At 45.7% G+C, this 141,515-nt stretch overlaps 3 protein-coding genes across 10 annotated transcripts; 1 reads left to right on the top strand and 2 right to left on the bottom strand.

The window, feature by feature from the left end:
- Window positions 1-33,196: 33,196 nt before the first annotated feature.
- NLRP3 (NLR family pyrin domain containing 3) lies at window positions 33,197-124,589 on the top strand. Of its 8 annotated transcripts, XM_054481635.1 has the most exons (12): window positions 76,127-76,241; window positions 76,902-76,979; window positions 91,520-91,757; window positions 92,228-92,548; window positions 96,698-96,817; window positions 97,314-99,066; window positions 103,621-103,791; window positions 108,771-108,941; window positions 110,656-110,826; window positions 119,273-119,443; window positions 119,933-120,103; window positions 123,822-124,507. In XM_054481635.1, the coding sequence occupies exons 4-12, from the start codon at window positions 92,266-92,268 to the stop codon at window positions 123,919-123,921; spliced, it is 3,111 nt and encodes a 1,036-aa protein (XP_054337610.1). In that variant the 5' UTR covers window positions 76,127-76,241; window positions 76,902-76,979; window positions 91,520-91,757; window positions 92,228-92,265; the 3' UTR covers window positions 123,922-124,507. The 8 variants fall into 8 exon arrangements, with proteins under 8 accessions (XP_054337578.1, XP_054337610.1, XP_054337599.1 ...); XM_054481603.1 differs by lacking the exon at window positions 76,127-76,241 and adding an exon at window positions 33,197-33,454 and having other exon boundaries at window positions 91,520-92,548; XM_054481624.1 differs by lacking the exon at window positions 76,127-76,241 and having other exon boundaries at window positions 76,716-76,979; window positions 91,696-91,757; window positions 123,822-124,589.
- Window positions 122,885-123,606, bottom strand: LOC129033361 (NADH dehydrogenase [ubiquinone] 1 alpha subcomplex subunit 3-like). The gene is made up of 2 exons (XM_054481771.2): window positions 123,360-123,606; window positions 122,885-122,921 (listed from the first exon to the last, which is right to left on the bottom strand). The coding sequence occupies exon 1, from the start codon at window positions 123,604-123,606 to the stop codon at window positions 123,367-123,369; it is 240 nt and encodes a 79-aa protein (XP_054337746.1). The 3' UTR covers window positions 122,885-122,921; window positions 123,360-123,366.
- Window positions 124,590-126,435: 1,846 nt separating the features above from the next.
- Window positions 126,436-127,398, bottom strand: LOC129014224 (olfactory receptor 2B11). The gene has a single exon (XM_054451393.1). It carries the CDS (start codon window positions 127,396-127,398, stop codon window positions 126,436-126,438), a length of 963 nt encoding a protein of 320 aa, XP_054307368.1.
- Between the last annotated feature and the right edge of the window lie 14,117 nt (window positions 127,399-141,515).

The following is a 141,515-nucleotide window of genomic DNA, read 5'->3' as shown; positions in this document are numbered from 1 at the left end:
CCCCCGGCCAGCCGAAGCCCGGGCCGCCCAGCCCCTCCTGCCGCTGCGGGACGCCGAAGGTAGCGCTCACATCCGCGCCTTCCGGGCCTGGCGCCCACGTGCGGAGTCCCCGGGTTAGGAAAGGCCACTCCGCATCCGGAGGCCACTCCCAGCCTCGAGACGACCCTGGGGTTGCGCAGAGGGGCTGCGGTGAGTCCTGGCCCTGAGTGGGGGTCACGGGGCTCGTTGCTCGCTGAAGTGAACACGGTTGCCGCTGTGCACAGTGGCCGAGGGAGAGGAGACGATGAGGGACTCTGACCCAAGGTTATGTGGCAGTGAGGGGCAAGCAGAAATGAGGGCCTCCGGACCCCACCCCGACACAGGGCTGCTGGCCGCTGCACTATGCTGAATATAGCCCAAATTCTTACATGGGTCGTCCCCGGGGAATGCTCATTTTTCAGGCTCCAGAGCTTGAGAGAAAGTGCGAACCCGGTCCCTGAGCAGGGCTGATTCCCATGGCCCCTTTTCCATCTGCTCTGCACCGAAATTGGATTCTCCTACGCAGAGGAGAAGGTGAAGAAGATTCTCCATCTTCCGGAGGGTAGCTACTGCCGGTAGCTCCGATTTCCTTCGGATCCCCTTTCAAGGGCAAGCAGAAGGAAATCAGTTTCTCCAAAGAAAGTGGCCCGGCTGAGTAAGTGGGAACAAGGTGGTTGGACTGAGCAGGATCCTTTAGCTCCGTTGCTCTTCTAATCCCGTGGCCCTGGGCACCGCCACTTCCTCCTCTGAACTGCTGGAATAATCACTTCTGACTAGCAGAGTTACTGGGAGCCGCTGTTTGCCAGTGTTCACATTCTGACTTTAGCAGGAGATGGAGCAAGCGAAGAAGTGAAGCCCTTGTTTGTGAACAGTGATTGTTTCCCGGATGACAGCCAGATGCCGGGCAGGGCCACACAGATCTTAGCTGGAGCCTACAGGTACAAGTGGGAGCCACCCCCTTTGACTTAACTGGACTGGCATTTACAGAACTCATGTATAGCCCACTCTTCAGGAACACCAGCCAGGAACCGTGACATGGAGGAGGGGAATTGGGAGGAACCCAGGGGTCATCAAAGGCTGGTAGGGCTTAGGTGCTTTGGCAAACGTCCTAGTCTGTGGGGTTCCGGAACCCTGGTGCCACAGCTCCCAACCCTGTGATTGGCCCAGGAACTGGCTGTTGAGTGGGCATCCGTGTTCATAGCTCTGCCCCTTGCAACCCTAAAGCAGATAAAATGCAAGAGGCAGAAATTGCTGGCAGACAGCATCCAGTTAATCCCCACTACCCAGTTCAGTTTCTTCCCCTGACCTGACACGTCCCTGCCCAGCTGTGCCTCTCACTGTTCACCTTTTGAGGCACAAAACAGGCTGTTTATGCTGCTGCTGCATTTAGCTCAAAACAGGGCTTAAGAGTCAACGTTCTGGAGTCAGGCACCTGGATTAAATCCTGCCCCATCAATTCCTAGCCAGGTGACCTCAGGCCTACATAACCTTTCTGTACCTCAGTTTCCTCATCCAGAAAACAGGGATGATGCTGTCTACCTCGTTTGATGGTTGTGCGGGATCGAAGATTCAGTCATTCAGCAAACCTAGACCGAGTACCTACTGTGCATTCATGAGTGCTAGGCAGCCAGCCTTCCAGGTGCTCAGGTACATCTGTGAACACAACTGGCTATTGGAGGAAGCAAAATCAGTAACATGACCTGCTCTTTTTGGTCTGTGCTACAAAAGAAAAGGAAAGTGGAGAGGCATCAGGAAGTCAGGAGGGCTGGGGAGGGGCTGGTAACAGTCGTGGTATTAAAGAGGAGGGCAGGCAGGCCTTACTGTGAAGATGGTATTTGAGATGAAGTAGTTGATCAGAGTCCCTCTTTGACACATGGAGACCACCTTGACAGCAAAGGCCCTAAGGGGGAGCGGTGCAAAGCAAGGTGGCTGGTGAACGAGAGGAGAGGGATGGTATAGAGCTGGGTGGGGGCACAGGAGCCCATGGGGAAGGTGTTCGCCTCTGGATGAAGGGGGGTTGTGTCAGATACCACGGGTGAAGCATCGGGAAGAGGACCCTGCCTGTAAATCCTGCTCAAGGACTGCACCATCATCATGCCCAATGTGTGTGTGTATTAGGTTTGTATGAATATAATATTGCCAATTGTATCTGTTTTTATGAAATGTTTGCTATGCGCCAATGATTATTCCATCCATGGGGAGACCATAGAAGAACGATCCAAGGAGTTGGGAGGGGAATCAAATAATAAATCAGCGATTCTGCAGTATAATGCCATTGGTGATAGGTGTCATGAAAGAAATACAACATGGTGGGGAGGAGTGTGCTGGGGATGTTCAGGTAGGGCCTCTGTCAGGAGGTGACATTTGAGTGGAGAGCAGGTGGGGGGCCCCGAGCAGAGGTGTGTGGGAAGAGTATTCCAGCAGAGGAAACAGCGTGTGCTTGCTCAGCTGGGCAGAGGAGTAGTGAGAGAATGGTGAGGCTGGAACCAGGTCACCAGATTTTATAGTCATTAGGGGTTTCAAGTAGGAGTGTGGCCTAACGGAATCTTGATTTTATCAAGATTACTGTGCAGAACAGATGAAGCAGAGTCCCTGTTAGGAATTGCTGTAGAGATCCAGGCAGGAGATGCTCGGTTCCTGGAGTTGACTGGTGGAGGCACAGCTGGTGAACAGTAGGCCCAATCCAGGCTCTGTGTTGAAGGCATGCTGCCTGTGTTAGAGAAGTGAGGAACAGCTGTGACTGGGGCTGAAACTGGGTGACTGAACAGGCCCTCTAGAGATGGCGGATGCAAGGAAGCAGGTTTCCAGAAGGGGTTGGGTTTGGGGTTGAATTGGTGGATTTGGGATTTGCTGGTTTTCAGATGCCCAGGAGAGGAGTGGGGATGACCCTGTGGGATAGAAAGCTATGGCTGGAGGTGGAAATCTGGAGTCACCGTATGTAGCAGGAGTTGGGACTTGAGAGGGTTGAGTGTGTTTTGAGAAGCAGCCCCAGAGAGGGCAGACCCTGCGAAATGCCAGCCCTGGACTGTGGGAGCCCAAGGGTTAGTGGAGGAGGAAAGTGAGGGAGGACGAGGGCAAGAGAAGGGGGTAGGGAGAGCTGCTGCCGCCTTGAGATAAAAGGAAAATTGCAGGTGTGGAGCCCTGGAATCCAAGTGAGCACCTGTGTTTCAAGGAGAGAAAGAGGTCAGGGGGATAAATCCTGCCCCAAGATCAAATCCGATGAGCAAAGAACACTGCCCATTGAATCTGGTAGAGAGTCCCCTGAGCAAAGCAGACAGTGGAGCTCCTGGGCTAGGGCACTTTCTGGAGGAGAAGGGAGATAACAGAGTGGACACAGCCCTGTGGAGAAAAACGGTCTCATCTTAAAGATGGGAGAAATTGCAGTGCATCACCTGGAGGAGGGAGGGCTGGTGCCCAGGCCCACAGGGAGCCAGAGGGTAGGGAAGGCTGCCTCTGGACCCGAGGCAGGTCCACAGCATCTGGGCAGGCAGAGCCTGGGGCAGGCTTCTTCCAACTTTGCCTACACTCCAGTAAAATAAGGAGCGAGTGTGACGTTTTATTTTATGAGCCAACTTGGCTAGCTGTGGTACTCAGTTTTTGTTCAAACACCAGTCTGGCTGTTTCTGTGAGGCTGTTTTTTAGATGTGATTAATAGTTAAATTTGTAGACTTTGAATGCAGCAGGTTACCCTCCATAGCATGGGCAGGCTTCATCCAATCTGTCGAAGGCCGTAAGAGCAAAGACTGCAGTCTCCTGAGGAAGGAAATCCCCCTGCGGCGTGCCTTCCGACTTGCTGCAGCCTCGGCTTTCTGGATCTGCAGCCTGCCCTGCAGATTTTAGACTTGCAAGCCAATCAGTTCCTTAAAAGAAAACAGTCTCTCTCTCATCTCTCTCTATTGATCTCTAGCTCTATATCCCCCACCCCCTTCCCTTCCCCCACTCCACATGCTATTTGTTCCGTTTGTCTGGAGAACCCTGACTGCTACGCAGGGCCCTTAAGTGACAGAAAGGGGGTGAAATGTGAGAGCAGGGGGAAGAGGGCGTGAGACGGCCATCTTGCAGAGTGGAAAGGTGAATGAACGATAGCAAAGGAAACTGTGAATTATATATAACCTGGAAAGTGAAGTGTGCACAGGGAAATGTGATGTGTAACCTAAAGCCCAGTGCTTTGCAGGTGGGCAGCCATTCCACTGTGGCATCGCCCCCTGTAGAGGAGGTCATCATTCCGCATAACATGCTTGTAGACTGATGACAAATACAGGTGTGCAAATATGTGAAGCCGCATCACTGGACCAACCGCACCTGCCTTCCCTGGGAGCTGTCACAACCCACAGGCCCCAACCACAGCTTGTGTGGCTAACCAGGCACCAGGGACTTGTATGCTTTTTGCAGTGTGAGAACCTCTGTTGTAAGCTGGGCATAGTAGATATTCAATAAACTGTGGCTTTGGGAACAGTCCTAGGAATAGTAGTGCTAGTTCTTACTGTGTTAGTCACAGACATCTAGGGGCATGGACAGCAAGGCATTAATCTGGTCCCTTATTGGGGCCTGTGGAAAGGGGTCAGCGAGAAGCTGTTCGGTGAAACAGCTTTGCATGATGACATTTTCTCACTATAGAGGCCTCCCAACTGTCACAGAGGCCTGTTCATCTATTTTATTTTTTCTTTTTTTGAAAGCAAAAACACTTTGAGATTTGCAGGTAGACTGACATAACCCACTCTCAGGGGCTCCAGTGAAAGTACCTCTAAAAATGGCCAAGTGGTCACTAAAGAGATGACATCTTTTTCCTTGAAATCAGCGTTGGATGCTACAATCAAGAAAATAAAACAAAGGCCCCAAACACTGGTATTTGGAGCTATTCTTGAGCATTGGGTTGTTCATGCTTATTCAGCCAGACCATCAGGGACAAGCTTGTGCCTTGACAAATTCAGATTTGCAGAAATGACCAGATTTATCGTCTTGATGCAGTGAGCGGGGGAGGGCACCCAGAGGAGGCTGGAACATGGCTTGATAATGGGAGAAGTATTTTTGCGAGGTTTGGCTCCAGATGGAGAAGGAGGAGGAGGAGGGGGAGGGGAGGAGGAGGATGATGTCAGGTGTGATATAAGTGTGGGAGTAAGTCTCCCTTGTGGGATCTTTAAGAATCACTCCCAAGTGGCTGCAGCAATTACAGTCCAAGAATGATATGAAATTACAGGATTTATGCTGCTCCAAGGTCCTGGAGAGGGAGGCACCGCATGCGTGCAGGGGCCATGTTAGAGCCCAGGCTCTGCAGTGCAGTGCAGGTGGGGGGTCGAGAAAGAGAGAACCCGTGGGCAAGTACCTGTGTCGGGGGGTCAGGGTGGGGCACACAAACAGAAGGTATGAGGGTATTTTACTGGTGCATTGGAATGTCGCTGGAGCACAGTCAGGGGAAGGCAAGAAGGGGACCTGGAGCCAGAGAGCAGGCTTATCACACCAGTGTGCCTAGTTGCTTGGGGGACTCACAGCCTGTGTGTGATGTTGAGGCCTCATGGAAGTATGAAGTTTTAATAATTGATAATGTATCAGGGAAGTGGGAGTCACATCTGCACTGGTTGTTGTTTAGAGGGGGGCTCAGGAGAAGCATTAGGGGTTCACTGAGGGTGATGGGCCGTCAGGAGGCAAGGATGCCTTAGTCATTGCATTCCCCCAGTTAAAATGAGTGTAGCAAGTGGGTCTAGGGCGTTCCTGGTTAGAAAGCAGGAGTCTGTCTGTCAAGCAGACGTTGTGGCATTTCGAAGCTTTGGCAAGACCTTGGGGAAAACCATGTGTCCTGTGAATGCACAGTGGGTTACTCGTCTGTCTCCTTAGCCTGATGAAAGGCAGGGCTGCCTGTTCTCCTTTCTCAGTCCTTGCAGATCTTTGCAGATTTTCTCACATTCACTCCTGGAGAGGTTTTTTTTTCTTTTTTTGTTGCTGCTGTTGTTGTTTTGAGATGGAGTCTCGCTCTGTCACCAGGCTGGAGCGCAGTGGTGCCATCTAGGCTCACTGCAACCTCCGCCTCCTGGGTTCAAGTGATTCTCCTGCCTCAGCTTCCTGAGTAGCTGGGATTACAGGTGCGTGCCACCACGCCTGGCTAATTTTTGTATTTTTAGTAGAGACGGGGTATCACCATGTTGGTCAGGCCGGTCTTGAACTCCTGACCTCGTGATCTGCCTGTCTCGGCCTCCCAAAGTGCTGGGATTACAGGCGTGAGCCACCGCACCCGGCCTGGAGAGGTTTTGATGCTCTTAGGAGGGAAAAGCCCTGATCGTTACAGTTCTGCAGATGTTTCCATGAATGTGAGTTTGATCCTTTGTGATCGTCTTTGCTGTCTGCTCCTTAAATGCGTTGAATCCCAGCATCCTTGGAATTTCAGTCCTTAAATGCATTGAATCCCAGCATCCTTGGAATTTCAGGAGGGAAACTGATGTTCAGAGAAAGAGGATAGTGGTCAGGAACCCAGTGTTACAGGGGTATGTGTGTGTGTCTGAATGAGGGAGGGATGGGGAAGTAGACTTTGTCCAGAATATGTTCAGCATTTGCTAGGTATATTATCTGCATTGTATTGCCTAATTCTCACCACCATCCCAGCAAGTTGGAGCCCTGAGTAGAGTTTGGACTCTGCCTTCCAGAAAAGAAGGGTTTGCTGCAGGCCTCAAATGGGGTGATTGGTTCTTGGGCGAGTAAATGCAGACCCTCTGGTGTTGTAGGACAGTGTTTCGGTCGATCTAGTAAAGGGGGAAGACGTCCTTACTCACAGTTCTGGAATTTTATTTCCAGCTATTCCTTGTATGCCATGTCACTTAGGAAAATTTAAAAAGTATCTGGCTGGGTGTGGTGGCTCACACATGCCTGTAATCCCAGCACTTTGAGAGACCAAGGCAGGAGGATCACTTGAGTCCAGAAGTTTGAGACCAGCCTAGGCAACATAGCAAGAACCCATCCCCACAAAAAATTTAAAAATTGGCTGGGCAAGGTTGCACATACTTGTAGTCCCAACTGCCTGGGAGGCTGAAGCAGGAAGATCACTTGAGCCGAGGAGTTGAGCTATGATTGTGCCACTGCACTCCAGCCTGGGCAACAGAGCGAAACCCTGTCTCAAACAAAACAAGTAAATATCAGTTCTGTTCAGCTTCATGCCACCTTACTCTTTCCATAGCATTTTCTGAAATTCAAGTTACCTCTGACAACTCTGCATTTCTCTCCTCACATCTAGTATTTGCCAATTGATAAAAAGTCTGGGAGCGTTAATGTGTCTTAGATTTATTTTTTTCTGTGCAGTCTCACTTAGAAACCCTAACCTGTATCCTGATTTCACCTCATAGCATAGCACAGACCTCATCCTGGATCCCACACCCTGATGTGTGTCCTGATTCCAGCTCAGAGCACAGACCTCATCCTGGATCCCACACCCTGTTGTGTGTCCTGATTCCATCCCATAGCAGAGACCTCATCCTGGATCCCACACCCTGATGTGTGTCCTGATTCCAGCTCAGAGCCCAGACCTCATCCTGGATCCCACACCCTGTTATGTGTCCTGATTCCAGCTCAGAGCACAGACCTCATCCTGGATCCCACACCCTGATGTGTGTCCTGATTCCATCTCATAGCAGAGACCTCATCCTGGATCCCAGACCCTGTTATGTGTCCTGATTCCAGCTCAGAGCACAGACCTCACCCTGGATCCCACACCCTGATGTGTGTCCTGATTCCATCCCATAGCAGAGACCTCATCCTGGATCCCACACACTGATGTGTGTCCTGATTCCAGCTCAGAGCCCAGACCTCATCCTGGATCCCACACCCTGTTATGTGTCCTGATTCCAGCTCAGAGCACAGACCTCATCCTGGATCCCACACCCTGATGTGTGTCCTGATTCCATCTCATAGCAGAGACCTCATCCTGGATCCCAGACCCTGTTGTGTGTCCTGATTTTACCTTATAGCACAGACCTCATCCTGGATCCCATACCCTGATGTGTGTCCTGATTCCAGCTCAGAGCACAGGCCTCATCCTGGATCCCACACCCTGTTATGTATCTTGATTCCATCTCAGCAGAGACCTCATCCTGGATCCCACACCCTGTTATGTGTCCTGATTCCAGCTCAGAGCACAGACCTCACCCTGGATCCCACACCCTGATGTGTGTCCTGATTCCATCTCATAGCAGAGACCTCATCCTGGATCCCAGACCCTGTTGTGTGTCCTGATTTCACCTTATAGCACAGACCTCATCCTGGATCCCACACCCTGTTATGTGTCCTGATTTTACCTTATAGCACAGACCTCGTCCTGGATCCCACACCCTGATGTGTGTCCTGATTCTAGCTCAGAGCACAGGCCTCATCCTGGATCCCACACCCTGATATGTGTCCTGATGATTCATCTCATAGCAGAGACCTCATCCTGGGTCCCAGACCCTGTTGTGTGTCCTGATTTCACCTTATAGCACAGACCTCATCCTGGATGCTACACCCTGTTATGTGTCCTGATTTTACCTTATAGCACAGACCTCATCCTGGATCCCACACCCTGATGTGTGTCCTGATTCCAGCTCAGAGCACAGACCTCATCCTGGATCTCACACCCTGACATGTGTCCTGATTCCAGCTCAGAGCACAGACTTCTTCCTGACCTCAGCATCTCTCTCCAGCCTGCTCACTAAGGTGCAGTTTAAGCCATGCTGTCCCTACCCTGGGTATTTTTCCCTCTGTCAGACCCACATACAGGGCAATTCTATTTCTGCCCTCTTGCTATGTGTATTGCTTAAGTGGTGGGAGATGATGGGTTAATTTTTCCATTCATAAACTCTTGACATAAACTGTTGATACACCTGGCCCAAATGGATAGAACAAAGTCTGGCACTTAAATACCCAGCGCAGAATTCGAGATACTTAGCAGGTGCTTCCTCTTCACAGTCCTTCTTCCTCCTCTATTAGCTGCATAAAAACTTTTAAACTTTATAGTGTTTGACATTTCTCATTTTAGTGTATCTTAATCTGCCCTTCTGCCCTTCTGCCATTGAACACTGTAATAATTAATTTTCGGTGTCAACTTGACTGGGCTAAGGGATGACCAGATAGCTGGTAAAACGGTAACTCCAGGTGTGTCTGTGAGGGTGTTTCCCAAAGAGACTGGCATTTGAATCAGACTGAGTAATGAAGATTTGCCCTCACTGATGTGGGCTGGCATTATCCAATCTGTTGAATGCCCAGAGAAAGTGAAAAGGCAGATGAAGGAGGAATTCTCTTTTCTTCTTGAGCTGGAGCACCCACCTTCTCCTGGCCTTAGACACTGGGGCTCCAGGTTCTTGCAGCTTCATACTCTGACAGTGGTCCCCCAGTTTCTTAGGCCTTCAGCCTCGGACTGAGAGTTACACCAATAAATAGCTTCCCTGTTTCTCCAGCCTGCAGATTGCATATCATGAGGCTTCTCAGTCTCTGTAATCATCCAAGCCAGTTTCCATAATGAATACCATCTTCATCTATCTGTTAAAATCTGTATCCTGCTGGTTCTGTTTCTCTGAAGAACCCTAATACAGACGCCACCTGCCAGTTATTTGTGCTCCCACATGAAGTATTCTGAATTCCTCTCTATCTCCAAACATTCCAAGTACTTTCTCTAAGTCTTTTATTTTATTTATTTCTCTGAGACAGGATCTCTGTTGCCTAGGCTGGAATACAGCGGCACAGTCACAGCTCACTGTAGCCTCTACATCCTGGACTCAAGCAATCCTCCCACCTCAGCCTCTCAAGTAGCTGGGACTACAGGCATGTGCCACCATGCCCTGCTAAGTTTTTAAATTTTTTGTAGAGGCGGGGTCTCACTATGTTGCTCAGGTTGGTCTCGAACTCATGGGCTCAAGGCATCCTCTCACCTCGGCCTCTCAAAGTCTTGGGATTACAGGTGTGAGCCACCATGCCAGGCCACTAAATCTTATAAGCATAGCATGATCTGTTGCAGGAATTCCTTAGCACTCTGTAGCTACCGTTTTTTTAATTTTGCCAGTCTTCTTCCGTCCTCGTTCCTTCAGGCCCAGTTCACTGCATGTGCAAATAGGGGCAGCAGGGAGAGTCTTAGAATGGGTAAAATTGTGTCCCTAACAAGGTTTATGTCCTAACTTTTGGTTCCTGAAAATGTGAACTTAATTTGAAAATGGAATATTTGCAGACGTAATCGAGTTATGATGATACTGAATAAGGGTCATCATGAGTTAGAGTAGGCCCAACATCCAATGACAGGTGTCCCTATAAGGCCATGTGAGATGACAGAGACGGAGACTGGAGGGATGTGTACAAGGTCAGGAACATCACGGATGGCTGTCACTCACCAGAGTCTAGGAGGAGGCAAGGAGGGATCCATTCTCAGAGCCTTCGGAGACAGCATGGCCCTGCAGATGCCTTGATTTCTGACTCTGTTGTTTCAGGCCACTCAGTTTATGGCAATCATGACACCAGCCCTAGGAAACAAACAGAGGCTTGTTTCCTCTGACACCCACTGACTTGACTGACAGTCTTAGGAAACTTGCTGCCATCCTACCTTTCTGCTTGTTTTATAGTGATTGTTGCCAGACTGTTCACATTAAATATCTTGTAAACAAATCTGAAACCCTGCACTGAGACTTGAAGCTTGTCACCTTCAGCTTTACCCACCAACACTTTTTTTTTTGAGATGGAGTCTCGCTCTGTCTCCCAGGCTGGAGTGCACTGGCGCGATCTTGGCTCACTGCAACCTCCACCTCCTGGGTTCACGCCATTCTCCTGCCTCAGCCTCCCGAGTAGCTGGGACTACAGGCGCCCGCCACCACGCCCGGCTAATTTTTTGTATTTTTAGTGGAGACGGGGTTTCACCATGCTGGCCAGGCTGGTCTCGAACTCCTGACCTTGTGATCCGTCCACCTCAGCCTCCCAAAGTGCTGGGATTACAGGCGTGAGCCACCGCGCCTGGCCCACTTTTTTTTTTTTTTTTTTTGAAACGAGGTCTTGCCACATTGCCCAGGCAATCTTGAACTCCTAGGCCCACGTGATTTTCCCAAGCAGCTGGGATTACAGGCACACACCCCCATGACCAGCTTTTCCCCTGCCTTTTAGTTCCCACACCTCACTGGTTAAAATTGACAGTGTCCCCCAACTCCGATCCATCAGCTCTTTTGAATTCTGGTTGCCTTTTGTTGAGTTGTCTCATGGAATATCGAGATAATTGCCAACAGATCTCAGTGCCTTTCTTTCTTTCCCTCTGAGTTAATTCAACTTGGCATTTACTGGGTATCAAATCAGACAGCAGCCTCACTCAAGCGTGAGCAAGTGGGGCTTATTCTAGATGACCTGGAAACCCCACGGGTGCAATCGGAAGATGAAATAAGTGAGACTGACAGTAATGCAAAGAGGTGGGCGGCACCTCCCAGGGAGAGGAGAAAAATGCCTCCCTGGTGAGTCCCCCCTCCCAACAACAAGACAGCGTAGCAGCCAAGGGAATTGCCCTCTGAAGGTCTGCTGAAAAATCAACTGACAAAATTCAGATGAATAGGAGAAAAGGCATACAGATTTATTCGATCATAGTTCTAATGACTCATAGTTCTAAATGACTCAGAGGCCTTCAGAATGAAGACCCAGAGACACAGGGAAAACCGTCTATTTTTTTTTTTTTTTTTTTGAGATGGAGTCTCGCTCTGTCACCCAGGCTGGATTGCAATGGCACAATCTCAGCTCACTGCAACCTCCACGTCCCGGGTTCAAGCGATTCTCCTGCCTCAGCCTCCTGAGTAGCTGGGATTACAGGCACACGCCACCACACCCAGCTAATTTTTGTATTTTTAGTAGAGATGGCGGTTTCACCATGTTGGTCAGGCTGGTCTTGAACTCCTGACCTGGTGATGCGCCCACCTCAGCCTCCCAAAGTGCTGGGATTACAGGCGAGAGCCACCGCACCCAGGGGAAAACTGTCTATTTTTATGCTGAGGTTCAACAAAGTGTAGATAGCAACGCAGAGAAATGATTGGGGAAAAGGGCATGATCTAAGGCTAACAGGCTGAGTGGGGAAACCCAGCAGGGCATCTGCTTAGATTCTTCCTGGCTTTCCTGTGCAGCATGTCTTCTGGTTACGGGGCAGCCCCTCTATGGAATGGTGGTGGGGGGTCTTATGACCTACAATCAAAAAAGTTAGGTCAGATTATTTATTTATGGTCAGTTTTTATACAGAAGGTGGGGGGAAGTTAGATTAATATTTTTAGGTATAATGGCTGGCTTTAGGGAAAAGGGGGTTCTGGTTTCACTTTGGAGAAGAATTCTAGTTTCTATTGTTGGCCTCAGGGGAAAATGAGGGGCCAGAGACAGGAAGGCAGGAGAAGGTCAGAAAACTTGCTTCTGAGGCTGCTACTGCAGTCTTCATTTTGGGGTATCATCTTCTGAACCCCAAGAACAAGAAGCTTCATTCCCTACAGACGTGTTCACAGCCAGGAGGGGTGGCCTAAAGGTGACTAGGGCACAGTGCATTTGGAGAAGAACTAGCAAGACAATCAGCAGGTCCACATTAGCTCTGGACTTCCCTGCCCTGTCATCAGCCAGGGATGGCTCCAAGGGGGCATCTTTTAGGTTTTGTTTCAGGCTTATTGGGGATTCACCAGCTTAAAAGAAAGAGGCAAGGGCATCCAGGACACCTACACAAAGGTGGGGCCTCTTTTTTTTTTTTTTTTTTGAGACAGAGCCTCACTCTGTCGCCCAGGCTGGAGTGCAGTGGTGCGATCAGCTCATTGCAACCTCTGCCTCCCAGGTGCAAGCAATTCTCAAGCCCCCCAAGTAGATGGAATTACAGACATGCACCACCATGCCCGGCTAATTTTTGTAATTTTAGTAGAGATGGGGTTTTGCCACGTTGGCCAGGCTGGTCTCAAACTCCTGGCCTCAAGCAATCTGCCCACCTCGACCTCCCAAAGTGCTGAGATGACAGGCATCAGCCACCGCGCCCGGCCAAGCCTCTTGAAAACACTATTTGGAGGGAACTGTGTGACAGACTTGGCGATAAGACATGGAGGCCCCCTGGTACACCACGCTAAAGAATTTGGTTTTTACTCTGCAGGCTGGAGTTTATGATTTTTTGCCTGCATCCCCAAGAAAGGCACATGCTCTGATAATTCCTGCTCTATTCTGTTAGAAGAAGGCAGGACTAGGCCGGGTGTCGTGGCTCCCACCTGTAATCCCAGCACTTTGGGAGGCACGTGGATCACCTGAGGTCAGGAGTTGGAAACCAGCCTGGCCAACATGGTGAAGCACGGTCTCTACTAAAAATACAGAAAATTAGTTGGGCATGGTGTCAGATGTCTGTAATCCCAGCGACTTGGGAGGCTGAGACAGGAGAATCCTTTGAACCTGGGAGACGGAGGTTGCAGTGAGCCGAGATTGCACCACTGTACTCCAGCCTGGGCAACAAGAGGGAAACTTCGTATCAAAAAAAAAGAAAAAAAAAAAGCAGGACTGCTATTGACAAAGATTTTCTCGACTTAACTCTTCTCAAGCCCTGATTTTTGGGCTTCTGTGTTTATCTCTGCATTGTCTAATCCTGCTAAGTCAGTTTAGCCAGAATCCTGCACCGTTGATACTGATCACCCCGATACCTGATTGCGTTCCTTATCCTCCATCATGGCTCTGGTGATGTGGTATCTGATCACCGTGATATCTGATCAGGTTCCTTGTCCTCCATCGTCCCCTGGGTAATGTCTGATCACCATGGCCTGCCTTCAGCAAGAGTCCCGTTAGGTCCGTTTAGCCAGAACATCCACACCCGTGGTGTTTCTTCTTATTAATTTTCTACTGACCCCCATCCTGCTCCCTGGCGATAAATTTCCACCTTTACTTGTGTTCAGAGTTGAGCCCAATCTCTGTTCCCCACTGTAAAACACTGCTGTGGTGGGTCCCTATACTTATCTCCATTGGCCACCTGAATAAAGTCTGCCTAACTGTTCTTTAATCAGTAGTATCATAATTTTTTCATAAACACTGTCACATGTTATAATGGGTCTTTCAAGCAACAAAGTGGGCCAGGCATGGTGGCTCACGCCTGTAATCCCAGCACTTTGGGAGGCTAAGGCGGGCAGATCATTTGAGCCCAGGAGTTAAAGACCAGCATAGGCACCGTCTCTACAAAAAACAAATAATAAAACAATTAAGCAGGCATGGTGGCTCGCACCTAGATTCCCAGCTACTCCAGATGATTTTTTTTTTCTTGAGACAGTCTTGCTCCATCACCCAGGCTGGAGTGTAGTGGCACCATCTCGGCTCACTGCAACCTCTGCTTCCCGAGCTCAAGCAATTCTCCTGCCTCAGCCTCCTGAGTAGCTGGGATTACAGGTGCGTGTCACTATGCCTGGCTAATTTTTGTATTTTTAGTAGAGACGAGATTTCACCATGTTGGCCAGGCTGGTTTCAAACTCCTGACCTCAAGTGATTCACCTGCCTCAGCCTCCCAAAGTGCTGGGATTACAGGCGTGAGCCACTGTGTCCGGCCTTGAAAGGATTGTTTAAACTCAGGAAGTCAAGGCTGCAGTGAGCTATGATTGCACCACTGCATCTAGCCTGGGCAATAGTGCAAAATCCTGTCTCTGAAAACAAACGAAAAAGACAACAAGGTGTTAGTGAAAGGTTCTCATCAGGCTAAGGGCATCTTAACAGGTAGCAGGGTTCAGTTAGCATATTTGAGAAGGACAAACTGTAGCCCCAAGGCCAGGAGAGAGAAGTGCAGGTGTCTGGTTCACTGGCCAAGCGACAAGAAAAGATGACGCCACAGGTGGAAAAGTGCACACTTGACCTTGTGATGGTTATATCCTGTTCTTTAAAATATTGTACAAAAGTAGCTGTGGGTTATAACTACAAGATGTATATAAAACATAAATGAGCCAGGTGTGGTGGCTCACGCCTATAATCCCAGCACTTTGGGAGGCTAAGGCAGGAGGATTGCTTGAGGCCAGGAGTTTGAGATCAGTCTGGGCAACATAGGGAGACTGTATCAATAAACATTAAAAAAAAGGGCGCAGTGGCACCTGGCTGAGCCCGAGTTTGAAACTGCAGCGAGCTATGACCCCACCACTGCACTCCAGCTGGGCCACAGAGCAAGACACTGGCTTTTTTTTTTTTTTTTTGTAAAGAAAGAAAAATGAATTTTATGTTTAGGCTTGGTTCCCATCTTCAAGATATCTCATTATGTATTTGTAAATATTCCAAAATTAAAAAAAATCCAAAATCCAAAACACCACTGCTTCCAAGCATTTCGGATAAGGGATACTCAACCTGTACCACAGACTGGGTGACATGAACAAACATTTATTTCTGGAGGCTTAGATGTCCAAAATCAAGGTGCTGGTATAATCAAATGGTGGAGATCCCCTCCCTGGTTCATAGAGGGCTATCTTTCTATGGCGGGGGTGAGTAGAGCTCTCTGGGGTTTCTTTTATAAGGGCACTAATTCCATTTATGAGTGCTCCATCTTCATGACCTAATCACCTCCCAAAGCCCCACCTCCTAATGCCATCACAATGGGGGTTAAGATCTCAACATAGGAATCTAGGGGGACATAAACATTCATTCCAGTTATGTCCCCCGAGATTCATATGTTTGGACCGGGCGTGGTGGCTCACACCTGTAATCCCAGCATTTTGGGAGGCCTATGTGGGAGGATCACTTGAGCTCATGAGTTCCAGACTAGCCTGGGCAATATAGGGAGACCCCGTCTCTACAAAAAAAATAAAAAATATTACCCTGGCGTGGTGGTGTGGCTTATGGTCCCAGCTACTTGGGAGGCTGAGGCATGAGAATCACTTGAACCCGGGACGCAGAGGTTGCAGTGAGCCGAGACTGCACCACTCTATTCCAGCCTGGACAACAGAGCAAGACCCTGTCTCAAAAGACAAAAACAAAAAGTTACTTTGCATGCTCATTTATCGTGTGTTGAATTAGAATTTACTTCCGTCCTTCGTGTCACTTTCAAAAATCTGTGTCTCACCATCATCAGTCTACTTGACATAATTTCTTTTAAAAGTTCCTCCCTTTGCCCACCCCCCCCCCCATGTAACTGCTCCTATCAGCAAATTCTGAGAATTCTGGGGACTCTGATACATCCTCAGAAATTATCCAGCATCGTATTATCTAATTGAGTTGAAACCAAGGCCAGGAAAGGAAGGACCTAGAGTGCTGGAAGAATTTCTAGGCCACAACCCTTGGTTCTCCCAGTTTCGGGTCTCTTTCTACCAGGTACTGGTACAAGACTGTCTAGAATTCCAGAGCCTTCTCGATGTCCGGGTCAGACCTCCATGCTCTCCAGCACCACTCCTCCCCAACCCTCTCCAGGGGTCCCCTGGCCTCGCACGGTTCCCCCTCCCCGGCCTCCACCTCCCCATCCCCAGTAAGTGCAAGCAGCTTTCCGGGGCAGGCAGCTGCCCTACACCTGGTGCTTACAGGGAAGTGGAGAGGAGGGGCAGGCGGCTGGAGCGGGGGTCTCCAAGGTGGGCCTGAAGCCCGGCGGGCTCCGGGGCGCTGAGCTCATTTCGCCTCGCCCTATGCGCACTGGCGCAGAAATTTCGGAGGTAGGGTTGAGTCTTGCAAGCTCCTCTCCGCCAGGCTGGGCTGCAGCGGACGCCGGCTTCCCCATCACCGCTCAGCAGCTTTGGCCCAGGAAGACCTGCGGCCCTGGCTCCCTTGCAGGGGTGCAGCTGGGGTCTCACCCAATTCCCGGCATAAATGAATGGGAGAGGCCTAGGGGTGAACGTTTATCTCCACATTACTGTGCAGATCATTCAAATCGGGAATAACCAGAACCTCAGTCTTCCCATTTCTAGGGCGGAAAGTTTCTCTTAAAAATTTTTGCAGTAAATAATTTTCCTAGAGGACCTCCTTTAGAGGGAAATTGGCGTATTCACCCCTCAATTGTTCCAGTGCTTTGTTTGTGTCAGAAATTAAATGAATAAGGCAGAGAGAACCTCTTGGACCTGCTGCACTAAATTCACAAATGAAAAGTTCATCACCGCTTGAGGGCGAGTGGCTTCTGGGGCTGAGCTCTCAGTGACCTTTAACCACGGCTCCTCACCAGGTTCCAGTGAATTTGGAAGAGGAATCCCGTTTTCTCTTTTCCAGAAAAGTCGCTGATTCCCAGTGTCTTTCCTACTGAGGGCTTTTTGAAGCATTCGGAGTTCAGTTTCTCTGGATTGTTATGGGCCCAGCTTCTGGGGCCTGTCCAGTACCACTCCATTTGAGAAGAGAATGAATAGGCAGTTACCTCTCTTGGACAAAGACGTTCCGATCCATCCCCTCTGAACTTGGAAAGAAATCTCCCCCCTTCTCAACAGGTCTTGCACCCTTGTTTTTCACTCTATGAGTTCTGCATGGTTTATTCAACATGGTGGGTCTCCACAGATATTTTTAATGAAAGAGGCTGGTGGAGATGAGATGTGAGAGTGTATTGCTTTTTTTTTTTTTTTTTTTTTTTTTTTTTTTTTTTTGAGATGTAGTCTCACTCTGTCACCCAGGCTGGAGTGCAGTGGCATGATCTCGGCTCACTGCAATCTCCACCTCCCGGGTTCAAGCGATTCTTCTGCCTTAGCCTCCCTAGTAGCTGGGACTACAGGCACCCACCACCGCGCCCAGCTAATTTTTGTATTTTTAGTAGAGATGAGGTTTCACCAGGTTTCACCAACCGCCAGGTTGGTCTCGAACTCCTGACCTTGTGATCCACCTGCCTCGGCCTCCCAAAGTGCTGGGATTACAGGCATGAGCCACTGCGCCCGGCCGAGTGTATTGCTCTTATCTGGGAAATAACCCATAGACGTATTTCTGAAGGAGGGCTTTTCACATCTGCCAGCAGGAAGCGTGAGGGGAGCATCCGCCCATCAGAAACTACTGCTTGCTTTAGCACAGCCCTTACCTCCAACAGTTTTATGGTCTCCCTTTTTTGAGGAAAGGAGACATCCTTCTCTAGGAATAGTTTTGGTTTGGGGATCCAGTAGGAGGTAGATCTGTTACAGGACAGGGGTCCCAATCCAGACTCCCAGAGAGGGTTCTTGGATCTCAGGCAAGAAAGAATTCAGGGCAAGTCCACAGTGCAAAGCCTTGTGTGTCCATAAAGCCTAAGCCCTGGCTGGTGTTAAACTCCTGGCCTCAAGATCTCATCAGATCTACCTCCTGCTGGATCCCCAAACTAAATCCAAGCCTCACCACGGCCACCTGTCTGGACCCCAGAATCTAAAGGCTCAACACCAGAGACATAAGCTCATGGACAAATCAAGCAAATATTCAAAATGTCACAAAACAACTGTTTTATGACTTTGAAACATCTAGCAGAGGCTGGGTGTGGTGGCTCATACCTGTAATCCCAGCACTTTGAGAGGCCAAAGCTGGAGGATGACCTGAGCCCAGGAGTTCTAGACCAGCTTGGGCCACACAGTGAGACCCTGTCTCTACAAAAAAATTTAAGAATTAGCCAGGCATGGTGGCACCCACCTGTAGTCCCAGCTACTTGGGAGGCTGAGGTGGGAGGATCACTTGAGCCCAGGAGGTTGAGGCTGCAGTGAGCCATGATTGCACCACTGCACTCCAGCCTGGGTGACAGAGTGAGACCCTTTCTCAAAAATAAAATAAAATTTTAGCCATGAGACTGAAAAATCTCACTAATTTAAAAGGACATTTGGGGCCAGGAGTAGTGGCTCACACCTGTAATCCCAACTGATATGGTTTGGCTGTGTCCCCACCCAAATCTGATGTTGAATTGTAGCTCCCATAATTCCCACGTGTTGTGGGAGGGACCTGGTGGGAGATAACTGAATCATGGGGGCGTTTTCCCCCATACCATTCTCGTGGTAGTGAATAAGTCTCATGAGATCTGATGGTTTTGTAAAGGGAAACCCCTTTTACTTGGCTCTCTTTCTCTCTGTTGCCTGCTGCCATGTAAGATGTGCCTTTTGCCTTCCACCATGATTGTGAAGCCTCCTCAGACATGTGGAACTGTGAGTCCATTAAGCCTCTTTTTCTTTATAATTTACCCAGTTTTAGGTATGTCTTTATCAGCTATGTGAAAATGACTAATACATCAACTCTTGAAGAGGCCTAGACAGGAGTATTGCTTGTGGCCTGAAGTTTGAGACCAGCCTGGGCAAAATAGCCAAACCTCATCTCTACCAAAAAATTAAAAAAAAAAAAAAAGCTAGGTGTGATGGTGTGTGCCTGTGTTCCCAGTTGCTTGGGAGGCTGAGGTGGGCGGGGTCAGTTCAGCCCAGAAGTTGGAGGTTGCAGTGAGGTGTGATTGCACCACTGCACTCCAGTGTGGGTGACAGACTGAGACTCTGTTTCTAAAGAAAATAAATAAATAAATAAATGAAAGGACAGTTGGATTAAAACTGTGACTCTGTAAATGGAACAAGTTAATCTGTCCCACATAGCTGAGTTGTAGAGAATATAGGGCAGCAAATCTACACCTCAAAGCGCAGAGAGAAAATTTAAGCTTTTTTTTTTTTTTTTTTTTTTTTGGTGAGACAGACTCAGTCTGTCACCCAGGCTGAAGTGCAGTGGTGTGATCTCAGCTCACTGCAACTTCTGCCTCCCAGGTTCAAGCGATTCTCCTGCTTCAGCCTCCCAAGTAGCTGGGATTACAGGTGCCTGCCACCACACCTGGCTAATTTTTGTTTTTGTTTTTGTGTTTTTTTTGAGGCAGAATCTCACGCTGTTGCCCAGGTTGGAGTGCAGTGGCGTGATCTCGGCTCACTGCAACCTCTGCCTCCTGGGTTCAAGCAATTCTTCTGCCTCAGCCTCCTGAGTAGCTGGGATTACAGGTGCGTGCCACCACACCCGGCTAATTTTTTTTTGTATTTTTAGTAGAGACAGAGTTTCACTGTGTTAGCCAGGATGGTCTCGATCTCCTGACCTTGTGATCTGCCCTCCTTAGCCTCCCAAAGTGCTGGGATTACAGGCGTGAGCCACCATGCCCGGCCTAATTTTTGTATTTCTAGTAGAGACGGGGTTTCGCCATGTTGGTCAGACTGGTCTTGAACTCCTGACCTTAAGTGATCCACCTGCCTTGGCCTCCCATAGTGCTGGGATTACAGATATGAGCCACTGCACCTGGCCAAATTTAAACATTTTTAAGACGAAATTTGTGTATGTTAGGTAAAGGGAGATTAAAAATGGATGCCAAGGTAACACAGAATCATAGGAATTTACAAGAGCATATAAGGAGACCAATTTTAGGTAGTTTCCAATGTAGTACCTATCAGAAATGGGTTCCCTTAATCATTGTATCCCTCCCCCAGTTCAGATGGAGCTGAACTCCCATTTCCAAATGGGTGGTTTCCAATTTGGTCTTCATTTTCCAGCTGGACCACTGAGCTCAGTGCAGAGCCCATTAATGAATAGGGCCAACAAAGCATTTGCAGTTTTCAGGGCCTAATACTTAGGTATTTGAAAAGCAAGCACAGCTGGAAGGCAGAACACCTAGATCCTCAGAAATCAAAGACCCTGTTTTTACATGGAGTCCTGGGTGTCTCAGAGCTGTATTAAAAGCCCAAGAGGGAAATGTCATGGGCCAGGCTGAGCAACACTTCCACAGTGTACCTTGCTGCAAAGGTATTCCCCCTGGGCTGGTGGATGGCCCAGTGCCAATCAGCCCACTGTGTGATCAGCCCATCTCTCATGGGTATCTTTTTTTTCAGTATTAAGTGTTCCTACGGTCTCCAAGTTTCCAAACTTCACATTTCTTATCTAAATGTTCAAAGAAATGAGTAGTCCCCTATAGTAGTAACCATTTGCTACAACTGCAGTCAGCCACCTCCAAAATTACACTTGCCAGTGACTCACCAGCCATAACACCCAAAGGTAACGTGCTCTCTTACAATACAAAATACTCCTGGTACCCATAAAAGCCAAAAAATATCAGGAAACTCAGACCGGGTGCAGTGACTCATGCCTATAATCCCAGCACTTTGGGAGGCTGAGGCAGGAGGATCACTTGAGCCCAGGAGTTTAAGAACAGCCAGGGCAACATGGTGAAAACCCATGGGTACAAAAAAATTAGCCAGGCGTGTGGTGATGTGCGCCTGTTGTCCCAGCTAATTGGGAGGCTGAGATGGGAGGATCACCTGAGCCTGGGAGGTGGAGGCTGTAGTCAGCCATGATTGTCATAGGAACAGAAGGCAGAGAAATTCTGGGAGGGCAGTTCCCCAGCCAAGGCCCCACCTTCAATCTGAAAAGCCTGATACTGCCACCCAAAGTGAGAACTTACGTCCCTGTTTTCCCATTCAAACGGTGCCTTTTCCAAAACCACCTGTGGCCTGCCCTACGCCCCATCCCGTGCCCATAAAAACCCCAGGCTCAACTGGCAGAGAGAGGGGAGGCAGCTGGACATCGCAGACTATGGTTGGATATCATTGAGAAGTGGCTTGACTTCAGAGGGACAGCTTGACAGCATAGCTTTTAGAGAGGAGTCCAGCTGGGGATGGCCAGACTTCAAGGGAAGATTACCTTCCTGCTCCATCCCCTTTTCAGCTCCCTTTGCCACTGAGAGCCACTTTCATTGGCAATAAAATCCCCCACATTTACCATCTTTTTATTCACGTGACCTGATTCCTCCTGGACACCAGGCAAGAACTCAGGTGCCATGAGTGTGAGTGCAAAAGGCTGTCACACTGACCCTCCACTGAGCTGTTAACACTGAAGCTGGCCATGGACGGCAAAGCTAAAAGGGCACTGTAACACTTCTGGGGCTTGAGGGATTGTGGGCACTCTCCCCTAAATGCTGCTGTGGGGCCGGTATGCAGTTCGCTTTTGCCAGCACCCAAAAGCGCTCACTCAGGCTTCTGCACCCACTCACTGGTGCTCCCTCTCCGAGCAGTGGAGCAGTGAGTGAATGGAGTTTGCCTCTGCTGGTGCCAAAGCAGCTGGCTGGTTCTAGCACCTGTGCACCCCAGTTTCTGCCCACAAAAGGGTCAAGGAAATATCCTGCTTCAATTGTGTGACAAAACATTTTCACTGGTCCATTTTCAAGGCCTGAAAAATCTAAGCACTGGCAGTCAGTCTGTAAATGTAACAAACCACATGGCTCATGCACCCAGAAGGTCACAATGAGCAAATAGAATGTAGAGGAGGGGTCAGTCCATAAAAGGGAAGAAAGTTTCGTTATAGGGAAATCGAAACTTAAGTGGGAGCTGGGCGCAGTGGCTCACGCCTGTAATCCCAGCATCTTGGGAGGCCGAGGCAGGTGGATCAGATGAGGTCAGGAGTTCGAGACTAGCCTGGCCAACATGGTGAAACCCCATCTCTACTAAAAATACAAAAATTAGCCAGGTGTAGTGGCAAGCGCCTGTAATTCCAGCTACTCAGGAGGCTGAGGCAGGAGAATTGCTTGAACCCAGGAGGCAGAGGTTGCAGTTTGCCAAGACTGTGCCATTGCACTCCAGCCGGGGTGACAGAGTGAGATTCTGTCTCAAAAAAAAAAAAAAAGAAAAGAAAAGAAAAAGAAACTTAAGCAGGGAAGGAGACTGGGGTATAACCTTACAAGGAGGACAATGAAACTTAGATGACATCCGGGAAGATTGTAACCCCATAGTACTCGACCAATGAGGAACTAGTGGAGGGACTTGTGTGCTAGAAGATAAATTACCTGTTGTGACTGCCCTGGCTGTGCCTGCCCACCAGACACCCGATCTTGCAAGACCGTTACTAAATGTCTCCTTTTCACTGTTCTTCATGCCTCTAAGTCCATTCTTTGGATTTGGACAGGTGAGTGTGTTTCTCACAAAGCTGGGGGCCCATCTGGGATCCATGTGCCTGTGTGAAGTGGGACTTTGGCTGAGAGGGGAGATGTGTCCCACCCAATTTAGGTGGCCCGCTCTATCTGGGCATCCCAGCTTTCCATAAAAGGCATAAACAAACCCAAGACTATTATTCAGGAGGCAGCAAAAGCAACACAGGGAGAAAAGCAGGCACTGAGGGAACCAGGCCAAGGTAGGAAAATTGGACTATAAGTACTGCCTTGGTCGTGGGGCATTTTTGGAGGTCTCAGGGTATGCAAGAAACCTCCAGGAACGGGGGTTGAGTACACAGGGAAAAACTCAGATGCAGACTGGCAGAAAATGGGAGACAGGAATTCTAGGCCTGGGAGCCAAAGAGACTCCCTCTGACATCCCCTGGATAGTCCTTTGGGGAGATTGTTGCAGGTTTGGTGGAACAAGCCTCAAACCAGGGACAAGGAAAAGGAAAAGATGAAAAAGTATTGCTGTTTTGTCTGGCCCAAAGACCCCATTCGTAAGCCTTCTGTCTTTTGGCCTAAGTTTGGCTCAGATGAGTATTGGGTGTGCCAAGCTTTAATTCTTTATACGAATAATAAAACCCCATCCTCACAAGAAGAGATAGGTTACTCTCTGCTGAATCAAGGAATTAGCCCCCATGATCCCCCTCAAAAAAGAAGAAAAAGAGCCTGGTGAAGAGCCCTCACCCAGTGAAAAGCCCTGGGACCCCCTATCGTGCTTGCCCCTTCATATGTCTCACAAAAAAGGGGACAGAAAGATCAAGGGGCAGCAGGAGGGTTAGAGGAAGAAAGACCCAGAGACCATGGGGGAGCCAAACCAACTGCTCCTTTAAATCCTTATCCAAATTTAAGAAAAGAATTAGAAGAGTGTAAGAGGGATATTGAGAACTTCCCTATCCCTTCCACACAGCAGGCATCTAGCATGTTCCCTCTTAGGGAAGTTCCCATGGGACAGGGAGAGATTGGCTTTGTAAACACTCCTCTTGCAAGTACTGAAGTTAGAAATTTCAAGAAGGAAATGAAACCACTCCTAGAAGATCCCCTGGGTTTAGCAGACCAGCTGGACCAATTCCTAGGACCCAGCTTTTACGCTTGGGCTGAAATGATGTCTATCATGAATATCCTGTTCACAGGAGAAGAAAGGGGAATGATTAGGAGAGTGGCCGCGACCAGTGGGGAGAAGCAACACCCTCCTGGGCAGGGAGACTTGCCAGCCAAACAAAAGTTTCCAAATGTTGATCCCGAATGGGATAATAATGATCCCAGGGACCGGGCCCAAATGCAGGACCTCAGGAAACTAGTAATTCAAGGGATCAAAGAGTCCACTCGTAGGACACAAAATGTCTCAAAGGCATTTGAGATTCAACAAGAAAAAGAGAAAACTCCCTTCACATTCCTGCAGAGGCTCAGAGATGAGAAAATACTCCAGATTAGATCCGGAGGACCCAGTAGGGCAAGGCCTTTTGCAGATTAACTTTGTTACTAAGAGCTGGCCTGACATTACAAAAAAAAAAAAAAAAATTACAAAAGATTGATGGATGGAATGAGAAACCAATTGAGGAATTACTGAGTGAAGCTCAGAAGGTCTTTGTGAAAAGAGAGGAAGAGAAGCAGAAACAGAAAGTGAACATCATGATTTCCACTGTGGAAGAGGTAGCCAAAAAAAAGATTAGCTCAAGATCCCCCTCAAATGAGACAAGGGAATGATAGATTTCGACACAGAGAAAGAAGGGAAATGCAGGAGAAAGCTCCTAAGACTATGAGTGGCTAGATGTTACAAGTGTGGAAAGCCAGGGCATCTTAAGAGAGAATGTCCTAAATGGAAAAAAGAAGAAGAGATGATCCCCCTCATGACCGCTGATGAATACGATGGGGGTCAGGGCTTCCTTCTGAGTAGGTCCCACCAAGAACCCTTGATAAATTGGAAGGCGGGACCTGAGGGAGAAGAAGTGACATTTTTGGTTGACACCGGGGCGGCTCACTCCTCCCTAATCCACCAACCAAAGGGTACAGAACTCTCTAAGGAAAAACTGAAAGTATTAGGGGTAAAAGGGGAGGGATTACAGGTTCTGATATTCAAGAAAATGTTAATTAGACTGGGACCAGAACAAATTGAGGGGTCACTCTTATATATTCCTGAAGCAGGAACTAACCTACTGGGTAGAGACCTGATTGTGAGATTCAGTTTAGGATTAGGGATAGAGAAAGGACAAATAAAAGTAATGATGGGCCTCCTAACAGAGGACTAGGGAAGAAAAATTAGTCCCCTTTTGTGGTTTGGGAAAGGCAACAGGGGACAGTTAAAAATCACACCCTTACAGATTGAACTAAAACAACCAGGAGAAGTAGTTTGCAGAAAACAATATCCCATTTCTATTGAAGGGAGAAAAGATCTCCAACCAGTAATAGAGGGATTAATTAAAAATGGACTGTTAGAAGCCTGCATGTCACCATATAATACTCTAATTTTTTTTTGAGATGGAGTTTCACTCTTGTCATCCAGGCTGGAGTGCAATGGCATGATCTCAGCTCACTGCACCCTCCACCTCCCGGGTTCAAGCAGTTCTTCTGCCTCAGCCTCCTGAGTAGCTGGGTGTGTGCCACCACACCCAGCAAATTTCTTTTTGTAGTTTTAGTAGAGAAGGGCTTTCACCACATTGGCCAGGCTGGTCTGGAACTCCTGACCTCAGGTAATCCACCCGCCTCAGCCTCCCAAATTACTGGGATGACATGCTTGAGCCTGTGCCCGGCCAATACTCGAATTCTTTGTGTTGCTTATCTGGGAGGGAGAGATTCTGTGTCTGTTCCCAGCCATCTTTTTGCAGCTGCAGGCATCTCCCACCTCCCCTCCCCGCCCCCCACCCCAGTCAGCTTTAGCTTCCCTATCTTAATGTGCCTAAAGGGAAAAGAATGTGCTTATTAAGGCCCACTGTTTATACTGGGCCCGAATGTATGAGTGTGAAGTTTGGTGTTTACCCAGGAGACATCCCCCGCCTCCTTCTATGCTTAAGTTGTTTATCTGTAGTTTATAGCCTGAACTTTCAGGCTACCCTTTGTTAGAAGAGAAGTGATTTCTTTGAACTGCACGAAGTTAGAAAGGAAGCTATTTCAAGAGTGTTAAGGGGAATTATGGAAGGTTTGCAAATTTGATGGGATTATCATACCCCTTGGCATCCTGTGGAAAGGTTAAAAGAATAAACCAAACTCTCAAAAAGCATCTCACCAAACTAAACTTAGAAACTAAAGTGCCTTGGACCAAATGTCTCCCATGGCTTTAGGATTAGGATTCGGACAGTCCCCAGAAAAGACTTGGGATTGTCCCCTACAAGTTATTATATGGACTCCCATATTTGGGCAGGGCTAAAGATCCTCCCACTATGGAAACCGAAAACCAATTCTTAAGAAATTATATACTGGCCATATCCTCCACCCTGTCATCCCTCAGGTTAAAAGGTCTTCTGACTCAAGCTCCGCCTCTTGAGTTCATGGTTCACTACTTCCAGCCTGGCAACTTGGTCTGACTAAGATTTCGAAAGAAGACAAGCTCCACCCAAGCTGGGAAGGTCCCTATCAAGTGCCCCTGAGACAGCCCTGCGAACAACTGAATGGGGGTGGACTCACTACACTGGAATCAAGAGACTGGTGAAAGAGACCTGGAAAGGGAAGGAGAAAGAACAGTGGGAAGTGCATGGGTCACCTGACGAACCCTTAACGTTAACTCTGAGAAAAATTTAAAAAGAAAGCGTGGGCTGGCCGCATTTCTGAAAGGTAATAAGGCTGGGATGGGTTACTACACAAAGAGCAGAAGGTCAAAATGGAAACTGGCAGGGGACTCCCCACTACCCAATCAGGTTGGTGATTAATATGATTAAGACGGTAGCACCCCAAACTATAAGATTTGATGCCTGGCAGGTTTTACCTTTTGGGAATTTGGAAAATCAGAGACAGCTTTCGCAGGCAGACACATATCTTTGCCTTGAACCAGATGCAGGTTACAACAGGGCATCACCCTTCCCCAGCTGGGAGGATGTATGGTGCGCTACCCAATTTCAGGGTTGGACAGTAAACATGGCATGGGTAACTCCAAACTGGAAACCCTTGAAGCATAAACTACCTCTGTCCAAGCGCTCCCCACCAAATAACTGCCAGAATTTAGAATGCTGTCCTGTACTCATCACCCTTGACAATTCAGCCTTTCTAGACCAAGAACCAAAAGTAGCATCTCAGGTATATGGGTTAGGAGAAGACATCACAAGGAAAGACCCCCTAGGGCGATTTGTTCTCAGGCTAATCAAGAACTCAACCTCCGATTTGCCTGGAACTACTCCAACCCCAGACCCTAATAAACACTTTAGTCTACCAAATATTAACCCTAAAATGGTAACAATAATTGAGGTAAAGAATCTAAGACAAACCTTAGAAACTGAGACAGGGTATGGGAATGTGAATGCCTGGGTCAAATGGGTCGTGTTTTCAGTACAAGCCCTCAACAAGAGTAACTGCTACGCGTGTGCCGCAGGACCACCTCAGGCACAGGTGGTTCCGTTTCCCCTGGGATGGAATACTGATCCTAGAGGAATGTGTTGCATGTTGGCTCTATACCAGCACAAGGATGCACCGGGAAGTAAGACTTGTAAGAGTCTGTCATTGCTCTTTCCCGCATCGCGGAGCTCAGATCCCAGAGCAATCCCCTCGTTCTCTGCAGGGAATATGAACTACTCCTCTTGCCTCTCTAGGCAGGGGGCGGAGGTCCATAAGCCTATGGGAGAACTCTCAACTTGTACCCACATCCTAAACATCACTGGTGAGTCGAGGAATGGCAATTACTCAGCTCTCCATACACCCTGGGCTGATGTCTGGTAGTATTATGGGAAAAGGAACCTACTTAACCTGTTACTGTCCAATTGGACCAGGACTTGTGCTTTAGTCTCATTGGCCATTCCTTTCACCCTGGCATCCCATAAGATACTCCAAAATACACATGGCCACTGAAACCAGAGAGATTTCACAAATTCTTTTAATCCCAATGTGTATGTTGACTCAATAGGAGACCCTGGTGGGGGTGGGGGTTGCCTAATAAATTTAAGGCCCGAAACCTAATAGGTGCTGGGTTTAAAGTCAGCACATTTCTGCTGGTCAACTATTAATAAGAATGTGAATTAAATTAACTACATCTATTATAATCAACAGGAATTCATCAGTTATACTTGGGATGCCCTCAAAGGGTGGCTAGCCAGTTAGATGCCACCAGCTAAATGGCCTGGGAAAACAGGCTTGCACTAGACATGATACTAGAGAAAAAGGGAGCGTGTGTGTTACGCTGGGTGGGAAATTTTGTACTTTCATTCCCAGCAATACTGCCCCAAATGGGACCATCACAAAAGCTTTACAAGGACTAACAAGTCTAGCCAACGAACTGGCAGAAAATGCTCAGAATTAATGACCCATTTACGGGTTGGCTAGAAGGCTGATTTGGAAAATGGAAAGGAATGGTAGCTTCAATCCTTACATCTCCCATAATTGCGGCAGGATTCTTAATAGCAGTGGAATGTTGTATTATCCCTTGTGTGAGGGGACTAGCACAGAAATTAATTAAAACAGCTATTAATAAACAAATGCCCATGAGTTACCAGCAAAATAACCTGCCACTATTAGAAACCAAATTAAACTCACTCTCCTATGAGGAAGAAAGTAAACAACTTCTAGAGCGATTCAAGGACCAAAAGGGTTTAAATGAAAATGAGAACAAAATAAGTAAATAGAAAAGGGACGGAATTGGTGAGAAAAGCTTTTAAATGGTCCATTTTCAAGGCCTGATAAATCTAAGCACTGGCAGCCAGCCTGCAAATGTAAGAAACCACACGGCTCGTGCGCCCAGAAGGTCCTAGTAAGTGGACAGAATGTAGAGGAGTGGTCAGCTCATAAAAGGGAAGAAAGTTTTCTTATTGGGAAATCAAAACTTAAGTGGGGAAGAAGACAGGGTAAAACTTTATAACGGGGATAATGAAACTTAGGCGATGTCCGGGAAGATTGTAACCCCACAGTACTTGACCAGTGAGGAACTGGGGACATAAATTACCTGTTGTGACTGCCCTGGTTGTGCCTGCTCACCAGACACCCGATCTTGCAAGACCGTTATTAAAAGTCTCTGTTTCGCCGTTCTTTGTGCCTCTGAGTCCATTGTTTGGGTTTCGATGGGTGAGTGTGTTTCTCACAAATGCACCACTGCACCCCTGCCTAGGTGACAGAGACAGACTGTGTCTCAAAAAAATAAAAATATCAGGGAACTCAATGCAAAAGACTGCAGTGCTTTAGACTTGAGAGTAACCTGCCCATGACTCTTGGGGCTCCATGAGGAAGACAAAAGACCCCCAAAAGGAGGGTGTATGGCACCTTTTTCTGGTTTCTCAAGGGGTCTTGGGACTGCTAGAAGTCCCCTCTAGATTTCTTCATGTGTTATTGAAGGTGGCAGAAAGGAAGAAGGGCTAACAGTAAATGGGAAAACAATTCTTAGAGGGCTCAATTTGGGAAGATTTTAAACTTCCCAAAAAGGCCAAGGAAGTTTTACATTTTTCTCAGTAAAAATCATGCCGACAACAACAACAACAACAAAAAAGTGAACAGATGGAAGGAACATAAAATTGTTTTTTAACAAAATTTCAGTTGACTGAAAAAAATTCCCAGGGTAGGAACAGGATCCAAAGAGAAAAAGCATTGCTCTATATATTTGCCAGAGAAAAATCCCCCAAAAACTAAAAGAAAAAAGAAAAAGCAGAAGGGCCTTTTGAAAATACACAAGCAGCAAGCTTTCTGTTTCATGAGCACGTGGCCTAACACTGGAGTGGAAAGAATTTCAGCTGTGGAGCGCTCCACCCGCTCTGCTCGTGGGAGGGGCCCTGCCTCTCTTCAGTTTCCCAGCAGTGGTGGGAGACACACGTTTCTTCTGCCCACGGGAGGAAGCAAGACAAAAGAAAAAAGTTGCTATCACACTCTAAATACAGACCAGTTTTCTATCGAAGGTATACCTGAACAAATGACTCAACGCCAAGTCAAATAAGCACCAAGGAGACCAGAACCAAGAAGCCCTTCATGGCTTCACCAAGGTCTCCAGAGAGGAGGCCAAAGTTGCAACCCTGCCCAGATCCAGACCACTCTAGGCAGCTCAAATAAAGGAGAGTTTTAGTAGCTGCAAATGGGGCTACTGTCTGGCCATATTATCTAGGGTTTCAGCCTCTCAGCTGACTATCTGCACACAAAGGCCTGACAACCCGTATCTTCCACAGACGGAAGATTGCACGGCAGTCTGTAAGATAGGAAGTCAAAAGCTGTCTATGGGAATAGACAGGATTGCAAAGTGAAAGGGTACCCCAAAAGGTTAGAATTATGCAAATACCAAACTAACTTTTTACAAATGTTTATTTTTATTTGTTTTGTCCTGAGTTAAAAGATTTGCGTTTCCAAGAGACTGGTTTCCTGACTGGGAATCAAATCTAGGCTGTGGTGGTGAAAGCATGGAACCCTAGGCATTAGATTAGGGTGGCCTGTCTTCTTTGTAAATCCCAGGGGGATCCAAAACAGGTAGCTTGGGTGCACTCTCTCTCTATATATAACATATATATATATAATTATGTATATATAATTATATATATGTTATATATATATTTTATATAATATATATATATTTGTTTGAGACAAAGTCTCATTCTGTCACCCAGGCTGGCGTGCGGTGTGGTGTGCTTATGGCTCACTGCAGCCTCAACCTCCCAGGCTCCAGCAGTCCTCCTGCCTACCTCCGGCTGAGTAGCTGGGACCACAGGCGTGTGTCACCATGCCTGGCTCATTTATTTATTTATTTATTTTGTAGAGATGGGATCTCCCTATGTTGCCCAGTCTGTTCTCAAACTCCTAGGCTCAAGCAAGCCTTGACCTCCCGAAGTGTTGGGATTACAGGCATAAACCACTGAACCCAGCTACACAAAGGATTTATAACTTAGTCATAAATCTGATTTCTGCCTTAAAAAAAGAAATCTTGCTAAGGGAGTTTCTAAGACTATATATTCCTTTTGTGTCTTTTCATAGGTACTGATAAGATAGCTGTTTAAGACAAGAGCCTTTAGTGGCCGGGCGTGGTGGCTCACATATGTAATCCCAGCACTTTGGGAGGCTGAGGTGGGTGGATCACCTGAGGTCAGGAGTTCGAGGCCAGCTACCCAAGATGGTGAAACCCTGTCTCCACTAAAAATACAAAAAAAAAAAAAAAAAAATTAGCCGGGCATAGTGGTGGGCGCCTGTAATCTCAGCTACTGGGGAGGCTGAGGCAGGAGAATCACTTGAACCCGGGAGGCAGAAGTTGCAGTGAGCAGAGATCGCACCACTGCAGTCCAGCCTGGGCGACATAGCGAGACCCTGTCTCAAAAAAAAAAAAAAAAAAAAAAGACAAGAACTCTCTAAAAAGTTTTCTTTTAAAATATAACTTTTTAATTCATTATGTTTTTTCAAAATTTCAACTTTTATTTTAGATTCGAGGGTACATGTGCGGATTTGTTACGTGGGTATATTGCATAATGCTGAGGTTTGGGGTGCAAAGCATCCTTTCACCCAGGTAGTGAGGATAGTACCCGATAGGTAGTTTTTCAACTCTTGTCCCCCTCTCCCCCTCTCCCCTTCTTTCACTCTCCTACTCTCCTACTCTCCCGCTCTAGCAGGCCCCAGTGACTATTGTTTCCATCTTTATGTCCATGTGTATCCAATGTTTAGCTTCCGCTTATAAGTGAGAACGTGGCCGGATGCGGTGACTCACGCCTGTAATCCCAGCACTTTGGGGAGCCAAAGCAGGTGGATCACCTGAGATCGGGAGTTCAAGACCAGCCTGACCAACATGGAGAAACCTCGTCTCTACTAAAAATACAAAACTAGCTAGGTGTGGTGGTGCATGCCTGTAATCCCAGCTAGTCGGGAGGCTGAGGCAGGAGAATCACTTGAACCTGGGAGGCTGAGGTTGCAGTGAGCCAAGATTGCACTATTGTACTCTAGCCTGGTCAACAAGAGCGAAATTCCATCTCAAAAAAAAAGAAAAAAAAAAGTGAGAACATGCAGTATTTGATTTTCTGTTTCTGCATTAGTTCACTTAAGATAATGGCCTCCAGCTGCATCCACATTGCTGCGAAGAACACAGTTTTGTTGCTTTTTATGGCTGTGTAGTATTCCATAGTGTATATGTACCACATTTTATCCAATCCACTGTTGATGGGCACCTAGGTTGATTCCAGCCAATTTATTTATTCTAAAAGTGACTCAAACCAATAATCATTTTTTATGGAAAGTTCTAGAGGTAGCTTTCCAGGTTTAGAAGTGCATAGGTGTTTGTGGTGTATTTAAAATAAATGGGCTAGGTGCGGTGGCTCACACCTGTAATCCCAGCACTTTGGGAGGCCAAGGCGGGCAGATCACAAGGTCAGGAGATCAAGACCATCCTGGCTAACAAGGTGAAACCCCATCTCTACTAAAAGTACAAAAAATTAGCTGAGCATGGTGGTGGGCGCCCATTGTCCCAGCTACTCGGGAGGCTGAGGCAGAATGGCGTGAACCTGGGAGGTGGCGCTTACAGTGAGCTGAGATCACACCACTGCACTCCAGCCTGGGAGACAGAGCAAGACTCTGTCTCAAAAAAAAAAATAAATAAAAATAAAAAATAAATAAATAAAAATAAATAAAATAAAATGAATGCAGAAGATGCACCCCCTCCCATGATCCCTCCAAAAAAACGCATTCTCAGAAATAGGCTAAGATAGCTGGGCCTGGTGGCTCACACCTGTAATCCTAGCACTTTGGGAGGCTGAGGTGGGTAGATCACCTGAGGTCAGGAGTTCAAGACCAGCCTGGCCAACATGGTGAAACCCCATCTCTACTGAAAATAACAAAAAATTAGCCAGATGTGGTGGCACATGCCTGTAATCCCAGCTACTTAGGAGACTGAGGCAGGAGAATCACTTGAACCTGGGAGGCAGAGGTTGCAGTGAGTCGAGATCCTGCCACTGCACTCCAGCCTGGTGACAGAGCGAGACTCTGTCTCAAAAAAGAAATAGGCTAAGCTAGCAAGAGGCTTGCTGCCATAGAAAGCTAAGGATGGTGTTTACTCATGGCATGCCTTAAGTATCCCACAAATTTGTGAGAGGCTGCCAGCCACAGACCTGTTAATCTGTGATACCTCCTGTGATTGGACTTTCCCAGGACTAACAGGGACTAACAAGCATTGCCATGACAATAGTCCCTTATGTATGGGACTTAATACAAATGACCTTGAGCGCTTGGCACATTCAGAACAGAGTGTGCTGCTTAGTATCTTACTTGTCACAGGGTTCTCAGTCTTTTTAGACTGATGATGTGGTTTGATTGTGCCCCCACCCAAATCTCCACTTGAATTGTATCTCCCAGATTTCCCACATATTGTGGGAGGGACCCAGGGGGGAGGTAATTGAATCATAGGGGGCCGGTCTTTCCCGTGCTATTCTGATGATAGTAAATAAGTCTCATGGGATCTGATGGGTTTATCAGGGGTTTCTGGTTTTGCTTCTTCCTCATTTTGTCTTGCTGCCACCACATAAGTAGTGCCTTTCACCCTCCACCATGATTCTGAGGCCTCCCCAGCCATGTGGAACTGTAAGTCCTATTCAATCTCTTTTTCTTCTCAGTCTCGGGTATGTCTTTGTAAGCAGTGTGAAAACAGACTAATGTAGTAAATTGGTACCAGTAGAGTGGGGCATTGCTGAAAAGATACCCGAAAATGTGGAAGCAACTTTGGAACTGGGTAACAGGCAGAGGTTGGAGGGCTCAGAAGAAGACAGGAAAATGTGGGAAAGTTTGGAACTTCCTAGAGACTTGTTGAATGGCTTTGATGAAAGTGCTGATAGTGATATGAACAATAAGGTCTAGACTGAGGTGGTCTCAGATGCAGATGAGGAACTGGCTGTTGCCCAGGCTGTTGCCCAGGCTGGAGTGCAGTGGCACGATCTCGGCTCACGGCAACCTCCGCCTCCTGAGTTCAAGCAATTCTCCTGCCTCTGCCTCCCAGGTACCTGGGATTACAGGTGCGTGCCACCATTCCCTGCTAATTTTTCTATTTTTAGTAGAGACTGCATTTTGCCATGTTAGCCAGGCTGGTTTCAAACTCCTGACCTCAGGTGATCCACCCACGTCAGCCTCCCGAAGTGTGGGGATTACAGGCATGAGCCACCGAGTCTGGCTGACTCTTGCTATGTTTTAGCAAAGAGAATGAAGACATTTTGCCCCTGCCCTAGAGATTTGTGGAAATTTGAACTTGAGAGAGATGATTTAGGGTATCTGATGGAAAAAATTTCTAAGCAGCAAAGCATTCAAGAGGTGACTTGGGTGCTGTTAAAAGCCTTCAGTTTTAAAAGGGAAACAGAGCATGAAAGTTTGGAAAATTTGTGGCCTGACAATGTGATAGAAAGGAAAAACCCATTTTCTGGGGAGAAATTCAAGCTGGCTATAGAAATTCGCATAAGTAGCAAGGAGCCTAATGTTAATCCCCAAGACCATGGGGAAAGTGTCTCCAGGCCATGTCAGAGACTTTTATGGCAGCCCCTCCCATCACAGGCCTGGAGGCCCAGAGGAAAAAGTGGTTTTGTGGGCTAGGCCCAGTGTCTCCAGGCTGTATGCAGCCTGGGGACTTGGTGCCCTGTGTCCCAGCTGAAAGGGGCCATTGTACAGCTCAGGCTGTGGCTTCAGAGGGTAGAAGAGGGTAGAAGCCCCAAGCCTTGGCAGCTTCCATGTGGTGTTGAGCCTGCGGGTGCACAGAAGTCAAGAATTGAGGTTTGAGAACCTCTGCCTAGATTTCAGAGGGCATATGGAAATGCCTGGATGCCCAGGCAGAAGTTTGCTGCAGGGGCAGGGCCCCGATGGAGAACCTTTGCTAGGGCAATGCAGAAGGGAAATGTGGGGTGGGAGCCCCCACACAGAGTCCCTACTGGGGCACCACCTAGTGAAGCTGTGAGAAGAGGGCCACCATCCTCCAGACCTCAGAATGCTAGATCCACCAAAAGCTTCCACCATGCACCTGGAAAAGCTGCAGACACTCAACGCCATCCTATGAAAGCAGCTGGGAGGGAGGCTGTATCCTGCAAAGCCACAGGGGCAGAGCTGCCCAAGACCATGGGAACCCACCACTTGCAGCAGTGTGACCTGGATGTGAGACCTGGAGTCAAAGGAGATCATTTGGGAGCTTTAAAATTTGACTGCCTCACTGGATTTCAGACTTGCATGGGCCCTGTAACCCCTTTGTTTTGGCCAATTTCTCCCATTTGGAATGGCTGTATTCACCCAATACCTGTACCCCCATTGTATCTAGGAAGTAACCAGTTGGCTTTTGATTTTACAGGCTCATAAGTGGAAGGGACTTTCTTGTCTCAGATGAGACTTTGGACTGTGGACTTTTGGGTTAATGCTGAAATGAGTTAAGGCTTTGGGGGACTGTTGGGAAGGCATGATTGGTTTTGAAATGTGAGGACATGAGATTTGGAGCCACCAGGGGTGGAATGATGTGGTTTTGCCATCCTCTACCCAAATCTGAACTTGAATTGTACCTCTCAGATTTCCCACATGTTGTGGGAGGGACCCAAGGGGAAGTAATTGAATCACGGGGGCTGGTCTTTTCCATGCTATTCTTGTGATAGTGAATAAGTCTCACAAGATCTGATGGGTTTATCCGGGGTTCTACTTTTGCTTCTTCCTCCTTTTCTCTTGCTGCCGCCATGTAAGAAGTGGCTTTTGCCCTTTGCCATGATTCTGAGGCTTCCCCAGCCCATGTGGAACTGTAAGTCAAATTAAACCTCTTTTTCTTCCCAGTCTTGGGTATGTCTTTGTAAGCAGAGTGAAAATGGACTAATACAACTGACCAACACACATGACCCAAAAGTCATGCCATCTCCCCCAACCACTCCCCGGGTTGGCAGAGTCCAAGCAAGAATGCTCCCCACTTGGTCACAAGTCAGGCTCTTGAGAGCCTGACATAAAAGATATTAAACAAGATGAGAGGGAATCTTTATGACAGCAAGACAGAGACAAAGGAAAAAAAAGACTATTTTTGAAAGGAAAAAGATCAGACAACATGAAATAGTCATACCAAAAATAAACCAGCATTTGTGGGTCTAAAATTAGCCTGTATAAATGCTTTTCTTGGCTGGGTGCAGTGGCTCACCCTGTAATTCCAGTACTTTGGGAGGCCAAGGCAGGAGGATTCCTTGAGTCCAGATGTCAGATACATCTGGAACAAGAGGGACTGAACAAGAGGGACTCCATCTTGAAGATGGTTTGGGTGAAAAAAAGCTGAGAACTGCTGGGCCCCCAGGAGCTTAGGCATTCTTAGTCACAGGATGAGTTAGGAGGTCAGCACAAGACACAGGTCACAGCGACCCCACTAATAAAGCAGGATGTGGTAAAGATGCCCGCCAAAACCCACCAGAACCAGGATGGCGATGAAAGTGACCTCTGGTCACCCTCACTGCTCATTATGTGATAATTATTATAATGCATTAGCGTGTTAAAAGACACTCCCACCAGCACCATGACAGTTTACAAATACAATGGCAACATCCAGAAGTTACCCTATATGGTCTAAAAGTGGGGAGGAACCCTCAGCTCCTGGAAATTCCGTCCTCTTTCCCGGAAAACTCATGAATAATTCACCCCTTGTTTAGCACACAATCAAGAAATAACTGTAGGTATACTCAGTTGAGAAGCCCATACCACTACTCTGCCTGTGCAGTAGCCATTCTTTTGTTTCTTTACTTCCCTAATAAACTTGCTTTTACTTTACTCTATGGACTCACCCTGTATTCTTTCTTGTGGGAGGTGCAATAACCCTCTCTTGGGGTCTAGATTGGGACCCCTTTCCAGTAACACAGGAGTTTGAGGCCAGCCTCAACAACTGAGACTCCATCTCTACAAAAAAATAAAAAAGTTAGCAGGGAATGGTGGAGTGCACCTATGGTCCCAGCTACACAGGAAGCTGAGGCAGGAGGATCCCTGGAGTCCAGGAGGTTGAGGCTGCAGTGAGCCATACTGCGCCACTGCACTCCAGCCTGGGCAACAGAGCTGATTCTAAATAAATAAATAAATTCTTTCTTCCCATTTAGCTTAAATTTGGAAAACGAAAAGAAAACAGTTTTACTGTCTGCTTGATTGGATTGCACAGACAGATGCTGTTTGAAATGTTTCTTCCTTGGTGCGGTAAAGAAATAGCACTTGAACATGAATTTAATTTATTTAGTAAGGCCATTTTTACTTCTTGCAGAAAGGGTACACTCGTCAGCAGTTTTGCCACATGAGTACACTGAACAAAGGAGACAGGGTCATTTATAACCTGACGCGTCCACCCTGCTGCTGTATCCGGTTTCCATTGGCTGGAACGGGGCCTCACATTCTGTATTTGTCTCGATTGGCTAGCAACTTAGAACTTTTTAAAAGAGGCAAAGGTAGAGGGGAACAAAGGAAGGAGGAAGTAACTCGTGGAATACTGAGAAAGGTAAAAACACTTTTAAATAAGGAAGAGGAACAGGCTATGACCTAATGCTTGCTTGGACCAGTATAAGCATGCTAGGGCAAATATTTAGGCTAAATTGTGGGAGCTAAGAACATACAGAACATTGATTTCTTTATTACGGCTAGCAGATATTTAAGAATGCTAGCACAGGTCTTTGAATAAATTTTGCTTCTAAGAGAAGTTACTATTTATTCCTAATTAGATGAGGAGAAAAGTCTTTGAAGAGGAACCTCTACTTTACTTTTTACAGATGCCAAGAATCTAACTACTCCCAAATTCTTCCCCTTCTGCTGGTCTGTCAGGCCCCAGGTTCCTTGGACTCCTGGCTTCAGAAGAGCAAAACAGTTTTGGTGATCCTGCTCACAGCGCCAAATCTGTAGGGGCCAAGAGAAAGCTGCTTCACCCTCTGAAGTTTTGCTGCAAAATCAACTGACAAGAGGCAGATTAACAGGGAGATAAGCATACAAAATTTTATTTTAACTCACATAGCATGGGTAATTGTAGGAGAATGATTACTGTGCCACTGGCTTTTTTTTTTTTTTTTTTTTTTGAAATGGAGTCTCTCTTTGTCGCCAGGCTGGAGTGCAGTGGCGCGATCTCCGCTCACTGCAACCTCCAACTCCCTGGTTCAAGCGATTCTCCTGCCTCAGCCTTCTGACTAGCTGGGACTACAGGCACGTGCCACTATGCCCAGCTAATTTTTGTATTTTTAGTAGAGACGGGGTTTCACCATGTTGGTCAGGCTGGTCTCCATCTCCTGACCTCGTGATCCTTCTGCCTGGACCTCCCAAAGTGCTGGGATTACAGGCGTGAGCCACCATACCTGCTCCAGCATCTTTTTTGTTACTTGGTTATTTCACTTGGCATAGTGTCCTAAAGATCTATCCCTATTGTCAATATAACAAAATTTCGGCCTTTTTTTTTTTTGAGACAGAGTCTGGCTCTGTCGCCCAGGCTGGAGTGCAGTGGCGCGATCCTGGCTCACTGCAAGCTGCGCCTCCCGGGTTCATGCCATTCTCCTGCCTCAGCCTCCGAGTAGCTGGGACTACAGGCGCCTGCCACCATGCCTGGCTAATTTTTTGTATTTTTAGTAGAGATGGGGTTTCACCGTGTTAGCGAGGATGGCCTCGATCTCCTGACCTTGTGATCTGCCAGCCTCGGCCTCCCAAAGTGCTGGGATTAGAGGTGTGAGCCACCGAGCCCGGCCAATTTCGACTTTTAAAAGCTGAATAGTATTCAGTTATTTGTGTTTTCCAATTGTCCTTATCCATTTTTTCATCGAGGGAGTTTGGTTGCCCCCACTGTATTTTAATGCAAAACAAAAGGAAAATTTCCCAGGCTGAGAGGAGCAGTAAAGCCTGAAGCATCATTCTCTGCCCAGACCTCAGTGGTGGGCTTTGGGCATTGTTAGGTAGCCCCACTTCCCTTAGGCACTTCCCTTTCCTTTGTTGATTAAAGAAGAAACTGAGGCAAAATTAATATAAGTGGAGTTTATTTGGGCCAAGTTTGAGGACTGTAACCCGGCAGAGATAGAAACAAGTTGCTCTGAATATATCCTCCAATTAGCAGCAGTTGCAAGTGAGTTTTTAGTGGATGAAAGAGGCAGTTCCTCAGCTGTTTATCAAAAATTTACATTAAAATAACATAAGCTATTGGTTAGCTATACATTTTTCTTTGTATCACAAACGCTAGGAACATGAAGATAACAGGTGATGCAGCTAGTCAGGAACAAAATGCCTTTAAACAATTGCCCGCCCCCCGCCACCCCCCCCCGCCCCCCGCCACCCCCCCCCGCCCCATACTGCTGTCTCTCTGAGCCTGATGAATTTTGTATGCCTCCCCGGGAATTGTTTGAACCTGGGAGGCGGGGGCTGCAGAGAGCCTCGATTGCGTCACTGCACTCCAGCCTAGGCCACAGAGCAAGACTCTGTCTCAAAATAAATAAATAAATAAATAAATTTTGTATGCCTTACATAACTCAGAATGTTCTGGGCTACTTTCTCTTCTCACCTCCAGGAATGGGAAACTGAAGATGCACTCCCAGTGGAGGGGAGTTTACTATGGCTCCAAACACAGTGTCCGCTCTTATTACTCACTAGCAGTCGTGTAGCCTATTCTAAAATTAAAGTGTCTCGAGTGGGACAAATACTGAAAAAAATGTTTTTTACAAGTAATATGCTGCTACTGGGGATTCTGGGGTGATCTATCCTGGGACAGTCATCCTCTGCACCCTGTCTGGCCTAGGGCCAAAGAGTGATCTTGAGCAATCACTGCAGCGGCTAACCCTGGAATCTAAGGCCTGCTCAGAATGCACATCCAGAAGCCCTAGAATGCGGGTGACAAAGCCGTATTTGCACATCCGGAAGCCCTAGAATGCGGGCGACAAAGCCGTATTTGTGCTTCTGTTACTGGAAAGGGGTCCCAATCCAGACCCTAAGAGAGGGTTTTTGGATCTTGCACAAGAAAGAATTAGGGCGACCCTGTAAAGTGAAAGCAAGTTTATCAAGAAAATAAAGGAATAAAGAATGGCTACTCCACAGACAGAGCAGCCCCAAGGGCTGCTGGCTGCCCATTTTGATGATTATTTCTTGATGATATGCTAAACGAGGGGTGGATTAGTCATGTCTCCCCTTTTTGGACCATACCAGGTGACTTCCTGAGGTTGCCGTGGTGTTTGTAAACCGTCATGGCGCTGGCGGGAATGTAGCACGGAGGACAACCAGAGGTCACTCTCGTGGCCATCTTGGTTTTGGTAGGATTTGTCCGGCTTTTTTACTGCAACCTGTTTTATTAGCAAGGTCTTTATGACCTGTATCGTGTGCCTACCCCCATCTCATCCTGTGACTTAGAAAGCCTTAACTGTCTGGGAATGCAGCCTACCAGGTCTCAGCCTCAGTTTACCCAGCCCATGTTCAAGATAGAATTGCTCTGGTTTCAATGCCTCTCACAATTCTGCGGTATTCCAGCCGTGCAGGTGCTGTGGAGATGTGGCGTCCATTCCCGGGACCAGTGGGAACACGCACATGCACATTTGGTAAAGGGTGACCGTGGAGAGGCACAGGCCCTGTTTTTTTTTTTGTTTTGTTTTGTTTTGTTTTTTTGAGACAGGGTCTCAGTTCCCAGGCTGGGGTGCAGTGGCACGATCTTGGCTCACTGTAACCCCCACCTCCTGGGTTCAAGTGATTTTCATGTTCCTGGCCTCGTGTGATCCACCCGCCTTGGCCTCCCAAAGTACTGAGATTACAGGCCTGAGCCACGGCGCCCGGCTGCTCTGGTCGTTTTTTTTTTTTTTTTTTTTTTTTTGCTGTTGTTTGTTTTTGTCGCCCAGAGCTGGAGTGCAATGGCACAATCTCGGCTGACTGCAACCTCCGCCTCCCGGCTTCAAGCAATCCTCCTGCCTCAGCCTCCCAAGTAGCTGGAATTACAGGAGCGCGCCACCACCCGGCTAATTTTTGTATTTTTAGTAGAGACGGGGTATTTTTAGTAGAGACGAGGTTTCACCATGTTGGCCAGGCTGGTCTCAAACTCCTAATCTCGTGATCTGCCCGCCTCGGCCTCCCAAAGTGCTGGGATTACAGGCGTGAGCCGCTGCGCTCAGCCCACTATGGTCGTTTTTAAAACAAATTGCAAGGTCATGCGTTTTCCTCCCGAAGTGTTGTAAACCGATCCCTAGCACTGCCAAATTTAGCTGGAGCTGAATTTTTCCACAAGTTGTACTTGGTTGTGACCACCAGAGGGCGCGGAGGACAGTGCGGACGCCGTCAGCGTCTCGGTCACACCCTTCCGTGTCTAGCTAGAAAATGAATGGGAAACCCGGGCACTGAGGCTCACGCCTGTAATCCAGCACTGCAGGGGGCGAGGCGGGCGGATCACTCGAACTTAGGAGTTTGAGACCAGCCTGGGCAACATGGTGAAGCCCCATCTCTACTGAAAATACAAAAAAAAAAAAAAAAAAAAAAATGCCTGGCGCGGTGGCTCACGCCTGTAATCCCAGCCTAGGTGGGCGAATCACCTGAGGTCAGGAGTTCGAGACCAGCCTGGCCAATATGGTGAAACCCTGTCTCTACTAAAAATACAAAAATTAGGCTGGGCGTGGTGGCTCATGCCTATAATCCCAGTACTTTTGGAGGCCGAGGTGGGCGGATCACGAGGTCAGGCGTTCAAGACCAGCCTGACCAACATGGTGAAACCCCATCTCTACTAAAAATACAAAAACAATTAGCTGGGCATGGTGGCATGTGCCTGTAATCGCAGCTACTCAGGAGGCTGAGGCAGGAGAATCGCTTGAACCCAGGAGGCGGAGGTTGCAGTGAGCTGAGATAGTGCCATTGCACTCCAGCCTGGGCGACAGAGCGAGACTCCATCTCAAAAAAAAAAAAAAAAAAAAAAAAAAAAATTAGCCGGGCGTGCTGGCGCGTGCCTGCAATCCCAGCTACTCCCGAAGCTGAGGCAGGATAATCGCTTGAGCCCGGGGGCGGAGGTTGCGGTGAGCCGAGATCGCGCCACTGCACTCCAGCCTGGGCAACCAGGTGAGACTCCGTCTCAAAGAAAAAAAAAAAAAGAAAAAATGAAACGAATGGGGCGTGTTACGTCACGAAGCCTGGCTTCTTTAACAGCTTCCCCAGCGCCCCAGTCTATATTACTGGGAGTGTAAGAGCGACCAGCCCTGCAGAGGCTTCCCCGTGCCCCGCGCTCCGCGCCCACCCCTCACTCCGCGCCCCTCGCCAACTCCCGGTGCGAGCCCAGGGCACCGAGCCCCGCAGCCGCTCAGGCCCACCCGCTGCCAGCCACCAGCGCACACTGGGTCCTGGGACCAGCACTGAGCGCCTTTTCTGTTTTTTCTTACAAGTACAAGGTTGGGTGTCAGCCGAGCAAGTCTGAGGCCCCTTTCCCGCGCCCTCTGGTGGAAAGTGTTCGCTTTTCTGTACACCCATGTGAAGGATTCACCCCGACCCTCCTCAGGTGGCCTTTACTTTGCAGGAGCAAAGCAAGGTACCGGACATTGTTCCCTCTTTTCTGTTTCTTCCTTTTCTTTCTCCTCTCCCCGCCTCCGTATTCCTCCCTCTTCCTCATTATTTCTTCTTCCTTCTTCCTATTGAATTTGGGATTGAAAAGTTTGAAGCTCCTGAAGGAGGCCAGCTGGTTGGCCTCCCTCTTGCTGACTTTGGGCAGTTTCATGGCTTTGTTTAGAGTTGGTTGTGAGAAGGAAATAAACCATAACACTTCGGTACATGTGTGTTAATTGTTGATACACACGCGCGCACACACAAATGTGAATGGGCGCTTATATATCATTATTTCCCTCTAGATATATCTTTATCTATATTTAGATATTTTGGAGGCATACCTTTTATCCAGGATGGCTCTGTTCACAGAGGGTTGAGCTGTGGACGAAGCATCTCCGTTTCTTGTTTTTGCAGTTTACATTGTGTGTGGTGGGGTACATGTCTGTATTATCTGCACAAAAATTAAAATAATTTTTAAAAAATTTCAGTTGATCAGGAGATACATGTATGCAGCACACAGCTTTCTTCACTTAGCAACACATCAGACGCAGTGTCGATGTGTGGATGAAACCACCATTGCAAAATTATCACTGAGACAGTCAGAGAAACCTGACATGGCTGACTCCATCTTGCTTTTAGCCTCGCAGGCTGGCTATCTTAGCTCATTCCTAAGCATGGGCCTGAAACTGCCATTGCAAAATTGTAACTAAGACAGCAAAAGAGATTGACCTAACCAACTCCATCTTGCTTCTAACCTCCAAGCTGTCCTTGTTCATTCCTGGATGTAGGCTGAACTAACTTTGGGAAGAACTTAATTTATAGTTTAAAACAAAGACGATAACAGCCCTTTCTCAAAACAAACATACTTCCTGCCTGGGGACTAGATTGCCTTTGTAGGATTAACAAATTAGCCACAAGATCAGAAATTATAGTTGAGGAGTCATGCAGCTGGAGGCTGTAAGATTCTGACCCTCCCTAAACTGCTCAGTGCTTGAGATATTTTGCAGACCCTGCACTTAATGGATCAGCTGGCACCACCCAGATGGATAAACTGGCTCATCTGATCTTGTGGCCCCCACCCAGGAACTGACACAGTGCAAGAAGACAGCTTCAATTCCCTATGATTTAATGTCCTACCTAATCAATCAGCACTCCTGGCACACTGGCTTCCCCTCACCCACCAAATTGCCCTTAAAACCTCTGATCTCCAAATGCTTGAGGAGACTGAGCTGAGTAATAATAAAACAAGGCTCCTGCACAGCCGGCTCTGCGCGAATTACTCTTTCTCTACTGCAATTCTCCTGTCGTGATAAATCGGCTCCATCTAGGCAGCCAGCAAGATGATACCACTGGGTGGTTACAGGCCACGCTAACTTTGGGAGAAATTTAGTTTATGGTTTAAATGATAACAGCCCTTCCCCAAAACTAAACTGCCCTGGTAAAACTAACGAAAGGCTACCAAGTTAGGAGGATGACAGGGGCCTGAATTCTACTGAGCTGTAAGCATAATTACCGGCCATTATTCCAGAGGACACAAGATTTGCAACTTGCCCAATTACTCCTGCAAAGAACATCGCTACTGTAGCACCTGAGAATGGGCTTCTGAGATGTCTTTTCAGGTTTTTGCACTTCTGACAACTGATGGCTGCACTTGGACTCACCAGCCGGTCCCGCGTCCCCACCAGAAGCAGAGTCAGCACAAGAGGACAGCTCCGACTCCCTAGGATTTCAGCTCTGACCAGTCAACACACCTGGCTCACTGGCTTCCCCACACCCACCAAGTTGTTCTTAAAAACTCTGCTGCCCGAATGCTCAGGGAGAGAGATTTGAGTAATAATGAAACTGTTGTCTCCTGCACAGTCGGCTCTGCATGAATTACTCTTTCTCCATTGCAATTCCGCAGTCTTGAGAAGTCGGCTCTGTCCAGGCAGTGGCAAGGTGAACCCACTGGGCGGTTACACTGATGTGATTCCCCCTTTGCAGTTTTTACTCTCTTGGTGCTGCAAACAGTTCCTCACTGAGGACCCTTGTATAGGTATCACTGTGAGCATGAATCAGAATTTCTTTAGGAGACATACATACTAGTGGGTATGTGCATGTTATGTAATTTCTCTTAGCACTGTTTCCTCACTCATCAAATAAGGATCAAGTAGTTCTTACCACACAGGGTTATTGTAGAAATAATTTAGTATACATAATATACAATGCAATAACAAGTACTGATGTCTACTTCTTTTAGGTTATATAATAATACCTTATACATAGTACATGTGTGATTATATATATTGCAGTATAGAGTACGATCTATAATTTACAGAACTGTTGTTTATATATAACAAATGCTGTCCTTGCGATAGTTTGCTCAGAATGATGGTTTATGTATACATATGTAACAAACCTGCACGTTGTGCACACGTACCCTAGAACTTAAAGTATAATTTTAAAAAATGCTATAATTCATGTGGTGATTATTGTCTATCAGTTACATCATCGATAGAATGAGGACGTTGTTAACAGTACACACCAGACAGGATGGCTGTGAGGATCTGTGATATTAAGAATTAGATATTTGGTCTTTGTCCCTGTTTCCCGATGGAGGCTTCTAAACCCCTTGGAATTCCCTGACTGATAGGGGCAAGAGGAAATCTTTTGTTATTCCTAACTAGCCCCTTTCATCCACGCCTGTGTTTATGCTAATGAGGTGACTCCCGGAGGATGAGGGCCGGTTGCCAGGGGAACCAACTTTGCCTTGCAACTTTCAGCTCCAGTCGGTGACTTCCAGAGAAAGAGGAGGGGCTGGAGATAATCGCCAATGACCAGTGATTTAATCATTCATGCTTAAATAATGGAACCATAAGAAACCTAAAGAAAAGGTTTGGAGAGCTGCTGGGTTCAGGAGCACGTTCGTGTGCTGGGAGGGTGTTGTGCCTGGTGAAGGCATGGAGGTGCTGACTCTGCCTCGCATACCTTGTCCTGTCTGTCTCTTTCATCTGGCTGTTGCTGAGTTGTGCTGTTTATAATAATAAATTGGTAACAGTAAGTAAAGCACTTTCCTGAGTTTTGTGAGCCCATTCTCTTGATTTACCAAACCTGAGATAGAGGGATTGTGTGTGGGAACCCTTGAATTTATAGCTGGTCAGTCAAAAGTGCTGGTTAACAACTTGGAACTTCCATGAAGTGGGGGCAGTTTTGTGGGACGGAGCCCATAACCTGTGGGATTTCACTCTAGCTCCAGGTAGACATGTCAGAATTGAATTGTAGGATACCTAGTTGGTGCCTGCTGGGTAGAAGAAAAAAACCCACAGATTTGGTGTCAGATGTGTTGTGAGTAAAACTGTTACAGGAAAGAGGTCTCTATCCAGACCCCAAGTGAGGGTTATTGGATCTCGTGCAAGAAATAATTCAGGGTGAGTCCATACAGTAAAGTGAAAGCAAGTTTTTTAGGAAAGTAAAGGAACAAAAGAATGGCTACTCCATAGACAGAGCAGCCCTGAGGGCTGCGGGTTGCCCATTTTTACGGTTATTTCTTGATTATATGCTAAACAAGGGGTGAATTATTCATGCCTCCCCTTTTTAGACCATAGAGGGTAACTTCCCGACATTGCCATGGCATTTGTAAACTGTCATGGCGCTGGTGGGAGTGTAGCAGTGAGGACGACCAGAGGTCACTCTCGTAGCCATCTTGGGTTTAGTGGGATTTGTCTGGCTCCTTTACTGCAACCTGTTTTATCAGCAAGGTCTTTATGAGCTGTATCTTGTGCCGACCTCCTATCTCATCCTGTGAGTTAGAATGCCTTAACCATCTAGGAATGCAGCCGAGTAGGTCTCAGCCTCATTTTACCCAGCCCCATTCAAGATGGAGTTGCTCTGGTTTGCATGCCTCTGACAAAGCCAGTTCAGAGAATTAAGTAGGGTGATGTTTACGAAGTGCCTTGCATAGCTCTTGGACATAATGTTTCATAAGGATTGCAATAACATTATCAAGAAAAATGAATCAAGTTCATTTTAACTAGTGCATATAAATCTGTTAGGCATTGATTGTGCACCTATTTGCAAAGCATGGTGCTGACCCCTGGAAGAGACGGGACAAGGAGGCAACTATATATAGGGTGCCCTGTGAGTGCACATAGAAGAGGCGTAGATTAGGACAGACACATATTGAGGGAAGAGCACGTGAGGACACAGAAGAGAGTGGCCATCTACGAGTAAAGGGGAGAGGCCTCAGAAAAAACCAAACTTCCAGTAACGTGATTATTTTAACAGGGACAACAGATGGCTCTGGGTGGTTCCAGGCACCATGACTGACAGATTTGGAGGTGGAGGGGTGTTTCCAGGAGAACAGAGGAGGCTGTCTATCATCCTGAGGCTCTTGGACAGGAGCTTAGAAGTACAAAAGCACCCTCTGTCAGGGAAGGGATGTGCGCAACTTGGCTGGAGCTGATGGGAGAACAACTTCGCATAAAGCAAACAGAACTCCTGCAATGTGAATGGAGAACCTTAGTGATATGAATAATTTCAACATTTGGAGGTATAACATAGACACCTGAAACCTGGAGAGTAAAGAGCACGCTAGCATCACGTGCGGCCAACTTGGCCGCAAGCTGCTCTGCCAGCCCTCCCCGCACACGTGTCCCTTCACGGAGGCAGAGGAAGGTCATGACCTGGCGGTACTGCTCTCCCTGCCCTCGCCGCACACGTGTCCCTTCACGGAGGCAGAGGAAGGTCATGACCTGGCGGTACTGCTCTCCCTGCCCTCGCCGCACACGTGTCCCTTCACGGAGGCAGAGGAAGGTCATGACCTGGCCGCGCTGCTCTGCCCGCCCTCCCCGCACACGTGTCCCTTCACGGAGGCAGAGGAAGGTCATGCGATGCAGGTGTTGCTCCTTGGGTCATTCCCTGAGCTCCGTTTGTGTGTCAAGCAATCTGGGCACTGGGTATGCAGAGATGAATATACTGGGGCCCATGGACCCGAGGACATGGACTAGTTGGGGGCCAGACATAAACAAATACAATGTGGGACATAACCCCATCCAAAAGCGCCCAAAACACAGTGGCCACAGAGGAGCAAGCCCTTCTTGTCCTGCCTCCAAAAGCCAACTCTGGTTTCTTTCTTTTCTTTTTTTTTTTTGAGGCAGAGTCTCACCCTGTCCCCCAGACTGGAGTGCAGTGGCACGATCTTGGCTCACTGCAACCTCCTGGGTTCAAACAATTCTCCTGCCTCAGCCCCCTGAGTAGCTGGGATTACAGGCACGCACCACCACACCCAGCTAATTTTTGTTTTTAGTAGAGACAGGGTTTCGTCATTTTGGCCAGGCTGGTCTCGAACTCCTGACCTCAGGTGATCTGCCTGCCTTGGCCTCCATAGTGCTGGGATTACAGGCGTGAGCCACTGCACCCGGCCGCCAACTCTGGTTTCTAAAATATTTTAATAGCTGCAGGGATTAATTTTTCATCTTTACACTTCCTTTTCAGAGTTTTCTGGCTTTTCTCACATTATTCTGTGTGGTTCTCCCTTTTCTCCCCCAACTATGTTAACTATTTAGATTAACTGGGGGAGAAATGTCAGATTTATGGTACTGAGCTGATATGGTTTGGATCTGTATGCCTACCAAATCTCCTGTTGAATTGTAATCCCCGATGTTGGAGGTGGGGCCTGCTGAGAGATGATTAGATCACGGGGGAGGAGTTCTGATAAATGGTTTGGCACCATCCCCTTGGTACTGTCTTTGAGATCCTGAGTTTTCATGAGATCTGGTCATTTAAAAGTGTGTGGCACCTCCCCCTCACACTCTCTTGCTCCTGCTTTGGCCATATGGTGTGTGTGCTCCCCCTTTGCCTTCTGTCATGATTGTAAATTTTCTGAGGCTTCCCCAGAAGCTAAGCAGATGCCAGCGGTATGCCTCCTGTACAGCCTGCAGGACCATGAGCCAATTATACCTCTTTTCTTTATAAATTAGCCAGTCTCAGGTATTTCTTTAGAGCAAGGCAAGAACAGTCTAATACATGAGTCTTGTTAGCCAAGGGCATGGTTTATCTCGGCCTTTGTTCAAGCTTTCTTTGGTGACTCTCAATACTTAAAACATTTCTTCATATAGATCTTGCACATTTCTTGTTAAGTAAATGTCTAGGTGGCATTTCATATTTTTGTTCAATTTCATAAAAGCAGTTTTCCTCCTTTTAACCTTTAACTTTTTTTAGTTTTAAAATTTTATTTTTATTTTTTGACAAATTTTAACTATATACACATATAATTATGGGGTACACAGTGATGTTACTATATATATACAGTGTGGAATTATTGAATCAAGCTAATTACTATATTCATCACCTTAAATACTTATCATTTATCCTTCTTGTCTAACTGCAACTTTTTTTGAGTTAGAGGGTGGGGTCTTGCTTTGTTGCCATGCCTAGAGTGCAATGGTGGGTGCAATCATAGCTAGCGAACTGCAGCCCCAAACCCTGGGCTCAAGCAATCTTCCCACCTCAGTCTCTCAAGTAGCTAGGACTACAGGCATATGACACCACACCAGGTCCATTTTTAAAATTTTTTGTAGAGTGAAGTTCTCAATTGTTGCCCAGGCTCAAGTGATCCTCCTGCCTCCGTCCCCCACAGTGCTGGGATTACAGGAGTGAGCCACTGCACCTGGCCCAGCCACAATTTTTACTTCTCCTAATTTATTTATTTATTTATGTTTTATTTCTTTGAGATGGAGTTTCTCTCTTGTTGTCCAGGCTGGAGTGCAATGGCATGATCTTGGCTCACTGCAACCTCCGTCTCTTGGGTTCAAGCGATTCTCCTGCCTCAGCCTCCTGAGTAGCTGGGATTACAGACGTGTGTCACCACACCTGGCTAATTTTTGTATTTTTAGTAGAGACGGGGTTTCACTATATTGGCTAGGGTAGTTTCGAACTCCTGACCTCGTGATCCTCCTGCCTCAGCCTCCCAAAGTGCTGGAATTACAGGCGTGAGCCACCACGCCTGGCCCTGGACAGAAGATTTAACACTTGTAAAATTTTCATTTGCCAGTTTCTTAATTGGATTACTGGCTTCAGGGGGAAGCCCTTGGAGGAACAGGGCCAGGAAAGCTTGCATATCTAGGGCCAAATAAGCAGCAAATAAGCAGCTGAAGGCAAAGACAGATCCCCAGAATTAAGGGTGCCATTTTATACTGGGTTCTCCATCCCCAAAAGGAGGGAAATACTACAGGAGAAGACAGTGCAGTGCTGCTACCCTGCGTTTCATTGCAAGGCAAACCAAAGCCAATCAGCCCATTTTGTAATTAGACCATTCCCTATAAGAGTCTTATCTCTCAGTGGGGCTGGGGGTGTTTCCACATTCTTCAGGTGGCCAAGAGCATGCTTCTCTAATCCAAGTGTGCGAACAATCAAGTATTCTTCCGTAACTACTATTAGCCATCCACTAAAGTATATTTCCTACCTAGTTATTAGACACCAAGCGTTTTTAAATAAAGGGAAGTAATTTCTGATACGCCTAAAACTCAAAACCATTAGATAACGCAATGCAAAACAGAACAGAGCCTTTGATTTTGAGAGGGATTTATCTGCTTTTAATTGCTAGGGTTCTACGTGGAAAACAGAGCTTTTTTTTTTTTTTTTTTTTCCAAAATGGGGTTTGTGGTGCTTCCTGTTTTTCCCAAGAAGTCCCAGGCTACCAGATGTCATCTCAGGGCCTCTCATGTGTGCATTAAGATTGGCAAGACAAAAAAAATGGAGGAAAATAATTCAGTCAGCTGAGAAGAAAAAAAAAACTTTTTCCAGGAAAAACAAGATCCAAGAAGAGAAAAACATAAAGGGCTTTTAAATATATTTATAGCACCAGGCACGGGGCTCACACCTGTAATCCCAGCACTTTGGGAGGCCAAGGCGGGCGAATCACGAGGCCAGGAGTTCGAGACCAGCCTCCTCAACATGTTGAAATCCTGTCTCTACTAAAAATACAAAAATTAGCCAGGAGTGGTGGCGCACGCCTGTAATCGCAGCTACTCAGGAGGCTGACGCAGGGTAATCTGCTTGAGCCTGGGAGGCAGAGGTTGCAGTGAGCTTAAATCTCGCCGTTGCACTCCAGCCTGGGTGACAGAGTGAGACTCCATCTCAACAATAAAATAAATAAATAAATAAACTTCTAGCTTGTTTATCCACTTTTAATTAAGCTGACTTTTAACTATGGTGCTTTTTTAAAAAAAATTCTTTAAAATTTTTTATTACGCAACTTTAGCCATGCCAAGTGGCCAATATTTTTGGCTTTTGAATTCCATAGGTAACTTTCCATATGAAATTAATAAGTTTCAATTAAGGATATAACTTAACCATGGAAACGTAAGTGTCTGAAAGAGACGGTAAGCAGTTTCTTTTTTTTTTTTTTTTTTTTACAAGATTTAGAATTTCCCCTAGGGTATTTTAGAGAAATAAAAATTTAAGACAGGAAATCAGAAGCTATCCATGGTGGGGGGAAACCTCAATAAATGGCAAAGTTACATAAGTAAAAAACCAGAAGGGACTCATTCCAGAAGCCGAGAATAGAACCCAGGCTCAGGCCGGGCACGGTGGCTCACGCCTGTAATCCCAGCACCTTGGGAGGCCGAGGTGGGTGAATCACCTGAGGTTGGGAGTTCGAGACCAGCCTGACCAACATGGAGAAACCCCCGTCTCTACTAAAAATATAAAAAAATTAGCCGGGCGTGGTGACGCATGCCTGTAATCTCAGCTACTCAGGTGGCTGAGGCAGGAGAGTTGCTTGAACCCAGGAGGCGGAGGTTGCGGTAAGCTGACATGATGCCATTGCACTCCAGCCTGGGCAACAAGAGTGAAACTCCGTCTCAAAAAAAAAAAAAAAAAAATTAGAACCCAGGCTGCCATTGTCAAAAGACAAAGCCCTAGCCACTGAGTTACAGCATTGAGCAGTTTCTATTGCTCTTCCCAGAAGGAGCCGAGAGAAGCCAGTTTAAAAGTTGCAAAGGCTTTTAGCTGCTCAAGAAAATGTTTAGGGCTGACTATGACATGAATCCCCAAGTTCCTGTCCTCTAGATGGCAGAAACCAGGAGAAAGTATCCCCACATGGTCACAAGGTTAAGCTCTTAAGGACACAAAACAAGACAGAGAAATTTCATCTGCTATTGGTTTCAAGGACCCGTAGCAGTTTGTAGCTGAACAGCCTGCCAGGCTGGCTTGAAACGTGAGCTTGAAAGTGGGTCCTAAACCCACATTCTATCCTGTGATACTCCTTTCTCCATTACAGAACACAGAAAGACAAATTCTTAGCACAAAGTACACCAGATTTGCTACCATCTAAGACTAATTTCACAAGTCCTTTTTCTATTAATCAAACCCTTGCAGAGAGACATATAGTGACGTTTACTGTTTACCCAGACAGAGAAAGAGAGAGAGAGAGGGAGACCAGAAACTTGGCTGGTAAGAATTTCTTACCCTTTTTGCCAGCAAGTATACTAGGCTTCCTGGCTCCCTTTCTCTGCAGCTTCCAGAACAGAGTGGTTTCTAATGACCCTGCTCACTGCAGCATGGCTGTGGGAATCAAGCCACTTTACAAGAGAAAATCACCCTTTCCTGAGCTTTATGGAACCATAGACAAGATTCTTAATTTGCAAGATGCTGCCCAGCTGGCTGCATGGGGAATCAAATTAACAGTTTCCACCCCAGCAAAACACACATAACAAAACACACATTAGTCACCTCGTTCATCACCCAATATCAGCCTGGCGAAGCTCAAAAACTTTTTCTCGTTGGTCCCTGTTGTCTTTGATCCACTCCAGGTGGGGAGGGATGACCTTAGAATGGTAATTCACAATAGGGTCTCTCGGCAAGGCGAAGAGCAGATAGTCACCCCAAGATAAGCCTGTTGAGCCTTCTCTAGGGCTCATCAAATGTGACCAGACAAATAAGGAGGGTTCTCAGTTAGGCCTGCTGGACTTCCATCAGCAACCTCTTCTGAGATCCCCTCCACATATACAAACACACACAAAGATGAGAGGACACAGGCCTTCCCAATTAGATCCCTAACCAAGACCTCCAGGGGTATCCCTTCCAAACTATCCTTCTATTCTCCTTCTGAGAAACCTCCTCGAAATCTTCCTAATTGAGGAGAAGTCTCCCAAACCAGAAGTCTTCCTACTAGTTAGAAGGAGCCAACCAAGACTCCCCAGGAGCTGAAAAGACACCCTGCAATGGGGCTACAGACACAGACATCCCATGGTGGAGCTACAAATAGACATCCCACCATAGGGCTACAGAACCAGTCAGGAGAAGGAAGGAGGCATTGGCAGTGCATAGGATACCAACCAATCTGGATTAGACAACCTGCAACGGGGTTACAGACAGACACCCCACCATGGGGCTACAGACAGACACCCCGTGATAGGGCTACAGTTAAGGGATGTCTCCCCATGACTATTTCTCCACTGCAATTAAATCCATGCACATTGGGTCAGCAGTGCCCCGCCAGCGGTGAGAGTATCAGGGTCAGTCTCCAGTCCAAAAGAACTAGGCAGCTGCTTGGGCAGGCTTCTGGATCTATTGCTGGAGGGGGGCCACTGAACCATGGGCAGGTAGCCACAAGGGCAATCCCGGACGAGCCACCAAATTTGTAACTGTCCAAGGGGTTCACCTTGCCCACTGCCTAGATAGAGTAGATTTATTAAAACGGGGATTGCAGTAGAGAAAGAGTAATTCACGTAGAGCCAGCTGTGTGGGAGACCAGAGTTTTATTATTACTCAAATAAGTCTCCCTGAGCATTCAGGGAGCAGAGTTTTTAAGGATAACTTGGTCGGTGGGGGGAAGCCAGTGAGCCAGGAGTGCTGATTGGTCAGAGGTAAAATCTTAGGGAGTCAGAGTTGTTTTCTTGAATTCAGTCAGTTCCTGAGTGGGGGCCACAAGATCAGATGAGCCAGTTTTTTTATCTGGGTGGTGCCATCAAGTGCAGGGTCTGCAAAATATCTCAAGCATTGATTTTAGAAGCAGTTTAGGGAGTGTCAGGATTCTGTAGCCTCCAGCTGCATGACTCCTAAACCATAATTTCTGATATTCTGGCTAATGTTAGTCCTACAATGTCAATTTATTCCCCAGGCAAGAAGGAAAAGGGCTGTTTGGAAAAGGGTTGTTACCATCTTTGTTTAAACTATAAACTATACACTAAGTTTTCCCCAAAGTTAGTTCAGCCTACATCCAGGAATGAACAAGGACCCCTTGGAGATTAGAAGCAAGATAAAGTCAATTAAGTTAAATCTCGTTCACTGTCTCAGTCATAATTTTGCAAATGTGATTTCATGTGTCCACTTGGGGCTTTGACTGGAAATTACTGTTATTTTTTTTGCTGCTCATGACAACATTTGAATGAGTCTTTTATAATTCTAGTTCAATTTCTCTGAAGAGAAAAGTAACCATTGTTTTGAAGTGACTCATGCACTTCTCTTTTTAGTCTGACAGTCCTGACAGAATATGTTAGCTATTCTCCAGATTTTTTTTTAAAGTCCTAAAAAAAATTTGATTTTTGGTGGGTTACCTTTTACATATTGGTTTTCAAAATTAATATAATTTTTAATTGACAAATTGTAATTGTATACATGTATGGGATACATGATTTCAATACAGGTAAGAGACAGCATAATGTAGAATACTGCCATAAGATAGGAAGGCAGCAGACGGAGCCAAGTGTGTTGGCATGTACCTGTAATTGAAGCTACTCAGGAGGCTGAGGCAGCAGGATTTCTTGAGCCCAGGTATTTGAGTCTAGCCTGCACAATGTAGCAAGACCCATCTAAAAAAAAATTAAAAAAGAAAGATGGAAAAAAAAACCCAAACCCAGGGATTCTCCACAATTAGTATATAAAAATAAAAAGTAGGCCAGGCGTGATGGCCCACACCTGTAATCCAGCACTTTGGGAGGCTGAGGCGGGTGGATCATTTGAGGTCAGGAGTTCGAGACCAGCCTAGCTAACATGGTGAAACCCTGTCTCTACTAAAAATACAAAAATTAGCCAGGTGTGGTGGTGCACACCTGTAATCCCAGCTACTCGGGAGGCTGAGGCACGAGAATTGCTTGAACCTGGGAGGTGGAGGTTGCAGTGAGCCGAGATGGCACCACTGTACTCCAGCCTGGTGACAGAGCAAGACTCCATCTCAAGACAAATAAACAAGTAAATAAAAATAAGTAAGAAATAAAATAAGAAATAAAGGTAGCAGATGGAGATTTAGGAGACAAGGACTCCAGACATGCTCTTGCTTATTCTATACCTATAGTTCTCAGTGTGTGGTCGGGGGATCCCCATGGAACTCCTGAGATCTTTCAGGGGATCTGCAAGGTCGAAACTATTTTCATAATATACCGTGACACTGTTTTCACTCTCACAAGTGTAGACTAGAATTTTCTTTTTCCCTTCTTCCCTTCTTCTCTTTTTTTTTGACAGGGTCTCACTTCACTCCCCAGACTGAAGTTCCATGGCATGATCATGGCTCTCTGCAGCCTCAACTTCCAGCCTCAAGCAACCCTCCCATCTCAGCCTCCTGAGTTGCTGGAACCACAGGTGTGCATCAGCACGCCCAACTAATTTTTAAGTTTTTGTAGAAACAGGGTCTCTTTATGTTGCTGAGGCTGGTTTCGAACTCCTGAGCTCAAGCGATCTTCCCACTGCAGCCCTCCAAAGTGCTGGGACTACAGGCGTGAGCCACTGTGCCCGGCTTAGACTGGAATTTTCAACAGGCTAATGCTCTGTGATATTGCAATAGACTAAAGATGCAGAAGTATTAGAGACTCCAGCTGCTTTCTGCTGAGTCAGATATGCAAACTGTAAGTCAGTGCTACTCTTCTCAGACTTTTAACAGTTTTTCTGTTTTGGCTTCTGATACAGTAAATATCAACAGATATAATCCCCACACAAAAGCCCCCCGGAGTCCTCATTTTCAAGAGTGTAATGGGGCCTTGAACCAAATCATTTGAGAACCCCTGCCCTAGAAGTAAGAGTGTTTTAAACCCACAGCAAGCCGGCCTCTCTGGGTCTCAGTGTATCCTTTCCTAAAGGAAGGATATGAGATAAGATGATTTCTAGTATCTCCAGATCTGGACAGGTGAAGATGGCCTAACTTGGCTGATGGGTTTATAAGTGAGTCTGACTTGTGAGGGTGAAGGGAGGGGAGGGCCCCCCATACAGCTAATTGCTCCACAGCGTTGCACTCTGGGTCTCAAGGAGAGGGATTCCTGCTTCCTTGTTTTGCTCAGTTTGGTGCTTCTGTGTTCTGCTATAAGCAACAGAGAACTTGGCCAAATTAAAATGTTGCTGGGGAGTGAGTGGTAGGTAGGAAAAATTAGGATTGTGTGCTATATTTTGCGGGGTTCTTCAGAGAACAGAATCCATAGGATACATATAGTATATGAGATTGATTATGGGAATCAGCTCACACGATTCTGGAAACTGAGAAACTCCACCACCTGCTCTCCGCAGGCTAGAGAGCCAGGAAAGCCAGTCGGGGAATTGAGTCTGAGCTTGTAGGCTGGAGAAGTGTAACTGCCCAATGGGCTCACCTTGCCCAGTGCCTAGACAGCCGATTTAGCAAGATAGAGGAATTGCGATGGAGAAAGTGTAATTCACGCAGAGCCAGCTGTGCAGGGGAATGGAGTTTCGTTGTTACTCAAATCAGTCTCCCCGAACATTTGGGCAGCAGAGTTTTTAAGGACAGCTTGGTGGGTGTGAGGAAGCCAGTGAGCCAGGAGTGCTGATTGGTCAGAGATTAAATCAAAGGGAATTGAAGCTGTCCTCTTGCACTGAGTCAGTTCCTGGGTGGGGGCCACAAGATCAGGTGAGCCAGTTAATCAGTCTGCATGATGCCAGCTGATCCATTAAGTGTAGGGTCTGCAAAATATCTCAAGCCACTGATCTTAGGAGCAGTTTAGGGAGGGTCAGACTCTTGTAGCCTCCAGCTGCATGTCTCTTAAACTATAATTTCTAATCTTGTGGCTAATGTTAATCCTACAAAGACAACCTAGTCCCCAGGCAAGAAGGAGGTCTGCTTTGGGAACGGGCTTTGTTTTAAACTATGGTCTTTGTTTTAAACTATAGGCCAGGCACAGTGGCTCACGCCTGTAATCCCAGCACTTTGGGAGGTCGAGGTGGGTGGATCACGACGTCAGGAGATCAAGAACATCCTGGCTAACACGGTGAAACCCCATCTCTACTAAAAATACAAAAAATTAGCTGGGTGTGCTGGTGGGCACCTGTAGTCCCAGCTACTTGGAAGGCTGAGGCAGGAGAATGGTGTGAACCCGCGAGGTGGAGCTTGCAGGGAGCCGAGATCGCGCCACTACACTCCAGCCTGGGCAACAGAGTTAGACTCTGTCTCAAAAAAAAAAAAAAGGTAAACTATAAACTAAGTTTCTCCCAGTTAGTTCAGCTTATGCCCAGGAATGAACAAGGGCAGCTTGGAGGTTAGAAGCAAGGAGGAGTCAGTGAAGTTAGATCTCTTTCACTGTTTCAGTCATTAATTTTGCTAAGGTGGTTTCAGAAGCAGGAGCACTGATGTCCGAGGACAGGAGAAGGTGAATGTCCCAGCTCCAAGAGAATTTGCCTTTCCTCCACTTTTCTGTTCGGCTCCTCAACAGATGGAAAGATGCCTGCCCGCGTGGGTGAGGGCGGATCTTCCTTACTTAGTCTGATACAAACGCTAACCTTTTCCAGACTCACCCTTACAGACACACCTAATAATAATGTTTTACCACTTCTCTTGACATCTCTTCCCAGTCAAGTTGACACATAAGATTAACTGTCACAGTTGCTCTATCCAAGTAAAGGGTTTTGCCAGGGCCCTTGACCTCAAGAGACAGAAGAACCTGAGAGCACACTGGGAGGCCATGTCACAACCCTGTGAAAGGGTGGGGAAGAACTCCCTGGATTTCTAGAAGTTCAGAGCTGGATGGGCCCATGAGGAGTCTTTGGTCCAACTTCCCAACAAAACAGTCTCATTCTCCCAGCCTCCCAGGCAGGATTGCTGGGCCTTAATGTCAGGGAAGCTGATGAGCAGGAGTGTGGGAGCAAAGCCTTCCCTTCTTCCCTTCCTGGTCACAATGAGAAAGGGAGTTCCTCCTGCTGACCTATAGAATCTCGATTTCAAGACTGACTGATTCTACAACCAAACGAGAAAACGAGAATTCTTATGTAAGTTCAGAGTAACAACTGTATGCAAGACTCACTCTCACCTGTGTCCGCCTCGACCCATTCTTCCCCACCTCCTGTGTTTCAGTGCATAACAAACTGCCATGGACTGGGTGGCTTATAAACAACAGGATTTTTTTTTGTTTTTTGAGACAGGGTCTGATTCTGACACCCAGGTTGGACTGTAATATGATTGATCATAGCTCACCACAACCTCAAACTCCTGGGCTCAAGTAGTCCTCCTGCCTCAGCCTCCCAAGGAGTTGGGACTCCAAGCACATGCCACCATACCCAGCTAACTTTTAATTTTTTGTAGAGATGAGGTCTCTCTATTTTGCCAGGCTGGTCTCAAACTTCTGGCCTCAAATGATCCTCCTGCCTTGGCCTCCCAAAGAGTTGGGATTACAGGAGTGAGGTACTACACGTGGCCCAACAGAAATCTATTTCTCACAGCTCTGAAGGCTGGGAACTCCAAGATCAAGACACTGGCAGGTCTGGTGTCTGGGCTGGTCTGGTGTCTGGGCTGGTCTGGTGTCTGGTGAGGACCCGTTTTCTGTGCTACTGATGGCCATATATGTTCCTTAGCTATAATCTCACATGGTGGAAGGGACAAGGGATTGCTCTGTGGCCCCTTTTATAAGGGCACTAATTCTCCCTTCAGGGAGCTCCACTCACATGACCTAATCACCTCTCCAAAGCCTCATCTCTTAATACCCTCATGTGGGGGGTTAAGATTTCAACATATGAATTTGGCAGAGACACGGACATTCCATTTATACCAGCACCTCTTTATATTAGGTTTCATGCAAGCAAGCCCCGTCTTTCCCCAATATCCCACCTTTCGCTTCTGTCCTGGAAACTTCGGTGACGCCAATCATGCACTCTTCTTTACAGCAATTAGCTTTCTCCATTCACTGGTGCTCCTCCGCAGTCCTCCACTCTTCCTCCTTCCTCTTCTTAACCTGGGGAGGGCGGAGGGATGATTGTCACTAACACCCAGGACCAGCAGAGGGCAGAAGAGAGTAGCAGGAGCCTCCAGTGGAGCAAAATGAGGGACTCCCCTCTCAGTTAAGCAGGCGAGCCAAGGCCAGGCCTCTGGGCTACATATACAGTCTCAGAGGGGAGAGACAGAGGTCAGGTCTAAGGTGCGGGGATGCCCCAGCTCAAGATGTGCTGTAGCAGCAGCTGGAGTCGGGCTCTTGAAAAGAGTCGTGCTCAGAGTGTGGTTAGGAAAAACATTGCAACAGCAGTTTCAGGCTACTTCCGTTTTCTTTCTTTTTTCTTTTTTATTTTTAGAAGCTCAGCATGTTAAAAAAAAAAAAAAAGAAATGACAAAGCAGAGTTATGAAACTCTGGTGTGTTTTAAATGTTTACATCGAATACACTTCCTTTTACAGAAAACTCAAGATTCCAGTACACTGAGCAATGATATGCTTATTTCTGTGAGCACAAAAAAGACAGTGATGAAAATATTTGACTAATAAAAAATTTGGAAGTTTGGGTTTTTTTTTTTTGCAAAATGATTTCACTCTGGGACTTTTGATGTTATACCATCAGAAGCTTGAGTGACAGCCATTGTTTTATTATTGTTATTATTTGAATTGTGGGTCTCGTTCTGTTACCCAGCCTGGAGGGTAGTGGCACAATTATAGCTTACTGCAGCCTCGAACTCCTGGGCTCAAGAGATCCTTCTGTCTCAGCCTCCTGAGTAGCTGGGACTACAGGTGCACACTACCATGCTTGGCTAAGTTTTTAAACATGTTTTTGTAGAGATACGGTCTTGCTATGTGTGGTGTGGCCAGCCTAATCTCAAACTCCTGGCCTCAAACAATCCTCCCTTCTCAGCCTCCCACAAGCACTAGAATTACAAGCATTAGCCACCACACCCAGCCACAGTCATCATTAAAGGAAAAAATACTCTGTCCAGGTGCATTGGTTCACACCTGTAATTCTAGCACTTTGGGAGGCCAAGGCGGGTATATCACTTGAGCCAAGGAGTTCAAGACCAGCCTGAGGCAACATGGCAAAACCCTGTCTCTACAAAAAGTACAAATATTAGCCAGGTGGGTTGTGATGTGCACCTGTAGTCCCAGCAGCCTGGGAGGTTGAGGTTGGAAGATCGCTTGAACCTGGAGAGGTCGAGGCTGTGAACCATAATCAATCACCACTGCATTCCAGCCTGGGTGGCAGAGTGAGACCCTTTTCAAAAAAATATTCCGATGCTTTTTGAAATGGTAACAGAGGCTTTATTTAGCACGATTCCAGCAGGGGTATTGTAATAGAGGAGAGAGAATGGACTCAACCCTGAATGCAACAAGGGCACGTTGGGATTTATGGCTAGGGAGCAGGGTGGGAGTCAGTGGACAGAGATTACTAAGAGGAGATAGTAAAGGTGAAAAAGATTGTTAGACTTTAATCAGACTCCTGAACCTGGCCTAACAGAACTTTAGTCAGACTCCTGAACCTTCTCCTAGACCCATCTGTGCTTTCCTTATAAAATCCGGCTTTAACAAGAATCCTGCTAAGTCAGTTTAACAAGAATATCCTCATCCTTAGTATCTGACCATCCTCAATGGCGGATCGGGTTCCTTATTTTTCATTATTCCCCAGGCAATGTTCAATCACCCTGGACTGCCTTCAGCAAGAGTATGTTAGGCCAATTCAGCCAGAACCACCTTACCCCTGATATTTCCTCTTCGTAATTTTTAATCTACTGACCCTCACCCTTCTTTTTGGTTATAAATACCCCCTCTTCCTTGTTGTATTTGGAGTCCGACCCAACCTCTCTCCCACTGCTAGATCCCACTGCCATGTTACCTACACCTATCACAAGGGTCCAGAACAAAGTCAGCCCTCCCATCCTTTAATAAGTACCATTGAATAATTTTTCCTTAACAAGGGTAGGGATATTCTTGCTAAAGTGATCTAACAAGATTCTTGCTGAAGACAGGCCAGGGTGATCAGATATCACCTGGGGGATTGTGAGGGATGAGCAACCCAATCAGATATGAGAATAGTCAGATATCAATGTGGGGAATGACTTAGCAGGATTCTTGCTAAAACTGGGCTAGGCAGGTTGATGAGAGGATGGGGGCCAAGGACAAGGCTTGGTTGAGGAGAAGATTCCGAGGAGTCTGACTGAAGTTTGGTAGAGGAGGGAATCTTTATCACAGTTCACTGTAACATTAAAGTCTGGACTTTTTTTTTCTTTTTAACATTCTATCACACTTGGAAATATCTTGCAATAATATTGTACTTTGAACAAAATAGTTACAGGACTATGAAAGAGAATCTTAGACATGCTACACTGTAGGCAGCATGGCCTGGACATGGACATGTGCTTACAGCTGTATGGTAGAAAGAACCTGTGTGAAGGTGAGTTTAAGTATCGGAGTGTGAGAGGCCTTCTGAGGACACAAAGCTTCTCTGTGCCTCACCCACAAGGGTGTCTTGGTGAATGACTTTGAGACTGAGTGAGCATTCATCTAGTCTGAGACTTCTTATCTACTGCATTTTTTTTTTTTTTTTTTGGAGAAACAGAGGTCCCACTATGTCGCCCTGGCTGGTCTTGAACTCTTGGCTTCAAGTTATCCTCCTGCCTCAGCCTCTCAAAGTGCTGGGATTACAGGCATGAGTCACCACGGCCTGGTCTGTCTACTACATGTTAAAGGAGCAGATGCTTCCTTTTTTTTTTTGAGACAGGGTCTCACACTGTTACCCAGGCTGGAGTACAGTGGCACAATCATGGCTCACTGTAACCTTGAACTCCTGGGCTCAAGAGATCCTTCTGCCTCAGCCTCCTGTGTATCTTGGGACTACAAATCCATGCCACCATGCCCAGCTAATTTGTTTTTTAAATATATATATATATTTTTGTAGAGACAGACTCTTCTTATGTTGCCCAGACTGGTCTCAAACTCCTGGCCTCAAGTGATCTTCCTGCCTCAGCCTCCCAGGGTGTTGGGATTACAGGTACGAGCCACCATGCCTGGCCTACATGTCTACTTTTGATCCTGGGAATAGGCGAGCATCTTCCCTTCCCTCCCTCTCTTTTATGATTGTTCCCTGTACATCCACCTCCAGCTCCAGGACTCTCTCTACCTCTCATCAAGGCTAACCAGAAGCAAGATGATGGAAGCCAAGAGAGCTCCTCTGCATGCTCCACTGTCTAAGCTCTGCTCTGCATCTGCCATGATTCTTCTTCCAAACACAAAACACCATCCTTCTTTTTGACTACATCTGTCCTCAGAGATGGTGCTGATGGATCCATTTATAATTTATGTGAGTTTAAACCTTTGCAATTTTTACATGGAATAAAAGGACTCATTTTTCTGGAAAGAAAATGCTGAACAAGAGCTGAGAACTTGGGGCAATCTAAGGCAGGGGTTCCTCCCTAATACCCCTACTGTCAGAAGCCAGCTGGTTGGCCATAGATCACTTCACCTAACACCCAGTGCCCAGTCACATTTGCCCCCAAACTGTACAACTCAAGCTTAACTTTCACATATTTTAAGATAGTGTCAGCCCCCTTTGCAATATGTAGATGATAACTTTTTTGTTTGTCATTTACCATTTCAAAAAAATTAAAGCACATTGAATATCACATTGAATATCTTACTTAAAGCATATTGAATATCTAGCTTGCTTTCTTCTCAGGTTACTAATAAGAATTGCATTTTTTAATGCTTAATCACATATTAAGCTTTCCATTTGGGAGTTTTGCTCTTTTGCTCTTTAAATGGTGTCTCAGTCCATTTGGGCTGCCATAACAAGGTCCATAGACTGGGTAGCTTATCAACAATGGAAATTTATTTGTCACAGTTCTGGAGGCTGGAAAGCCAAGATCAGAGCACCAGCATGGTCAGGCTCTGGTGAGGGCTGTCTTCCAAGTTGCAGACTGCCAACTTTTTGTTGTATCCTCGTATGGCAGAAAGAGGCAAGAGAGCTCTCTGGCCTCTTCCTATAAGGACACTAATACCATTCAAGAAGGCTCCATTCTTGTGAGCTAATTACTTCCCAAAGTTCTCACCTCCTAATACCATCACGCTGGGGATTTCAACACATGAATTTTAGTGGGGCACAGTCAGTCCACTATAAATGGATATTACCAATATTTCCATTTGCCTTCTTGCATGGCCTGCATGAGGTCAGTGTTTTTTCTCCTCTAATGATACTAAGCTGCAGTTGGGCCCATAATGGTGAAAAGACTCGATGAAGGCCATCTCGTCCGTTCAGGCTACTGTAATGAAATACCATGAACTGAGGGGGCCAATAAACAATAGAAATGGATTTCCCACAGTTGTGGAGGCTGGAAGTTCAAGATCAAGGCACCAATAGACTCAGTGCCTGGTGAGAACCCATTTCCTAATTCATAGATGGTGTTTTCTTGCTGTGTTTCTATCCCCTAATGGAAGGGGCAAGGCAGCTCTTGGAGGTCTCTTTTATAGGCACTAATGCCATTTATGAGGGCTGCACACTTATGACCCAATCACCTTCCAAAGTTCCCACCTCCAAATATCATCACCTTGGTGACTAGATTTTTAACATGAATTTAGAGGAGACACAAATATTTAGACCACAGCAGGGGTCTGTCAGCTTCACAATAGTCATGGTTCTGGCTTTCAATTCACACATATTATGGGGTCATAAAATATGTATCACCACATAAATAAATTCCCTAATCTTAAATGATTATCATATGTAATATTATATGATGTGTTATTTGAAATAATGAAGCAAAAAGAAGACGCAATAACTTAAATGCGAAAATACAGAAATTTAGGAAAAAGAAAAGTCTGATCTATTGTTTTACTACACAACTAGAATTGTCCCCACTTCGGGGAACTTGCTTCTAGCTTTTTGAAAGCTTATATGTCAGCCAGGTGCTGTGGCTCATGCCTGTAATTCCAGCACTTTGGCAGGCCGAGGCCTGAAGATTGTTGAGCCCAGGAGTTCAAGACCAGCCCGGGCAACGTATGGAGACCTCATCTCCATTTTATTTCATTTTATTTATTTATTTATTTTTTTGAGATGGAGTCTTGCTCTGTCGCCAGGCTGGAGTGCAGTGGCGTGATCTCAGCTCACTGCAACCTCTGCCTCCTGGGTTCAAGCCATTCTCCTGCCTCAGCCTCCTGAGTGCTGGGACTACGTGTGCGTGCTACCACGCCCGGCTAATTTTTGTATTTTTTAGTAGAGGCGGGGTTTCACCATGTTGGCCAGGCTGGTCTCGAACTCCTGACCTGTGATCCGCCTGCCTCGGCCTCCCAAAGCGCTGGGATCACAGGCGTGAGCCACCACACCCAGCCAATAATTCTTTCTTTTAAGTGTTCCTACTATTTATTGTTTTTAATTATTAAAAATCTTATTTTTATTTGTACATGCACAGGGCCTACAAATTAAAATGCTATAAATGGAACACAATGAAAAACAATTTTTTTAAAAAAATTCAGATCTCTAGTTTCCCAATTTCTCAGTTCCTCTCTCCAGAGGCAAACACTGTTACCCAAATTCTTATAAATCTTTCCAGAAAGATGACTATGTTACTAAATACCCCTTTCCTTGTATTTGCACAAATAAAAGCACCTAAAAACTGAATTTTGGACACACAGACATATGCTCAATTTTTTTTAATATGTAAAACGAGATAACTTTTTCTCATGCTTTTTCAAAACCAAGTATTTTTTGGTTCTATCAAAATTGATTTATACACTCTCCTAAAAACCCATGTGACGGAAAGTACCAGCGCATGAAATAAGGAGGCTAATCAAGATATAAATGAACATATTGCTCTGTACTTTGAGACAGTCTAGAGCCTGGCGCAGTGGCTCATGCCTATAATCCCAGCACTTTGAGGGGCCCAGGCGAGATGATTGCTAGATCCCAGGAGTTTGAGACCAGGGCAACATAGTGAAACCTCATCTCTACAAAAAAATTAGCTGGGTGTGGTGGCGTGTGCCTGTAGTACCAGCTACTCAGGAGGCTGAGATGGGAGAATTGCTTGAGCCCGGGAGGTCGAGGTTGCAGCGAGCTGTGATCATGCCGCTACGCTCCAGCTTGGGCGACTGAGTGAGACCCTGCCTCAAAAAAAAGAAAGAAAGAAAGAGAGAGAGGGAGGGAGAGAGGCAGGGAGGGAGGGAAGCAGGGAAGGAAGGGAGGAAAGAAAGAAAGAAAAAGAAAGAAAGAAAAAAAGAAAGAAAAAAAGAAAGAAAGAAGGAAAGAAGGAAAGAAGGAAGGAAGGGAGGAGAAAGAAAGAAAGAGTCTTGTAATGTCCTTAGTAATGTAGTTGATAGAGATGCTGGCACGAGTTCTCATCTTGTCACAAATAGGTTAAAAAGCAGTTCCCAGACTGGCCCTTGCCTGGGAAACACACCAGATAGCAGATTGTCCCAGTTTTGAGATATCACAAACAGTATTTCAGTGAACATCTTTGTATACATACATATTTTCTGTATTTATTACAAATATATCTGTAGTATAAATTCTTAGACATAGAAATACTAGTTCAGTGGATATATTTATTAACAATACTGATGGCTCTTGGTCAAATGCAGAAAATAGTCATGGCAGCATACATTACATTCTAAATGTACAATGCTGCAAAATTTCCTCATCTTGCCAACATTGTGTTTTACCAAATCTCTCTTATTTATTTATTTATTTATTTTGAGATGGAGTCTCGCTCTGTCGCCCAGGCTGGAGTGCAGTGGCGCGATCTCGGCTCACTGCAAGCTCTGCCTCTTGGGTTCACGCCATTCTCCTGCCTCAGCCTCCCGAGTAGCTGGGACTACAGGTGCCCGCCACCACGCCCAGCTAATTTTTTTTTGTATTTTTAGTAGAGACGGGGTTTCACCGTGTTAGCCAGGATGGTCTTGATCTCCTGACCTCACGATCCGCCTGCCTCGGGCTCCCAAAGTGCTGGGATTACAGGCATGAACCACTGCACCTGGCCCCAAATCTCTTAATCTTTATTTTTTGAAATGGTAATAGATGATTATTATTTTTTGGAGATGGGGCCTCACTGTGTTGCGCAGGCTGGCCTTGAACTGCCGGGTTCCAGTGATCCTCCTGCTTTAACCTCCTGAGTAGCTGAGATGACAGGCAGTCCCCACCATGCCTGGCTGATTTCTTGTTTTAATTTCTATGTATTTAATTATCAGTATATTAAGCATATTTTAAAGACATTTTATAAGTCCTTTGTGTATTTTTCTTTTCTGTGAACTGCAGGTTTACACTTTTTTTTTCTTTTTTGTGGAGAAAGGGGTCTCACTATATTGCCCAGGCAGGTCTCGAATTCCTGGGCTTAAGCTATTCCTTTGCCTCTGCCTCCCTAAGAGCTGGAATTCCAGGCTTAAGCCACCGCAGTCGGCGAACTGCGTGTTTTAGTCATTTGCCCATTTTGCTTTCTAACAGAATATTAATCTTTATTGAGTTGATCTGTAAAAATCCTTTTAGACATATATAACTGGCCATTGAGTTGATCTGTACGAACCTTTTAGGTATATAAAATTGGCCATTGAACTGATCTGTAAAAACCTTTTAGATATATAAAACTGGTCATTGAACTGATCTGTAAAAACCTTTTAGATATATAAAACTGGCCTGTTGCTGCTAATACCATGCTTCCAATTGGACTTTTTATTGCCTTGAAAAATGCCTAATTTTACGTAGGTACCAGTATCTTATGGATTCTGCATTTCATATCTTAATGTAATAGGCATTTACCAATCCGATATTATAAATATAATCCTCCATTGCTTACTTCCACTATCAGTATACAGTTTATTCTTAACAGTGTAGAGGTTAAGGGCATCGACAGCCCCAAACACACACACAGAGGTGAAAATCTACATATAAATTCTGACTCCCCCAAAACTTTACTAATACCCTACGGTTGACAGGAAGACTTACCAATGACACAAGCAGCTGATTAACACATATTTTGAATGTCATACATATTATATACTATACTCTTACAATAAAGTAAGCTAGAGACTAGAAAATGTTATTAAGAAAATCATAAGGAAGATAAAATACATTTATTATGCATTAAATGGAAGTAGGTTGATCATCATAAAGGTCTTTATTCTCATCATCTTCACATTGAGTAAGCTGAGCAAGAGGAGGAGAGGTTGGTCTTGCTGTCTCAGGAACAGCAGAGGCAGAAGAAAATCCACATATAAGTGCACCTGCACAGTTCAAATCCGTGTTGTTCAAGGGTCCACCGTAGGTACTAAAATGTTCACTCTATATGACAACGAATTTTATGGAGTGGAAGAAATTACTCTACCTGTAGTGTGTGCAGAGGGAGATGAGATTAAGATACTACCTGTAGTGTGTGCAGAGGGAGATGAGATTAAGATACTACCTGTAGTGTGTGCAGAGGGAGATGAGATTAAGATACTACCTGTAGTGTGTGCAGAGGGAGATGAGATTAAGATGCTACCTGTAGTGTGTGCAGAGGGAGATGAGATTAAGATACTACCTGTAGTGTGTGCAGAGGGAGATGAGATTAAGATACCACCTGTAGTGTGTGCAGAGGGAGATGAGATTAAGATACCACCTGTAGTGTGTGCAGAGGGAGATGAGATTAAGATACTACCTGTAGTATGTGCAGAGGGAGATGAGATTAAGATACTACCTATAGAGTGTGCAGAGGGAGATGAGATTAAGATACTACCTGTAGTGTGTGCAGAAGGAGATGAAATTAAGAAGTCAGCGTAGGTACAAAAGGGATTAGAAGTCAGCCTGCCTGGCTTTGCCTGGTGGCTCACACCTGTAAGCCCAGCACTTTGGGATGCCAAAATGGGTGAATCTCTTGAGTCCAGGAGTTTAAGACCAGATTGGGCAACATGGCGAAACCGTCTCTACAAAACAAACAAAGAAACAAACAAAGAAACAGCAACAACAAAAAAACCACACGAAAAATTAGCCAGGTGTGGTGGTGCACGCTTGTAGTCTCAGCTACTCTGGAGGCTGGGGTGGGAGGATCACTTAAGTCTGGGAGGTCAAGGCTCCAGTGAGCTGTGATTACACCACTGCACTCCAACCTGGGTAACAGCGAGACTCAAAAAAAAAAAAATAAAATAAAATAAAAGTCGACCTGCCTGACCATAGGACATCAGCAGCCAGAAGCCAATTGCTGAGAAGGTTAGTAGCTTCCTCTCCAGAGAACCTGGGTGTATCCAGAGAAAATACCTCCTTATCCTGACATTTGGAGCATCCCCAATAAAATGGATGGTTTCATGACCAGCTCTGAAAGAGAAGCTCCCCACTTCGGGTTGTAAGCTTCATCTATGTTCTCAGAGCTTTAATCTGTTATTTTAGTGCCTCAATGTTAAATTAATAGGTAAGGATCTAGAGATATTTAAGGAAAACGTGCAAGAGACGAGAAAATAAAGGTGAGAAAACATAATGCAATGCACAAATGAAACCAAAAGAAAAAAGCTAACAGTATACTTAAAGAGACAGATAAGCAACAGCAGGGTTCTATAAAGTAAGAGTAGTCTGAAAACTAGAACTCTTGGAAGTTGAAATTATGAACCAAAATTAATAAGAAAATAGTGCAGCTGAAAATTAAATAGAATCTATCAGAAGATAGATCCAAATGATGAACAGACAAAAGAGCCTGGGTGGATCAAGGCAGGGAGATTTTTTATTTTATTTTATTATTATTTTTTGAGACGGAGTCTCGCTCTGTTGCCCAGGCTGGAGTGCAGTGGCGCGATCTCGACTCACTGCAACCTCCACCTCCCGGGTTCACACCATTCTCCTGCCTCAGCCTCCTGAGTGGCTGGGACTACAGGCACCCGCCACCACACCCAGCTAATTTTTTTTGTATTTTTAGTAGAGATGGGGTTTCACCGTGTTGGCCAGGATGGTCTTGATCTCCTGACCTCGTGATCCGCCCGCCTCGGCCTCCCAAAGTGCTGGGATTACAGGTGTCTCTGGCCAAGGCAGGGAGATTTTTAAAAGTCAGTTATTAGGATTTAAAGAAAGAGAGGGAGGAGAAAACAGAGGAGAGGAAATTATCAAAGAAATCATGCGAAAGACTTTCTTAGAACTGGTGATATTTGATCTCAGATTGAAATGCCTCCTTAAGTGTCAGTACATAAAAGACACACATGGCTCTGAAATTCTAGAACCAAGGAAGAAATGACCATGTAAGCACCCAGAGAAGAGAAGAAAACTAACACAGGAAAAAAAATCACCAAAAACAACAAGAATAGGAATGGCATTGTGTTTCTTAAAAGCGACATTAGATGAAAGAAGAAAAACAAGCAACGCTTTCAAAATTTTAAGAAAAAAGTATTGTTGTCAGGCATGGTGGCTCACACCTGTAATCCCAGCACTTTGGGAGGCCGAGGCGGGAGGATCTCTTGAGCCCAGGCATTTGAGGCCAGCCTGGGAAATATAGGGAGACCTCATCTCTACAAAAAAAAAAAAAAAGAAAAAAAAGAAGTATGTCGACCTAAATTTTTCAACCTAGATAAACTATTATCAAGTGTGAGAACAAAGCATCAACACTGTCCAGCCTGAAGGGCTCAGAACATTTGCCTGATGATGCCTTTTTCAGGAAGCTCGTGGAAGATGTGCTCCAGCAAGACAAGAGAGCAAATGAAGGAGAAAGGTACAGAGTCCAGGAAATCTTGGCTCCAACTAAGGCGAGGGGCAAGGAGAAGCTTCAGAAGAGTGACCTCTAGAGGAACCAGTGCAGAATGTGTGGGGGGATTGAGTGCCCTGAGGGTGGTCTGGCACTCAATCCCCCCACACATTCTATGAGACCCTCATAGAATTGATGGCTTGATAGACTGTGTCATGGTGTATCCAGACATAACAAGAAAATGCGGCCGGGCGCGGTGGCTCACGCCTGTAATCCCAGCACTTTGGGAGGCCGAGGCGGGCGGATCACGAGGTCAGGAGATGGAGATCATCCTGGCTAACACGGTGAAACCACGTCTCTACTAAAAATACAAAAAATAGCCGGGCATGGTGGGGGGCGCCTGTAGTCCCAGCTACTCAGGAGGCTGAGGCAGGAGAATGGCGTGAACCTGGGAGGTGGAGGTTGCAGTGAGCCGAGAGTGCGGCACTGCACTCCAGCCTGGGCGATAAGCGAGACTCTGTCTCAAAAAAAAAAAAAAAAAGAAAAGAAAATGCAGACAATTATGACAAAGAAGCATTTATTAACTCATGAAAAAAGACAGTGGAAGAAAAAAATCTTAGTTCAATACTTGGCTTTGCAGTGAAGAACATTAACAATGATAAATTTGTAAACATTGAATGATTTAATGTAAAATAGTAATTACGTTGGGGAAATGGGTGGAAGGGAGTTGAAGGGTAGATGTAAAATAACTGCATTTGCAATGGTCTTATCAGTCAGTAAATGATGTCTAAAATGGAAAAATCAAGAAATAGCAGTATAAGCCAATTTAAGTGTAAAGGGATAAACAGCAACCCCTCCCACTGCTCCCAAAAGTGCTAAAAGCAGGTGCTTCTGAGCGTGGGATGGGGTGGAGAGGGCAAGTGTTCGTTTAGGATTTTCAGTTGGCTGCATATGACAAAAAAGCACACAGTACAGTGACTTATGCAAGACTATTGTTGTGCGCTATCAAGAGAAAGGGCATCAGCTCATGATGTCACCGCAGTTCCAGACTCTTGCTGTTCTTGCGCAGTCGTTGATAGTGTGTGGCTTTTGTCCTCATAGGTTCAAGATGGCTTTTGTACCCCCAGGTTCTGCAGTAGATGAGGAAGGACAAAGTCTAAAAGGTACATTCCAACGAAGTCTTCTTCTTTTATAGGACCTTTTAAAATTAATAGTTTTATTGATATGAGTCACTCTTCATTTCCTCCCAAATCCCCAGTCCTAGGTAAGCATTAACGTCCTTTCTTCTCTATAGATTTGTCTTTCATGGACATTTAATATAAATGGGACCATACAGTATGTGGTCTTTTGCAAGCACCTTCTTTCATGTCATATGTGTTTAAGGCTCATCCATGTAATTGGATATATCAGTAATTGTTTATTTTTTATTGCCAAGTAATATGCCACTGTATAGATATGCCACACAATGAATATGCCACATTTTATGTATCCCTTTGGATGTTTGGATTGTTTCCACTTTTTTGCTTTTATGAATAATGCTGATATTAGCATCCATGCGGAAGTTCCTGGCATGGAAGCTCCACCCAGGGGCTGGGGCAAAAGGCCCTTGGGGTTTGAATATCCTCAGCTTGCCATGCTTAGGGCAAAGCCAGGAATTTACCCTCTGTAACTCAGAGTTGGAGGGGATGAGGAATACTGGCAGCTTCTGATGAGATTGAGAGGTGAAGGTAGAGGGGCCCCAACTTCTTGGCCACACTCACCCGGAGTGGAGCTTCTGTCATGCTGAGAAGAGTGGGCGGGGTCAGGTTCAAGGGTAAGATTCTCACAGTTCTTACAGAGGAATTTCGTAGACTTTACGGAATAATGATTTCTTCATTTGTTGCCTGCCCTTTCGACAATTTTCAGGTAAATTGAATTGTTGTTATTTTTACAATTATCATGAGTTAGGATTTTTTTTTGGTCTTGGAATGGATACACTGAGCTCCTCACACTGCCATTCTGGAAGTGGAACTCTGTCAGAGGTTCCTTAAAAAAGCGACTCAATGGCTTCTGCCAGTATCTCTCTGGCCAGCTTTTTGACAGATGGCCACTCCTGTCTGCAAAGAAGGCTTGGATATGAGCAGTTTAATTAGCCACATAAGCACCCCAAGTAGGGAGAGTGGAAAATGGAGTTTAACTAGCATATTGCCCACAGAAAGGCTGAATGCTTAGCGGTTTTTAAAAATCATGTGCATCCATTAGTTTGATAAAAGTTAATTGTAAAATGTGAAAAAAAATCAGTGCCCACCAACATCATTTTTCAATATCTTCTCCTTTGATTACATAATTGGCTTAAGGTTATACTCTAATGGGGTTGTTTTTTATTTTTCTTTTCCAAAAAGTAGTCATGTGAATGGTATTTTAAAAGTTCTTATCTGTTTTAAAAATAGCTTTATCACGACCTTTGGCTTGAATGAATGTTGACTGCATGTTTAAGTCAAACTTTGCTTTAAGATTTCAAGCAGGCCTGGTGCAGTGGCTCACACTTGTAATCCCAGCGCTTTGGGAGATCAAGGCAGGTGGATCACTTGAGCCCAGGAGTTCAAAACCAGCCTGGCCACCATGGGGAAACCCCATCTCTACTAAAAATACAGAAAATAGCCAGGCATGGTGGTGCACACCTGTAGTCTCAGCTACTTGGGAGGCTGAGGCAGGAGAATTGCTTGAGCCAGGGTGGAGGTTGCAGTGAACCGAGATCATGCCATTGTACTCCAGCCTGGGCAACAGAGTGAGACTCTGTCTCAAAAAACAAACAAAAAAAACATTTCTATCAAATGATGTTAAGTAGAAATCCGTAGGTGGCTTGATTGTTCTCATTTATAGATGCCTTGATTTGCCGATTTTTGCCCACGGAATTATTTCTCAGTCTTTGAAATATATTCCCAAATGTTGCACATCCTGAATCAGTTCTTGAAACACATTGTGACTTTTAATTTATTTTTAATTTTATTTAAATTAAAAAAATCTATTTAGTGGGTACAAGTGCAGGTTTCTGAAAAGCATGTGTTGTGTAGTGGGGAAGTCAGGGTTCTTAGTGCACCTGTCACCCAATAGTGAACCTCGTACCCAACAGGTAATTCTTCAACCTCCACCTCCCCACCCTTCCACCTTTTGTGTCTCAATATCTATTCCTCCACTCTGTGTGTCCTTGTGTACACATGGTTTAGCCTCCACTTATACGTGGGAACACGCAGTATTTGACTTTCTAAGTTATTTCAGTCAGGATAATACCCATCAGTGCCATCCATGTTGCTGCAAAAGACATGATTTCATTCTTTTTTATGACATTGTGCCATTTTATTTGGTAGATTGAAGCATACCTTAATTTAAGGAAGGGTTTTTGTCTTCTGCTTTGTTTGTTTGCTTGTTTTTTGAGACAGGGTCTCACTCTTGTTGCCCAGGGTGCAGTGGAGGTTGCTCACTGCAGCCTTGAGCTCCTGAACTCAAAGATCCTCCTGCCTCAAGCTCCCGAGTAGCTGGGACTATAGGCATGTGCCACCACACTTGGCTAAATGTAATTTTTTGTAGAGATGGGGTCTCACTATGTTGCCCAGGCTAGTGTTGAACTCCTGGGCTCAAGTGATCCATCTGCCTTGGCTTCTCAAAATGTTGGGATTACAGGTGTGAGCCACTGTGTCTGGCTGGAGAGTTTTTTTCAAGTTCTTGACATTTATTCTCTTGCATTTATTCTTGTCTTTTTTGTTTGTTTGTTTTTTGAGACTGAGTCTCGCTCTGTCACCCAGGCTGGAGTCCAATGGCGCGATTTTGGCTCACTGCAAGCTCCGCCTCCTGTGTTCAAGTGCTTCTCCTGCCTCAAGCCTCCTGAGTAGCTGGGACCACATGCACGTTCCACCATGCCTGGCTAACTTTTGTATTTTCAGTAGAGATGGGGGTTTTGCCATGTTGGCCAGGCCATGTTTGCCATGTTTCCACTCCTGGCCTGAACTGTTCTGCCCGCCTTGGCCTCCTAAAGTGCTAGGATTACAGGCATCAGCCACCGCGCCCGGCCTATTCTTGTCTTTGACTTATACATCTTTCATTTGGCTTTAAAATGCTCTTAAACATTTTGTCCTTTGCTGTTTCTTTTGCTCTGTTTCTCAATCATGTTCTCCACCACACTGAATGATGACGGAGTGGAGTCTGTTTTTCCTTTGTGCTGCTTTTATTGTGATCTTCATTTCTGGAGACTCTCTCCCTTTCTTTTTATCTGAGTTTGTCGGTCCATCATTTCATCTCCTTTGCATCATGTTGCCCTTGTTGTCCAATGCTTATGTTTCTTTTTCAGACCCTTACATGTGATAGACAAGACATTCTGTAAATTCTTTCATCTCACAGAGAACTAGTTCTTCCCAATTGTATTAGTTTTCTATGTCTGCCATAAGAAATTTCTACAAACTTACTGTCTGAAAAACCACAAAAATTATGATCTTACAGTTCTGCAGTTCTCAAGTAAAATATGGGCCTCACTGGGCTAAAATCATGGCACTGGCAAGGCTGTGTTACTCTCTGGGTTTCAGGGGAGATTCTGTTCCCTTGTGTTTCTTGCTTCCAGAGGCTTCCCTTATTCCTTAGCTTGTGGCCCTTTTCATCTGAGTCCTTCACACGTCACATCCCTCTGATCCTCCTTTTACCTTCCTCTTTCCCTTGTAAAGACCCTTATATTCGGGTCCATAGATAAGGCTCAACTGGATGGTCCGGGATACTCTCCCTACCTTCAGGTCAGCTGATTAACAAACTTAATTTCATCTGCTGCCTTAACTCTCCTTAGCTGTGTGTCTTCATCTGTTTTATGTGGCTATCACAGAATGGCACAGCCAGGGTTATTTATAATGAACAGAAATGTATTTGGCTCATCACTCTGGAGGCCTGGGAGACTGAGTGCACAGTGATCACAGTGCAGGCATCTGGTGAGTGGCTTCATGCTGTGTCATCCCATGACAGAAGGCAGAAGGGGCAGAGAGGGCAAGAGTAAGAGCAAGAGGGGCTGAACTTGCTTGTTTTTGTTTTGGTTGTTGTTGTTTTAAGAGACACGGTCTGTCTCTGTCATCCAGGCTGGAGTGCCGTGGCACAATCACAGATCACTGTAGCCTGGAACTCCCAGGCTCAAATGATCCTCCCACTTCAGTCTCCCACATAGCTGGGATGATAGGTGTGCACCAGGCTGGTCTCGAACTCCTGGCCTTAAATGACCGGCTAATTTTCAAATTTTTTGTAGAGAGGAAGGCTCACTACATTGCCCAGGCTGGTCATGAACTCCTGGCCTCAAGTGATCCTCCTGCCTCAGCCTCCCAAAGTGGTAGGATTAGAGGCATGAGCCACTGCTTTTATAACAAAACTATTCTTGTAATAACGAACCCATTCCCTGGATAATGACATTAATTCATTAAGAAGTGCAGTGTCCTCGTGAACTAATCACCTCTTATGAGGCCCTTACCTTCCAACACCATTGCCTTGGTGATGAGGCTTCCAGCACATGACTTTGTGGGGGGCGCATTCAAACCAGAGCACCATGTCACATCATGAGAGTGCCACATCACATCATGAGAGTGCCACGTCACTTCATGGAGCGCCACACCAAGTCATGAGAGCACCACACCACGTCATGAGAGCGCCACACCACGTCATGAGAACGCCACGCCACGTCATGAGAGCACCACGCCACGTCATGAGAACACCACGCCATGTCATGAGAGCAGCACGCCACGTCATGAGAGCACCACATCACGTCATGAGAACACCACACCATGTCATGAGAGCACCATGCCACATCATGAGAGTGCCACGTCACTTCATGGAGTGCCACATCACGTCCTGAGAGCACCACACCACGTCATGAGAGCGCCACACCACGTCATGAGAACACCACACCACGTCATGAGAGCACCACGCCACGTCATGAGAACACCACGCCATGTCATGAGAGCACCACGCCACGTTATGAGAGCGCCACGTCACGTCATGAGAACACCACACCATGTCATGAGAGCACCATGCCACATCATGAGAGTGCCACGTCACTTCATGGAGTGCCACACCACGTCATGAGAGCACCACACCATGTCATGAGAGCGCCACACCATGTCATGAGAACGCCACGCCATGTCATGAGAGCGCCATGCCACGTCATGAGAATGCCACACCATGTCATGAGAGCACCATGCCACATCATGAGAGTGCCACGTCACTTCATGGAGTGCCACACCACGTCATGAGAGCGCCACACCATGTCATGAGAACGCCACGCCACGTCATGAGAGCGCCACGCCACGTCATGAGAACGCCACACCATGTCATGAGAGCACCACGCCACGTCATGAGAGCGCTGCATCACGTCATGAGAGCGCCGCGTCACATCAAGTACTTACGGTTTACAGGGGTTAGGCTATGGGCATCTTTGGGAGCCGTTATTGTGCCTGCTTTGTGGTATACCATTGTCACTCAGTGTTCTCCATTATCTTTCTGTCTGCCATATGCCTCTCCTCTTTTTGTTTTCTCCTCTGACATTATCTTTAATAGTTTTCGTGATGGTTCTTTTAAAAAAATTGGTCACTGTTCTTGAAATAATGGAATTTTTCCTGGAGTAGCGCTGTTTTGGACAGTAGTTGGGAGAAGGCCTAGCAAATATCCCCAAGGAGTCTGTGGATATCATTCAGGGGAGATCTGTGAGTTTGGATAGGAAGAATATTCTCTTCTTTATTTTCTCTAATGAATGTGAGTGACACAGCCCATTAGCATCAGTAGGTCCTATACATTTTTCACATTAGAAATTAGATACTTTCATATTGTTATAGATTTGCTGAAATGTCAGTTACTGTCACCACTACTTTCAAATTATGCCAGTTATTAGGCCCAGTGCTAGATATGATTAATTGGTGCATAAATATTACCAGCTTTAAAAATGTTTTACTATTCCCTTTGTCATCTCTGTGTTTTATTTCATGCACTTGAAGTCCTTGTTCTGATAAAGGATGTATCCACGTCATCAGTCATCAGACTGACAGCGAGTTTCAGGCACTGGAACAGTGCGAAGCCCAGGCCTGGGGACATGCTGGCAGGGCAGGCAGCGTGAGTCCTGCCTTCCTGCTCTCATCCTGTGCTCTCTGCTCCTCTTTGTGGGGTGTAGTCCTCTTCACACTAACAGGAAGTCTCCTTGACTCACACCAAAACCTACATGTCACAGATTTGGGGTGATTTAACTTGCACTTTTCAGCGACTGGTGTCAGCATGGCTGAGGCTGGTCTCGACCTGCAGTTTCTGTCACAGTGGGAATAGACAACCACTTGCTCTGGCAGATGCTTGTCCGTGTTTCTTCCCCACTTCCTGCTGTCACTCACAGTGTCCAAAGAGGTTTCAGGGTTTGCCCATGGACTTGACCTTGTGGTTCCAAAGAGAGCGGGGGTCAGGGTTGACGATTCCACTAGTTTGTGCTTCAGCCCTGGAAAAACCTTGATTCTCTTTGCCACCCCCAAGGTCTACAGAGGGTCTCCCTCATCCTGTCCCTCCTCTTCCCAGTCCCAGGTGCCAAGCACCTGGGGGTCAGTCCCCGACTAAGTGGTGGCTTCATAGAAGTGGAGATTCCTTTTCTGTTTCTCTTTCTTGTTGTTCTTAGTTGATTTTAGAAATGACACGGGGGCTAGAGCTTTCCCCCGCCCTCCTTATCAGGAACTCATTTTAGCTTTCTCTGTAACTTTCTAACAAATTGCTGATGTTATTTGCAACAAACAGATGATGCATAATTGTGTGAAGCAGAAACTTCTCCCAACTCAGTCACCTCTTTTCGGGATGACCTTGGAGGCAAAAGTGGTATGTATTTTCCATTCTTTTCTCTGTGCTTATAAATATATTTCAAGAATTCAGTCCATTTATTATTTATATTGGTATATCTGGTAAAGCAAAATACAGTTTCTTACTTTTAATAATCATATTGTTGCACAACCAATCTCCAGAATTCTTTCATCTTGCAAAAGTGAAACTCTGTACTCATGAAACACTCATTCCCCATTCCTGTCTCCCCAATACCTCCCCTCTGTTTTTTTTGTCCCTGGTTCTATTTTTTGTTTCTGTGAATTTGGTTACTGTAGAAACCTCCTATACATGGAATCGTACAGTGTGTGTCCCTTGGTGACTGGCCTGTTGCACTCAGCAAATAAACCTCCTATACATAGAATCATACAGTATGTGTCCCTTGGTGACTGGCCTGTTGCACTCAGCAAATGTCCTCAAGGTTTGTCCATGTTGCAGTGTGTGTCAGAATTTCCTTTCTCTTTAAACTAGACTATTCCGTGGTGTGTGTATAGCCCTTGTTGTTTTTCCGTTCATCTGTTGAGGGAGGCTGGGGTTGTCTCTACCTTTTGGCTCTTGGGCATAGCCATCTGTTATGGACAAGGGGCACTAAAATAACAGTTTTTTTTTTTTGTTTTCTTTCCTGCAGATAACTGACTGCTCTCAAATGTCCCTTATCTCTGATGAAGGAACATGATTGTTTATTTTTTGGTTATTTATTTATTTATTTTTTCATTTTTTAATTGTATTTATTGATCATTCTTGGGTGTTTCTCAGAGAGGGGGATGTGGCAGGGTCATTGGATAATAGTGGAGAGAAGGTCAGCAGATAAACATGTGAACAAAGGTCTCTGGTTTTCCTAGGCAGAGGTCCCTGCGGCCTTCCGCAGTGTTTGTATCCCTGGGTACTTGAGATTAGGGAGTGGTGATGACTCTTAAGGAGCATGCTGCCTTCAAGCATCTGTTTAACAAAGCACATCTTGCACTGCCCTTAATCCGTTTAACCCTGAGTTGACACAGCACATGTTTCAGAGAGCACGGGGTTGGGGGTAAGGTTATAGATTAACAGCGACCCAAGGCAGAAGAATTTTTTCTTAGTACAGAACAAAATGGAGTCTCCTATGTCTACTTCTTTCTACACAGACACAGTAACAATCTGATCTCTCTTTCTTTTCCCTACATTTCCCCCTTTTCTTTTTGACAAAACCGCCATCGTCATCATGGCCCGTTCTCGATGGTCGCTGTCTCTTCGGAGCTGTTGGGTACACCTCCCAGATGAGGTGGCTGGGCAGAGGCGCTCCCCACCTCCCAGACAATGGGCGGCCGGGCAGAGACGCTCCTCACCTCCCAGACGGGGTGGCTGGGCAGAGGCGCTCCTCACCTCCCAGACGGGTTGGCGGCCGGGCAGAGGCTGTAATCTTAGCATTTTGGGAGGCCAAGGCAGGCGGCTGGGAGGTGGAGGTCGTAGCGAGCCGAGATCACGCCACTGCACTCCAGCCTGCAATCCCAGGCACTCGGCTGAGGCAGGAGAATAACGGGAGCCCAAGGCAGGGAGCAGAGATCACGTCAGTACAGTCCAGCCTCGGCAACAGAGGGAGAAGAAAAAGAAAGAAAGGAAGGAAGGAAGGTGATTATTTGTTTGTTTAAAGATTGTTTATATTTTGATTATTTATTTGTTTAAAGATAAGGTTGACCCATCAAAAAGTGGGTGAAGGATATGAACAGACACTTCTCAAAAGAAGACATTTATGCAGCCAAAAGACACATGAAAAAATGCTCATCATCACTGGCCATCAGAGAAATGCAAATCAAAACCACAATGAGATACCATCTCACACCAGTTAGAATGGCGATCATTAAAAAGTCAGGAAACAACAGGTGCTGGAGAGGATGTGGAGAAATAGGAACGCTTTTACACTGTTGGTGGGACTGTAAACTAGTTCAACCATTGTGGAAGTCAGTGTGGCGATTCCTCAGGGATCTAGAACTAGAAATACCATTTGACCCAGCCATCCCATTACTGGGTATATGCCCAAAGGAATATAAATCATGCTGCTATAAAGACACATGCACACGTATGTTTATTGTGGCATTATTCACAATAGCAAAGACTTGGAACCAACCCAAATGTCCAACAATGATAGACTGGATTAAGAAAATGTGGCACATATACACCATGGAATACTATGCAGCCATAAAAAATAATGAGTTCAGTTCATGTCCTTTGTAGGGACATGGATGAAATTGGAAATCATCATTCTCAGTAAACTATCGCAAGGACGAAAAACCAAACACCACATGTCCTCACTCATAGATGGGAATTGAACAATGAGAACACATGGACACAGGAAGGGGAACATCACACTCTGGGGACTGTTGTGGGGTAGGGGGAGCGGGGAAGGATAGCATTAGGAGATATATCTAATGCTAAATGACGAGTTAATGGGTGCAGCACACCAGCATGGCACATGTATACATATGTAACTAACCTGCACATTGTGCACATGTACCCTAAAACTTAAAGTATAATAAAAAAAAAAATAAATAAATAAAGATAAGGTTGAAAGTCAGGTGCTGTGAATTCCAATTCCTAGAGTTTCCGGTGGGCAATATAAATGAGAAGTGTGGACGGAAAGTAGGAGGTAGTAGGGAGTGGTGGGGACTGTGGAAAACTTGAGTCCATGCTCAGTGGGGCAGCCTGCACAAGTTGCTGGTGCCACGTTTGTTGAAGGGATGGTGGTTGACTTAGTTCTAGAATTCTAAGTTTTAAACAGAAACCTGAAATCTGACTACTTTATGTAAAAGCCCTGATTTTACATGTTGGCAACAAACTTAGAAATGTAAGTATACTGTGAGACTGAGATTTTGTGTCTACATCTCACAATAAAGATGAATCAACTAAAAATGTATTCAAAAGAAGACAATATTTTTTAAAAGCACCCAAAATTGTGAAAAAGAAAAAAAAATGTAGATGGGATTGAATTTATTCCCTCATATATGAAACTGTTTATATTTCAGCAATAAAATAAAATATAAGTGACTCAGTCACTGGTTTTTAGTCAAGCCATGTATGGCTCACAAAAATCATAGTATTGGCTGGGTGAGGTAGCTCATGCCTGTAATCCCAGCACTTTGGGAGGCCAAGGTGGGTGGATCACCTGAGGTCAGGAGTTGGAGATCAGCCTGACCAATATGGTGAAACCCCATCTCTACTAAAAATACAAAAATTAGCCGGGCATGGTGGCGGGTGCCTGTAATCCCAGCTACTCAGGAGGCTGAGGCAGGAGAATTGCTTGAACACGGGAGGCGGAGATTACAGTGAGCCGAGATTGCGCCACTGCACTCCAGCATGGGCAATAGAGTGGACTCCGTCTCAAGTAAACAAACAAACAAACAAATGAACAAAAAACAAAATCATACTATCTATTACTTTTGTAATGCAGAATACTTATCTGTTTTCCTTCTCTTTGTGAGTTTGCAATAAAGTCTTCTCAATTTGCTTTAACTTGGCATGTGTCTTTCAGAAATATTGGAGAGCATTGCGGGGCATTCCTTAAAGGTAGATGAGGCAAAGAACCAAGACAAGGGGCTCTGACTCTAACACTCTTGGTGGGTTCTAGAGATCAGATTATGAACACAGGAAAAGGAGAAGATAAATGGGATGAAGAAGCCAATTCCAAGCATATTACATAGCATGCTTATATGAAGGACTTGGCTTTCATAAAGTAAGAACTGACAGCTTTTTTCTTGATGGCCATCCACTTTTTAGTCTGTGTCTCAGAAAGTGTAGAGGTCCAGGAATTGGGGGCCCCTGGGACTCTTGGGTCATAGACACATTAGGAAAACCCATCTCAGCTGGGGAAGCTGACTCAGTGCCGGCACTCCAGGCCCCAGAGAAGCAGTCACCCCTGGAAAGAGGGAAGAGCAGCAGTAGCAACAGAAGGTCGCTTCTCCTCCCAAGAACTCACAAAGTCTCAGTAATATTATGACTGTACTTTCTGAAACCCAGTTTGTCTTTGTTCATAAGTTTTCCCTTCCTGCTAGTCACATTTTTTCTGGTGAGAGAAAGTGAAATTGCCATTTTTAACATCAGCCAGTCACTTTCAGTTTGAAATGCAGTCTCTTTCTTGGTAACCTCAGATAATTTGGCACTCCCTACCTCCTATCTCTTCTGTTCTCTCTGGTAGGGGAGGATGTCTGGCTTCTGGGCTGATCTCTGCCTTTGCTGAGCACCCCTGAGATCACCCCACTTGGGCTTGTGTCTTAGTCCGTTTGCACTAACAAAACACCTGAGACTGGGTAATTTCTAAGGAACAGAAATTTATTTCTTAGAGCTCTGGAGGCCGTGAGGTCCAGGATCAAGGCGCTGGCCTTGGTGCCCGGTGAGAAGTGCTCTCTGCTTCCAAGATGGTGCCTTGTTGCCAAGTCCTCACATGGCCCATGGCAGATAGGCAAGAGAGAGCACCCCCTTGAACCTGGAGCCCTTTTACAAGGGTGTGAATCCCATTCATGAAGGCAAAGCCCTCATGACTCAATTACCCCACAAACACCGCACCCCTGAATACTGTTGTTTTGGGGGATTAAGTTCTTTTTAAATTTTTATTTATTTATGTATTTTTATTTATTTATTTATTTGGAGACAGAATTTGGCTCTGTCACCCAGGCTGGAGTGCAGTAACACAGTCTCAGTTCACTGCAAGACTTGACTTCCGGGGTTCAGAAGATCCTCCCACCTCAGCCTCCCCAGTAGCTGGGGACCACAGGTGCCCACCACCACACCTGGCTAATTGTTGTATTTTTTGTAGAGACAGGGTTTCACCATATTGCCCAGGCTGGTCTTGAACTCCTGGGCTCAAGAGATCCTCCTGCCTCGGCCTCCCAAAGTCATGGGATTACAGGTGCCCAGCTTGGGATTAATTTCTAACATGAATTTTGGAGGGACGCCATTATTCAAGCCATAGCAGCTTGGGTACTAGCCTCCTTCTCCGCTGCGTCTGGCACCACATCCTCACCCCAGCGTCAGGCCTCCTCGGATTCCCAGTCATCCCAAAAACTTCTGTTTCTTTCTTGGGTCTGAGCCATGCAGCATTTTGTGAGCATGTCCTGGCCTGCTCACCTGGCACCTGGGTGCCAGTTCCTTGTTTTAGAAGCGAGGTTTCTTTCTCGGGGAGGCATACACTTTCTCTGGGCCACATCGGGACCGCAAGGTGTGTTGTCCTCTGCTAGACCTAGTAGCTTCTGTGCCTAATGGTTGCTGGTCTGAGCACCTGTGGGATCTGCTGTACTCCTGTTAAAATACTATGCTGCCTCACAGGGCAGAGCACATGCCTAGCCTTAGGCAATTTATGCCCTGACTTTAGGAAGAATTGGCACCTATTGGGGAAGGAGGACATTTTAAAAAGAGAGCATTGTTACATGGAGAACTGGTGTGATGACAGCGGTTGAAGAGGCCGGAGAGACCCACTGTCAGTAGCATCTTATTCTGAGGCCACTAAAATCATACCAACTTGATATCTGCTCTAGGAAACACCTCCTTTTCTCTTTGTTTATTTATTTATTTATTTAATTTTATTTTTTTTGAGATGGAGTCTCGCTCTGTCGCCCAGGCTGGAGTGCAGTGGCATGATCTTGGCTCACTGCAAGCTGTGCCCCCCAAGTTCAAGCGATTCTCCTGCCTCAGCCTCCCAAGTAGCTGGGACTATAGGCATGCGCCACCACGCCTGGCTAATTTTTGTATTTTTAGTAGAGACAGGGTTTCACCATCTTGGCCAGGCTGGTCTCCAACTCCTGACCTCAGGTCATCCACCTGCCTCTGCTTCCCAAAGTGCTGGGCTTACAGGCGTCAGCCACCACGCCCGGCCTCCTTTTCTCTTTTTTTAATTACAAAGTTATGTATGCTTGTTGGAAAAAAAGGCAATCAATACAGAAACGAATAAGGTCTAGAAAATATAAGTCCTCTCTGTTTTCCTATTTCCTGTGTCGAGTTTCAAATATAGATCTTCCTGATTTGTCTACACATGTACTGGTCAGTGCAAATATGTGTTTTATCTTTTCTCTTTTTATTATATTTATTTAAGGTGCACAACATGATGTTTTGGTACACATATACATAGTGAAATGATTACTGCAGTCAGGCAAATTAACATATTCATCGTCTCACTGTTTTGTGTTTTTTTTTTTGAGCATAGTAAGAACACCTAAAATCTCTCTTAGCAAATTTGTAATATACAATCCTATGAACTATGGTCCTCATGCTGCACATTGCATCTCTAGTCTTATTCATCCCTCCCATTTCCTCCTTCTGGTCGCTACCATTCTACTTTGTTTCTATGTATTTGACCTTTTAAAGACTGCACATGTAAGACTGATCATGCAGTATTTGTTTTTCTGTGCCTGGCTTATTTCACTTAGCATAGTGTCCTGCAGGTTCATCATGTGATATATTTAAAAAATCTCTCCCTCTCTATGTATAGACTTAGCCCAACTTGCCTGATATCTGATAGAATACTATTGTGCCCTTGCAGGTGACAGAGCTGTCAGACCAGGGCTGACAAGCAGAATCCCCTTTGCAGTAGCAACTCCTCACATGTGCTTACTAAACCCTTATAAAATGCTACTGTGTGGGGCAGTGTGGTTTTGAGCAAATGAAAAGCAGCTCCCGCCTCTGCAGCCTAAGAGAATGTCTCCTTCAGGCAAGCAATGTGTCTTCTTGTTGCTCACTGAGAAGGATAACCACCTCCTCCCCCAGGCTGACAGTGGAGTGATCAGCACATCATTGGACAGAGAAAGGAGTGGTGAGCAGTGGGAGCTGAGCTGACGGTTATATGCAGGGTTAGCGCTGCACTGCAGTATTATTACTGCTCTGTTTTTTTCTCACTATGTTGCCTGGCCTGGACTCAAACTCCTGGGTTCAAACAATCCTCCTGCCTCAGCTTACTGCTCTGTTCTGGACTTTCCAGTGGAATCTTGACTTTCAGTGTTTTAGGTTTTGTTCCCTCACCTATACTTTCTTCTTCTTCTTCTTCTTTTTTTTTTTTTTTTTTTTTTTTTGAGACAGGGTCTCGCTCTGTCACCGAGGCTGTAGTACAGTGGTGCATTCATAGCTCACTACAGCCTTGAACTCCTGGGCTTAAGCGATTCTCCTGTCTCAGCCTCCCAAGTAGCTGAGACTATAGACACACAACACCACACCTGGCTAATTTTGTTTGTATTTTCTCTTTTGTAGAGATGGAGGTCTCACTGTCTTTCCCAGGCTGGTCTTGAACTTCAGGGCTCAAGCAACACTCCCACCTTGGCCTCCCAAAATGATGGGATTACACGCATGAGCCACTGTGCCCAGCCCCACACGTATACTTCCATGTCTTGTGTCTGGATTTTGGGGTTCAGAAAGCTCATATGATATTTCCTCAACCTACTTCTACCCATGAAAACAGGGCTTTTCCCAGTCTCCCTACAGCCGACCCAGCCCTGTTTCTTTTCCCCTTACCCTCTGGATCTTACACAAGCTATTAATTGCTCAGTGTGTGTTTACATTTTTGCTTGTTTGTTTCCTCTGCTGTATTCAACTTGAAATCATTCATGCAATTTTAGTTTGGAATTCAGGGCTGTGAGTTCCAGTCCACTTAAGTGAGCTTTGGGTATTTAATGGAAGCAATTATTTTTCTTAAATGTACAAGAGTAAATTATTATTATTTATGTTTTTTTTGCATGAATGATGTATGGAAAATCACCGCGTTTTACTTTTGTGAGTTGACTTATTTATTTGTGTTGATTTTGATATTCCCAAATCTGAAACAAAATTTTTTCAGAATGCATAATAACACAGAGTATGGTGGTCTTTCACTGACAAGTTTTTATATATGATTAGAGTATCTTTTCAAGATTCTTAATCTGCATTTTTTTAGTGTAGAGTCTCACTCTGTCAGCCAGGCTGGAGTGCAGTGGCACAATCCTAGCTCACTGCAGCCTCAGTTTCCTGGGCTCAAGAGATCCTCCCACCTCGGCATCCTGAGTAGCTGGTACTACAGGCATGCACCACGACATCCATCTATTTTTTTATTTTTTGTGGAAATGGGGTCTCACTGTGTTGCCCAGGCTGCTCTTGGCCTCCTGGCTTCAAGTGATCCTCCTGCCTCAGGCCTCCCGACGCATTGGGATTACAGGTGTGAGCCACTGAAACTGGCCTGACCTACAATTTGAATCCTACTGTACACTTTACATTTTGCTGTCAGGATTATTTTATTGATTTTTTCCTCTCTACAGTAATGTATTGTAGATCAGGTATTATTTTATTTGAGCCTCACAGGAAAGCTGAAGTGAGGGTCGCAGGCAAGGAGTCGGACCACCGGAGCGGTCGCAGCATTCAGTGGAGAGTAAAGCAGCGAAGGCTGGAAACCTCATCTGCTTCTCATGAGCTTCCCACTGCCCCAAGTGACTGATGTCCTTACATAACTGCAGCCAGTTCACCAGCTGCATGACTGACAGTGGCATAATTGACAATTGCCAAAAACTGGAAACAGCCCAAATGTCGTTTGCCTAGGGAATAGAAAACCAAATTGTGGCCTATCCATCCCATGAAATACTTAACCGCAGTAAAAAGGAATGAGCTACTGATCTGAATCGCACATGCATCATATGAAGTGAGCGGACTCGCTCACCAAAGGCTGCACACTGTTTATGTGATGCTCTGGAAAAGGCAATGCTTTAGCAGGTGGAAGAAGCAGGGCTGCGGGTGGGGACAGAGGCTGACTATGTGGCAGCCCAGTGGGTGGGGACAGAGGCTGCACAGGGAACGTGTGCAGCTGATGCAGGTGCTCTGTGTCTTGGTTGTGGTGGTGGGTAGGTAGCTACACGCTTGTGAGCACTCACAGGCCTGTGCATGAAAAAGGTGCGAATATTTATTTTATTGTACATATTTAATGTGTATAACATGGCAGTTTGATATACATAGTGAAATGATTGCTGCAGTCAAGCAAATTAACATGAGTTAACATAGCCACCATCTCACATAATAATCTTTATTGTGTGTGGTAAAAACATCTAAAATCTCTCTTAGCAAATTTCAGGTTTATAATATTTTTAACTATCGTTCCCACACTGTTTGTTAGATCTCTCGGCTTATTTATCCTGCATAACCGAAATTTTGTACCCTTTGACCATCATTTTATTTCCTTTACCCCTGGTAACTCTCTGTTTCTATATATTCAACTATTTTTTTTTGAGACAGGGTCTCAGTCTGTCACTTAGGCTGGAGTGCAGTGGTGTGATCTCAGCTCACTGCAGCCTCAACCTCCCAGACTCAAGCAATCCTCCCACCTCAGCCTCCCAGCCTCCCAAGTACCTGGGGCGACAGGTGCACACCACTGCACCCGGCTTCCTTCCCTCCCTCCCTCCCTCTGTCCCTCCCTCCTTTCTTTTCTTTTCTTTTCTTTCATTTTTTTTGGTAGAGATGAAGCCTCACTATGTTGCCCAGGCTGGTCTCAAGCTCTTGGGCTCAAGTGATCCACTCACCTCAGCCTCCCAAAGTGCTGGGATTACAGGGGTGAGGCACCACTCCTGGCCTAACTTTTTTCTTTTTTTTTTTAAGATTCCACATATAAGTGAGATCATGCAGTGTTTGTCTTCTGCGTCTGGCTTATTATGCTTTGTGTAATGTCCACCGGGTTCATCTATGTTGTGGCAAATGGCAGAGTCTCAATTTTTAATACTAATATTGTATTGTGTATATATGCCCCAAACTCTTTATTTATTCATCTGTCAATAGACACTTGGGTTGTTTGCCTACCTGGACCATGGTGAATAATGCTGCTATGAACATGAGTACACAGATGGCTTTGTGAGGTGGTGATTTTATTTCCTTTGGATATACATTCAGAAGAAGGATTGCTGGGTCATATGGTAGTTCTATTTTTAATTTCTTTAGGAACCTCCATATTGTTTTCTGCAGTGGCTGCACCAATCTGCATTCCCAGCAGCAATGTGCAAGGGTTCCCTGTTCTTCACGCCCTAGCCAATGTTTGTCTCTTGTTGTTTTGCTAATAGCCATCCTAACAGGTTTGAGGTGGTACCTCATTGTGGGTTTGGTTTGCATATCCCTGATGATTAGTGATGTTGAGCACTTTTTCGTATACATGTTGACCATTTTTGTTTTCTTTTTTAGAGAAATGTCTATTCAGTTCCTTTCTTCATTTTTAAAATCAGATTATTTGTTTTATGCTTTGACTTGTGTGAATTCCTTACATATTTTGGATATTAACTACTTATCTGATATATGGCTTAAAAATATTTTCTTCCAATTTTTTGGCTGCCTTTTCACTCTGTTGATTGTTTCTTTTGCTATACGGGAGCTTTTTAGTTTGATGTAGTCCCACTTATTTATCTTCACTTTTGTTCCTTTGCTTTTGTTGAGGCATTAAAAATATCCATGCCAAGGCTAATATCAAGAAGTTTTCTCCTCTGTTTTCTATTTTTTATATTTAGTTTTTTATTTGTTTAGAGATTGGGTCTCATTCTGTTACCCAGGCTGGAATGCAGTAGTGTCATTACAGCTCACTATAACCTCAAATTCCTGGGCTCAAGTGATCTTCTTGCCTCGGCCTCCTGAGTAGCTGGGCTACAGGTGCACACCACCATGCCTGGCTAATTTTTTTTTTTTCATTTTGTAGAGACAAAGTCTCACTATGTTGCCCAGGCTGATTGTGAACTTCTGGCCTCAAGTGATCCTCCTGCCTCTGCCTCCCAGAGGGCTGGGATTACAGGCATGAGCCACCATGCCTGGCTTCTTCTCTATTTTCTTCTAGGAGTTTTACAGTTTTAGATCTTATGTTTAGATCTTTAATCCATTTTGAGTTGGTTTTTGTGTGTGTCAAGTTTTATTCTTTTGCGTGTAGAAATCCAGTTTTACCAAAAGCTTAATTTTTCAAAATCTTATGTTTTCCTTGATTTTTTTCTTGTTTTTTTTTTTTTCACACTTCTATAGCCAATATCTTTATTGAAGAGATTGTCCTTTCCCCATTGTGTCTTCCTGGTGACCTTGTCAAAGAATTAGTTGAGTTTATTTCTGCATATACTTGAGTTTATTTAGTTCCATTGGTCTATGGGTCTGTTTTTATAAAGGCATGAATTTTTACTGCATATGAATTATACCTAAATTAACTTGACTAAACAAACAAAAACAAAAAGATCCCAGGTTCAGCCGATGAGCTCCTTTTTTTTTTTTTTGAAATGGAGTCTTGCTCTTGTCACCCAGGCTGGAGTGCAGTGGCACAATCTCAGCTCACTGCAGCCTCCACCTCCCAGGTTCAAGTGATTCTCCTGCCTCAGCTTCCTGAGTAGCTGGGATTACAGGTGCCCGCCACCATGCCCAGCTATTTTTTTTGTATTTTTAGTAGAGACGGGGTTTCGTCATGTTGGCCATGCTGGTCTCAAACTCCTGACCTCGTGATCTGCCTGCCCTGGCCTCTCAAAGTGCTGGGATTACAAGCATGAGCCACTGCACCCAGCCTGAGCTCCTTTCTTTTGGAGCATATTTGGTCTGCTTTCTCTCTAGCTTCAGCACCTGAAGTTTTTGCTGCTCCTGCCTCGGTCCCAGCCCCGAAGGACACATTTCACCTGGTTCATGGAACTCAGGTCTGCTGCCATGCCCCTAAGCAGGACTAGATGCCTCTCTCATCTTGTAGAGCATTCCCTCTGCAATTCTGTAGAAAGGTGGTGGTCATCGGAACCAACTGCTTATTTTAGCTTCTCTGTGCCAGGCTCTATTTTAAAGGCCTCACGTTTAGCCATTCACTCAGTGTTTTCTGACAGCCTTCTAGGATAGGTACCATTATTTGGGTTGATGTAGTGCTTGGTCAAATGCGATATAATGAAGGGATCAAGGAGGGAGCAATTCCAAGCAAAGCCACTTGTTCATCCATCCTGAGTCCAGGAGATTTGGAAGATCTAAAGAAGTAGCAGGCAATTATTGTCACCATTTTATAGATATGAGGCACAGAGAGACCCAGTCATTTGCTGACATCCCTCCACTGAACTGGGTGCTCGTCCTTTTCACTCACCCAGAGGCTGAGCGAATGCCTCTCACCCACCAAGCTCTGTTGAACTTGTGGCTTTGCCAGGCTGTGGTCCTGTGGCTGTCTCATGAGCAGCAGAGTAGATCTGTGTGTGTCTCTCCTCAAGCTACTCAAGGTGAGGCTTTGTGTGCATGCCTGGCACATACCAGCCGTTCCATAAGTGTTAGTGGAACAGGTGAGTCAATAAGTCAGGGAGTAAAATTTGTGCTTTAAAAGTAGAACATGTCGGAGAGAACCTGTACTGCCTTCCAGCCATCTTGCTATGAGAGGACAGGGCATGGGCTCTGGAGTTTGAAGGCTGGGTCAGGTCATGCTCTGGATTCTGTACTCACTCGCATGGCATGTCCTTAGTTTCACTTCCCTCGCTGTCAGTGGAGTCGTTGCAGCGGGCAGTGTCAGAGGCAACATCCATTTAGCACTGCCAATTTGACCCCCAGCCCCGTCTTATACTGGCCTCCCACCCTGCTTCTGTGGGGTGCCTCAGAGGAGAGCAAGGTGAACCCCAGTATGGAACCCAGACACGGTTTTGACAACACTGTTGATCCCATTTGGAAAATCCAGCTGTGTGATTAACCATTAGTCTCTCTGCCTCTGCTCTGATGTAAGTGGAGACCACATCCTTCCTGCCCCTTCTGGGGCCGTGACTGCTATAAATTCATTGCATTTCCTCTCTAGCTGTTCCTGAGGCTGGCATCTGGGTAAGTCCAGCTCCACAGGGCAGGGTGGGCAACAGGACCAGGAGAGCAGTGGGGAAGGTTGTGTTCAGAGGGCAGAACTTGTCCTGGTTAATGCCCTAGGAATTTCTTCTGCTAGTCTCCAAGTTTGTGCTTCAACCACATTTCTGGAATGTTCTTTTATCATTATTTGGGCTCTATGTGTGCAAGTGCATGTGTGTGTATGTGGTGGGGGGAAGAGGGGAGGACAGGGGCAGCAACCATAGTTTACACCCACGACTTTAGCAGATTTGCCCAGTATCCCTCCCAGGGGAGAAGATGGATGGGATACATAGAAGGAAACGAACCTCCTTAAAAACCAAAGGGCAGAAGATTATTGTGCTGGTGTTAGGGTGGAAGGAGCACAGAAGAAAGGCAGAATCCTGATGCAGATGGAAGGACTGATGGGGCAGGAGCTGGGAGGGTATGCGGAGCTAATAGGACTGTCTGGAGAGCAGTCACCTCAGGATGCACAGGGCTGGGTTTGCGGGGCTCAGGAGGTGAGGAGTAGATAGGCAGGAATGGAGATGGGATGGGAAAGATGAGTGAGTCTGAGGCATCTTGACATTGAACTGCAGTCACAGAAATTCCAATTTGGAGAGCTCCACTGTTTTCCAGGCTCTCTCCTTCCCTTGAGTGTTATTTATGGCTTTAGGTTGAGGTGCTTTGCCAAATACAGTATAATCAAGGGATCAAGGAGGGAACAATTCCAAACAAAGCCAACTTGTTCGTCCATCCAGACTCTAGGAGATATGGAAGATCTAAAGATGCAGCAGGTGATTGCTAGTTTTTGTGGAACTCAAAGTCTAGTTGGGAAGACTATGTTGGTGAATGCTGCAGTGATATACCTGTGATAAATGCTGGGGAAGTGTGTCTTTTAGTCATCTATTTTGTTGTCTTTGTCTTTGTCTGACTGAAACAAGTGATGGAAGACATGGTCTCATATCTCTGGTCAAAATCCTGGCTCTGTTCTTTCCTGGTTCTAAACCCCTCGGCAGGCTTCTTAGTCCCCTAAGACTCAGTTTATGCATCTATAAAATGGGGCTAGGAATAGGTGCACCTCATAGAGCTCTGTGCATGTTAGATGGGGAAAAACATCAGTGAGTGCCTAGCCTGTGGAAAGCTCTAAATTAATGTGAATTATAATGATAACAATTGCAAATTTTGCAAGGAGACATTAAAGGATGTATGTTTTTATTTATTTTATTTTATTCTATTTTATTTTTTGAGATGGAGTTTTGCTCTTATTGCCCAGGCTGGTGTGCAGTGGCGTGATCTTGGCTTATCGCAACTTCTGCCTCCCGGGTTCAAGCGATTCTCCTGCCTCAGCCTCCCGAGTAACTGGGATTACAGGTGCCTGGTACTACACCCGGCTAATTTTTGTATTTTTAGTAGAGACGGGGTTTCTCCATGTTGTTTGGTCAGGCTGGTCTCCAACTCCTGACCTCAGGTGATCCGCCCACCTCGGCCTCCTGGAGTGCTGGGATTACAGGGATGTATGTTTTTCTTATTCTCCATTACGCACTCCCAGCTTCATCTCCCTTCAGTCCACTGGTTGATAGAAGTGCAGTCAAAGACTGTCCCCTCCTCCGCAAGCTTTTGTATTCTCTCTCCTCTCTCCCTAGCCACGTCCTGCTCTGTTATCAACACACTTACTCACCTCCTGGCCTTCTCCTTCTATTGTCTGTCATCCCTCTTCCCTCACGAACACAGAAGCAAAGAGCCAGAGCCTTCAGTCTGGAGGAACTGAAAACATTCTCTTCTGCTTTCTCATTTTGTAGATGAGGAAACTGAAGTTGAGGAATAGTGAAGAGTTTGTCCAACGTCATAGCCCCGTAATCAACGGGACAAAAATTTTCTTGCTGATGTGTCAAGATGGCATCATGAAGTGGTTGTTCACTGTAGACTGTAATACAATCCTGTTTATGGACTTGTTTACATATTTTTCCCTCCATAGGGAAACCTTTCTTCCATGGTTCAGGACACACTCCTGGATCGAGCCAACAGGAGAACTTTCTGGTAAGCATTTGGCAAACTTTTTTTTTTTTTTTTGAGGTGGAGTCTCGCTGTGTCGCCTAGGCTGGAGTGCAGTGGCGTGATTTTGGCCCACTGCAACCTCCACCTCCCGGGTTCAATCAATTCTCCTACCTCAACTTCCTGAGAAGCTGGGATTACAGGCGCCCACCACCACACCCAGCTCATTTTTGTATTTTTAGTAGAGACACAGTTTTGCCATGTTGGCCAGGCTGGTTTTGAATTCCTCAGCTCAGGTGATCTGCCTGCCTTGGCCTCTCAAAGTGCAGGGATTACAGGTGTGAGCCACCGTGCCCGGCCTTGGCTAACTTTTCAGAATTAAAGATTATGACTGGTTACAGTCATGTGACATTTTTTTCTTTCTGTTTGCCGAGTTTTTGATAATTTATATCTCTCAAAGTGGAGACTTTAAAAAAGACTCATCCGTATGCTGTGTTCACTGCCTGGTATCTTAGTGTGGACCGAAGCCTACGGACCCTGAAAACAGCTGCAGATGAAGATGGCAAGCACCCGCTGCAAGCTGGCCAGGTACCTGGAGGACCTGGAGGATGTGGACTTGAAGAAATTTAAGATGCACTTAGAGGACTATCCTCCTCAGAAGGGCTGCATCCCCCTCCCAAGGGGTCAGACAGAGAAGGCAGACCATGTGGATCTAGCCACGCTAATGATTGACTTCAATGGGGAGGAGAAGGCGTGGGCCATGGCCGTGTGGATCTTCGCTGCGATCAATAGGAGAGACCTTTATGAGAAAGCAAAAAGAGATGAGCCGAAGTGGGGTGAGTGGAAGGAAGACTTTTAAAAAAAATTGTGGCGAAATGCACATAATATACAATTTTCCATCTTAATATATATATATATTTTTTTGAGACGGAGTTGCTCTTGTTGCCCAGGCTGGAGTGCAATGGTGAGATCTCGGCTCACTGCAACCTCCACCTCCCGGGTTCAAGCGTTTCTCCTGCCTCAGCCTCCCAAGTAGCTGGGATTACAGGCATTGTGCCTCCACGCCCGGCTAATTTTGTATTTTTAGTAGAGATGGGGTTTCTCCATGTTGGTCAGGTTGGTCTCAAACTCCCGACCTCAGGTGATCCACCCGTCTCGGCCTCGCAAAGTGCTGGGATTCCAGGTGTGAGTCACCGCGCCCGGCCATAATCATTTTTAAATGTACAGTTCAGTACTGTTAGGTACACTCACATTGTGCAACCAATCTCCAGAACTGTTTTCATCTTGCAAAACTGAAACTCCTCACCTGTTGAACAATAACTCCCCATTGCCTCATTCTCCCAGCCCCGGTAACCACCATTCTATTTGCGATCTCTGTGAATCTTACTACTCTGGGCACCTCATATAAGTGGAAACATACAGCATTTTTTCCTTTATGAGTAGTTTATTTCACTCAGCATAATGTCTTCAGGGTTCAGCTATGTTGTAGCATGTGTCAGAATTCCCTTCCTTTAAAAAAGACTGTATAAATACTCCATGGTACCATATACCAAATTTTGTTTAGTTATCTGTTGGTGAACACCTGGATTACTTCTACCTTTTTGTTATTGTTAATGCTGTTATGGGTGTTGGTGCACAAATATCTCTTCAAGACCCTGCTTTAATTCTTTGGGGTATATACTCACAAGTGAAATTTCTGAATCATATTGTAATTCTGTTAAATATTTTGAAGAACTGCTCTACTGTTCCAGATACCATCTGTACCATTTCCCACCAACAGCACACAAGGGTTCCAATTTCTCCATATCCTCAGAACACGTTATTTTTATTTATTTTTTCTTTTTTATAGTAACCATTCTAATGAGTATGAGGTGGTATCTCACCATAGTTTTGATTTCCGTTTCCCTAATGATAAGTGATGCTGAGCACCTTTTCACGTGCTTGTTGGCCATTTATAGAGCCTCTTCAGAGAAAGTTCTGTTCAAATTCTTTTCTCATTTTCAGACCAGGTTTGGCTTTTGTTGTTGCCTTGTAGGAGTTCTTTATATATTCTAGATATTAACCCCATATCAGATATATGATTTACAAATATTTTCTCCCATTCTGTGGGTTGTCTTTTCATTCGGTTAACTGTGTCCTTTGATGCACAGAAGTTAGTATGATTTTTTTTTTTTAAAATCATTTCTTGGCCGGGCATGGTGGCTCATGCCTGTAATTCCAGCACTTTGTGAGGCTGAGGTGGGTGGATCACCCGAGGTCAGGAGTTCAACACCAGCCTGGCCAACATGGCAAAACCCCATCTCTACTGAAAATACAAAAAAAATTAACCGAGTGTGGTGGTGGGCGCCTGTAATCCCAGCTACTCAGGAGGCTGAGGTAGGAGAATCGCTTGAACCCAGGGAGTGGAGGTTGCAGTGAGCTGAGATTGCACCACTGCACTCCAGCCTGGGCTAAAGAGCAAGACTCTGTTTAAAAAAAAAAAAAAAATTTCTTGTATTGTCTTGGTTTCTTCCTCTTTTCCCCTCTCACGGTAGTGCTATGAGAAGGTGGAGGCAAACTGTTTATTTTCTCTAACTCCTTTAAAAAGCTGAGGCAGATTGTACCGACCCCCTGGGCACCTGCAATGATTAGTCCCTCTTTATCTGAATCTCAGCAGTGCCTGCACCCACCTCCAGTTCTCCATCCAGCTTCTCAGATGTTTTGTCCAGTGTCTGCTGTGTGGTCAGCAGGCTCGGGCCTCTGCTTCCTATGGCCCAGAGGGCAGCCTCTCTCCTTGAAGAACCATGGAGTTTGTGGCAGAAGCCTTTCCTTTCACCACCACTTTGGGAATTGGAATGTAAAAGAAATTCTCTTAATCCCCATGCACACATTGGGGATAAGGTTCTTTCTTTTGTCTTGTGTTCTAGGCAAAGGTAGGGCTCAGAGAAGGGCGGAGTATTGCAGGATGATGATGTAGAGCTGGTGGTGATGGGAAGGAGGAGTACAAATGAGTCAGTGGATAGGGAAACACATGTTAAGGCAGGGCAGCAGTGTGCATGTAATGACACTGGGGAAACAGACAGCAGTGTGCAGCCAGGGGAGGTCAGAAACCAATTGCTGCAATGGCTCTCACCCGTAGTCCCAGCTACTCAGGAGGCTAAGGCAGGAGGATCTCTTGAGCCCAGGAATTCAAAACCAGCCTGAGCAACATGGTGAGACCTCATCTCTAAATAAATAAATAAAGCAATTATCATTGCGTCAGTACTTACATACTCACATACCCAAATTAAAGTGTCATAATCACGACTGTAGAAGTACTTTGCTAAGCAGTTTTTATGGCACATTCAAGAACCCCATGAAGTAGCTTCTGGTATTATCCCTCCTGCAAGTGAATGAAGTGAGCCTGGAAGAGATTCTAACTGGCCCATGGCTTATTTCCAGCCATAACCAGAGCTGGGGTAAAAAGCAGGGCATGTCTCTGAGTCTCTGATCAAAGCCTGGCTCTTAACCACTCTACCATCTTTGCTTCCATATCTGGATTTTGAGGCAGAAAAGTTATAACTAGGGTTAGAAGTTTGTTTGTTTGTTTCCTGGGGTGGGGTGAGGTTTTAGGTAATAGACTTTGGCTAATTTACTGTGATAGCTCCTACCTGAGCCCCAGTTACTCAGGTGGCTGAAGTGGGTGCATCACTTGAGCTCAGGAGTTCCAGGCTGGAGTGAGCTATGACCATGCCATTGCCCTCCAGCTTTGGGAACAAAGCAAGACTCTGTCTCTTAAAAAAAAAGAATTAAGATTTTGGTTTTGGCTTAGATTTTTTGGATTTTGTTTTGTGGTATGATTACCAAGTAGACAGCTGTCAGAGCTCTTTTATGGGCTGGGCGCAGTGGCTTATGCCTGTAATCCCAGCACTTCAGGAGGCCAAGATGGGAGGATTGCTTGAGCCCAGGAGTTTGAGACCAGCCTGGGTAACATAGTGAGAACCTGTCTCTACAAAAAATGCAAAAATTAGTTGGGTGTGGTGGCACGTGTCAATAGTCCCAGCTGTTCTGGAGGCTGTGGTGGGAGGATCACTTGAGCCCAGGAGGTTGAGGCTGCAGGGAGCCGTGATTGTGTCACTGCACTCCAGCCTGGGCAATAGAGTGAGGCCCTGTCTCAAAAAAAAAAAAAAATCATTTATGTTACTCGTAGATTCCTGCCCACCTGAAGTTATCTGTCTTATATATTTCCCCTAGTGACTAACTCTTGTTTTACCTAACCTGAATTTCTCCTACAGAACGCCTTCTTAAGATATGTTATCTAGTGACTGTTTGGATTTGTGATTCTCAACACAGATGCATGTTGGAATCACCTGGGAGCTTTTAGTATGTGATGGTTCTTGGGTCTCACCTCAAAGGGACTGAAAAAGAACCTCTGGACGTGGAGTCCTGAAGTCCATATTTTTAAAGCTTCCTGGGTGATTTTAAAGTCAGCCAGGATTCCCAACCACCAGATTAGGCATGAAACAGACTGGTCATTCTCACTCTTGAAGAACCGGACATCTAGACTCGACAATAGAAGATGTGTGTGAAATGGATTGCAGGGAACTGCGGTCAGGGAAGGGTGACCTTTCTTAGCCCACAGCCGTGTTGGGGATATAGGAGAGCTTGGAGATGTCCTCACAATCAGGCTGCCAGGGGCAGGCAAAAGCAAATGAGGGTAAAAGAAACTTAGCCTGCTTCGCATGTTTGCTGATTGATTTCCAGACCTGAGGAAGAGATTCTGAGACTGGGGACAGTGGGAACACATGCTTGGCAGGTGGACAGCAGAAGTTGTTTTGAAACTAGGAGTGCAGAAATGCTCCCAACTAGACTTTTGACTGGATACCTGTCCTCCGCAACTCAGAGCCATGTTTTGATTTGGGGGATGTTTGGGGTCTCTTCTCTCATGCCAAATATTAGGCCAGGTTTCAATTGCATCCTCTGTGATAATAGTTCTGGGTTTTGACACCTTTTTTTTCCCCTTTTAGGTTCAGATAATGCACGTGATTCTAATCCCACTGTGATATGCCAGGAAGACAGCACTGAAGAGGAGTGGATGGGTTTACTGGAGTACCTTTCGAGAATCTCTATTTGTAAAATGAAGAAGGGTAAGCAACTGGGGTGGTGCTTCTAGTTGAGTTTTAAGACCTGGTTCAGGAGGCTCTGTGAAGCTGAGCAGCTGGGTAACTTGGCCATACTATAGGTTCCTGCTCTTTGGGATGCAAAGGCCTGTCTCAGGAAATCCATTGTCAGTTGAAGAAACAGATTCATGTTTGTGTGGCTTTTGCAGTCCCAGAGCCAGCGGGGGTGATTAAGCATTTCAAGTTTGATAAGGCATGGGATGCAGATTACTTAAAGAATAAGATTGATTCAAAGGATCTTTGGGCTGGTGGCTACACATACAGACAGGCCTTCTGCTCAACTGTGTATCTTAAAAACTTGACACCAGAGATTCTCGGCACCTTTCCTACCCAGTGGAGAGGAGCTGCACCTTCCATTTCTCCATTCCGGTTACCACTCACTTCTGACGACAGGCCCCTGTTGAGAGCGCATCTCAGGTGGATGTGTGTGGGCTTTCCCCCTAACTTCCTGTCTTTGCCATAGATTACCGTAAGAAGTACAGAAAGTACGTGAGAAGCAGATTCCAGTGCATCGAAGACAGGAATGCCCGTCTGGGTGAGAGTGTGAGCCTCAACAAACGCTACACAAGACTGCGCCTCATCAAGGAGCACCGGAGCCAGCAGGAGAGGGAGCAGGAGCTTCTGGCCATTGGCAAGACCAAGATGTGTGAGAGCCCCGTGAGTCCCATTAAGATGGAGTTGCTGTTTGACCCCGATGATGAGCACTCTGAGCCTGTGCACACCGTGGTGTTCCAGGGAGCGGCAGGGATTGGGAAAACAATCCTGGCCAGGAAGATTATGTTGGACTGGGCGTCGGGGACACTCTACCAAGACAGGTTTGACTATCTGTTCTATATCCACTGTCGGGAGGTGAGCCTTGTGACACAGAGGAGCCTGGGGGACCTGATCATGAGCTGCTGCCCCGACCCAAACCCACCCATCCACAAGATCGTGAGAAAACCCTCCAGAATCCTCTTCCTCATGGACGGCTTCGATGAGCTGCAAGGTGCCTTTGATGAGCACATAGGACCGCTCTGCACTGACTGGCAGAAGGCCGAGCGGGGAGACATTCTCCTGAGCAGCCTCATCAGAAAGAAGCTGCTTCCCGAGGCCTCTCTGCTCATCACCACAAGACCTGTGGCCCTGGAGAAACTGCAGCACTTGCTGGACCATCCTCGGCATGTGGAGATCCTGGGTTTCTCTGAGGCCAAAAGGAAAGAGTACTTCTTCAAGTACTTCTCTGATGAGGCCCAAGCCAAGGCAGCCTTCAGTCTGATTCAGGAGAATGAGGTCCTCTTCACCATGTGCTTCATCCCCCTGGTCTGCTGGATCGTGTGCACTGGACTGAAACAGCAGATGGAGAGTGGCAAGAGCCTTGCCCAGACATCCAAGACCACCACCGCGGTGTACGTCTTCTTCCTTTCCAGTTTGTTGCAGCCACGGGGAGGGAGCCAGGAGCACCGCCTCTGCGCCCACCTGTGGGGGCTCTGCTCTTTGGCTGCAGATGGAATCTGGAACCAGAAAATCCTGTTTGAGGAGTCTGACCTCAGGAATCATGGGCTGCAGAAGGCGGATGTGTCTGCTTTCCTGAGGATGAACCTGTTCCAAAAGGAAGTGGACTGCGAGAAGTTCTACAGCTTCATCCACATGACTTTCCAGGAGTTCTTTGCCGCCATGTACTACCTGCTGGAAGAGGAAAAGGAAGGAAGGACGAACGTTCCAGGGAGTCTTTTGAAGCTTCCCAGCCGAGATGTGACAGTCCTTTTGGAAAACTATGGCAAATTCGAAAAGGGGTATTTGATTTTTGTTGTACGTTTCCTCTTTGGCCTGGTAAATCAGGAGAGGACCTCCTACTTGGAGAAGAAATTAAGTTGCAAGATCTCTCAGCAAATCAGGCTGGAGCTGCTGAAATGGATTGAAGTGAAAGCTAAAGCTAAGAAGCTGCAGATACAGCCCAGCCAGCTGGAATTGTTCTACTGTTTGTATGAGATGCAGGAGGAGGACTTCGTGCAAAGGGCCATGGACTATTTCCCCAAGATTGAGATCAATCTCTCCACCAGAATGGACCACGTAGTTTCTTCCTTTTGCATTGAGAACTGTCATCGGGTGGAGTCACTGTCCCTGGGGTTTCTCCATAACATGCCCAAGGAGGAAGAGGAGGAGGAAAAGGAAGGCCGACACCTTGATATGGTGCAGTGTGTCCTCCCAGGCTCCTCTCATGCTGCCTGTTCTCATGGGTAAGGAAACTCAGCTTCCAGGTGCTTCCTCCTGCTTCCTCGCCAGCTTCTTCTTGGCACTTGCCTCCTCTCATCTCTTTTCAACTATCTTCCAAATACAGTTGCCACAGCTACATCATAATGCCACCACCATCTGTTTTAGACCCCTCCATGAACAAAGATTGACGTGTGGTAGGTGGATAAATGGGATGAGGAAAAAAAACAATCAAACAAGGAACAAATGTTTAGGGAATGCCAGTTTAGCACAAGGTATTAAGTAGGATGTAGGATTGCCTACAAATATTTGTCAACCGAAATTGCTTGTAAGCTACTTGGAGCACTAGTGCCTAAGAGTCAGTCAATGTCTGTGGGGCAGAACAATGCAAGAGAGTCTGTGTCCCAGGAGCGAGGGGACAGAGGACCTCAGAGCTGGAGGCTGGGGGGATGTTTCTTAGAAACGTGCAATCTAAGCCTCCTTTAAGGAATAGCGGGAGCTGGGTGCATAGAGAAGAAATTAAAGGAATTCTGGCACTGAAGACTGGTATGAGCCAGTCATGAAAGCAGTCTGAGAAAAAGTGTGTGCAGGTGACAGTGGAGAGAAACACAGTTTCCTTGGAAAAAAACATGACAAAGGTAAATCAAGGGAAATAGAGCAGAAACGTGGAGACCCTACTTCTAGGCTCTCATGTTGCTCTGCACTGGGCATTGCCAAAATCCCCTGTTTTCGGGTCTGTTCACACACTTGCTGGGTGGTTGGAAGCTAGTGGCCAAGTCTGTGCAATGACGTGGTTGAGTCACCTGACTTTTGAGTCCCTTCTGGGTTTATCGTTCAGTGCCTCCTACAGAAGGACCACCCACAGTGGTTGTAGGAAGATGGCCACCCTGTGATGTGTGAGTTTAATCTGGATAGAAGACACTTGACATGGGGCAAAATTAAGGGAAACAGGAGGCTCGGCCCTTCCACGGGCAACAATGAGTTTCAGCTTTCTCGATCCCTTGACATTACCACGACCAGGACCACCTTACTAGTCATGGTTTGGCCATGAAGGACTGACTGCCCACAGGGCCGCAGTGATGGTGAAGACCCAGGTCCTGGTCACAGGGACTTGAGGTCTGGCTGTGGGACAGTCCGGAAACAAGTGCAGATGTCGGGAAGGGGGTTCACGGGCTCTGACAAGGAGACTTGCAGAGTATCCAAAGCACAAGGGGACGAACCTGTTGACCAGCGGGGTGCAGATGTCCCCGCTCAGCGAGCTTCCGGAGGATGGACAGTGAGAGAGTGAGAGAAGGCAAGGGGCAGCCAGGCTGGGGGTTTACAGTGTTGAGAGAGAGGGCAGGCGTGGGAAAGCAGGGTACGGTTTCTACAGCAGCAAACAGTTCCAAGTGACTGGGAAAAAGACAGTTGTCTTCATTCAACAGGCTGCCATAACAAAACACTACAGGGTGGCTTATAAGCCAAAGGAAAGTTCACCTTACAGTTCTGGAGGCTGGGAAGTCCATGATCCAGGCTCTGGCAGATCTGGTGTTTGGTGAGGGCCTGTTCCCTGGTCGATGGTGCCTTCTCACTGTGTCCTCACATGGTGAAGGGGCAAGGCAGCTCTCTGAGGTCCCTTTCCTAAGGGCAGCAGTCCCACTCCTGAGGGCTCCAGCCTCATAACTTAATCACACCTCAAAGGCCCCATCTCCTGATACGTCATGTTGAGGGTTAGGATTTCAGCATATGGATTTTGGGGCACACAAACATTCAGACCATAGAAATGGGAGAAGCAGCGTAAGACAGAGAGAAAAGTAGGCGGAGCTACTCATTAAGAGTGAGGTGGAAGGTAGGAGAGGGTAGGGAGACCCTTATGAAGATCACACACCTGTGAGGAAGGCTTGCACACTCTCACCGAAGCCCCGGTACGGGGCTCAGCACCCATCCCTCTAGATGGCACCTGCCTTCCTCTGAGGACAGACTCTCACTGAAGCCCCGGTACGGGGCTCAGCACCCATCCCTCTAGATGGCACCTGCCTTCCTCTGAGGACAGACTCTCACTGAAGCCCCGGTACGGGGCTCAGCACCCATCCCTCTAGATGGCACCTGCCTTCCTCTGAGGACAGACTCTCACTGAAGCCCCGGTACGGGGCTCAGCACCCATCCCTCTAGATGGCACCTGCCTTCCTCTGAGGACAGACTCTCACTGGAGCCCCGGTACGGGGCTCAGCACCCATCCCTCTAGATGGCACCTGCCTTCCTCTGAGGACAGACTCTCACTGAAGCCCCGGTACGGGGCTCGGCACCCATCCTTCTAGATGGCACCTGCCTTCCTCTGAGGACAGACTCTGACTGGAGCCCTGGTAGGAGGCTCAGTACCTGTCTTTCTAGATGGCACCTGCCTTCCTCTGAAGACAGACTCTCACTGAAGCCCTGGTACGGGGCTCAGCACCCATCCCTCTAGATGGCACCTGCCTTCCTCTGAGGACAGACTCTCACTGAAGCCCCAGTAGGGGGCTCAGCACCCATCCCTCTAGATGGCATCTGCCTTCCTCTGAGGACAGACTCTGACTGGAGCCCTGGTAGGAGGCTCAGCACCCATCCCTCTAGATGGCAGCTGCCTTCCTCTGAGGACAGACTCTGACTGGAGCCCTGGTAGGGGGCTCAGCACCCATCCCTCTAGATGGCACCTGCCTTCCTCTGAAGACAGACTCTGACTGGACCCCTGGTAGGGGGCTCAGCACCCATTTCTCTAGATGGCACCTGCCTTCCTCTGAGGACAGACTCTGACTGGAGCCCTGGTAGGAGGCTCAGTACCTGTCTTTCTAGATGGCACCTGCCTTCCTCTGAGGACAGACTCTGACTGGAGCCCTGGTAGGGGGCGCAACACCCATCCTTCTAGATGGCAGCTGCGTTCCTCTGAGGACAGACTCTGACTGGAGCCCTGGTAGAGGGCTCAGCACCTGTCTTTCTAGATGGCACCTGCCTTCCTCTGAGGACAGACTCTGACTGGAGCCCTGGTAGGGGGCTTAGCGCCCATCCCTCTAGATGGCACCTGCCTTCCTCTGAGGACAGACTCTGACTGGAGCCCTGGTAGGGGGCGCAACACCCATCCTTCTAGATGGCAGCTGCATTCCTCTGAGGACAGACTCTGACTGGAGCCCTGGTAGAGGGCTCAGCACCTGTCTTTCTAGATGGCACCTGCCTTCCTCTGAGGACAGACTCTGACTGGAGCCCTGGTAGGGGGCTTAGCGCCCATCCCTCTAGATGGCACCTGCCTTCCTCTGAGGACAGACTCTGACTGGAGCCCCAGTAGGGGGCTCAGCACCCATCTTTCTAGATGGCAGCTGCTTTCCTCTGATGGCAGGAGCTTGCTTCGTATGTTCCAGTCCCTTCTGAGAACCAGAAGCCTGAGCATCTGTTAGAAATGCAGGATTGTGGACCCAATCTTAGACCTAGGGAGCTAGACTTTGCATTTGAATGAGAGCTACAGGTGATTCAAAGGTGACTGCATGTGTGGGTGCAGTGGCTCTTGCCTGTAATCCTAGGTTTTTGGGAGGCCAAGATGGGGGTATTGCTTGAAGCCAGGAATTCAAGTCCTTCCTGAGCAGCAAAGTGAGAGCACCTCTCTACAGAAAAACAAAAGCAAAAACGTGACTGCATGTTGGAGTCATCTGGACATTTAAAAAAGATCCATATAGCTGGACACAGTGACTCGTGTCTGTAACCTCAGCTACTTGGGAGGCTCAGGCAAGAGGATTGCTTGAGCCCAGGAGTTTGAGGCTGCAGTGAGCTATGATCATGGCACTGCATTCCAACTTGGGTTACACCTAAAAAAAGTTTCAAAAATTCATCTGGTTCTACCTCAGAGATTCTGATTTTATTTCTATGGATGTGGCCTGGGCTTGCGATTTTTTTTTTTTTTTTTGAGATGAAGTCTCGCTCTGTTGCCCAGGCTGGAGTGCAGTGGCACGATCTTGGCTCACTGCAACTTCCACCTCCCAGGTTCAAGTGAGTCTCCTGCCTCAACCTCCCTAATAGCTGGGATTATAGGCACCTGCCACCACACCCAATTGATTTTTGTATTTTTAGTAGAGACAGGGTTTCACCATGTTGGCCAGGCTGGTCTTGAACTCCTGACCTCAGGTGATCAACCTGCCTCGGCCTCCCAAAGTGCTAGGATTACAGGTGTGAGCCACCGTGCCCAGCCTGGCCTGAGGATTTTTGTGAGCACTCCTGATGCTATTGTGTAGCCAGGAGTGAGGACTGCCCTCTGATCACCCAGCACAGAATGTTCAGGGCCATGTTGGGACAGTGAACTGGTAAAGGCTAGAGGAGGACACTGGGGAGCGGGCTCTAGGGTGCCACAGTCAGCCACAGTCACAGGCTCATGCTTTCCGTCTGAGAGGAGGCAGAACTGGTTTTACCAAGGCTCATCCAGCCCTCTTCATTTCTCTGGGAACAATTTTTGTTTTGTGACCCATCTCTTAATCCCCGGAAGGCATTTCTCTGAACTGATGCCAGGCACCCCGGCTCCCAGCTCCAGTTAGTTATTATTCGAGGCTGATTTCTTTTCTCTCTGTCTTCCTTCTAATTCCTAGATTGGTGAACAGCCATCTCACTTCGAGTTTTTGCCGGGGCCTCTTTTCAGTTCTCAGCACCAGCCAGAGTCTAACTGAATTGGACCTCAGTGACAATTCTCTGGGGGACCCAGGGATGAGAGTGTTGTGTGAAACGCTCCAGCATCCTGGCTGTAACATTCGGAGATTGTGGTGAGTCCCCGTTCATGCGATCTGTGTGAGTGAAAGTTCATATGAGAGAGAGAGAGAGGGAGAGAGAGAAACAGACTGGAGAAAGATCTTCAGGACCAGATTGCTGGTGTGGTTTCTTTCTTTTCTTTTTCTTTTTTTCTTTTTTTGAGGCAGAGTTTTGCTCTTATTGCCCAGGCTGGAGTGCAATGCCGTGACCTCGGCTCACTGCAATCTCCGTCTCCTGGGTTCAAGTGATTCTCCTGCCTCAGCCTCCTGAGTAGCTGGGATTACAGGCACCCACCACCATACCCAGCTAATTTTTTGTATTTTTAGTAGAGATGGGGTTTCATCATGTTGTCCAGGCTAGTCTTGAAGTCCTGACTTCAGGTGATCCGCCCGCCTCGGCCTCCCAAAATGCTGGTATTATAGGCGTGAGCCACCGCACCTGGCCGGTGGTGTGGTTTCTGCTGTAACAAAGTGCCACAGACTGAATGGCTTCAACAACAAAAATTTATTTTCTTGCAGTTCTGAGGCTGAAAGTCTAAGATCAAGGTGTCAGCAGGGTTGGTTTCTTCTGAGGCCGCCCTCCTTGGTTTGTAGATGCCCCCTTCTCCCTGTGTACTGACGTCATATTCCCTTGCGGGGAAGAGTGGCCTAGTCTCTTCTTCTTACAGAGACAGCAGTCTTGATGGATTAGGCACAGTCACGCATGACTACACAAGGCCTAATGTTAACCTAGTCACTCCTTTAAAGACCCCATTTCCCAAAACAGCCACATTATGAGATCTTGAGGATTAGGGCTTCAACATGTAAATTTTTGGGGGGCACAGTTCAGCCCAGAACAAGTGAGAAGGTAGAATGGATTGGAGGCCAGCTGGGGAAGTTTTGTGTGGGGAAGAATGAACGAGGAACTGAAAAAAATGTCATTTCTTGAAAAGACCATGATGCTCCATATATTCCATTTCCTCACAGGCCATGTTCATAGATGAGAATTGGAGAATTTGCCATTTACAACAATGGCAACCTCAGCTAAAAACTATGAAAATACTTTTTTTTTTCTTTGAGACAGGACCTCTCTCTGTCACCCAGGCTGGAGTGGGGTGGTGTGATCACAGCTTACTGCAGCCTCGACCTCCCAGGCTCAAGCAATCCTCTCACCTCAGCTCCCCTGAGTAGCTGGGACTACAGGCATGCGCCACCATGCTGGCTAATTTTTGTATTTTTTTTGTAGAGATGTGGTCTCATCACGTTGCCCAGCCTGGTCAGAATGCTTTGTATGGGTTGAAATGTCGCAGGGAATCTCCTGTGACTTTATTAATAATGTGCTTGCTCACACCTGTAGTCCCAGCTACTCGGGAGGCTGAGGCAGGAGAATCGTGTGTACCCGGGAGGCGGAGATGGCAGTGAGCCGAGATAGTGCCATTGCACTCCAGCCTGGGTGACAGAGTGAGATTCCATTTCAAAATAATAACAATAATAATATGCTTGCTTTCTCCCACACCATGAATCAGATTCACACGTCCCACCGCGCTGGTGCCTGGGCCATCTCACTAGCTCTGTTTCATTCCCTGCTCTGTGGACACATGCAGGCGTCTGCATTTTTGAGGAGCCGCACAGCAAGTGTTAAAGTTCGCAACTCTAGGACATTTTGCTACCTCCCTCTCCGGCTCAACACACCCACCTTGTCACCAGTCTTATCAATTTTTCCTCCTACCTGAGCTGTTTTCCACTTTTCCTCGTCCTCACCCCACCAGCCCAGGTCCAGCAACCGTCACCACTTGCCTGGACACGCAGTGACCTCCTAGACCATCAGCTCCCCGGGGATAGGGTTTGCGTTTGTCTTGCCGTCATCTTTGCCACGCCTGGATAGACATCTTAGTACCTATCGGTGGTCAAAAGCACGCACTGAATGAATGTTGGCTCTTTGGTTTCCCTGTGTCTGCCTTTCTCCCTCACCCGACCATTCTCCGCACAAAAGTAAGATGGTCCTTCAGAAAATTCTGATTTGATTGTGCTGTTCCGTGGCTTAAATGCTTTCTCTCTGCTCTGCTCTTTATTTTTTACTTTATGTATTTATTTTTGTAGATGTAGGGGGCGCAAGTGCAGCTTTGTTCCGTGGATATATTACTGCACAGTGGTAGTGTCTGGGCTTTTACTGTAACTACCCTTTTTTTTTTTGAGATGGAGTCTTGCCCTGTTGCCCAGGCTGGAGTACAGTGGAGCGATCTCGGCTCACTGCAACATCCACCTCCTGGGTTCAAGCGATTCTTCAAGTAGTTGGGATTACAGGCATGGGCCACCACGCCCAGCTAATTTTTGTATTTTTAGTAGGGACAAGGTTTCACCGTATTGGCTAGGCTCGTCTCAAACTCCTGACCTCGTGATCCACCCGCCTTGGCCTCCCAAAGTGCTGGGATTACAGGCGTGAGCCACTGCGCCCGGCCTTAGTGTAACTGTTACCCAAATAGTGAACATTGTACCCAATAAATAATTTTCCAGCCCTCACCTGGCTCCCACCCTCCACCCTTCTGAGGCTCCAGTGTCTATCATTCCATGCTCTACGGATGTTACCCTTTAGCTCCCACTTGTAAGTGAGAACATGTGGTATTTGACTCTGTTTCTGAGTTGTTTCACTGAAGATAATGGCCTCCGGTTCCATCCATGTGGCTTCAAAGATGTGACTTCATCCTTTCCTATGGCTGAGCAGTGTTCCCTTATGTATATGGATCACACTCTCTTTATCTTTGCTCTTTTGATAAATTTCAAATCGTAGTACCGTGGAGACTGGTTGTTTGGGACACTTAACCTTATTTCTCCAACTTCATGCCCAAATTCTCTCTCCACTGCTATTGCCCCTGTATGATTCTGGAGAGGCAGACACAAACAGGGAAGGGTAGGGGACAATGAGATGTTTCGCAGATAAGTAGAGATCCATTTGTCCATTTGCTTGAAGTTGGTGTAAGGATAGGGACAGAAAGGAAGGTGGTCTAACAGGCTCCAGGACCTATGAACTATTGCCCTGGAAAGAAGCTAGAATGTTGTTCTTGCCCCCATGACAGGGATAAATTATAGTTTTTGTTGCTGGTGTTGGTGGTGATGGTGGTAGTGATGTGTGTGTGTGTTTGTGTGCATGTGTGTGACGGCGAAACAAATCAAGAATCAGAACTGCAGCAGGATGTGGAATCCCAGCACTTTGAGAGGCTGAGGTGGGCAGATCACTTGAGCCCAGGAGTTCAAAACCAGCCTGAGCAAGCTGGTGAGACCTTGTCTTTACAAAATAATAATAATAATAAAATATAAATAAAATAAAATAGCTAAGCATGGTAGCACATGCCTGTATTTGCAGCCACTTGGGAGGCTGAGGCAGGTGGATCCCTTGAGCCCAGGAGTTCGAGGTGGCAGTGAGCTATGATCTCATCATTGCATTCCAGCCTATGCAACAAAGTGAGACCCTGTCTCTAAAAAAAAAAAAAAAAAAAAAAGAGAAAAAGAATCAGAGTTGCTTTTCCTTTCAATATAGATGGAGAGCTGGGATGAAATCATCGAACACAATGGGGTGACAATGTTGGTAAAGACAAGAAATAGCTGAGTGCAGCACTGGCGAGGGCAGTGCCAACTGCGGACATATCAATGGCTAGGAACATGAGGGAAGGAGGTGGGGTGCACAGGCCCACACTGCCCACTTCACTTACAAACCAGGAGCGCACCATTCACATGGCTGGGGGGTCAATGCACCCGGCACTGTTTACGGCCAGAAGTTCACTGACGGGTGCTCCCTCTGCTGTGACTGGGGAGCCTGGGGGCTGACCTCCCAATGTGCCTTGTGCTGTACTCCGAAGCTCTCTGGTCAGGTGTGTCCCGATGCTTTCTCTATTCCGGAGCTCTCTGGTCAGGTATGTCCTGATGCTTTCTCTATTCCGGAGCTCTCTGGTCAGATGTGTCCTGATGCTTTCTCTATTCCGCAGCTCTCTGGTCAGATGTGTTCTGATGCCTTCTCTATTCCGGAGCTCTCTGGTCAGATGTGTTCTGATGCCTTCTGTATTGTGGAGCTCTCTGGTCAGATGTGTTCTGATGCTTCCTGTATTCTGGAGCTCTCTGGTCAGATGTGTTCTGATGCTTTCTCTATTCTGGAGCTCTCTGATCAGGTGTGTTCTGATGCTTTCTCTATTCCGGAGCTCTCTGGTCAGGTGTGTTCTGATGCTTTCTCTATTCCGGAGCTCTCTGGTCAGGTGTGTTCTGATGCCTTGTCTATTCCGGAGCTCTCTTGTCAGGTGTGTTCTGATGCTTTCTCTATTCCGGAGCTCTCTGGTCAGGTGTGTGCTGATGCTTCCTGTATTCTGGAGCTCTCTGGTCAGGTGTGTTCTGATGCTTTCTCTATTCCGGAGCTCTCTGATCAGATGTGTTCTGATGCTTTCTCTATTTCGGAGCTCTCTGGTCAGATGTGTTCTGATGGTTTCTGTATTCCGGAGCTCTCTGGTCAGGTGTGTTCTGATGCCTTCTCTATTCCGGAGCTCTCTGGTCAGATGTGTTCTGATGCTTTCTCTATTCCGGAGCTCTCTGATCAGGTATGTTCTGATGCCTTCTGTGTTCTGGAGCTCTCTGGTCAGATGTGTTCTGATGCTTTCTCTATTCCGGAACTCTCTGGTCAGGTGTGTTCTGATGCTTTCTGTATTCCGGAGCTCTCTGATCAAATGAGCTCTCTGGTCAGGTGTGTTCTGATGCTTTCTGTATTCCGGAGCTCTCTGATCAAATGTGTTCTGGTGCTTTCTGTATTCTGGAGTTCTCTGGTCAGGTGTGTTCTGATCCTTTCTGTATTCCAGAGCTCTCTGATCAGATGTGTTCTGATGCTTTCTGTATTCCGGAGCTCTCTGATCAGATGTGTTCTGATGCTTTCTGTATTCCTGAGCTCTCTGGTCATGTGTGTTCTGATGCTTTCTGTATTCCGGAACTCTCTGATCAAATGTGTTTTGATGCTTTCTGCCTCTGTTCTTGGCATGAAGGTTGGGGCGCTGCGGCCTCTCGCATGAGTGCTGCTTCGACATCTCCTTGGTCCTCAGCAGCAACCAGAAGCTGGTGGAGCTGGACCTGAGCGACAATGCCCTTGGGGACTTCGGGATCAGACTTCTGTGTGTGGGACTGAAGCACCTGTTGTGCAATCTGAAGAAGCTCTGGTGAGTTGAGCCCGTTCCCCTGAGGAAGCTCTGCCAGTGAGGCATGCTGTGAACTCTGGCTTCAGTGAGGCCCAGTGGGCTGGGGTTTCAGTGAGAATGGCCTTGGCGGCTCAGGTGACTGCGTGTGCTTGTCTCTGGGTGTCTAGCATTTCGGTCAGTTAGTGTTTGTTGTGGGGAAAGCCACACACTCAACCCTGACAAGGAGCATAAATAATAACAAAAAGAAGATGTCTGCCTTTAGGGTGCCTACTGCCTAGCTGAGAAAAAGAAAAAACAAAGCAGTGTAATGCATTGCTTTAGAGGAGTTTTAGAACTTCATGACAAGCCCTGGGTCCTCATATTGTATAAGAAAAATGGTGCTAAAGCAATGCAGACCCTCGAAGTTGTATGCAGCCCTTCCCTGAATGCTTCTGGGAGACTTGCATTTTGAAGGAGAGAAAAAAACACTTAATAATGGAAGGGCCAATTCTCATCCATTAGGATGGCTATTATCAAACAAAAGCAAGAAAACTAGAAAACAACAAGTATTGGCATGGATGCGGAGAAATGGAAGCCATTGTGTGTTGCTGGTGGGAATGTAAATGATGCAGCCACTATGGAAAACAGCATGGCAATTCCTAAAAAATAAATATAGAATTACTATTGGAGCCAGCGTTTCCACTCCTGGGTATATCCACAAAAGAGTTCAAAGCAGGAACTCAGCTGGGAGCGGTGGCTCACACCTGTAATTCCAGCATTTTGGGAGGCTGAGGCAGGTGGATCACTTGAGGTCAGGAGTTCAAGACTAGCCTGGCCATCATAGTAAAACTTTGTCTCTACCAAAAATACAAAAATTAGCCAGGCATAGTGGCGCATGCTGTAATCCCAGTTACTCAGGGTGGAGGCAAGAGAATCGTTTGAACCTGGGAGGCGGAGGTTGCAGTGAGTCAAGATCCCGTCACTGCACTCCCGCCTGGGTGACAGAGGAAGAGTTAAAAAAAAAAAAAAAAAAAAAAGAAGGCACGAACTCAAACATATTATTTGTACACCCATGTCCATAGCAACACTATTAGCAATAGACAAAAGGTGGAAATAACCAAACGTCCTTCAACGGATGAAGGGTGTTGAAAAGTGCTATATATGTGCATTTAGCTTTAAAAGGAATTCTAGTACACACTACAACATGGGTGAGCCTCGGGGACGTTATGCTAAGTAAGATAAGCTAGACTCGAAAGGGCAAATACTCTGTGATTGTCCTTATAGGAGGTGCCTAGAATAGTCAGATTCATAGACACAGAAAGAAAGGTGGTTGCAGGCAATGGGAGAGCGGGGAATGGGAAGACGTTGTTTAATGGTTATGGAGTTTCAGTTCTGCAAGATGAAAGGAGTTCTGGAGACAGTGGTGGTGATGGTTGCACAACAATGTGAATGTGCTTAAGGCCATTAATTGTGCACTTAAACATGGTTAAAATGGTAAATTTTATTTTACACGTATTTTACCACAATAAAGCTGAATGTAGGGAGCTGGGAAGATGTAGTATTGGTGCGAGCTTGGAGAATGCTTACTTGTTATTCCACCAAATGGAAAAGGAAATCAGAAGTGTACTTAGAGCTTGTGTCCACTCCCTTTCCATGTGTAAACTGGAGTAGAGGCAGTGACAGGTACGGGTGCCTCCTTGTCCATGGTGGAGCGTGGGTGAGAGACATGACTGACACTCTGCCATCTTTATGGAAGGTTGGTCAGCTGCTGCCTCACATCAGCATGTTGTCAGGATCTTGCATCAGTATTGAGCACCAGCCATTCCCTGACCAGACTCTACATGGGGGAAAATGCCCTGGGAGACTCAGGAGTCACAATTTTATGTGAAAAAGCCAAGAATCCACGATGTAACCTGCAGAAACTGGGGTAAGTCTTCATGGGTGTCTTAGCAGAAAAGTAACTTCTTTTCAGAGGTGAATTATTTGGAAAATGTGGATGGGGGTTACTTTGGTCAGGCGAGCTGAAGGTAGAATAAGGAGGTAAAAACATCAGAAATGGTTTGAAGGACTGGATGCATATAATGTATACTACTGCTAATAAGATAATTTGTGCTAATTTATGATTATAGAACTAGAGTTTCTTAGTGTTGGAAGAAACCTTAGAGATGGTGCAGCCCAATTGCCTGTTGAGGGAAAAACTTGCTTCCAAGACACTCACATGAATAGTCACCCATTTTATGCGTGCATGCTTGCAAGCATGCAAGTTATCGCACAGTGCGTGCAGCCTCTACACTAGGAAAGAGCTCTTACCCTGCAGCCTCTACACTAGGAGAGAGCTCTTACACTGCCACCTCTACACTAGGAGAGGGCTCTTACCCTGCAGCCTGTACACTAGGAGAGAGCTCTTACACTGCTGCCTCTACACTAGGAGAGGGCTCTTACCCTGCAGCCTCTACACTAGGAGAGGGCTCTTACCCTGCAGCTTCTACACTAGGAGAGAGCTCTTACCTTGCAGCCTCTATACTAGGAGAGAGCTCTTACCCTGCCGCATCTACACTAGGAGAGAGCTCTTACACTGCCACCTCTACACTAGGAGAGGGCTCTTACCCTGCAGCCTCTACACTAGGAGAGAGCTCTTACACTGCAGCCTCTACACTAGGAGAGAGCTCTTACCCTGCAGCCTCTACACTAGGAGAGAGCTCTTGCACTGCCACCTCTACACTAGGAGAGGGCTCTTCCCTGCAGCCTCTACACTAGGAGGGGGCTCTTACCCTGCAGCCTCTACACTAGGAGAGGGCTCTTACCCTGCAGCCTCTACACGAGGAGAGGGCTCTTACACTGCAGCCTCTACACCAGGAGAGGGCTCTTACCCTGCAGCCTCTACACCAGGAGAGGGCTCTTACCCTGCAGCCTCTACACCAGGAGAGGGCTCTTACCCTGCAGCCTCTACACTAGGAGAGGGCTCTTACCCTGCAGCCTCTACACTAGGAGAGGGCTCTTACCCTGCAGCCTCTACGCTAGGAGGGGGCTCTTACCCTGCAGCCTCTACGCTAGGAGAGGGCTCTTACACTGCAGCCTCTACGCTAGGAGGGGGCTCTTACACTGTAGCCTCTATATCCTCAACAGTGTCATGGCTCAGCACCTTCACCTATGTAGCCATGCTCTCCCAGGTACACAGGCTGGTTTGTTAGTGTCTGTCTTTGAAATGTGGTGTACAGACCTGATGATGCATGGTGGATGTTTTACCTCCTGTTGCAGAGAACTATGGTTTCACTGGTGGAACCTCTGATTTCCTTGTTTTTTGGCAGTCACATAAGCCTTTTGGTTCATGTTGGAATTCTGCAGTAAACAGTAGTAGAGAATACCCACTAATAATCATGCACTTTCCCTGTACCACTTTCCTGTATCGCTTTCCCTGTATCACCTGCTCTTTCATGTTCTTACATGGATTTTCTCAGTTGGCTCCAGAAAGATGCTATAGGGTGCGGTATCTGTGTCTCCAATTTAAAGAGGAGAAAATAAAATTCAGGGAGCCTCGTACCTTTGTCCAAGGACACTCAGAGAGAAGGTAGTGGAACTCAGTGTAGACAAACGTCTGTGACCCCCCAAGCCACTGTCTTAATTCCCAGTGCATTGCTTTAAGAGATGTTGCTAATGGGCTCTCTACAGGGCTTCTTCATCTGGCTCTCAGCCTAAGGGTGGGACCTCCAATTTAGCTTTGCTAAACCTCATCTTACCTATCTTTTGACCCATTGACTAGGCAGTTTTGGATCTTCATTCTGTCAATAATATCTACAAATACAATAAGCAATTGTATAGGTCTTCATTCATTCACATTATTAATATATATACCAGCCAGATCAGCATTCAAGACAAAATATAGCAGGAAAGGTCTTCCCAGAGGAGTAATCCATTAATACATAATTAACAACCAATATCTGTTCACAAAGCTCTGTTACTTCCTTGGACCTCTCCCATCAGCCAGTCCTCAGATCTTTCTGTGAAGTCTTCCTGCAGTGCCTTCATTTCCTTGCCATAGGGTATTACCCTTCCTTAGCAAATTGCCTTAGAATATTACTCTTCCTTGGCAATTTGACTTCTGCTTGTCTAGGTTTGTTCAACAGACATGATTTGGTCCCTTTATTTTGCAGGCCCTCTGGGGGCTTTGTGGTGGGCACTGACAGTAGCAGTGAGTAAAACAGACCAAAATTCTGTTTTCTCAACCATTCTTTTAGGGAAATGATAACAGATAATAGACAAGCTAAACAATATTATACCATGTGTATAAGAGCTATAAGAAAAACTGGAGTGACAGCGAGGGGTGCTTCTCTGCTCAGATTTGGCGAGTGCCTCTCTGAGCGGGTGACATTGGAGCAGGTGCTAAGTGAAGTGTGGGATGGGCTGTGAAGGAGCCAGAAGAGCCCTCCAGGCAAAGCAGATGGAACCGAAGAGGCCCAGGCACAGGTGCTCAGGTGACTCTCAGTGATCCTGGTTCCAAATTCCAAATGACAAGCCAATTACAAATGTGCCTGATGCATCTGTAATACACTCTATGTAGTTACTATTGTCAATACCTAACCTGGTAGAACTGCTGTAATAAAGTGTCACAAACAGAGCGGCCTAAACAGCAAGAGTTTATTGCCTCTCAGTTCCAGAGGCCAGAGTCTGAGACTGAGGCATCAGCAGGCTGGGTCCTTACAGGTCATACAGGTCCTTCCCAGTCCTTACTTTAGTTGACATCTGCTGCCTTTAATTCATTTCTCTCTTCCTCTTTGGAAGCCTTCTTCTCTCTTATTTTTAGGTCACTGCTTAGTCTTTCCTGCTAATGTTATAGCTTCCCCCTCCCTGGATCCTGCATTGGCTTCTCTTCCTGTGGTCTGGGGATTTCACAACTGGTTTAGTTGTTGTTTTTTTTTTTTTGAGATAGACTCTTACTCTGTCACCCAGGCTAAAATGCAGTGGTGCAATCTTGACTCACTGCAACCTCCGCCTCCCGGGTTCCAACAATTCTCCCGCCTCAGCCTTCTGAGTAGCTGGGACTACAGGTGTGCATTGCCATGCCTGGCTAATTTTTGTAGTTTTAGTAGATAAGGGGTTTCACCATGTTTGCCAGGCTGGTCTCGAATTTCTGACCTCAGGTGATCTGCCTGCCTTGGCCTCCCAAAGTGCTGGGATTACATGCGTGAGCCACACACCCTGCCTAGTTTACCTTTTTTTTTGTTGTTGTTACTAAATGTTTCTAAACTCCCTGAGAATTCTCATATACCTCTCAATTTCAACAACAGTAGTTCTCAAGCCCAGATATCATTCACAAACTTTTTATTAGAAAAGTAACACATGCTTGGTGTAAACATATCATAGTACAGACAAAGTGGTAAGTGAAAGCTCCTTCTCAGCCCTCTTCTGAGAGAGCCATTTACAATAGTCTGATGAACAACCATCCAGACTTTTTTTTAATACAATAGATTGTTATATAATCCATTCATCTGTCCATCCATCCATCCATCCATCCATCCATCATCCATCCCTCTATTGTCCATCCGTCAATCCATCCATCCATCCATCCATCCATCCATCCAAGGGAGTATCAGAGCTTCGTGAACATATATTGGTTGCTAATTTTGGACAAATAGATTTCCTGTATATGCTGATCTGGGTGGTATTTATATCAGTAATGTGAATGAAGACCTATGTGATTTTCATGTTGCATTTGTAATACATTGTTACGTAGTGTTTTAAATGCCTAGTCTGTTAGAGCTGCTGTAATAAAGTATCACAAACAGAGCAGCTTAAACAACAGAAATTGATTGTCCCTCAGTTCTGGAGGCCAGAAGTGTGAGATTAAGATGCTAGCAGGCTGGGTCCTTCTGAGGGCTGTGGGGAATCTGTTCATGCTTCTCTTTGGCTTCTGGTGGAATGTCATCTTGCTGAACATATTTTGCCATTCCTTGGCCTGTAGATGCCTTTCCCACACCATTGCCTTTATCTCTATGTAGTGTCTTCCCTGTGTCTGTGTGCGTCTTTCTCCATGTCCCAAGTTTCCCTGTGAAAGAACACAACTCATGTTAGATTCATAACGACCTGATCTTAACTAATTACATTTTCAGTAACTGTATCACCAAATAAGGTCACAATCTGAAGTACTTGGGCCTAGGACTTCCACATATAAAGTCTTAGAGGAAACAATTCAATCCATAACACCCTATCTATTGAAACTAGAACCATAATATAAATATTTTTCTGTGATATCCTTTTTTCATTTATCATGGATAAATTTCCATGCTGATTTGTGTAGATCTATCGATTGGGGCATAATATCCCATAGTGTGCTTTACCATAATTTATTTCATCAAATCATGCATTTTGGGATAACTGTTCTTTTCCACTATTACAAACAACTCTGCAAAAAGCACATTTGTATATATAGTTTTATGCATGTGTATTTGCTTTGAGATAGATATCTATAAGTGGCATTAATCGGTCAAAACTTTTATGCATTTTATATGTTAGGTATAGCCACACATGTGGCTGTGTGTTAGGTATAGCCTATGTGTTAGGTATAGCCACATTTTTTTCTCTTGAACTTTAGGTCCTCATCTCTGGCTGCATATTGTGTACTGCCTGTCTCAATACTGCTCAAGGGTCACACATGCTGAGCATTTGCAACATTGGTTTAATTATCATACCCCACCTTCCACCCCCGTTCTCTGACCTGCTCCTGCCCTCTTCCTCCTGCCTCATTGAATGGTGGGGCTTTCCAGGAGGCTCCCGAGTGAGTAAACAGGGGACGGTCCTAAATGCTCTGCTTTCGGTTCCCTCTACCACTCATCACTACACCAGAGGGAACTTTTTAAAATGCAAATTTGAAAATATTGACCCTTTGTTCAAAAACCTTCAAAAGTTCTTCTCTGTAGTCAGAGTGACATCTTAGCTTGGCACACAAGGCTGTCCCTGATACTGCCCTCTCTCCTGCCATACCTTGCACCACATTTTGAGTCATATTGGATGAGTTTTGTTTTGCTGTTTTAGAGATGGGGACTTGCTATGTTGCTCAGGCTGAATTTGAATTCCTGGGTTCATCTACAGCCGTACTACCCACAGTGCCTGATCTCATCTGAACTCCTGGGGTCAAGCAATCCTCCTGTCTCAGCCGCCCAAGTAGCTGGGACTATAGGTGGACATCACTGTGCCCAGCTATGAATTAGTTTTGAAACATCTTGGTGGTTCTTTTAATCTTCCTTATTCTTGCTACTCTTTTCCTTTTGCCTGGAAGGTTACCCCCACTTTCCCACTTTCTACTATCCATCTAAGAAGCTCCTACTTATTTTTTAATTACTGTGATCCTCATTTTGTCCATTTAAAAGCAGGGATAAAAATAACATTCCCATCTTGAGGTTGTGATCATTCAATGAGATAACGCTATTTAAAGTCATCATCCATGTCAAGCACACAATAAATACTCAAAAAATGTTTGATCTTCTTCTTCAGATTCCTTCCTTCCTTCTTCCTCCTCCTCTTTGTTTCTTTTCCCTTTCTTTCTTTCTTTCTTTCTTTTCTTTCTCTCTCTTTCTTTCTCCCTTCCCTTCTTCTCCCCTCCCCTCCTTTCCCTTTCCCCTTTCCCATTTCCTTTCCTTTCCTTTATTTTCCTTTCTTTTCTTTTCTTTTTTTAAGACAGGGTTTTGTTCTGTGGCTCAGCCTGGAGTGCAGTGGTAGGATCATAGCTCACTGTAGCCTTGAACTTTCCTGGGCTCAAGCAATCTTCCTGCCTCAGCCTTCTGACTAGCTAGGACTACAGGTGTGTACCACCATGCCTGGGTAATGTTTAAAATTTTTTTGTAGAGACAGGGTCTTGCTATGTTGCCCAGGCTGGTCTCAAACTCCTGGCCTCAAGTGGTCCTCCCACCTTGGCCTCCCAAAGCACTGGGATTCAGTTTTCATTATGAGACATTTCTGTGACATAGGCAGGTAGTTAATAAATAAAAATCCCCAACCAATTAACTTAATACAGTACATGGCAAGATATCTGTGCTTGGTAAATGTAGAGCTCAGTTAGGTGGATTGGTTGAAATCAAGATGTTATGTCAATCACATTCCTCTAATCCAAGGATTGGTTCGTGGGACATGGTTGTTTGATTCTTTAAACATTTTATTATGTGTTCAGTGTAACTGTTGATTAATAGTTACCGCATTTTCACAATTTGGATATGATGTTTTCTTAACAAAACTACACCGTCTGTTGCAACTTCTGCTACTACTACTACTGTGTAGTGCTCCCCAAACATCTGTTGAATAATCCATTCTACTCCTTTTTGGAAATAGTGGTAAAGCCTGCATAACTTTAATTACATAATTTTAAAAATATTTTCTCTTTTCCTCTTTGAAGACCATCCCCATTCTACTAGAATGTCCCTGGCCTTTGCCAGGAATCCTACTAATCTCTTCTGCATGTTCATTAACAACAACCCTCTGATAGAATTCTTACCGGGGACAAGAGCTTAGTAGAAGCCACTCAAAACTTGCTTTGTTTTTGTCTGTCTCTCTTGGGCTTCATTTCCCTATTAGTCTTACTTACTGTGTCTTTTCAATTTGACTCTTCCTTAATTGGGAAGATAGAAACCAGTGGGTGGATAATCACTTTTTCCTGCTCGTCATTTGTTCATGCTTTACTGTCTGAATAAACTTTTTCTGTATTTCTATTTTTCCTGCCTCATAGACACCAAAGAGCTTAAAAAATATGCCATTACCAAGGACTCTGGCAGGAAGGAGGCAGTCACCTGAGCTATTCCTGGCTTCATGGAATAGAAGCATCTGTGCTCCTAGGAATTACACCACCAGTGATTTTAGAGCTCTTATGCTCTTCCTGGGTGATAGAATGGGCTTGATTTGACTCAAGAATAGTACATCAAAACTCTTAATTCCATTGAGATTGATGCATTTTTTGGGTTTTATGCTCTAAGAGGCCTTTTGCTGTGCAGAGGGAAGAGAGAGGTGGACAGAAAGGGCCGTGGGGAGAAGATGAGACTAAAAGGTGGAAAGTCCAGGTCTGGATCCCTCCCCACCACACACCTGCTCTGTGGCCTTGAGAGAAACATGTAATTTTTATAAGCCTTAGATTTCTAATCTGTAAAATGTATGTAATAGTTTTAGCTGCACTCCTTCCTTGCCAGGTTGATATAATAATCAAATAAGACTGGTCTCTGGGTCAGGCACAGTGGCTCATGCCTGTAATCCCAGCACTTTGGGAGGCCAAGGTGGGTGGATTGTCTGAGCCCAGGAGTTTTAAGACTGCAGTGAGCTGTGCACTCGGCCTGGGTGACAGAGCAAGAGCCTGGCTTTTTCTATTTATTTATTTTTTTGAGACAGAGTCTCACTTTGTTGCCCAGGCTGAAGGGCAGTGGCGTGATCTCGGCTCACTGCAACCTCTGCCTCCCGGGTTCAAGCAATTCTCCTGCCTCAGCCTCCCGAGTAGCTGGGATTACAGGTGCCCACCATCGCCCTGACTAATTTTTATATTTTTAGTAGGGATGGGGTTTCACCATGTTGGCCATGCTGGTCTTGAACGCCTGACCTCGTGATCTACCCTCCCAAAGTGCTGGGATTACAGGCATAAGCCACTGCACCTGGCCTTATTTATTTATTTATTTAGGCAGGGTCTCACTCTGTCACCCAGGCTAGAGTGTGGCAGCGCAATCATGGCTCACTGCAGCCTCGACTTCCTGGACTCAAGTGATCCTCCCACCTCTCCAATGTGGGTGAGGGCTGCAGCGAGAAAGATGTGAAAGGGGCATTTGGGGGCGCAGGAAGATGGGAGGTGGCAATTGCTAAGGGCCCTGCGGTATTCCTGTCACAGCCCTAGCTACAGCTTAGAAGGTCACAATGGACTTTCACCTGTTGTCTTTGATATTTAAATCAGCACCGACTTCCATGAGGAGGATTTTTTTTTCCTGTCTCTCTTAAAAAAAAAGACCCCTGCAGTGTAGGTGTCTGCAGTGTTATGGGGATTATTAGTTGAGGATAACCACTGGGATGTCTTTCTGGAAGAAGTGGTGCTGAGGAGCACTCCTGGCCAGAGGAAAGCTGTGTGAGGAGGAGGAGGAGTATGGGGTAACTGGCTTAGTTTGCCTTGGCTCTTTCTGTCAGACTGATACAGCAAAGCATCTGCTGAGACATCATTTGTGTCTCCTGTGACAGCCAGAGACAGCAGGTCTTGCTCTCCCCAGATCATATCCCAGATGCTGGCTCCTGCTCTCTGAGCTGAAGGCTGCAGCTGAAGGCTACAGCTGCTGAGAGAGGACAAGGCACTGAGTCGAAGCAGCTGCACAGTGTTGGGGAAGAGCTGGGTACTGAGGACTCTTCTCCCTGTTCTTCTACAGGTTGGTGAATTCTGGCCTTACGTCAGTCTGTTGTTCAGCTTTGTCCTCGGTACTCAGCACTAATCAGAATCTCACGCACCTTTACCTGCGAGGCAACACTCTCGGAGACAAGGGGATCAAGCTACTCTGTGAGGGACTCTTGCACCCTGACTGCAAGCTTCAGGTGTTGGAGTAAGTCCTTTGGCTTATTACAGCGATGAGAACACATGGTGGCCAAGGGTGGAGGGACGGTTAGGCAGAGTGGCCACAAGATAATCTGTATCTTAGAAGTGAGGTGTCTTCTTAGTGTTTGCCTTGTTACAGGATCATGGGACTGGGAGGAGTCCTTCTAGATGATATAAAGGTAGGAATTTGAGTCCTTACCATCACAGTTTTCTGTACCACAAAACAAGGAGGGCAGTATGACACTTACATTTTATGGAAATGTAGGGAAAGGCACAGAATTTGGTAAATCAATGAACAAATCACTGTTACTAATTTGAAAAAGAGAGAGAAGAATAATTACTGGCATACAAGGCTACTTCAAGCTAGTTAGTCCTGTGCTCCTGGGCTTTTTTTTTTTTTTTTCACCTGAAACAAGACAGGCTAAGATGCTAAGATCTTGGGGAGCTGGGGGGATGGTTAAGGGGACATTTTCTTTAAATCACCCCCCTTTTGCAGATTAGACAACTGCAACCTCACGTCACACTGCTGCTGGGATCTTTCCACGCTTCTGACCTCCAGCCAAAGCCTGCGAAAGCTGAGCCTGGGCAACAATGACCTGGGTGACCTGGGGGTCATGATGTTCTGTGAAGTGCTGAAACAGCAGAGCTGCCTCCTGCAGAACCTGGGGTGAGTGTGCTCTGCAGAGATGCCCGTGGTGGGACTCTGAGTTCTCAGGAAACGTTGACTGTTATCAAAATCCAGGATGGCTCTGGCTTCATTTGCAGCCACTCAAGATTAGGTTGGGCCTGGGTCAGTTGTGGTGGATTTTTAAAAATAGAGAATATGGGGTTAAACTACACATTCCACTTCATTGAGATGATTAGAATCACCAAGGCTAAGCTGGATTTCACCCATATTCCCCAAAGAAACACAAGCCCTCATGCGATCATGGCCAAGGAGGATTCTGTTCTACACAAGGAACCGAACTTCGTAGAACTCGTCTATGGGTCATCCAAATTGGAAGGGTCTTTACATAGTGGGGATCTTGTTGTTTTGTTTCTGAGGATTTCTTTTTTTTTTTTTTCTTGAGACAGAGTCTCGCTTTGTCGCCCAGGCTGGAGTGCAGTGGCGCATCTTGGCTCACTGTAAGCTCTGCCTCCCGGGTTCACCCCATTCTCCTGCCTCAGCCTCCCGAGTAGCTGGGACCACAGGTGCCTGCCACCACACCCGGCTAATTTTTTGTATTTCTAGTAGAGACGGGGTTTCACTGTGTTAGCCAGGATGGTCTCCATCTCATGACCTCGTGATCTGCCCGCCTCGGACTTCCCAAGTGATGGGATTACAGGTGTGAGCCTCCATGCCCGGCGGTTTCTGAGGATTTCTAAATGGGAAAAGAGTGCTCCAGGAACAGCAAGATGGGAAATTACATGAAATTCAACAGTGTGTCAGGACATTGCTGGCCCACCTCTGTGATACCACTGAGGTAGTCGTCTCCTCTTTAGCAAGAGCTTCCTGGCGAGTCCCACGGTTCTGTCAGCCGTGATGATCGCACTTTTCCCTGAAGACGTTTTCACTGCTTGGCTTTAAGGCCAACATGCTCTCCTGGGTTTTCTCCTATTTCATTAGCTCCTTCTACTCAGTCTCCTTTCTGGCCTTTTCTTCATCATCCTGACCCTTATGTGTTGAATCCTCAGAGCTTAGTCGCTGGGCTAATTTTTCTTCCCTACGCTTTCTCCCTCATTTAAATTATCTGGTCTTCTGGCTTCATGATATGTGTGCTGTGGCCTCCAGATTATATGTCCATAAATTCTGTGTCTCCGTGCTTGGCTGATCTTTCTTCTTGAAGGTTTAATAAACCTCTCAAACATCACATCTAGATCCACACCCATGCTATTCTCTTCTACCCGAAACCTGATTCTTCCCCATTTCAGTCAATGGTCACTTCCTCCAAGCTGCTTGGGCCAAAACATGTCTGCTTCTGTCTGTCTGTGGTTTTTCCTTATAACCACGTCCAATGTGTCAGCACACCCTGTGAGCTCTGCCTTGCCAGCTTGGCCACTCCCTGACCACTTCAGCTCCACGGCGTCTTCCGTGGCTCAAGCCACCATCACCTGGTGTCTGGATTGTCATGGTGGCATTCTGACAGGTCACCCTGCATCTGTTATTCTGATTTTAGCAGACAAGGGATTCAGCTAAAACGTAACTCGCATCATATCACTCTTGCCAACATCGTCTTCTTATCACTTTCATAATCAGAGCAAGAAACTCATGATGGCTTCCATGCCCCGCATAATCCAGCCTCTCCTGCTTCCGAAGATTCTGCTTCTCCCAACCCTTGCTTATTCTGCCCCAGTACAGTGACCTCCTTGCTGTTTTGCAAGAACACTGTCATCTCTGGATTTTTGCACTTGCTTTTCTTCTGGCCTAGAACTCTCTCCCCTTCAATATCCCAGGCATTATTCTCTGTACCTTCCTAAATTTTCTGCTTAAAGGTCTTCTCTGTGAGGCTATCTTTGACTATTCTACTGAAAATAGAAGCGCTTTTTTCTTCTCTTCTCATTCTCCTCTGCAGTGTAGACATCTTATGTGCTATGTCATTTTCTTGTTTATTTATTATCTATCTCTGTTCCCAAAATACAAATTCCTTTAGTCCAGGGACTTCTGTCCATATTAATGATCTCAAGGCTGAGAACCTGTTGGAATGCAGGTTTGAATAAACACAAGTTTGAATCAGCCTTGCATCCTTGTGCCAACATAATGGAGCACGTTTGCTGCAGGACAAGCCAACGTTCCCAGAGCTAAGAGAGATGGGGGAACAAACGAAGGATTGGTCAGGTCAAAGCTGGGGACACTGCTACATGTAGCATCACTGACCTAGCCTTGAGGGACATTCCAGACCCAGGCTGAGGGACAGGCTCAAAATAGATTGAAGAATCCATGAATGCAATCAACCCATTTTCTCAGGCTGCGATAACAAGCTGCTCTAGACTGTGTGACTCAAACACAGATTTATTATCTCACAATACTGGAGGCTAGAAAGTCCAAAATCAAGTCTCTGATGAATTTGGTTGCTGGTGAGAGTCCTCTTCCTGACTTGCAGATGGCTACCTTCTTGCTATGTGATTGCATGGAGGGAGGGGAGGCAAGGGAGAGAAGACAAGGGAGAAAGAACAAACTCTCTGATATCTCTCCTGTAAGGGCACTCACCCCATCCTGAGGGCCCCACCCTCACAACTTCATCTAACTCTAACTACCTCTCAAGGGCCTCACCTTTAAGTACCGTCACGTTAGGGGTTCGGGCTTCATCATGGGAATTGTTAAGGAAGACAAACATTCAGTATATAACACCACCAAATTGAGATGGTTAGAAATGGTGCAGGACAAATGGGTGGATTTATTAGTTAAGTTGCAAGGGAAACTTTATTAAAGAGGAGGAAGAACTTACATCGAAGATGTGAGAGGCATCCTGGGCAAATGCAACGTGTAGAATTCATCAGGTTAGTGACTAAATGAACATAAGGTAAAAAAATTTACAAGACAGTTAAGGAAGTGTAAATGCTGACTGGACATACAGTGATACTAAGAAATTATTGTTAAACAATTTTGGTGTGATAGTGATATTGTAATTATATTTTAGTGTCACAAAGTGAATTATTGATAGATGCATTAAATGCAGTATTTAAAGTAATCCATGGGTGGGAGGAGTGGGTGGGCAAAAGAAGAAACAAGTTGACATGACCTGTTTAATTGTCGAACTTGGGTAATGGACACGGGGGTTCATTATACTATTTTCTATACTTTCATGTATGCTTAAAATTTTCTCAGCTAGATAGTTAAAAATATAACAGGAACCACATTGGGAACTTAGAGCTTTTTTTCTTTTTTTTTTCACATTTTATTGGGAGCCGTGGGAGGGGCCTCCTCTGTCATTGGAGGTGCTCACAGTTTCTTCAGCCACTCCAGGCTGGGGCCCTGGGGGTCTGGGGGTGGCTGGGCACGTCAGGCGTGTTCCCATCATCGCGGACGGGCACTGGATAGTTGTAGGGCGTGGCCTCGTTGATCGTGGAGTAGTTGGTGTAGGGGCTGAACGGGGGCAGAATTACAGCGAGGCTCCCGATGACTAAGGACACGACGAGCACTGGCTCCTTGGCCCAGACATTCTTGAAGAATGCGCCGAGTCTCGCGGCCATCTTGGTCTCGGCGGCGGCGGCGGCGACAGCGGCGAGGACGCGGAGCACTCTGGGAGTTGTGGTCCCTCTTTTTTTTTTTTTTTTTTTTTTTTTTTTTTTTTACATTTTAGAAGTGTGTGGAGTTTAGGGAAATGAAGAGATGAGACTTTTAAGGTTAACGATTCTGAAAGAGTTATCTGAAGAGTGCAACCCAGGCTTTCTATTTGCTTTTACAGGTTGTCTGAAATGTATTTCAATTATGAGACAAAAAGTGCGTTAGAAACACTTCAAGAAGAAAAGCCTGAGCTGACCATCATCTTTGAGCCTTCTTGGTAGGGGTGGAAACAGGGCTGCCAGACGCCAGTGTTCTCCGGTCCCTCCAGCTGGGGGCCCTCAGGTGGAGTGAGCTGCGATCCATCCAGGCCAGGATGATCCTTCCGGTGGAGTGTCGGAGAAGAGAGCTTGCCGACGATGCCTTCGTGTACAGAGCTTGGGCATCTCCTTTACGCCTGGGTGAGGAAGACACCAGGACAATGACAGCATCAGATGTTGTTCTCATCACAGCGCCTCATTAGAGGATGTTCCTCTTGGTGATCTCACGTAATTAGCTCATTCAATAAAGAACTTTCTTTGTCTTTATTTTTCTCTTCTCACTGTCTTTCTTTTTCCTATCTTTTTTCTTCTTTGTTCTGTTTACTTTTGCTCATATCATCATTCCTGCTATCTTTCTATTAACTGACCATAACACAGAACTAGTTGACTATATATTGTTGAAATTTTATGGCAGCTATTTATTTATTTAAAATTTTTGTAATAGTTTTGTTTTCTAATAAGAATAACCCATGCTTTTTGTAGCTAGTTGAAAAATCGGGAATATGTAAAACTTTTTTGTATTTATTTAATTAAATTGTTTCCTTTTCTTAATTTTAAAAAAGAGTACCTAGAAATTTTTCAAATTATTTCTCTAAACCAGTAAAGATAAATTAAATTGTTTGGTGCATTTTAAAAGTCACTTTGGCAAATGATTTCATTGTAGATAATTTTAAAAAAATTACCTCACTCTAACTGTAATGAGTGGAATTTCATCTTTGATAGGATAGGAGATTGAAAATCGTGGAGGGAAAGGTTTGAGAGTATCAGATCCTGCACTCCTAACTAGAAGTATTATGTAGAAGATGCATCTTGCTTTCAGTTGATAACAGCTTATTTTGGATTTATCCCATCCGAGGAACAGTTCATCTATTATACTTCACAGAGCATTAAGTTATAAGGAAATATTTACTAATTGCTTCTCTACACATGGACAACTCTTAAACCGCATGGAATTGCTCAGGATAGAAATACTATTTCTTCTATACAATTAGCCATCAAAGTAGCCACACTTTGCTACTCAAAGTGTAGTCTATGAACTGTCGATATAAGGAGCTTGCATAAGAATGTAAAACAATCACATTATTAAACATGCCTTTTAGATGAGCTGACACTTAAAAAACCCTTAAGACTATTTGTATAAGGGAAACAGTATGAGATTTACATTCTGTTGCAAACTCTGTCTTGTTAGCACTTCTGAGAAGCACCAACTGGAGATTGGGTTTCTGCATCTTGGTGAACTATCACCAACTGCCTTCCTGCTACAAACACTTTGATACCCTGTATAAATAATGTAATCAGAAACACATAGCTGGGCTTGAAAGAGAGAAAGAGAACCTTTGGGCATTAGGACGTTAAAACTGGCCAGGTTGCTGAGAATGCCATTATTTCATTCCTTTTTATGGCTGAATAGTATTTTTCCATGGTATATATCTCACATTTTCTTTTTCTTTTTTTTTTGAGATGGAGTCTTGCTCTGTTGCCCAGTCTGGAGTGCAGTGGCGCCATCTCAGCTCACTGCAACCTCCGCCTCCCAGGTTCAAGCAATTCTCTGCCTCAGCCTCCTGAGTAGCTGGGATTACAGGCATGTGCCACCATGCCCACCTAATTTTTGTATTTTTAGTAGAGACGGGGTTTCACCATCTTGGCCAGGCTAGTCTTGAACTCCTGACCTCGTGATTCACCCGCCTTGGCCTCCCAAACTGCTGGGATTACAGGCATGAGCCACTGTGCCTGGCTGGTTCCATATTTTTCCAGTTGCAAATTGTGCGGCTATAAACACGCATGAGCAAGTATCTTTTTCGTATAATGACTTATTTTCCTCTGGGTAGATGACCCGTAGTGGGATTGCTGGATCAAATGGTATATCTACTTTTAGTTCTTTAAGGAATCTCCACACTGTTTTCCGTAGTGGTTGTACTAGTGTTTGTACTAGTTTACATTTCATGGAAAAACTTTCTGTAGAAGAAAATGTGAACTACAGACAAAAAAAAAAAAATCAAAATCACAGGAAAGAGATAGCAATCTACTTCATTCCTGGAATTGAAAAAGTCGTGTAAAATTTGTGGAGATTTAAGTATATGGAGAAAAACATATTCATTATAAGTAAAATAAGATTGTATTTCAGCTTCATCTTGTGTATACTTAGGAGTAATAGAAAAGAGACAAATGGGGAGAGAATAAAAGAAATATAGGAAGAGGAAAAGAGAAAAGAATCAGGAAATTGGAAGTTAAGTAATTCCGCACATACTTATTGAAGTCTATTTAAACAATGCTTAAAAACATATGGCCTCTTAGAATTACACTTTTAAAATGAACTTTGTCGCTGTGGGATTTGGGGCATCATGACAGGAAGTGAGATGTTTGAAGACAGGGTTTTTGAGCTCTCTGGGTATTAACTCCTTAAGTGAAAGATGCTCTGAGTGCACAATAGACTTGTGCAGTGTTCTTTGATTGATGGAGATGCTACATCTCATGTCCTCATCGACCACAGAGCCTCCAGATCCTGGCCAGGAGTCTCCTCAGAGCCCCCTTCATATCTTTATTTCTCAGGGTGTAGATGAAGGGATTGAGAGTGGGGGTGATTATGGAATAGAAGAGAGAAATAAATTTGCCCTGCTCTTGGGAGTAGCTGGAAGGGGGCTGCAGGTACATGTAAATGGCAGGCAGGTAGAAGAGGCAGAGGGAGACAATCATCAGGTGGGAGGAACACGTCCCAAAGGCCTTGTGTCGTCCCTTGGAGGACTGGATCCTGAGCACTGCGCGGGCAATAAAGCCATAGGAGAGAAGGATGAGAGCCAGGGGCACCAACATGAAGAAGGCCACCAGCACAGCCAGCGTGGCGTCATTCACAGCGGTGTCAGCACACGACAGCTTGATCATGGCTGGCACCTCACAGAAAAAGTTGTTTAGCACCTGCTGCCCGCAGAATGGCAATTGCACTGTCAGGACCACCTGCACGAAGGAGTTGCCGAAGTCACTGAGCCAGGCCAGAGCCACAAGCTGCTGACAGAGAGCATGGTGCATGAGAACGGTGTAGTGCAGGGGCTTGCAGATGGCCACGTAGTGGTCCAGGGCCGTGGCGGCCAGGACGATGCACTCCGTGCAACCCAGCCAGTGGAAGACTGCATACTGCACAGTGCAGCCTCCATAGCTGATGGTCTTCTGGGAACTGCCCATGTTGACCAGCATCTGAGGGACCGTCATAGAAGTGTAGCAGAGGTCTGGGAAGGACAGGTGACTGAGGAAGACGTACATGGGGCTGTGGAGTCGGGGATCCAGCCGGGATGCCAGGATGATGGCCACGTTCCCCGACATGGCCAGCACATAGGACAGCAGGAGGACCACAAAGAGAGGGAGTGCCAGCCATGGCCTGTCAGACACACCCAGAAGGATGAAGGCTTTAGGGGGGTCCCCTGAGAAGCTCTGGTTGTCACTTTTCATGTGGCAGCATTTTCTGGCACCTGTGGCAAATTGAGAAAACTGGAATGAATAATACCTGAGAAGAGGAATTGCTCACTTTCCTTCCTCTTGCATCCACTCTTCCTTCCCCAGGTGATAGCCTGTTTGATTCTCCTTACTGAGATGCTGGGATGTGGAAGGGTCAGAACCAGGAGCCCCAGCAGCAGCGTCTGTGTCTTTGCTTTCCTTTCTGCTCAGTGGCCTCAACTAAGCCATTTAATATTCTTGAACTTCTGCATCTGTAAAATGGGGAGAAATACCTGCTTCAATTGCCAAGACTTGGGGATGATAGAGACATTAAGTATGTGAGAAGAATACCTCACAAATGACAATTGTGTTCCAGGTAGAGCGAAGCCTGCCACAGCTCCCATCACAGTCAGAATGTTTGATTTCTCTCTACATCCACATTGACAGGGAATCGTCCACCTCTTTAGGCTTTCCCATTTTGGGAGGTAGTGGTAGGAGGGAAGTGGGCGGTGACATGAAGTAAGCGGAAGGGCTTTGTGAGCAGCTGGGGGCTGTATTGATAGGACCACCCTCTGTCACTGGCTCACGCTTGCATCTGGCTCCCCAATTCATGCTGATCTCTGCTGTCATGACCGCACACGCACAGGCAGCCCTGTCACTCACACTGGAGGTAAAAGCAGCACGATTCTAGGTCCTGTGAGTCTCTGGAGTGGAAAAGCCAAGTCATATGTTACTTCAGCCCCTGAATAGGTCATGGCAGTTAATGAGACTCCAGAGCATGGAATTTTTAGCACAGGGAGAAAGCTCTTGATTGGCATGAGAAACGTAGCCCCTGGAATTGTCTACGGAAAGATCAGACTGCCGTCTAGGGCTAGGTTTTATCTGATGGCTTGAGTGACATTCCAATTTCCTGCACAATTTCTTTGCCGAGCAGCTGTCACCTCTCAGTGATAGAAAACAGCCAATTTGATTTCTGAAACCATTGCTGTTAGGAAGCAACTGGGTTGCCACCTGCTGATTCGTGGGTCCTTTCGACTGCACCATTGGCTTCTCACCTCCTACACTCGCTCAAGCATTGCACACCTTCCAGTTCCTGATGGGGATGATATGCTCCATGATAGGACTGAAAAATATTATTAATAAACAATAATTAATTAATCATTCATAATAAATCCTGTAAGCAGATAATTTATGAAGGATTTTTATTCTTGATTTGGTATCTTATGCATAGACTGTAAAACTAACAGAGATCTGTTCAGCTTAGATATTGCAACAGGTGTTCCCCGCTGCCCCAGTTGATATTCTGAAGAACTCTACTGTTACTGGAAAACAACTCAAACTCCAGGGTTTCGATGGAGGAATAAGTTCAAATTTTCCCTCCTGCTTCTCTAGTTTCAAAACTACACACGGTTTGTTAGAAGGTTCCCAATATTCTTGTGAAACACTCAATTATCATACCTCCTCCCAGGTTCTATCAACAATACTTATGGAATAAACTTCACAGAATGTGATCTTATCTCTAATGAGCTCAAGATGCCAGTCAAAACAGTGAGCTGTGGCCGAGCAAAGTCAAGCTAGCACATTTTCAAGTCTAATTATTAAGAAGTAAAGGAATTATGACATTTCTTTTTCTGAGATTTCTGATTCCAGAGTTTCTTTTCAGAGCCTAAACTGGGAGAAAAGGGAGAAGTTGTAGGGATAGTGAAGAAAGAAATGAGAGAATGAAGGAAGCAAGAAAGATAGAGGGGTAAATGTATGCGGCAATTTATAATAAAGACAAATTATTTACCACTCACTACGAGCCAGGTATGGTAATAATAACTTGGTGTTGCTTTAATATCTCAGCAAAGACTGTGTTTTCACCCCTAATTCACTGAGCAACTCGGGAGAATAGCTGGTCTACCTTAGTTACACGGCAGCAAATGGTAAAGCCAGGACTGAAAGCCAAACTCCTGCTCTTCACTGCTATTCTCTCCAGAACTTTGCTTTAAAAAAAGAGCAGCTGCTGACATGGGGAGCAGCAAGGGCAGTTGCGTAAACGACTGAGACAAAAGAAGTTCCTGGGAAGGGGAGGTGAGGGAGAGGAAGGTCACAGGACAGAAAGGAGCAGGGATTAGAGAGGAGAGGTTTTCTTGTAATTATAGTCCACTGTACATGTGCACACTTACATATACACGTGCACACACATGCATGCGCGTGCACACACACACACACTCACACGCACACACACACACACACGGTTTCTCAACGGCAAAGCTGGATACTGCCCAGGCCTGCCCCTCATGCCCTGGATCTGATGTCCTTCTGTTCAGGTGTTTCCACACGGAGCTTTCGTAGGTGTCTGGCCTCTGCACTCCCTGACCTTCTTTCATCTTCCCACTACCCAAGTACAGGTGCCCCCCCAAGGCACAGCCTTGCTTCCCTGGATGGACACAGTCATTCCCACAAACGTCACCGTTGCATTCAAATGGAATCCCTCCAGGCTGTATCTACAGTTGTCAGTTCCTCACTCACCTCTAACCCCCTTTTTGACATTGTGAACTGAGGCATCCCAAATTTCACCTGGCAGCCATCCCCCCAGACTCAAACCAGCTCCTTTATCTTAATTCTGGCTGACTTCCCTTCAGTCACCGTGATGCCAAGTACTGAGGTTCTTTCTATTCATGTTCTACTCCTCATTCACTCTAGTTCAACACCGAAGTTAAATAATTCAACACCCACACAATGCTGTGATCCCACCACAATGTTGCATCATTGCAGGCACGCACCGTCTGTATCCTCACCACTGCCATCCTGGGCAGAAACACCCACCAGGACCCCTCTTGGAACTTGCTACCTGCCTCTCTGCAGAAACGCCCACCAGGACCCCTCTTGGAACTTGCTACCTGCCTCTCTGCAGGCAGCTTCAACCCCTCACTCACCCTCACACAAAGTCATCTTTCTGAGACTCAGGCCTTAAGGCAAAAGATATCTTTAGGTGTTTCAATTACCAAAAATGTAAGAACCCATCACTCAAGAGTTACCTGCTGATTGTATCATGTTCACAGTGAACTCCCGCAGTTTCTTCTGGGACCCGTCACATCCCTCTGCTGTGGCAGCCACCACACGGTATTTTAACAGCAGCACTTAGGCCATGGCTGTTGACAGGCTAGGGTGTGAACATGCAGGCTGTGAGACACCCTTAGATATATATCATTCCCTGTAGGATATATAATCCTTATGGTTAATATTTATATCTCTATATCTATATCATCTACCTCTTATCCCTGACATTTGCTGCTGAAATCTGTGCTGAAGCTTGACGGAACACATTGTTACCTACTCCACCACACAAGATGGAAAATCAAATTTACAGCAGTGTGTGGAATTCCTAGAAAGCAGCTTATGAGATGGGCAAACAGAAACATGGTCATAAGATTTTATTGGTTATTAGTCCAAAGGGTCTCTTTCTTCAGTCTAGAATGCAGCCTCCCATCACACAACCGGGATAGCCTGGTCCAGGCCCTGTTCAGCCGCGGAGGCCATCATTGGGATTACACTCAAGAGAGTCTTGGGGACAAGGCTTAATGATAGCAATATTTTCCTGAACTGATAGTAACAGCGACTGTTTCATCACAAAAAGAGAAAGAGCCCCTTTCTCCTTATTTAAGAGCCCCTTTCTCCTTATTTGTTTGCATTTGCAGTCCTGGTTCAATGGCATGCTTTTTCTTAGACAGGAGTCTGACAAGTACAGTTGAGACGTTAGCTGGCACAGGGGCTTGAGAGCACACAAGCCCAGCCTCAACTCCACCTCTTCATCTTTCTCAGTGTCACTCAGCAGCCTCTGCAATGTAGTTAGCGTCCCTGTGCATGCACGGTCCTTTCTTGTCCTGTGCCGGGACTGGGGAAGTGCACATCCTCCTGCTGGGAATAGCAGGAATGTCTTGGGGATCTTACGTCCTTCCCTTTCCTTCATGTCCCGCCTCTGGTTTCAGGACAGCCCGGTTTCTTTCCTTTAACTGCCCTCACTAATTTAACACTACTCATCATCTTCTGTAGCTCCCACAGTACAAGGGGGTTTGAGGACCATGAATATGTCTATTGCCACAGTGGACCTGAGGTCTAATTTTTCATAACACTTTAATTTGAAAGACTAAACAAATTCCTAGCATTGAGAGGAGAAGGGAAGTAAGTTCGCACTGAATGAGCACCCACCAGCTCCCTGTTTGTGCACCACGCACCGCATATGTGCCGTCCCATATCCCATTTCAATAACTCTGGAAAACTGAGAGGTTCAGAAAGATTAAGAAATTCATCTCGTTGAGGGACTGGGGTACGAGTCCACGGGGTAAGCTATTTAAACACCCAATGCTGGTTCACACAGAGGGGAAGTTACTTCCTCATAAGCCTCTGGATGTCATAATCTGTCACTCTCAAAAGTAATAAACAGTTCCCCTTTAAAAAACTTTATTTTATATTTACTTAAAATAAATAGAGATGGGGTCTTGCTATTGCCCAGACTAGTCTCGAACTCCTAGGCTCAAGTGATCCTCCCACCTTGGCCTCCCAAAGTGCTAGGATTACGGGCGTGAGCACCTCACTCAGCCCAGTTTCCGTTTTACATGCACGACCTTGTTAAACACCCTGTAAACCTGAAAAATATTAAAGACCTCACCTAATGGAAAAATTGTAAATTTGCTGTATCATTTGGTAATCATTTCCAATATGTTAATTTTTTACTTTTTAGGGAGATTGTAATTTCTTTTTTTCTTTTTTTTTTTTAATTATACTTTAAGTTCTGGGATACATGTGCAGAACGTGGAGGTTTGTTACACAGGTATACACGTGCCATGGTTGTTTGCTGCATCCATCAACTCGTCATCTACCTTAGGTATTTCTCATAATGCTCTCCCTCCCCTAGCCCCCACTCCCCTATGGGCCCGGGTGTGTGATGTTCCCTTCCCTGTGTCCATGTGTTCTCATTGTTCAACTCCCACTTATGAGTGAGAACATGAACATGTCTTACACATTATGTCATTCACAGCATGAGGAATGCAATTAATTCACAAAAACGATTATTGATTTTATTAGCAAATCTAAAAGCCTCATCCCTCAAAGGGCTCCTTATTCCGGAGGTAGGTAGAGTCCTCAGCCTCGACAGTTATTCCTTCTAGTGCTGGGGAGGAAGGGAAGAGGAGGAGAAGGAGCTGGCACCCAGCAGTGATGGGCCTATGGGAGGGAGGATACAGCTGCACAGCCCTCAGTGCGTGGCTCAGGCAGGGTCAGCCCCTCTGCACATGCCTCCCCTACCACCACCACCCTTCATTGCCTTTTTATGTGGTCTGACTTTTTCAGATTTTTCAACCCGAAGCTTGCTTTCTCGGGGACTGATACTATTCAGCTTTGCATTCTCTTTTTCTCTCTCTCCATGGCCCTGCTCAGCTCAATACTGCCCTTTTGACTGTGATTCAGCAGCCTCACAAATAGGGGGAAGCGGAGGAAAGGGACTCAGGGTCCCCACACACTGTGTGCAACGTCCGCTGTGCAGATGAGTGTCAGACAGCATGCCTACCTACAGGCAGAGCATCCTGTTCTGCTCCCGGCTCTCTTTTCTAGATAAAACTACACAACACAATTTTACACTTGCTGCTTAATGCGTGGCCATTGTTTATCGACCCATCCATCCGCCACCTCATGTGCCCTTAGTCTCCAGCATAGGCCAGTGTTAATACTGCCGCATCCTGCACCTCCACTGCACTGCACAGATTTTAGTTTGACTAGAGTTGAGGATGAATCACTTACCTCCAGGGTTCCTGGCTCCTACAGAAGACTTGGTTTAGGACTGAAGGCTATATTGCAGCCTGTGTTGGCCTTAGTCGCGGAGGGACATTTAAGGATGGACTTACTAGAAATGCTCTTCGTATTCCAGGAAGACACAGCACATTTCCTCTGATGGGCTGCTGGGACCTTGCCGTTTACTGGAACCCAACCCTCTGAGCAAGTCTGAGAGATTATTCTCAGTCTAGAAGGAGTCTGCTGTCCGTTGCAACAGGCTTGCCGGGGAGACTCAGGGTTTTCTGGACTCTCCTTTGGCAGTGCGTGAGGTCCGTGGATCTGCCCTAACCTTGGTCCCCCAGAGTGCCTATAGACGCCTTGACATGGTGGAGGTTACTTCCTAGGATAAAGCTTTCAGGCAACACACTGTCCCCGTGTCACACTCCCTGTTCATTTCAAAATTATCCCTCAGATTTAACTAACCTCATCCTCTCCACTGTTTTCTATAAGGGCCCTGCTCATTCTCCCCAGACGCTGAGAGTAAAAACTTGCTCTCCTCTGGCTGTGAAATTATCCCTGATGTTTTATTTAATTAGTGTCTAAGGGGTGAGCTGATAATTGAGGTGGTGTGACAGCTTGGAGTTCTTGCGATTAATGGCAAATCCCAGAAGACCAGAAGACCAGAGAAAATGGATCAATAATGGGGAATGAGAACTCTGTGTGTGTGTGTGTGTGTGTGTGTGTGTGTGTGTTGAACTCTTCAGGGCTGGTGCGTGGTGAGGTGATTACTGTAACATCAGAGTGGAGTAGTAACTAGAGTGTGTGATTCAAGTAAAGCATGAGACCTGAACTGGCTTCAACACCAGGCTCGGTCACTCATGCCATGTGTCTTTGAGTAGGTTACTTAACCTATCTGTGCCTCACTTGTGTTTTCTTAAAAATACAAGAAACGTTAGTATTGTTTTGCATAGTCTGTTACAAGGGTGGAATGACTTGGTTCTTGTAAAGCACTGAGAACAATGAGTGGCACAGAGGAATACATGTTGAGAGTTTTTTGTTGTTGCTGTTGTTGTTGATATATTGTCTCAGCACCCTATTATATTTTTCACATGGAGGGGATAAAAAAGTCTTTCGTAAGAGAGCCCACAAGAAGTAGTGCACATTTTATTTTATTTATTCTTTTATTTTCTTGTTTGTATAAATTTAAGGGCTACTGGTGCAATTTTGTTACACGGATATATTGTGCAGTGGTGAAATCTGGGCATTTAGCGTAACTATCACCCGAGTAACATACATTTTACCCCACGTAATTTCTCCTCCCTCACCCCCTGACACCCTCCTACCCTCCCTCGTCTCCAGGATCTCTTACTCCATCCTCTGCATCCCTCTGGACACATCATTTAGCTCCCACTTGTAACTGAGAACATGTGGTATTTGACTTTCTGTTCCTCAGTTGTTTGGCTTAAGATAGTGGCCTCCAGTTCCATCCACATTGCAACAAAGATATGACTTCATTTTTTTATGGCCAAATAGAATTCTTGTAGTGCAAATTTTAATTCATGAGCTATAATTCATGTGATTAAATGCTGCTACGGGAACCACTGTGAATAGCAGCACCTTGGTGCAGTTACTCTCCCTCTTTAGGTTTTGACTCGATCATCTTTTTTTCTCTAGCTTCAGATGTCTAAGTGGACACAGGGTGAGTCATGGCCGTGAGTTAGGGCTCTATTTTTACCTTCTGGGGATGGAGAGAGGAGAGAGAATGTGTCCCAGAGGAAGATGGGGCGACTGTGCTTTGGTGATGAAGTGGGAGCTCTCCCTGATTCTAAGCATGTTCTGTTGTACTCTCTCCCATGGAGAGCCAGATGAGGCACTAGGGACATCTTAGACACTTTTTTTTGTTTTTTTGAGACGGAGTTTCACTCTTGTCTCCCCGGCTGGAGTGCAGTGGTGCGATCTCGGTTCACTGCAACCTCTACCTCCTGGGTTCAAGCGATTCTCCTGCCTCAGCCTCCCGAGTCTATGGGATTACAGGTGCCCACCACCACACCTGGCTAATTTCTTTTGTTTTTAGTAGAGATGGGGTTTCACTATGTTGGCCAGGCTGGTCTCGAACTCTTGGCCTCAGGTGATCCGCCTGCCTTGGCCTCCCAAAGTGCTGGGATTACAGGCGTGAGCCACCATGCCCAGCCTTAGACACTGTTTTGTTATCCAGCTGGGATAACTGTCTTGTTATCCAGCTGGGATAATTTCCAGAGGTGGAGAAGCTTCCATATCTGTGCTGTTGGAGGAAGAAAGGTGGAATAAACAGTTTTGTGCTGAGAAAACCCAGATGCAATTGTAGTTGGAAACTCTCACGACTGAGACTGACACAGGGTCCCACTGGAATTGTGCTAATTCTCATCTTGATCATCTTTCTTCAAATATCTGTTCTCCCACTCTTATTGTTGGCACCCCGTTTTACTCCATGCAGCAAGGTACTCTGTGATGTGATGATATTTTCCAGGCTTTCTAACAGATAGGGGAAGCTAATGAGATAAAATTACTGGGAAAGCTTGGAAAAATATTAGCCAATCCTCCATTCTCTATTTTTGTGCATGGAACATAGTCCTGATGGCTAGTGCCCTAGCAGTCATATTTGATCTTAAAGCAATCTTAAAGAAGAAAGTCACATACTAAGAATGGTGGAACAGGCTAGGCATGGTGGCTCACACCTGTAATCCCAGCACTTTGGGAGGCTGAGGTGGGCAGATCACCTAAGGTTGGGAGTTTGAGACCAGGCTGACCAACATGGAGAAACCATGTGTCTACTAAAAATACAAAAAATTAGCCAGGTGTGGTGGTGCATGCCTGTAACCCCAGCTACTTGGGAGGCTGAGGCAGGAGAATCACTTGAATCCGGGAGGTGGAGGTTGCAGTGAGCCGAAATTACGCCATTGCACTCCAGGCTGGGCAACAAGAGTGAAACGCCATCAAAAAAAAAAAAAAAAAAAAAGAAAAGAACAGTGGAACATTGAGAAGGAGCCAGGCTACTTGAATTTGATTGTCAAAGAGGTGCCGTGAACTGTTGACCTCCAGTTTCTTTGACATAAAATAATAAGCTTCCATCTTATTCACAGCACTTATCTGAGTTTTATGTCTTAGGAAACTGAACTCAATTCTGGCAGTGATTTCAGGAAGATTTTCTGAGATTTCTTTTGTAATATTATTGTGTTATAAGATATAATAAAGCATAGATATTAGTAATTCCAACCTCTAGAAGAATGTGACCTAAAGCAGCCTGTATTGACATCAATGTCACAGATTAACAATTGAAAAACAAACAAATGGATAAATTTAATGATCAAATAGATGATGATAAATACTTAATGCAGCTATAGTCAGTGGACATTGAAGATGAAGGCAGTCAGGAGTCAAAAAATGTTTTATATTTCCAGGCATTCTAGAATGAGAAAAGAGAAGACTTGTTCTGCTTGGTATGAACTGGGGGGTCCCCTGTGGAGAAGGCGGGAGTGATATGAATTGCCGGTATTTCTAGAATTACATGTTATTTCAGCTGTGGTTAGGATTTGAGTAAAGAAAAGAAAGAATTACACCGATATCCACAAGGAATATATTTAGGCTGATATTTATTTAACATGAGTCCAATAGATGGAAGTGGTGAAAAATGGGTGTTTGCAGCCAAATGAACTGGATTCAAATCCCAGGCCTCACGTATTAAGCTTGGGACCTTAAATGAGTTACATAAGTCTTCTGAGGCCCGGTTTCCTTACCAGTACAATAGAAATCATAATTTCTGACCACTGGATTGATATAAGAATAATTGAAATAATATATGCAAATATATTGGTACAGTTACTGGTGCAAAACTCAGTAAGTGGCAGTCCACACTTTCCTTCTTGCTTTCTTTCCTTCCATTCACCCATCGACAAATATTTAAGAATTTCTTTTTTTTTTTTGAAATGGAGTCTTGCTCTGTTTCCCAGGCTGGAGTGCAGTGGTATGATCTTGGCTCACTGTAACCTCCGCCTCCCAGGTTCAAGCGATTCTCCTGCCTCAGCCTCCTGAGTAGCTAGGATTACAGGCGCCTGCCACCACGCCCAGCTAATTTCTGTACTTTTAGTAGAGATGGGGTTTCACCATGTTGGTCAGGCTGGACTTGAACCCCTGACCTTATGATCCGCCCTCCTTGGCCTCCCAAAGTGCTGGGATTACAGGTGTGAGCCACCGTGCCTGGCCAAGAAATTCTTATGATGTGCCATGTGCTGTGACTAATGGTGAGATGTAGTGTAAATGGAATTATTTGTGCCCTCAAGGAAACTTTGGAGTGATAGAAGTGTTTTACTAATTGTTTGGAACGGTAGTTGCATGACTGCTTACACTTAGCAAAACCCATCAAACTGAGTATTAAAATGAATAAATTTTATTATATGCAAATTATACCTGAATAAAGCTCTAAGAAAGTATTTGGGCCCATGCGGAGCTACCAGAATGGTGTAGAAAAAGAGACAGTAAGCAAATCGTTGCATAACTATGAAGTATAGCTGTGAGAAAGATTAAGAAGGAAAAGAAAGGACAACAAAGAATGCTTTGAAAAGGACCTATTCCTGGCTGGGAGAGGTGGCGGGCAAAGAACAGTTCCTTCTGGATGGGACGTTCAACCTGATCATCATTATCCTCATCAAGTTTAATGACTTCCGAGATGTGCACTGGTGAATACTAATCAGGATGAAACACCGTCACACGTCTGAGCTGTATCTGTGCTAAACCCATGAAGATGTTAGAACTGACCCACCTGCAGTAATAGAGTTTTGTTGCCTTGCTGTATCCTCGGCCTGCTCTGATAGATGGCAATGTCCATAGTATCCATGCCACATAATTTACTGATTGATATAATAGTGTCTTCACTAGATTTATCGGCAAGACCTTTGTTCAGAAATAAATACAGAAGATCAGACCAGAATTAAGTATCATCTATGATTTTGCCTCTTTGGCATCTATTCTAATCAATTAAAATGAAAAATAACCAAGGCGTCTTTCGAAGATCACACAATTTGATTTTTGATTCAATAAAAGTCACATGAGTAATAAAGTCGTCAGATGTTGTAACTAGTTTCAGGCTATGTAATGGCAGTTACTCTGGGTGCAAATCAGTGCTTATGACTGCATTTCTGCAAGGTATTGTAAATACAAACATGTGGTTAGCTACAAATGAAAGGAAAATGAAGGACTGCTTCAGTAGGAAAGCATTGCAAAAATCAGATTTAATGTATAAGGACTACATTTGCAGATTAACCAGACAGGAAAAACCATGTTGGAAAAAAATAAAGTCTTATAATGTAAGATCTGGGAATTAAGAAATATTAAGTAAAGTCAAATTTTAAAAACTCAATATTTTTTTTAAAAAGGAAAAGAAAATGAGAATAGGAAGACTGGTAAAGAAGGAACTAGAAAGATTAAATAGTACCCTTTGTGAGAGATGTAGTGCGACAGATAACTTACCACAACAAATTTTAATTTGTATTTATGAAACATTATACTTTAAAAAGCATTTCAAGGTTATGTGAGAGTATGGCTCTGAATTATAAACTTCAGTAACTCTTCGTATTTACTGACAGATTATAACTAGTGAGATTTTTCCAAAATAATTAATTTATAATTACTTCCAAATAGTTTCTATAATTATTAAATAAATCTGACAGAGTCCAGGTCTAATACGTGATGTAGAAAGACAGTAAAATGCTTTATGTGAGTCTAGAAGAAAATGAAAATAACAATCTTCTTACTAGCTTTAGGATGCATTATCACTGTACCACAGTTTGTCACTTTTCCTACTTAAAATTGAGTTAAATAAGGTATTAAGTTAAAATAAAAAATTCTAGTTCGACAAATGGGTGGGAAGAGCTTTACATAAAAAGCTTTATTCTTTTTTAAAAATAAATTTTGTTGTGTATACTTAAGGCATACCACACGATACTATGAGATGCATATAGAGGTAGTAAAATGGTTATTATGATGAAACAATTACCATAGCCATCACCTCATAGTTATCTGTGCCAGCTGATGGCAAAAGGAGAAAAGCAACTATAATCTACTCAGCAAAAATTCTGAATACAATACACTGTTATTAACTCTAGTCCTTAAATTATGCTGTACATTAGATCTTTCAACTTGTTCATTCTGCATATGTGCTACTTTGTATCCTTTCATCTACCTTTCTCCATTACCTGAACCCCAACCACTGTTTTATTCTCTCGATCTGTATATTTGACCTTTTTTTCAGATTCCACATATAAGTGAGATCATGCAATATTTTTAGTTTTGTGTCTGGCTTATTTCACTTAGAATAATATCCTCCAGGTCTATTCAAATTATGGATAAATGGCAGCATTTCCTTCTTTTTCTTTTTTTTGGAGGGTGGTGAATACAGAGGAATTTATTGTTGATGAAAGTGCCATTCAGTGGGAAGGGGAGCTGGAAAGGGGATGGAGTGGGAAAGTGGTCATCCCCTGGAGTCGGGCTTTCCCCAGCCAGGCTCTTCTCTGAAGTCCCACTGTCAAGCTATCCCTCTGAAGTCAAGCTGCTTCTCTGACATCTGGCTGCTTCTTCTCTTCTCTTCTTTTCTGCCATTCACCTGCCAGTGGAACCTGGGGTTTTCATGGGTACAGAATGGGGGGCAGAGCGAGCCAGGGGGGTTTTGGAAAAGGCAACATTTGAGCAGAAAAATGGGGATGTTCTCACTTTGGGCTATGGTTCTAGGCTTGAGGGTGGGGCTTTGCCAGGGACCCCACCCTTTTCTGCCTAGAATTTCTCTGCCTCCTGTCCCTATCAAAACCATAGTGAAAGAGAGCATATTAGTGGTTAATATGAAGCCAGAAGTGTGGAGAGAGGCATTTCCTTCTTTTTAAGGCAGTGAGATGCTTATATCTATCTAGCTATGTAGCTGGCCAGCTCACAGTCTGTCTATTCATTCATAGACAGATGCCTAGGTTGTCTTCATTCCTTGGCTATTGTGAATAATGCTGCAATGAGCATGGGAGAGCAGAAATCTTTATGAGGTGGTGACTTCATTTTCTTTAGGTATACACCCACAAGAGGGATTGCTGGATCATATAGGAGTTTTGTTTTTAACTTCTCCAAACTGTGGTCCATAATGGCTGCACCAATCCACATTCCCACCCATGGTGTTCAGGCACCCCCCCTTTCCACATCCTCATCAACACTTCTTATCTCTTGACTTTTTGATAATAGCAATCCTAACAGATATGAAGTATTATCTCACAGTAGTTTTGATTTGCATTTCCCTGATGACTAGTGACATTGAGCAACTTTTCATATACCTATTGGTCATCTATATGTCTTCTTTGGTAAAGTATCTATTCAGGCCTTTTACCCATTTTTCATTGAGTTATATATTCTCTTAGTTTTGAGTTGTAAGAGTTCTTTATAAATGTTTAGTGTTTACCCCTTATCAGATATTTTTTCCCAATCCATAGGTTACCTTTTCATCTTGTTAATTGTATCCATTGCTGTGCAGAATCTTTGTCGTTTGAAGCTTTATTACTATTATACCTTGTTTTATGGTGTTTATGAACTAGGGCTTTGCAGAAATGGAAGAAGTGGTAAACCAGTGAAAAATGCTGCCCAAGTGTCAAAAGTCCTTTGAGAAAAATCGGGGGCTCTCTAGATTTCTAGACTTACCTTTCTCTCTCTTTGCTCAAGAACTATTTCTCCGGAACACTCTGTTCTCCTCAGCCCTGAAAACAAACATATACTAGTGTTCTTCAATAGAGTTCTCCATGCTTATAGAATTATATACATATGTGCAAATAAAATATGTGCTCCTTTATATGACAAATTATATCATATAATATAAATGTAAATTATAAGCATAAAAGTTTAACTTTTCTCTATTTCTCATCTCTCTACAGTATTTACTTTAGAATTAGCATCCAGACTTTAGAAGGACATCACAGGGATGCATATTTAACACAGTGATTTATTCAAAAAGAAATTCAGTGGATTTTCAGATAAAAAGTAAATTTTATAATTAAATTATATGTTACAAATCAAGGGCCAATAGTAGCTGTGAATACATATTTCCTGTTTCACAAAAGAGCTATTTCTTGTGCTGAAAAGCTAGTCAAAGGTGAACATACTAATATATAAGTTTGGACCTTATTATTAATTCTTTGCCAATTAAGAATGAGGTTTACTTTTTTTGAGAAAGAGATTTCTTCCAGGATCCTCAGTGCCAGGGTTTATTGAGAAGTATGCTATTGCACAGCAAGGTGTCTATAGTTAAGAATAACATATTGCATATTTCTGGTCAGGTGTGGTGGCTCACACCTGTAATCCCAGCACTTTGGGAGGCTGAG

Source organism: Pongo pygmaeus, chromosome 1 (assembly GCF_028885625.2).
Source record: "Pongo pygmaeus isolate AG05252 chromosome 1, NHGRI_mPonPyg2-v2.0_pri, whole genome shotgun sequence".
In the NCBI taxonomy this organism is placed as follows: domain Eukaryota; kingdom Metazoa; phylum Chordata; class Mammalia; order Primates; family Hominidae; genus Pongo; species Pongo pygmaeus.
The sequence above is the reverse complement of the archived record's forward strand: the minus strand, read 5'-3'. Positions and strand labels throughout refer to the sequence as shown.

Coding starts and splice junctions, on each gene's coding strand:
- NLRP3 (XM_054481624.1), top strand. CDS start 92,266: ATGAAGATGGCAAGCACCCGCTGCAAGCTGGCCAGGTACCTGGAGGAC. Junction 103,792..108,770: donor TGTAACATTCGGAGATTGTG/GTGAGTCCCCGT, acceptor CTTGGCATGAAG/GTTGGGGCGCTGCGGCCTCT. Junction 120,104..123,821: donor TGCCTCCTGCAGAACCTGGG/GTGAGTGTGCTC, acceptor TTGCTTTTACAG/GTTGTCTGAAATGTATTTCA.
- LOC129033361 (XM_054481771.2), bottom strand. CDS start 123,606: ATGGCCGCGAGACTCGGCGCATTCTTCAAGAATGTCTGGGCCAAGGAG.
- LOC129014224 (XM_054451393.1), bottom strand. CDS start 127,398: ATGAAAAGTGACAACCAGAGCTTCTCAGGGGACCCCCCTAAAGCCTTC.